General features: G+C 44.1%; 5 protein-coding genes and 2 long non-coding RNA genes across 12 annotated transcripts; 4 read left to right on the forward strand and 3 right to left on the reverse strand.

Moving 5' to 3' along the window:
• Positions 1 to 7,313: 7,313 nt before the first annotated feature.
• LOC116725788 (interferon-induced protein with tetratricopeptide repeats 1-like) lies at positions 7,314 to 17,569 on the reverse strand. The gene is made up of 2 exons (XM_032572161.1): positions 17,066 to 17,569; positions 7,314 to 8,961 (listed from the first exon to the last, which is right to left on the reverse strand). The coding sequence occupies exons 1-2, from the start codon at positions 17,068 to 17,070 to the stop codon at positions 7,668 to 7,670; spliced, it is 1,299 nt and encodes a 432-aa protein (XP_032428052.1). The 5' UTR covers positions 17,071 to 17,569; the 3' UTR covers positions 7,314 to 7,667.
• LOC116725817 (uncharacterized) lies at positions 9,462 to 16,766 on the forward strand. 3 transcript variants are annotated; one of them, XR_004340479.1, is made up of 4 exons: positions 9,462 to 9,503; positions 9,573 to 10,218; positions 10,573 to 10,726; positions 16,056 to 16,766. It is a non-coding gene; the product is annotated as an uncharacterized LOC116725817 (long non-coding RNA). The 3 variants fall into 3 exon arrangements; XR_004340480.1 differs by having other exon boundaries at positions 9,476 to 9,503; positions 9,573 to 9,634; positions 9,697 to 10,726; XR_004340478.1 differs by having other exon boundaries at positions 9,573 to 10,726.
• Positions 17,570 to 18,333: 764 nt separating the features above from the next.
• On the forward strand, positions 18,334 to 30,914 carry trmt1l (tRNA methyltransferase 1-like). 3 transcript variants are annotated; one of them, XM_032572102.1, is made up of 17 exons: positions 18,334 to 18,471; positions 19,306 to 19,410; positions 19,503 to 19,565; positions 22,765 to 22,878; positions 22,950 to 23,014; positions 23,546 to 23,702; positions 23,774 to 23,894; positions 23,970 to 24,049; positions 25,426 to 25,678; positions 25,752 to 25,964; positions 26,750 to 26,940; positions 27,848 to 27,914; positions 27,991 to 28,154; positions 28,228 to 28,284; positions 30,197 to 30,323; positions 30,405 to 30,625; positions 30,747 to 30,914. In XM_032572102.1, the coding sequence occupies exons 1-16, from the start codon at positions 18,411 to 18,413 to the stop codon at positions 30,595 to 30,597; spliced, it is 2,031 nt and encodes a 676-aa protein (XP_032427993.1). In that variant the 5' UTR covers positions 18,334 to 18,410; the 3' UTR covers positions 30,598 to 30,625; positions 30,747 to 30,914. The 3 variants fall into 3 exon arrangements, with proteins under 3 accessions (XP_032427993.1, XP_032427992.1, XP_032427994.1); XM_032572101.1 differs by having other exon boundaries at positions 30,405 to 30,914; XM_032572103.1 differs by having other exon boundaries at positions 22,768 to 22,878; positions 30,405 to 30,914.
• A 1,132-nt stretch (positions 30,915 to 32,046) lies between these two features.
• Positions 32,047 to 57,207, forward strand: niban1a (niban apoptosis regulator 1a). Its single transcript, XM_032572087.1, has 15 exons — positions 32,047 to 32,190; positions 43,254 to 43,384; positions 44,133 to 44,261; positions 44,341 to 44,455; positions 47,092 to 47,139; positions 49,038 to 49,202; positions 49,486 to 49,601; positions 51,935 to 52,039; positions 52,129 to 52,285; positions 52,360 to 52,547; positions 53,937 to 54,083; positions 54,152 to 54,262; positions 55,161 to 55,268; positions 55,377 to 55,488; positions 55,579 to 57,207. The coding sequence occupies exons 1-15, from the start codon at positions 32,136 to 32,138 to the stop codon at positions 56,865 to 56,867; spliced, it is 2,976 nt and encodes a 991-aa protein (XP_032427978.1). The 5' UTR covers positions 32,047 to 32,135; the 3' UTR covers positions 56,868 to 57,207.
• LOC116725826 (uncharacterized) lies at positions 42,275 to 42,723 on the reverse strand. Its single transcript, XR_004340492.1, has 2 exons — positions 42,613 to 42,723; positions 42,275 to 42,511 (listed from the first exon to the last, which is right to left on the reverse strand). It is a non-coding gene; the product is annotated as an uncharacterized LOC116725826 (long non-coding RNA).
• A 685-nt stretch (positions 57,208 to 57,892) lies between the features above and the next one.
• LOC116725746 (kinesin-associated protein 3-like) lies at positions 57,893 to 83,345 on the reverse strand. Of its 2 annotated transcripts, none has more exons than XM_032572089.1 (20): positions 82,382 to 82,982; positions 81,463 to 81,594; positions 80,810 to 80,955; positions 80,680 to 80,738; positions 80,449 to 80,590; positions 80,264 to 80,363; positions 79,944 to 80,068; positions 79,767 to 79,865; positions 79,510 to 79,688; positions 77,510 to 77,672; positions 74,004 to 74,104; positions 69,809 to 69,914; positions 69,505 to 69,617; positions 69,261 to 69,426; positions 68,437 to 68,562; positions 66,113 to 66,211; positions 65,914 to 65,999; positions 63,021 to 63,201; positions 62,853 to 62,943; positions 57,893 to 59,442 (listed from the first exon to the last, which is right to left on the reverse strand). In XM_032572089.1, exons 1-20 carry the CDS (start codon positions 82,429 to 82,431, stop codon positions 59,328 to 59,330), a joined length of 2,379 nt encoding a protein of 792 aa, XP_032427980.1. In that variant the 5' UTR covers positions 82,432 to 82,982; the 3' UTR covers positions 57,893 to 59,327. The 2 variants fall into 2 exon arrangements, with proteins under 2 accessions (XP_032427980.1, XP_032427981.1); XM_032572090.1 differs by lacking the exon at positions 57,893 to 59,442 and adding an exon at positions 59,703 to 62,329 and having other exon boundaries at positions 82,382 to 83,345.
• A 2,545-nt stretch (positions 83,346 to 85,890) lies between these two features.
• On the forward strand, positions 85,891 to 98,809 carry ntmt2 (N-terminal Xaa-Pro-Lys N-methyltransferase). The gene is made up of 4 exons (XM_032572194.1): positions 85,891 to 86,270; positions 91,431 to 91,603; positions 96,963 to 97,215; positions 98,124 to 98,809. Exons 1-4 carry the CDS (start codon positions 86,072 to 86,074, stop codon positions 98,378 to 98,380), a joined length of 882 nt encoding a protein of 293 aa, XP_032428085.1. The 5' UTR covers positions 85,891 to 86,071; the 3' UTR covers positions 98,381 to 98,809.
• Positions 98,810 to 109,761: the final 10,952 nt, after the last annotated feature.

The raw sequence follows: 109,761 nt of genomic DNA on the forward strand, positions 1-109,761 counted from the left end.
AGGTTTTTGTTAAGGTTGAGGTTTTTGTTAAGGTTGAGGTTTTTGTTAAGGTTGAGGTTTTTGTTAAGGTTGAGGTTTTTGCTAAGGTTGAGGTTTTTGCTAAGGTTGAGGGTTTTTGTTAAGGTTGAGGTTTTTTGTTAAGGTTGAGGTTTTTGCTAAGGTTGAGGTTTTTGTTAAGGTTGAGGTTTTTTGTTAAGGTTGAGGTTTTTGTTAAGGTTGAGGTTTTTTGTTAAGGTTGAGGTTTTTTGTTAAGGTTGAGGTTTTTGTTAAGGTTGAGGTTTTTGTTAAGGTTGAGGTTTTTTGTTAAGGTTGAGGTTTTTGCTAAGGTTGAGGTTTTTTGTTAAGGTTGAGGTTTTTGTTAAGGTTGAGGTTTTTTGTTAAGGTTGAGGTTTTTGCTAAGGTTGAGGTTTTTGTTAAGGTTGAGGTTTTTGTTAAGGTTGAGGTTTTTGCTAAGGTTGAGGTTTTTTGTTAAGGTTGAGGTTTTTGTTAAGGTTGAGGTTTTTGCTAAGGTTGAGGTTTTTTGTTAAGGTTGAGGTTTTTGCTAAGGTTGAGGGTTTTTGTTAAGGTTGAGGTTTTTGTTAAGGTTGAGGTTTTTGTTAAGGTTGAGGTTTTTGTTAAGGTTGAGGTTTTTTGTTAAGGTTGAGGTTTTTGTTAAGGTTGAGGTTTTTGTTAAGGTTGAGGTTTTTGCTAAGGTTGAGGTTTTTGTTAAGGTTGAGGTTTTTGTTAAGGTTGAGGTTTTTGTTAAGGTTGAGGTTTTTGTTAAGGTTGAGGTTTTTGCTAAGGTTGAGGTTTTTGTTAAGGTTGAGGTTTTTGTTAAGGTTGAGGTTTTTTGTTAAGATTGAGGTTTTTGTTAAGGTTGAGGTTTTTGTTAAGGTTGAGGTTTTTGCTAAGGTTGAGGTTTTTTGTTAAGGTTGAGGTTTTTGCTAAGGTTGAGGTTTTTGTTAAGGTTGAGGTTTTTGCTAAGGTTGAGGTTTTTGTTAAGGTTGAGGTTTTTTGTTAAGGTTGAGGTTTTTGCTAAGGTTGAGGTTTTTGTTAAGGTTGAGGTTTTTGTTAAGGTTGAGGTTTTTTGCTAAGGTTGAGGTTTTTGTTAAGGTTGGAGCAGCTCCAAAGAGGCTCTGCCTCGGTGCAGCTGTATCTTTGGGAATCCTGAATGTTTGACTTTTGGCTGAACTCATCGCCCTCAGTGAACACAGTGAGTCTTATTCTAGTCATCTTAAACATGTAAAAAGAATCAATTTCAACTGTTATAAAAAAAATGTCATCGTTCCCCTTCTGAAATCAAACTGATCAAATAGCGAGGGTTTAAAAAGAATAAAACTTGGTGACTCAAAGTGTTGCAGAGGTGAAACTTACACTAAGTTACATGAGTTTGATTCATTTTCAGCAATAGTTGCATTATCAGCCGTTTAGGTTAGCGTGTCTTTAATATCTTCTCTTTTTCAAACTATTTACCCAACGATTCACTGTTCAGTGTTACCTCAGTTTAAATTCTACAGGAATAACCAAAATCATGAAACTATTTCCTAAGTCTTAAGTGAAAATACGATGCAACTTCTTTTTGCAAACATTGTTTGTTGATTTTTCTCCAGCTAACTCCTCCTTTCTAACATCCGCAAACCAAAGTAAACTACCGGCTCGCTGCCGTTCTGATACTCTTCCATCCCGGCGAGCTGTCTCCGCTTCAAGCCGCCTTTCGACTCCGTTAACTGGAAGAAAACTGGGAGACGAACCGGTTTACTGGGAGAAACAGCCGAGTCTGGTCCAGACTTCCGGACAGCTGAGAGGAGGCGCTGCTGCCACCTGCTGGTGACTCCGAGGAACAGCTTCATATCAAAACCTCTTACTGTCAATAAAACATCTAATATAGAAAAATAGACGTTTTTCAAAAGAGTGAGCTGACTGATGATGTCATCAGCCTCTGTGACATCATCAGTCACAGAGGCTGATGACATCATCAGTCACAGAGGCTCTATATGACTGGCAGGCAGAACTTCTCCTTCACTCTGCATCTCAAATCGGTTGGATCAGGTCGGCATTGTGACGAATCGCTTCGTACGATTAGGACAACTTTGAAAGAGAAACAAATTCTCAGGAATTTCTAGTATTTCTAAGGATCAGTTCAGAAATACTACATCATGTTCTTCCACATTGATTTTGGACTTGGATATATAATTACTACTGCAGTGAAGAAGTTCAGCAGCCGGTACGCAGCTGATGCTGATTTGGAGCAGAACAGCAGTGAAACGGCCGTCGAAACGAAAGAAGACTGCTTGGCTTTCACTGTTCCTGCTGACTCTTCTGTTGAAGAGCATAATATGAGTAAGAGCAGCGAACCGATCCCTTCCACCTTTGGGAACAGAAACGGATGTTCTGGATTTGAAGAACATCCTGAAGATGAAGTTTGTGCTAAAGAAATGAACACAATGAAGAACGAACATGGCACTGCGGACAGCAGCTGCAACGTGGGAACGACGGGAGATTTAATGGAAACCAGTAACTGTGAAGCAGCGAGTGTTTTGGTCAGCTCAGATCTGGCTGAGGAAGATTTGGCAGATCGTTGCTACCAAGACGACAGTCAAACAATTCCTTCTTCAGTCAACATTTGCAAGTTTTCCAACAACAGCTGGATGAATGCCGCCATGCGCAGCATCCTGAACCTCAGGAAAGCCAGAAAGTTTGTGGATGAGTATCCTGAGAAGATCTCTGGAGCTTTTTCAGCAACTCCATCACGCGCCAGTTTTCTCCATACAGACATGGAAAATCTAGGGAAACTTTTTACCCCAGAGGAAATCAAAGCAGTTCTGACAGAGATTAGTGAGAATGAACCAAATATGGGCTCAGGAAACAGGAACAAGTTAAAAGACTTTCTGAGGATTATGTTAGACCGGTTGAACCAGAGAGGGATTGAAACCGCGTGCATCTTATACAGTAATAACAGCTGTGAAGAAAGTGCTGAAATGCCAGCCATCTTGAATTTTGGTCCCATCATCACCCTGCCGGTCACAAATCCTGTGGACACCACCGCTTCTCTCCTGAACAACTGGATTTATTTGGCTTCCGGAAAGGATTGTTCTCTGTCCTCATCCAGCTCAGCGACAAACGTCTTCCTCCATGACACTGACGTGATAACCTTGCATCTGCCATGGTTCGGCGGTTGGGCGGACTCACCACACACCGTGATTCCTAGTACAACCATTAGCATCCCCATAAAAACTGGAACTCAGTTGTACCGTCTATCGTCAGTCATTTGTCTGGACAAGCTGAGTTCTCAGGCTGACGGCTTTTACACCTATCTGGTGTATGAAGACCTGCTGCTTAAGGCTGAAAATGACAAGGTCACAACCCCAGAAGCAAACAGTGTGTTCGACATTTGGCAGAACGGGTTCATGTACATCTATGAGAAGTTTTCAGAAGGTCAGGACGGACTCAGAGATGAGCTCACAGGTAGCTCTCAGGAGAGGAGCTGTGGCCCTGAAAACGCAGCTGATATGTGGACGATGAATAGATATTGTGGCGGGTCGACACCTTCGAGTCAACCAGACAATCTGTTGGAAAAAAACTCCACAGCGAGCAGTGAGAGCACCGGCGCTGAGGCTGAAGACACAGTCAGGGAAAGCACAGCCAGTACGCCGAGTCCCCATGCACTGAACCAGGAACATCCAACAAACGGTGATCTTGATCCAGTCATTTACGTTTGCCAGTATTTCAACCACAGATGGGCAAATGTCACGATGCACAGCATTATGAACCTGAAAGTTATCAAGAAGTACATGGCTCAGTATCTGGCTCAGCAGGCCTATGAAGCATCATCAAGATATCCATCTGGTGCCTCCAGGTACGACCCAGAGCAAGAAGATTTCCCAAGGACCCGAAAGTCATGCAGTGTTCAGCAGTTTGACATCACAAAGTGCATGAAGTTTGTGAACAAAAAGACTGAATTTGCAGCATTAAATACCTTTATGCCAGGTCAGAAGGTTGAGATCTCTTTTTTATTGGATGCTGTTTTGGTCTGGTTAAAACTGAATGCTGTCAAAGTAACCTGCAAAATGCAGCAGTTTATGACATGTGCAGCCTGTGAGATAGATGAACTGGTCTCTACAAAGATAGGTGTCCTGATTAATTTGAAAAACACAAGACCAAATGACACCACAGCATCTCTCTTTGAACGCCATCTTCAGCAAGCGAGTTCTCTGGAGAAATGCTGCAGCTCTTGTAGAATAGAGAACATCTGCATCCTCGACACAACAGATGTGATCTGCATGTACCTGCATCGACAGCTCAGTGATGAAGACGGCGGACTGCTTCTGACTCCCAGTGCAACCATTGAAGCTCCGTTAGAAATGGGAACCCAATTGTTCTGTCTATCCTCGGTCATCTGCTGTGAAATCCAAAATTCCCAGATGTACAAGTTTTATACATACGTGATATGTGGACAAGCGGTATATAAAATTGAAGATGAAATGGTAACTGATGCAGATGAGGGCTGTGTAGAAGACATGAAGAGAAGAGGATTCATCTACTTCTACGATAAGTACGCAGAAGGAGAGGAGAGATTTAGCTTTCAGGAAAACAATTTCAAGTCTGGAACTGAACAAACTGTGCCAACGGTGGTGAACTATAGATACAAAACTGTGGATGAAAGAGAAATTTACCGCCAAAATAAAAACAGGTTAGTCAACCTTTGTGCAAATCTGTGCATAATTTATTTCTTATTTCGGATGTTTTGTTATTTTTTGTTGCCTTTATTTACTTCTACTACATACTTTGACTTTTCGTTTAGTTTTTCTGATTGGATGGCCTTTGGTTTAGCCACCGTTCGCATTATTACGCTGGTCATACCAGGTTCACCAAAAAAAAAAAAAAGGTGAAAAGGTGAGCCCAAATGAAATCGCACAAGGTCTCGGGAGGAACGCAGAGGGTCGGGGTCTCGGCAGGGGCGCCGGCTGGAACGCTGGCTGAAACGGCCTTGGGGGCGCTGGCTGGAACGCTGGCTGAAACGGCCTCGGGTGCGCCGGCTGGAACGCCGGCTGAAACGGCCTGGGTGCGCCGGCTGGAACGCCGGCTGATTCGGCCTCGGGTGCGCCGGATGGAACGCCGGCTGGTTCGGCCTCGGGGGCGCCAGCTGGAACGCCGGCTGGTTCGGCCTCGGGTGTGCCAGCTGGAACGCCGGCTGAAACGGCCTCGAGTGCGCCAGATGGAACGCCGGCTGGAGTTGCTGGTCCCGGAGATGCTGGAGCTGGGCTGGTGGAGCGGAAGGATGGAATGTCCGGCTTTGGAGGCAGAGGGTCACGATTCATGACAGCCAGAGCTGTCAAGCGTTCCCACTCCGCCTCCTGCCATAACTCCACCAACCCCAGGTGCGGAAGGCGCGGAATCCAGTCTTCCAATACCAGAACCATGCGCGTGGCAAAACCCAGTCGTCGGCAGGCGGAGTAGGGTTTCGCCATCGCCTCCACATAATCCTCGATCGTTGAGGTAAGATCGTTTAAACCCTCTGGGTCCATGATGTGAAATAGCATGCCTCACCGTATTTCCTTTGGTCGGGTCCTTCTGTCATGAGTTGGTGTGGTGGATGTGGTGAGGCAGACGCTGTAGACCCAGGTAAGATTAATAGTAGATTTTAATAATGCAACACACAGTCCAAAACAGTCCCAAAGCCGGGCAGCACGGCCGAGCTAAAGCCAGGGCTCGACGCCGGTAGCAACCGGTAAACGAGGGACGAAAAATAGACTGGGCACACAGGAACGGAACGACAAACGCCAAGGGCGGCAAGTAACGACAAGGACCCGACAAAGACGCAGACACACTGGTGGCATTAAATACACTGGGGGTAATCATGGAATAAGAAACACCTGGGAACAATCAAGGGGAAGACAGGACAACACAAAGACTCGGGGACACAGAAAACTCTAATTAAATACACAGACAACACAGAACATGACAGCAGGAGACTTAAAGTGGGTCTCCTGCCCCTTTAAGTGGGCCCCTGTAAGTGGGTCTCCTGCCCCTTGTGGTGTGAACAACTTCTGTCATGAGTTGTTGACGCCACAATTCGTGACAGAAGGACCCAGCCAAGAGTGATTACGATGAGAAAGGCAATAACAACAACATGGACCCTACATGCTGAAGGGAATTAACAGAAACAATCAAGGACTATGTAGCGACTGTAGCGAAACCATGTTTCACGTACAGACGCCTTGGGGTCGCCATCAGGTTACTCCTGGTGCTGGAGGACTGGTCCGCCCAACTTCCGTCCCTGGGGTTGGGGAGCTGCAGCGAGAGGCAGAGTGGGAACGCCAGAGAGCCTTTGCCGTAATGGCTGGTGACCCTCTGCCTCCTAAGCAGCACTTCCGCTCCACCACATTAGCTCCATCATCTTTGGGACCAGCACCACCTCCAGCCCCAGCTCCTGTGTCTCCGGGGCTGGCCCCCTCCTGCTCCAGCTCCTGCACCCGCCACACCTCCAGTCAATGCCGCAGCATTGACTGGAGGTTACAGCCTCTCCGCCTCCAGCCTCTTCGCCTCCAGCTGCCGCTGTCTCCGCATCTCCTGCCCCTGTAAGTTGGCCCCCGTAAGTGGGTCTCCTGCCCCTGTAAGTGGGTCTCCTGCCCTTGTAAGTGGGTTTCCTGCCCCCGTAAGTGGGTCTCCTGCCCCTGTAAGTGGGTTTCCTGCTCAAGTAAGTGGGTTTCCTGCCCCTGTAAGTGGGCCCCTTTAAGTGGACAGGAGACCCCCTTTAAGTCTCCTGTCCAGGAGTAGCTTTTGCCTCACTGCTGTGAGCACAGATGCTCAGTGGTGAGGCAGACACTGAGGACCCAGGTTGGTGTGCGAAAATGATGATTTTAATGAAAATTCCAGGTATACAAAGTCCAAAACCCAGGCAGCACAGCTGAGCGGAAGGCTAAGGGTTCAACACTGGTAGCACTGGTACATGAATGGACAGCAAAACCCAAAACACACAGACTGGAAGTCTGTGTGGTTTTTTTTATAGTTGTAGAAAAATGTAGTTATGTACATGTATTTCGATTATGCAACTTTGACTAAAAATATTACTTTAGATTACAAGAACAAATATTTCTATAGAGATTAATAATTATTTTCATAAGTACATACTAACATGGGTTTTTTTACTGTAAAATTGGATAAAAGCGTCTAAGACAGTACTGTAAAGGGTTATTTAATTTTTTTTAAAATTTGGCTCTATTGGAAACCTTGCAGGATGATTGTTCAAAAATATATGCTGAAATTCAATTTGTGACGCAAAGTTCATGTAGGAGCTCATGGTGCTGAACAGGAACAGAACTGGAGAATTTAGCTGTATTTGAAATAGTTTATTGATGAAAAAGCAACAGTTGTTCAGAAACATATTTTGATTTTTCAAAATCTTGATTGTTCAGTTTTCCTGTGATCTTATTGAATCTGTTAATGTTCAATCTGTTTCATTCCTTAAGTTCCTCATAGATCTAATTAGCATCGTACCTAAATTTACTCTCATAGGTGCAAAGTTAAAATTTGTTATCTAAGTAATTTCACATCCATCTGACAGCAAAAACACCAGTAATTAAATTTATGCACAATTAGATATAAATTCAGGGATTAAGGGGTTAGAACTAGAATATTATTCCGACGGTCAGAAGGATCATTGGATCTGATCTTTGAAAGTCTGGCTTTCACACAGTCTGGACACCTTCCAGGTTTTCCAGAAACTCTTGGATCTCTGGGCACATTCTGGACCGTCCGCGGTCTCGGATCTTTTCCAGTGCCTGAATGCTGTTCATCCGGGAGAAAGACTCGTGGTTAATGGCTGCAGCCTTCATGTGATACTCAATCGACCTGTTCCTTTCCTGCCGGTCAAAGTGGAGGTACTTGGCGTAGTAGTTGTAAACACACTGTTGGTCTGCAGGATCCAAAGATTTCTGCAGCAACTCCTTGTAGATCTGATCTGGTTTCATCAGCCCACGACCGGACTTGGCCCACACACTTGCAAAGTCCAACTTCTTTGGTAAACAAGAAGGGTAGCAAGAGATGACATCCTCCAACAAGCCGATTGCTCGGTCAAAGGTTCTTTGGCTTGGGCGACCATCTCTGGAAAAAACGATCTTCCATTTGTAGACAAGAGCGGCACATCTCTTCAGATACCGGGAATCTGGATCCTTCGTCAGGGCCCTTTCTGCCACGTCGATCGCATCGTCGTAGGATTCAATTTGTCTGTAGATCCTCAGGAGCGGTTTGATGCCACTGTGGCTGCTGACAGGGTTCAGTAAAATCTTCTCGGACAACTCCTGTGCTTCCTCTTTAACTCGCTCGCCTCTCTTGGCTCGTTGTTTCAGGTCCACAGCAGCAAGGTACAAGTTTTCTGGATCTTCTTCTCTGGCTACCCTTAGGTCCTCCCAGATGTCAGGCTCTGGTTCCACCCAGCTGTGCTTGAAGGTGCTCAGCAGCCCGATCATACGGCTGCTCCGCCACTCCACGGTGTCCGGCTGCATCCGGATGGCTCTCTGGAAGAGCTCTAAAGCCTGCTGCTCCTTCTCTTTATCAAACTTCATCAGGGTCCAGGCCTTTTCAGCTATAACCTCTGGGTAGAGATCTCCCTTCTTCTTCTTCATCAGACCGTCGACCTTTGACAGGTAGTCTTCACTCTTCTCATCTTCTCCCAGGTGATGGTGCAGCCAGGCCAGATTCCCAAAGTTCACCATCAACCAGGGACCTTCATCAGCGTTTTTCTGCCTCTGGAAGGTCTCAGCGGCCCGGTTGAAGAGGTTCAGGGCGTCTTCAGAGGAGCCCAGCTGGTACTGGATGAAGCCCAGCAGGTTGTAGGCGTGACCCAGCCAGAAGTTCCCCTCCTCAGTGCCGATGTCCTCCAGCTTATCCCTGATACGGGACAGTTTGTCCCTGCTGGGGGTCAGATCCCAGGTGAAGTGGCTCTCCAAGGCCTTCAGTCTGGACTGCAAACTCTGAGGAGAACTGATAAAAGTCATAAAAACAAATATTAATGAAGTTAAAGACAGCCCTACACAGTGTGAATTAAAAATTAAACAAGTATTGTTCGTGCTTTCCGCTAATTTTTTAAAATATTATTATTTTACACAATAACTAAACTACAAATAAATGACTACATCTAAAAGTTTCCTGCAGTAGGCATCTCTGCTGTTCTGTGAAGATATATTAACTATTTTCCAACATAAGGAGGTTTATGTGTAAACAGAGTAAAGAAACCCCCTGATAAAACCTCTGGCCTCGCACTGTTTAGTTACGCCCCTGGCATCACATGGTTTTGGTTATAATCTTCTAAGACAATGTATTTCTAAATGTGGCAGTATGCCCTGTGGGCCCTGAACGCACCACACAAGTGCCTGACTTTAATTGGTTGTAGCGCTGCCTGCATATAAAGGGCCCTCCCTCACCTGGTAGACAACACGTTCTCCTTCCGGTTCAGACTTCACTGTTCACTGGCGCTATACGACTGACGCGCTTAAGTCATTAATTGCTGTTCAAGCCTTCTTCTGGTAAGAAGCTTCTCACACCTTTAATATCTGTAAGTTTAGCTTTAGCTCAGCTTTACTTGTAATATCTAGGTGACTTGTACCAGCTGACTGCTTCTTCTCCCTGCCAGAGGCATAACGCATCAAGCTCAGTGGTAAGCGAAAGCTCATTTTACGTATGCTTCCAGATTCTATTTTTGACATGTATGTTTGATAGACGCTGCTGTTTGTCCTTGGCCGGCTGCTTGCCCGTACTCTGTTGTCCCTGGTTGACGGTCCGTCCGCCTGTGACCTGGTTATTCGTCGTCGGCTGACGGCGGCCTGCCCGTCGCCCTGGTTGTCGGCTTCATACCCGCTGTCCTGGTCGGCGTAAGCTGGCTTTTGACTCTCGTCCAGTGTGGCTGATTCAGGCTGGTTTATGACCAGCTCGTTCTGATCCCTCTGGTGCCGCTCTGGCTGGCGTTTGCTGTGGCGCGGCGGTTCGTCTCAGGACGGACTCCTAACTTGGACTGCTATTGCTTGATTTGTGAGGACTGAACTGTATAACCAAGAAATGTATGTAATTTGAATGTCTTTTCTTTTGTTGACAGGAACGGCCAGCTCGTGGTGTCGGTGGTGGACTTTCCGGGTGGTGGTATTTTCTTTGGTTTGGTGCACGATTTTCTTTTATTTGGTTTGCTGTGTTTCCTTTGTAGGTCCCTGCCAGCTTCGAGTTGAGCCGTAAATGTCATTTTAATGTGTGAGTGATTTTAAACTAATATATTTCTGACTAGAAAATTGAAATAATAAACTGATTGGACTGAGTGGAATTGTCTCGTGCCTCATATGTAGCGGGCCTGTGCGCCTTAAAGGTAACTTTATAGTATTATTAAATTAGTTATCTTAAAATTCAAGTTGCCAATCGGGATAGCATAGGTACCGTCACATTTGGCGCTGGGAGCAGGATCTTTTTTTTACAATCTTGAGGCTGAGACTTTTCCATTACTTCATTGTATTTGCTATTTAATGGTCAAGCAGTAGTTTTTATTTATTTTTTTGGTTCTAAGGACAAACAGCAGCGGTTAATTTATTTTCTTGAGCTGGTTATTTGTAGTAATGGAGGAAGAACTACTGGAATTGAAGACCCTGATTGCTCAATTAAAGGCTGACAATGAGAAGCTGCGTGCAGAGCGTTCGCCTTCCACATCTAGCTCCAGTGCTGGGCCATCTTCAGCTTCTGCACTCCCTGCTGCCCAAGTAACAGACAGGTTAGTGTTTGTCCCACGTGATCGTAAGTGTCCTATGTTTAGGGGACGGATGGGGATTAGTGCGAGCGAGTGGGTTGAGGAAGCACAGGCGTGTATGCGGGCACGAAATTTGTCAGCAGCAGATCAGGCCTTCTTTTTGTACGACCATTTAGAGGGAGAGGCTAGGGATGAAATCAAATATCGCTCTAGTCAGGAACGAGGGGATCCAGCTAAAATTATTTCTATCCTTGAGGAACTCTATGGATGTAATGAGTCACATGTTGCATTACAGGAGGCCTTTTTCTCCAGAAAGCAATTAGAAGGGGAAACATTGCAAGAGTTCTCCCTTGCTTTGAGCCTCATGGAGAAAGTAAAAGCACAGGCTCCTAGGGATATGCCTAATACTGAAGTTCTCCTGCGTGACCAGTTCATAGAATATGTCCTTGATGGTGCGCTCAGTCGTGCGCTAAAACAGTATGTTCGTCTGAAACCGGCAGCAACACTGCTTGATGTCAGAGGTGAGGCAATGAGGTGGGAATTAGAGGGGTTGCCAGCTAGTATGCGAGGCAGGAGTAATTCTCTGCCTTTAGCGTCCAGTTTTCAGTTTGCTGTGCGTGGTGGGGCACCATCTATTGTTGGCCCCACTCAGAGAGAGGTTAATGAGTTAAAAGAGCTTTTAAAACAGCAACAGGAGCAACTTAATCAGCTTACTCAAAGCATTTCCCTCCTTCAAACTGCACAAGGGCATAGCCGCTCTCCACGTCGCGGTCCTATTATATGTCGACGGTGCCAACAGCCCGGACATATTGCTAGGGAGTGTGGGGGGCCCCGCGTTGCCTTCCGTCAGCAATCTCTCTCAGGGTCACGTCAGGGAAGCCAGCTTCCGGAAAACTAGCGCCCACCGCGTTGCAGAGCCACAGCTCGGGTGGGGCATTCATAGGCTCAACTAATGGTTTGTATTCAGCAGATGCGCCTAAATTAATTGCTTCTTGCCCACACATTGAAGTGGACATGGCTGGGGTAAAGGTACCGTGCCTGGTTGACACTGGTTCAATGGTGTCCACTATTACAGAGAGCTTTTTTATTGAATTCTTTGAGCCCTGGGGCGAAGAGCGTTTGAGAGCTTGCCACTGGCTACAGCTAAAAGCAGCCAATGGTCTCCCTATTCCTTACATCGGCTATTTGGAAGTATCTATTGAACTGTGTGGCAAGTTGGTGCCCCACTGTGGGGTGTTGGTGGTGAGAAACCCTCCAGATAGTGGTTCAGCTTCTGTTCCTGGTGTGTTGGGGATGAACGTCATAAATAAGTGTTACCAAGAGCTATTTGGACAGCATGGTCATGCTTTGTTTAATACGACTCCGGTTGTGGCATCTCCCAAACCCTTGGTTAATGCTTTACAGAAATGTCATGCAGCTGAAATGCAGCAGACTCCTAAGCAGCTTAGTAAGGTTAGGGTGCGTGGTGGGAGGGCCTGCCGCATTCCAGGAGGTGTAATGAAGATTGTGCCTACCACCTGCTGTGAGAAATACGCAGGCACTACTGTCTTGTTTGAACCATCGGAATCTGGCTTACCAGCTGGTTTGTTAGCATCCCCTGCGCTAGTTCAGGTTGTCCGGGGCACTGCTTATGTTCCAGTGGTAAATGTGGGCCACACTGATGTGTTGCTTTACCCTCGTACCACTGTGGGAACTTTAAATAGTGTTAGTGTGGTGAGTCTTCCAGCGGGCGTAACTGAAGTCCCATTATTTGTAAATGTGTCTTCCCAAACAGCTGCTGCTCCTGCCGCAGATGGGATCGAGGCAATTGATTTATCATCTTTGCCTGCGGAGGATCAGGGTCGGGTGAGAGCACTTTTGGGTAAATACACTTCCGTGTTTGCCACTAATGATCAGGACTTGGGTTGCACTAACCTGATCAGTCATGACATTCCCCTTCTTGATGACGCTCCCGTTCGGCAGCGTTACCGTCGAATTCCTCCATCAGAGTATGAACTTGTGAAGGACCACATAAATCAGCTTTTGGCAGCAAATGTCATTAGGGAAAGCTCCAGCCCCTATGCATCACCAATTGTGCTTGTGCGCAAAAAGGATGGCAGCATCAGGCTTTGTGTTGATTATCGTCAACTTAACATCAAGACACGGAAGGATGCTTTTCCACTCCCTCGCATTGAGGAGTCCCTTGATGCTTTGACAGGGGCCCAGTGGTTTTCCACTATGGACTTGGCTAGTGGTTATAATCAGGTTCCTGTCACAGCAAGTGATCGCCATAAAACCGCTTTTTGTACACCTTTCGGGCTTTTTGAGTGGAATCGCATGCCTTTCGGCCTATGCAATGCCCCGAGCACGTTCCAACGCTTAATGCAGCGCATTTTTGGTGACCAGCAATGCCAATCCCTTTTACTGTATTTAGATGACATTGTTGTGTTTTCATCCTCTATACAGCAACATCTTGAGAGGCTGGATGTGGTGTTGGGACGGCTGCAGAAGGAGGGCCTTAAAGCCAAACTGAGCAAATGCCACTTTTTCCAGAAGGAGGTGCACTACCTGGGTCATGTAATTTCTGACCAGGGAGTGGCCACTGACCCTGCTAAAATCGAGGTGGTAGCAAATTGGCCTGTGCCCACCACAGCCACTGAGTTGCGTTCCTTTTTGGGATTCGCTAGCTACTACCGTAGGTTTGTAGAAGGTTTTGCTAAGATGGCTGCCCCCTTGCATCGTAGAGCAGCAGAGCTAACTAGTAAAAGGCCTAAAAGGAAGGCTACTCAGAGTATTGTTGGAGCCTGGACGGAGGAGTGTCAGCAGAGTTTTGAGGCTCTTAAAGCCAAGCTCACTTCTACTCCAGTCCTTGCTTATGCAGATTTTTCCCTCCCTTTCATTTTAGAGGTGGACGCAAGTCACAGTGGGTTGGGAGCAGTTTTGTCACAAGAGCAAGATGGTAAGATAAGACCCATTGCTTTTGCTAGCCGTGGGTTAAGACCTAGCGAGCGAAATATGTCAAATTACAGCTCAATGAAATTGGAGCTGTTGGGCCTGAAATGGGCAATGACAGAAAAATTTAGAGATTACCTTTTGGGCCACAGGTGTATTGTCTATACAGACAACAATCCTCTGAGCCATTTGGACTCGGCCAAGCTTGGAGCAGTAGAGCAGCGCTGGGCAGCCCAGCTTGCTTCCTTTAACTTTGAGTTAAAATACAGGCCTGCTAAGTCCAATCAAAATGCTGATGCTTTGTCTCGCCGGCCTTGGCCGGCTCCCCCGGAAGTGACTTCTTTGGGTGCAGGTACTCTTGTGCCTCAGCCACTACAGCAAGCTGTGAAAAGTGAGCAAATACAGATCTTCCAGTCTTCTGTGACTGTCTTTCCCTCTTTTGACCCTGGTGATCTCCGTGTTCTCCAGCAGGCTGATCCAGCTCTTCAAGAGGTTCTTTCCTTCTGGCAGAGAAAAGAGCGGCCAAACCGTACTGAGCGGCAAGGGCTTTCACAATCTGCTCTTGCATTGCTCAGCCAGTGGGATCGCCTGACTGAGTTGGATGGCCTAATATATCGGCAGGTGTTTCGTTCCGATGGTGGTGGGGCAGTGTACCAACTTCTCCTGCCAAAGGCCCTGATAAAGGACGTACTGACTCAGGTCCATCAGGAACATGGACACCAGGGAGTGGATCGGACTTTAGCGTTGCTACGGTCTCGCTGTTATTGGCCCGGTATGTCACAAGAGGTAGCAGACTGGTGTAAAATCTGCGAGCGGTGCCAGGTTGCCAAAGATAGCCAGCCACCTGCTCGTGGTTTCTTGGGCCATTTGCTTGCATCGAAACCAAATGAAATTCTGGCAATGGATTTTACTTTGTTAGAGCCAACTCCATCTGGGCTAGAGAATGTACTGGTAATGACCGATGTTTTTTCCAAGTATACCTTGGCTGTCCCAACCAGGGATCAGCGCGCTTCCACTGTAGCGCAGGTCCTGGTCACGGAATGGTTTGCAAAATTTGGAGTACCAGCACGCATCCATTCAGACCAGGGCCGCAGCTTTGAAAGCAATTTGATCCAACAGCTTTGCAGTCTATACGGTATCATTAAATCTCGTACCACGCCTTACCATCCAGCTGGTAACGGTCAATGTGAACGTTTTAACAGGACGCTTCACAACCTGTTGAGAACTTTGCCCACGTCCCGGAAACGAAACTGGACTGTTTGTTTGCCCCAGTTGCTTTATGCATATAACACCACTCCTCATCAATCAACTGGTGAGTCACCATTTTTCCTGATATTTGGTCAAGAACCACGTCTTCCAGTTGATTTCTTGTTGGGAAGAGTTCAAAATCCAGTTGCTGGAACTGTTCATGAGTGGGTCAAAGAACATCAGACCCGCCTGCAAATAGCATTTGAGGGTGCTAGAGAAAAACTGAGGACTTCTGCAGGACGCAGAAAAGCTAATCATGATAAAAACATCAGAGAAGCTCCTCTTAAGGAGGGCCAGCTTGTGTTGATCCGAAATCTGGGGAGTAAAGGTCGTCAGAAAACTCAGGATTTGTGGAGTTCAGTGAAACACATAGTTGTTCAAGTCCCAAGAGAGGGTGGGGTAGTGTATTCAGTGGCACCAGTTCATGACCAGACCAGGGTAAGAAGGGTACATCGCTCTTTGCTGAAGGTTTTAATTGGTGCTGATGCACCTATTCCAGTTTCTGTTGAAGTTGCATCTCCTGAACATTATTCCATTTCAGATGGTGAGCTGTCATTTGAGGGTGATTTGTTCTTGAGGCCATGGCCTGAGGAGCAAGTAACATCTGCACCACCTGCTGCTGTGGTTTCTGATGCGGTTCCTAGGGCTTCAGGATCTGCTGTGGCTCCTAGCGTGGCCACAAATCAACCTACCTCATTACCAGTTGTACCAGCTGCAGAGTCTGGTCCCAGCGGGGTGTCGGTGCGTAAATCTGTACGATCAACTGCTGGCCAGCATCATAATCTCCATCATCTTCCAAGGCCAGCAGTAAGAGAAACGCCTTCATCCAGTACCATGTCTGCGGTATTTCGACCTTGGTGTTAAGTTGGATCATCGTCGGGACGTCGATGCAGTTTGGGGGGGTGGAATGTGGCAGTATGCCCTGTGGGCCCTGAACGCACCACACAAGTGCCTGACTTTAATTGGTTGTAGCGCTGCCTGCATATAAAGGGCCCTCCCTCACCTGGTAGACAACACGTTCTCCTTCCGGTTCAGACTTCACTGTTCACTGGCGCTATACGACTGACGCGCTTAAGTCATTAATTGCTGTTCAAGCCTTCTTCTGGTAAGAAGCTTCTCACACCTTTAATATCTGTAAGTTTAGCTTTAGCTCAGCTTTACTTGTAATATCTAGGTGACTTGTACCAGCTGACTGCTTCTTCTCCCTGCCAGAGGCATAACGCATCAAGCTCAGTGGTAAGCGAAAGCTCATTTTACGTATGCTTCCAGATTCTATTTTTGACATGTATGTTTGATAGACGCTGCTGTTTGTCCTTGGCCGGCTGCTTGCCCGTACTCTGTTGTCCCTGGTTGACGGTCCGTCCGCCTGTGACCTGGTTATTCGTCGTCGGCTGACGGCGGCCTGCCCGTCGCCCTGGTTGTCGGCTTCATACCCGCTGTCCTGGTCGGCGTAAGCTGGCTTTTGACTCTCGTCCAGTGTGGCTGATTCAGGCTGGTTTATGACCAGCTCGTTCTGATCCCTCTGGTGCCGCTCTGGCTGGCGTTTGCTGTGGCGCGGCGGTTCGTCTCAGGACGGACTCCTAACTTGGACTGCTATTGCTTGATTTGTGAGGACTGAACTGTATAACCAAGAAATGTATGTAATTTGAATGTCTTTTCTTTTGTTGACAGGAACGGCCAGCTCGTGGTGTCGGTGGTGGACTTTCTGGGTGGTGGTATTTTCTTTGGTTTGGTGCACGATTTTCTTTTATTTGGTTTGCTGTGTTTCCTTTGTAGGTCCCTGCCAGCTTCGAGTTGAGCCGTAAATGTCATTTTAATGTGTGAGTGATTTTAAACTAATATATTTCTGACTAGAAAATTGAAATAATAAACTGATTGGACTGAGTGGAATTGTCTCGTGCCTCATATGTAGCGGGCCTGTGCGCCTTAAAGGTAACTTTATAGTATTATTAAATTAGTTATCTTAAAATTCAAGTTGCCAATCGGGATAGCATAGGTACCGTCACATTTATTTAGCTTTGGTAAAAAATAACAATAATAAATTAAAGTAATTAAAATGAATGTTTCCTTATCGTTTCTCCATCTGAAACGATAAGGAATTTATATATCTCGGAGTAATATAAACACAAAAATAGGAATTATTGGTGAAAATGTGAGGTTATGGTCATTAACTTCATCACTCACCTCATCTTCCAGCTGTTTTCTCTGTAGATCTGGAGGTTTTTGTCTCTTCTGGAGGTTTTTGTCTCTTCTGGAGGTTTTTGTCTCTTCTGGAGGTTTTTGTCTCTTCTGGAGGTTTTTCTCCGGCGGTCTGTAAGAGGCGCAGCTGCAGAATGATCGCACGGAGGTTTATTGTAGGGATGACGTCACGCGATGACGAGCGAAGGTTATAGAGCAAGTTTATAGAGAAGAGCGACGTCGCTTCAGTCAGGCGAACCTTAAGTTTCATTTTCCCGGGATTGAAACTTCAGCGCTGAAACGAAACTTTGGGCCAGCAGGTTTTCTGGCTTCCTGTTCTGGTCGGATTGTTTCCAGAGCTCCAACATGGCGGCTGGTCCGTGGATGTTTTGACTATTACAGTTTATGAAACAAAGATGGAAAAACAAAACAAACTAATCCAAGAGTTTAGTCCTTGTATTTTATTGTCGTAATCGCCACAGCAGTGTTGAGCTCCAGCCCAAATAAAAAAGGAGAACTAAAAGAAAGTGCTGTGACGGTCAAAAGTCAAAAGGCTATTTTTAGAAAATAAATACATCTATAACTTAAAAAATGCTACACTTTTTATGGACTTTACCACATCTGGCTCACATTGCAAAAATGTACATTTTATGAATACATACACACATACACATTTATGAGTATGTATTTTATAAAACAACAAATTTTATAAGTTGTCAGAATTTAACTGTTTCGATATTCAACTGTTATACAAAACTTGTTTTTATCACGTTTTATTTTATGATATTAATTTATTTATGAGAGTAAAGTAAGACAACTGACATGAGCAGTAAATCCTGTTTGTTTTGCTGGGGATGTGCGTCTTACGTCATCACGTCGAGTGTAAACGTAGCTTTCTGCCGGGTCTTTGTACTTGCTTGTCCTTCTCCTTTCTTATTTGTGCTGACATTTAATGTAATGAAGCCGAATTTTCCACAGAGCTGTTCTCATGTCTGTATTCTCAGATCTTAGTTTTAAGTCTCATAAATTTTCTGGAATTTTGAATTGAATTTGGCGCCTTAACATTTCGCGTTAACTAACGGTCACTTTAAAAGCCCGCGCTGTTGATGCTCCGCTTGAATAATGAAACGCCTCTTTTTTAAAATAAAGCCTTACCTGATAAAGTTAATTTCAAGATAATATCTCTACTGTAATTTCGGCTTTCATCACATTTACTTTACTGATTTAGGAAGTAAGTTTGAGGCAGAAAGTCTTTATTTACGTTCTGCAGCGGACTCCGCTTCGGAGTTACGCAGTTTACGTACGTAACTCCGTACGTCAGAGCACTTCCTGGTTGCTGCTGCAGCTGGAAATGGCGGAGCTGAAAGAGGCGGACGCTTCTCAGCAGCACCAGGAGGACGGAGGCATCAAACGTGAGTAAAACCGCGCCATTTTATCGTTTGTGCGCTCATTTTGCGGAGAAAAGCGCGCTTTAAATGAATGCGTTAGACGCTGTTTTTGCTGCGTGGTGAATTTGGAAGGAATCTGAGTTTTTAAGTGCGGAGCGGGACGAGGGCCTCAGCGCGGAGCTCCGCCACTGGGCCTAAACAGTCAACAACAACAGGAGGCTGGAGGCGCAGAGCCGGACGGCCAGCAGCGGATCTGCAGCTGCAGGCGTCAGTGAAGCGGTTTCCCAGGATCAAATCAAATAGTATTATCATTATTATTGTCATCATTATTATTATTATGAATATTTAATGCGAGGCAGCCTCACCACGGAGCTGCGCTGCAGGACCGCAGAGCCGCTGCGCAGAAAAGTGCGCACCTTTTCCAGTTTACGCACAAAAACTTGACATAAACAGAACTGGAGGGACTGATGCTAGAAAAATAAATCTGTGTTTTCCTAGTTTAATCCAGATCGCTGGTTGGCATGAAATTCTGATATTAAAACACAAAAAAACAAAGTTGTACATTAATTATTACAATTCTAAAATATAAACAACCGTTTTTATTGTATTTACTAACTTTATTTAGCTGCAACAGGTGTGGGAGGGGGGTTGTTCATCTCTGCTTTCCTCTTATTGTTCAGTTTCAAACCATAAACCGTTAGATGTCATCGTTCCAGATCATGATAAAATTCTCAACATTTAACATTTAACAGGTCCAATCAGCTGAGAGTCTCTCATTCAGGTTTTATTTTTAAAATATGATGACCTGGTATTTCTATTTTTATTTTTTATTTTAATTTCTCCCATCTGGGAGTGAAGGTGATGAAGACACCGGAGAGGAAGACTCTGCCGGCGCGGCCCCCGCTGCAGAGCGGAGCGACGCTGCTGCTGACAGCGACTCCAAACCTTCAACCACGACCTCCGGTAAGTCAGCCAACCGTCTGGTTTCACCAACCGGCTGGGAACGCTGCAGACGCAGGACATAACGGAGTGTTGGGGTTTCCTCCTGCCTGCAGACAGACACATCTCCATCCAGACCAAACTGGAAGGACTGGAGACGCTGGTGGACCTTAATGGTGGTGAGTTCAGGTCCTCAGGAATTTCTCTGCCTTTCTTCTTTTTATTCTCTATGGAGGAAAAAAACATTTGGATGTGGATAAAATATTAGAAGTTGATTAAAGTTACATAAGAATCATAAAAGGGGTTTAATAGAGAAAATGATGCTAAAATAATCATGTTCAGGCTTTAACTCAAGAATTAAAGGGGCAGCGTTATGTGTTTTCCAGGCACTTGGCAAATCAAGTCACTATGTTACCTTCAGTTTTTATGAAAATGCTATATGTATCAAATATGACTTAAAAGAAATGTTATTTCCTGATTTAACGCCTTGAAATTGGCCTCTGTCTCTTATAATGAGCTCAGCAGTTCCATCAGCTGTTTGCTATTTGCTGCTAGCTAGTCTGAAGGTCTGAGTGGGGGAGGAGCTTTGCCTCGAAGGCGGGGCTACGTCCACCCTGGCCTTTAGCACAGCTGAATGGTTGCCATGGAGATCAAAGGATTTCTGAAACATGCATAAAAGAATAAGAAATAAAGAATGTCTCCTGCCACACCAGAGGAGACAAGACCCTGGACCATGTCTACTCCAATCTGGCTGGAGCCTAAAATGTGACACCCCTCCCCAACATCGGACAATCAGACCATCTCTCCCTGTTCCTCACACCTCGGTACTTACCACTCATCCAACGTGTGAAACCTACCGTGAGGACAGTAAAGGTGTGGCCAGAGGGCTCAGACGCTGTGCTCCAGGACCGGTTCAGGAATACAGATTGGACTATTTTCCACCATACAGACTTGGATCAGTACGCCTCATCTGTACTGAACCATATTTCCACCACCATAGAACGTGTCACCACCTGCAAACGCATTACCATGTACCCCAACCAGAAACCCTGGATGAACGGAGACGTTCGTCTCCTGCTGAAGGCCCGCAACATCGCCTTCAGGTCAGGGGATGCACAGACTTACAGTGCAGCCAGGGCTGAGCTGAAGAAGGGAATCAAGAAGGCCAAACACCACTACAAAAGGAAGGTGGAGGATCATTTTTCTAACGCCAACCCCCGACGTATGTGGCAAGGCCTTCAGATTCTCACAGACTACAAGAACCCCAATACCACCCCGCTTCTACTGATGTCTCCTTCCTCAACGAACTTAACAACTTCTATGCTCGTTTTGAGAGAGGGAATACCACAACTGCAACCAAAGCAGCTACCACCCCAGGCCAACAGCCACTGACTTTCCTCCCCACTGACGTAGGAGCGGCTCTGAGCAGGATTAAATCCCATAAGGCTGCGGGTCCTGATGGCATACCTGGACGTGTCCTCAGAACGTGCTCTGGGGAGCTGGCAGGAGTGCTGACGGACATCTTCAACCTGTCCCTGGCCCGCGCTGTGGTACCGACCTGCTTCAAGTCTACCTCCATCGTCCCAATCCCCAAGAATCCCAACCCAACCAGACTCAATGACTACCGCCCGGTAGCCCTTACCCCCATCATTACCAAGTGCTTGGAGCGGCTGGTCCTAGCACCCCTCAGATCCTGTCTCCCCCCCACACTAGACCCCTACCAATTTGCATACAGGCAGAACAGGAGCACAGAGGATGCAGTCTCTATAGCGCTGCACTCTGTCCTTTCTCACCTGGACAGTAAGAACACTTACGCCAGACTGCTGTTCTTAGATTTTAGTTCAGCATTCAACACTGTCATCCCATCACAACTCATTACCAAACTCACAGACCTCGGCATCAGTTCACTCATGTGTAACTGGTTGCTCGACTTCCTGACCAGTCGACCTCAACATGTCCGGCTGGACAACCACTTCTCATCCACCATCATCATAAACACCGGAGTGCCACAAGGCTGTGTGATGAGTCCCTTCCTCTACTCCCTCTTCACCTACGACTGCAGACCTGTCCATGGCTCTAACGCCATCATCAAGTTCGCAGACGACACCACGGTGATCGGCCTCATCAGAGATAATGACGAGGCCGCTTACAGGGAGGAGGTAGACCGTCTGGCTGAGTGGTGCGACAAAAACAACCTGCAGCTGAACACCGAGAAGACCAAGGAGCTTATCGTGGACTTCAGGAGGAACGCTGACCCACATCCACCCATCCACATTAAGGGGACAGTGGTGGAGCGTGTGGACACCTTTAAGTTCCTGGGAGTCCACATCTCCGAGGACCTGACTTGGACGACCAGCTGCTCCAAACTCATTAAGAAGGCGCATCAGCGCCTCTTCTTCATGAGGACCCTGAGGAAGAACCACCTGTCCTCAGAGATCCTCACGAACTTCTACCGCTGCACCATTGAGAGCATCCTCACCAACTATATTACAGCTTGGTACGGGAACTGCTCTGTCTCCGACCGGCAGGCGCTGCAGAGGGTGGTGAAAACTGCCCAGTATATCGCCGGGGCACCGCTCCCTGCCATCAAGGACATCTACAGGAAACGTTGTTTGAAAAGGGCCGGGAAAATCACAAAGGACTCCACTCACCCAGCACACACACTCTTTTCCCTCCTGCCCTCTGGGAGGCGTTACAGAAGCCTACGGACCAGAACCACCAGGCACCGGAACAGCTTCTTTCCCACAGCTGTCACGCTTTTGAACGCCTCCTGACATAAAACATAAACTATAAGGACTGTACTCCCCTATCCTCTCATACAACAATAACACATGGACTATCCTCACACACACACACACACATCACGGACTGTTTTCTTCACACACACATACAACCTGTAAATTTTATCTGCCATTATTTATCTATAATCCATTCCCTAACATTCTTGTATATTCTGTATATTCTGTATAATCTGTGCATATAGCTCCCATATTTATATTTATACACAATATCTATATCTCTTGCTATAACCCCTTATAGTCCATACATACATAGTCTTGTACATCTGTAAATAAATATTTATATCTCGTAGAGCACTTCTGGATAGATGCAAACTACATCTCGTTGCTTGTACTTGTGACAGTGCAATGACAATAAAGTTGAATTCTATTCTATTCTATTCTAAAATAAAACTCCAGGTTTGTTTCTGCTGAGGGAAAAACTTTCTGACATGATGGAAACCTGAAAAAACTCAATTTTACATGACACTGCCCCTTTAATGATGCTAATTTCTTCAAATCTAAACATATTTTATAAAATGCGGATGAAGAATAACTTTCTCAGCTGAATCCGGATGGTTTGTCCATTTCTGTCCTCCAGCAGGGCGGAAGTCCTGCCCTCTGTGTCCTGAGGAGAAGTTTAAAGCCTGCTACAGCCACAAGCTGCGCCGGCACCTGCAGAACCTCCACTGGAAGGTCTATGTGGAGTTTAAAGGTAGGACAGCAGAGAGACGCAGCCCGGCGGCTTCAGCCTGATGCTGACCTTTGACCTCCGTCTCCCTGCAGGAAGCAGGATGTGCATCTGCCACCTGGCCTGCAGGAACCCCAAACCCAGCCTGAGCGGAGATCAGGTGAGGCGTTTCCCTCCACTCATCATCAGCAATAGAATCATTTAAACTGGCGCTGGGACGCCGTTTTCATTTTTAATCATATTAATTGCAGGGTGTGTATTAATCAATTGGAATTAATTTAATTTTAATAATCAAAATAAGCAACATTTTCCATTCAAAAAACATTTTGCTGCTAAATTATTGGATAAACATCCAATTAAACAAGATATTTCCAGTTCAGCTCTTCAGGTTCTTCGGCCTTCAGATTGGAGCAAAGGGTTTCAGGAAGTTCTGATCCAGTTTGGTTAGGAACATCTGACCTAAACAAACTGGACCAGGCAGAGAATGAAAACTGTCAGCAGATTGAAGGTTAAATAAAACCTGCCCAGTAAACAGGAGCATGTTTTTTATCTGTGTCATGACAAACTTTAAGAGAAAAGTGATTCTGTACGCTGATGACACAGCGATCTATGTGTCTGCTGCAGAGAAACACAACTTAAATTAAAACTTTGAGAAGTTCCTGAAGCGGACTCGGTTCTGTCCGTCCTCCAGGTGTCGGGTCGACACATGGCCCACTTCCACTGCGTGGTGTGTTCGGTCACCATCGCCCGCAAGACGGACATGGTCAGCCACCTGAAGCGCCACTTCAACAAGGGAGAGACGGAGGCCAGCTACCCCGGCGGCTCCGACGCTCAGACGGAAGAGCCCAGTGAGCGCCGCCGTCACAGCGAGGCTAACGGAGGCTGACGCTCTGCTCACCATCCCGTTTCTCATCCACAGCGCCTTCGGGTCAGGCCTACGAGATCCTGAAGGAACTGGGGACCAACGTCCAGCTGCTGCCGAACCACAGCACCCCGCTGAAGAGCGACACGTACTTCAACCGGAAGATGAAGCCCAACAGGTGGAGACGAGGCGTCCCGTCTGTTTCTGAGTGAAAACCGTCGACGGAAGCTGACGCTGCGTGTTTGTGTCGCAGGCAGCTGGTGTTCTGTTCGCTCGCGGTTCTGGCCGAGGAGAGGAACCCGCTGGAGTGTCTGGATGCTTTTGGAGCCACAGGTGAGACGAGATGAAACTGAACTGAGAATAGAAGACTCTGATGGATTAACACATTTAACAAACACTCACACACCACCGAACGTACAAATGCCCCACAATAGCAAAATCTTTACAACCTGAACTGAAACTGTTGTTTACTTAACGCCTTATTGAAGGAATGACTTCATGGTGAGGATAGACCTGCTGTCGTAATGGAACCAAAACTTCTGCGATTCATTCTGAGAAACTGAAGATTATTCCTGCAGCCATGAATCCTCTGTTCATCTAATTATTTCTGGTGTTTTTCTTCCCACTGATATCTTCAGCTTTTCCTTTGAGTGAGCCGGTCTTAAACCACTTAAGCTTAACCACTTAACCATCAGGAAGGGGCGGCATGTTTTATTACTTTTAAACACAACAAATACATGCAGTACCTAGCGGACCAATAGGGGGCGCCTGCAGACCGCAGCTTGATAAAGAGGATTCAGTTTAATGTCCAGCAAACTGTCTGCATGTGAAGAATTAATCATTAATCAATCTTTGAGATCTGTGAGAAAGATTTCCTGTTTTTGGTTTGATAATCAGAGTAAATCAAAAACTGTTTTCAAATGATTATTTTATTTATTAAAGGAAAATTTATCATCCAAACCAAACTGAGCTTAGCTGGAAAAAGTACCTGAAAACTGGCAGCATCAGCTGTTTGTGATAACTGGGAATAAGTCTTTTACTTTGGAGGAACGGCGACTCTTTCTGTTTTCCAGAACTTATTTAATTCAGCCACTTTAGAGAGTTTAAGTCAGACTGTTCAGCTCAATTTCATTTATTTCTATAAGCGCCGTTTCACAACAAATGTCTGGAGGCACTTTATAAAAAACCTCATTTCAATCCATTCACACACCAGTGCATTAATGTCGGTTTATTATTCAAATTAGTTTAAAACGTTTCCAGGGAAACCCGGCAGAGCATCGAGTCGTTAACTAGCAGCATTCACTCCTCCTGGACCAGCAGGGGGCGCCAGACAATCAGCAGCTGTGAGTCCTTGACTTTAACAATCCGTCTTCCAGAGCATGCATGCAGCGACAGTGGAGAGGAAAACTATATGATGACTTTCTGAAGGCAGAGTTTCAGAAAGAACAGGAGCTTCTTAAAGAGACAGAGGCCCAATTTCAAGACATTAAATCAGGAAGTCAAAATTATTTTAAGTCAAATAGCATTTTTATAAAAAACTAAAGCAACATTGTTGCTAAAGGGCCTGAAAAACAAAAGCTACTGCCCCTTTAATACACTGGACTGTAAAACAGTGAACTGCTCAGTGGAACGAGGCGTAAGGTTCTGGAGTAAATGAACTTTGGGTCGGAGTACGGAGGAGTAACTGAGTGGGTTCTGCTGCTCCTCAGGCATCATGGGCCTCCAGTGGGCCAAACACCTCCGCAGCACCGTCAGAGTGACGATTACAGACATCAGCGACACCTGCGTCAAAATGATCAGAGAGAACTGCGAGCTGAACAACATCCGGGCCGATGGCGGCTCTCGAGGGCCGCGGGGCCCCGACAGGGCCGGCTGCGAGCCGGAGACGGCCCCCGTCGCCACGGTGGAGGTCGCCAAGATGGACGCTAATGTCATGATGCATCTGCGGCCGTTTGACTACATGTAGGTTGACCTTTAAACCCATCCTGAAGCGTCTGATGTCAGTCGTAAAATGCTTTGACCTTTAACCTTCCAGCCACCTGGATCCTTTCGGCACGGCCGTGAACTACCTGGATGCTGCCTTCAGAAACGTCCGGAACCTCGGCATCATCTCAGTGACGTCCACGGACACGGGCTCGCTCTACGCCAAGTCGCCCAACGTCACGCTGCGCCACTACGGCTGCCACATCGTACGCACCGAGTACTACAAAGAGCTGGCAGCCCGCATGGTGGTAGCCACGGTAGCCAGGTAGGCTGTCAACGCTAACGCAGATTAACCTGAGCGTTTCAGCGCATAACTCAGATTAAGCCTCTCAGTTGGCTACCAAGTTCACAGCAGCCGTTATGGATCGACGAACAGCGAAAGATCAGGTTTCCGTGGCAGCAGACAGCAACAAAAGTTTAACATTTTTAATCTTCCTGGTGTTGTGTTGCTTTTCTAGCCCACATGTTCATGTTAATGTTCTAGCTCACAATTTCACATGCACAAATTTGGCCAGTCGCTCGTCTGGATGAGGACAAGCGACTTTCGCCTCATCGCTCAAGTTCCGCAGGAAATAAATGGAGAGTTTCTAATTTAACGTTTAAAACAAAATGGCTGCCTTTAAACCTTCCTGAATATGAAAACCTGGAAAACCAAGAATCTTTAGATGTGTTTAAGTCAATAAAACATTTTGGCGGTTTTTGATATGGGCTGTATGGGCAGTGTCCCAGGGCGGCATCAGGAAGGGGCGGCAGAATGACGTCTCTTCTCTGAGTGGCTACTGCTTGCTTGAGTCGTGGAATAAGTTTCCCTTCGCTGCTGTTCTGGGAGACTTTACCTGTTTTCTGCTGTAAAATCAGATAATTGAATTTTGATTGGTCGGAGTGCGACAGGAAGGTCTTGCTCCGCTGCGTGCATATTTATATTTCCAGCTTACCAAATTAGGCATAGTGATTAGTGACAGCGCTGCAGTGTGATTAATCTGAGTCATTTTTTTAATTGACTGTTTTTAATGAAGCCGTTTAGTGAGATGTTCCTGTGACGTCCTGCAGGGCGGCGGCGCGCTGCAACAAAGGCATCGAGGTTCTGCTGGCCGTGGCTTTGGAGCACTTTGTGCTGGTGGTGGTGAGGGTCCTCAGGGGCCCGACTCAAGCAGACGAGTCGGCCAAGAAACTCCGCAAACTGGTCCACTGCCAGTGGTGTGAGGAGAGAGTGTTCCTGAAACTGGGCAACATGGTGGACGGTGAGCTGCGTTCAAACTGGGAACGATTCGCTACTTCACACCATAAATCAGAAAAATGAAACCATGCAGCTTCGTCTGTTGCTCTAAGTAGAAAATTATTGTTTTATCTCATTTCACTCAAAAAGGAGTTGGATATAATTGTGCAGAAAACGAGAAGTAGCTGCTGTTGGAAAAATGTTGTTGATGTTAAATTAATATTTATATGTATAAAATACATTTTTCCTCCTAATCTGCTGTTAGTGAAATATATTTAGTTTGCTTAGTATAAGTTAGCTTGACTTATTCAGTTCAGCTAAATTTACTCTGATTAGTTTAGATTATGTTAGCCTGTTATAATCTATCTTATTTTAGAATCTAAGCTTACAGATCTATGCTAATGGAGAAATGACATCAGTCACACTGTATGCAAAATACATAATTTCTCATTTATTTAGTGGCACAAACATTTGTCCCTCCTTTTCTCTAACGGGGGTCAGCTAACAACCAAAGCACAAGCTGTGCCTGCTAGCTTGTTTTAACTTGCTCCATTTTAGGGAAACTTATTTTAATTAATCTCAACTTATATTATTATTATGTTGACTTGATTTGTTTGATTTTTGTGTTGTTTAGTTTCTTTTATTAGCATCTAGAGTATCATAGCTTAGCTCAGTGATTAGCATTACCATAGCAGAGTTTAAGTTAGCTTCACTTTAACTTCACTTAGCTTTGTGTAGCTTAGCTTTTTTTAAGCTCAGTTTTTTGTTTCTAATTTTGCTTCATCTTAACCTAACTTCTTGGAATACTTTAGTTTAGTGAAACTTTATTAGCACATTGTCATGTGGCGCCTAATTTATTTTACTTTAACACAGTTTTTGCTGCATTAGGAGGAAACTACTTTTTACCTACAGGCTAAATTCTTGTCTTGTAGACACTGTTCCCTGCCACTGTCATGGAAGTCTGCCTGGGAAGACAGCGGTGCAGCTGGGACCTCTGTGGTAAAAATCAGGGACCATAAATTAAAACTGAAAGCTTATGTCTAAGTATAACCCGGGTTAGCGGCTGTGTTTGCAGGGCCGGCCCTCTGTTCAACACCGGCTTCCTGAGGAGGATGCTGTCTGCCGCCGTGCAGCACAGCATGGACGACGTCCAGCCGCTCGTCAAAACGCTCATCTGCGAGTCCGAGTGCACCACGCTCAAGTCTCTGGTGCACGGGTCATCAGCGCTCAGTAACCAGGGTAACCGCCTCCGCTCTAATGCCGCCTGCTGCACCTGCAGCATAAAACGCTAAATGTTGTGTTTGTGCTGCAGTGGAGTGTGGAGTCGTCATCAAGACGCTGCAGAGCGGAGAGGATGGAGATCAGGCTGGTCAGTTTCTCTGCTTTTAGCTCCGTCTGCACAGAAAACAGCAGCTGTGACCTAAACGTCATGCTTCTGTTTGTCCTGTAGAGGGCAGTGTGAGAGAATTTACAGCAAAATGTTTTCCTGCAAACTAAAAGTTTTTACCAAAACACTTTATTGATCCTGTTACTTAGTGAAAACTTCTACAATCATAACTCAGACTGTTGGACATTAATTGTTCAGTTTTAATTGTTTTAGTTTGGACAACCAAACTAAATGATTATTATCATTCAGTGAATGATAATAATAATCATGTAAATAATGTTTCTAACACATAACTGTGAATAAGTCACAACATCCTCCTGCCTGATGAATATCTGTACAGGATTGACCTTCTATTTAAAATACCTCTACAGTCTGGATGGTTTTATTGTCCAAAATATCATATTTAAAAAAATTTTTCTAACAAAATGACAGATGATTTTCCACATTTTCTGCTTTTTATTTTTTTATTTGGCCAAATTAATGTGTTTCTTTCCTTTATAAACAGTCACCAGAATACAAAATATTTATATATAAACAAAATCCCAAACTATATTTTGTGCAACAAATAAAAATATAAAATAATGAAATAAATATAAATGTAAAGTAATTTGGTCTGAAATCAGCTACCAAGTGGAGACAAAAATGAAAAACTGCAGCGGTTCAACACAAGTTTATAAGATGTTAAAAAGTTTTTCCTTTATGTTTTATAAGAACTCAAACATCTTTATATTTAAATGCTCAATCATAAAAAACTGGCTCAAGTAAAAGCTTGTGCTCACTTTGCTCATTGTTTCCGTCTGTCTGTCTCCACTGAAGTGAAAACCAGCTCCAGTGTTTTTGTCTTTCGCTTCATGTTCCCTCAGCTTGAACAGAAAAGTTCAGCAAAATCTGCAGCAGCAACTTCAAACGAGGCGATTCTGTTTCTGTGAATCTGCTGAGCTGAACTTTGGTTTTCTGCAAACGAAACAACTTGAAACAATCTGACTCCTTCTCACAATCCAGCATTGTCCTCTGACTCGAGTCAATGTGTCTCTTACTGCAGAATGCATCAACTTTTCATGACTCGACTGAACTGATGGCTCAGATTTACTCTGAAGATCTGCAGTCCTCCAACACGTAGAGCTCTTTCATCTAGAAAAGTTTCAAATCTTTTCATTTAGAATCTATTTTTACATTCTGCTTTGATCTTAGTTGAGATATCCAGTTCTTTCCAGTTGCACATTTCTTTATTTAACTCTAGTTAACTCTAGTTAACTCTAGTTAACCTTAGTTAAGTAACAAGCCGTTTCATCGATGCTGTGATTCTTAAGCCTGTTTAAGTTGAACAGGTTCAGTCGTACAACAGTTTAATACTTAGATTACTTTACCAATTTGTAATCATGTACAGTCATGTTAAATTCCTGTAAATTATACTTAACATATTTCATTTTATTTATTTGAAGCAGGTTTTTTAAAACAAGTAATGAGTGGGACAGGAGGAACCAGAACCAGAACAAATAATGAGCGTCGCATTTCTCTTCTGAACACTGATTTAATCCGAGGCCTTTCCTCAGTTTAATGAAATATATTACTTACAATAATTATCAGAAATTTGTAATAAAACCATGTTAAGATATTCATATGCCTGTTCAATATACTGTTAAAGAACCATACTACCTAAATAAAATTATTACAAACTATAATAAAAAGACAAGAAACTCTACAGACACAAAATAAGAAAAAAACTATTTATAATGACAGTTGTAAAAAAATACAGCATCAAAATAATTATCAAGTCTTTGCCAATGTGCATCTATAAATTCCTCATAATCTGAGTTATGTAAGATAATAATAATCTACTAGTAATAATGTAGATGTAAATGAGCCGCAGCAACAGGTTTGTGTTTTCCTGCAGGGAAAAGGAAAAGCGTGGAGGATTGTGGGAACGTTGTGAAGAAGCTGAAGCCTGATGCGTCTCTGGATCATCCGCCGTTCTACTACAGCATCCACCGGCACAGCATCCGCAGCATGAACATGCCCAAGTGAGTCCCGGGCCGGCGGATCGCACCAGAACCCGACCCGGTCCGGCCCGTCTCAACGGTTCTGCTGCTCTGCCTTCGCAGGTTGAACAAGTTCCTGCAGTACCTGACGGAGGCCGGCTTCAGGGTGAGCCGGACCCATTTCGACCCGACCGGGGTCCGGACCGACGCCACGCTGCAGCAGTTCAAGTCCGTCCTCACCAAGTACAGCGTGCCAACCGGTACCAACGCCGCCGGCGCCGGCCAGAGCGCCACAAGCAACGAGAAGGCGGTCTGAGCCGGGGAACGCCCCTCCGCTGGCTGACCCGGTTCTAACCCAGTTCTGACACGGTTCTGACACGTTTCTGACCCGGTTCTGACCCAGTTCTGACACGGTTCTGACACGGTTCTGACCCGGTTCTGACCCAGTTCTGACACGGTTCTGACCCGGTTCTGACCCAGTTCTGACACGGTTCTGACGGCGCTGATGGACCTTTATTAGAGCACAAACTGATGAGAATCTATTTAATTGACCTAAAACCTGATTTTAAGCGTTTCTCCTTTTTACCTTCATTTGTCTCTTTAGAACCAAAATAAAAATCTTTCTGAAAATAATTTTTTTTTGCAACTGTTTTATATTTCAGTCAAGAACCAAAAATAATTAAATTCTGAGCAAACAGATTTCTTCTCCAGCATTAAAATTAAAAATGGCTTCAAACAAATGAACTGAGCCTGTTGAGCGATTTTTAATGTGCAGATATGAAATATTTTGATATGCAGGTAAATGTTAGGAGTTTCCTCACATTAACAATAATAACTGGAAAAAATGTTTGGATGCAGAATTTTCATCGTTTGAAAATAAGATCAGAGGAAATGGTTAAAAGCTGAAGAGACCTGAGCTCCTACATTTCCCACAATGCAACCTGCCGAACCTGCTTTATGTTTTTCTGCAGGGTTTTTATTTATGTATCTGCGGACAGATTCAGTTTATGATCTTCTGTAGTTTTAAGTTATCAGGTTTAATTTGAGTAAAGTAATTAGAAACATTTAAACCTGCAGCTCTGACGTCACAAAAACAAACTTTACATTTCCAACTACAAACATGTTTACATTTATTTTTTAAAAGTGGAGAGAATCAGTTCAAACATCATAATCCATTTTATTTCTGGTTTCTGTTGTGTTTAGTTTTTATTTATAGCTTTTAGTTGTTTATTTTGTATATTTAAAATATTTTCCAATTGAGTGTTTTAATCAATCAATCGATCAATTTCATAATTAAAGTTAAAGTCTCTTAGAGGAATAACTTAAATCACTGTGATGTTATCAGATTAATATGATCAATATTAATATAACAATATTATCATTTATCACAACAATTATTGGGACAATTTATGGTCCATTAAATGATCGATTCAGTAGAAACAGGTGAGAGTTTCAGGTGTTCCTCCATTTAACTCACATAGTAAACTAACCAATCACAAGCTTTCAAACCCATGACGTCATCAGCTGGGAATTCCCAAACGGTTCAAAGCCTCCAGGTTTTAGTGTATGTAAACTTCTGGACTTAAGGAGGATGATGAAGGCTGATTTTATGTAGATTAATAATTTAGATGATAAACCTGCGGTGACCATCAGGAACCTGCAGGGATTGAAAAGGAAAACTGGTTTTCCGCGTCCTTGAAAGAAGAGGAGGAGGAGGAGGAGGAGGAAGACCAGGAGGAGGAGGAGGAGAAAGAGGAGGAGCCGCCCTCCTCTTCCTCTCCGCAGAGCCGCTGATCCAGTTCGCACCTGCGGCCTGAGTCTACCTGTGGATCCGGCAGCAGCGGCAGCGGCAGCATGGGGGTCTCCGCGTCCAGCCTGCTGGATGAAGCCAAGTCCGACTACATCAGAGGTAAGACCCGGGGGCCGCGGACTCTCACCGGGCGCAGGGGAACCTGGACCGGCCTGCACTAAGAACAAAGTTCTGGTCTGCGCGGATCGGTGTAATCAGAGTACTGGATCAGTTCTGGTTCTGCTTTGTGTTTTTCCACGGAGGAACTTCCCGAACCGCGCGGGTCTGCTGCGGTGAAGCAACGGGTCAGTCCGGGTTCCTGCGGGGATGTGCGTGGCTCTTTGCGTGACGGCTGGCTTTATGTGCGGATTACCTGAGCCGCAGGTGGAGGAACAGCAGGTGTTCCGGTTCGGATCAGACTGGGTTCACTGGGAGAATCTCTGCAGGAGTTCGGAGGTTCCGCGGTCCATTCTGGCGGTTCTGCTGCAGAGAAATAATTTGACCCAATTCAGTCTTCTCACGGTTCTGAGACTTTTTCTAACTTATTCAGTGAAAACGGAACATTTCTGTGGAGAAGATGTTCAGGAGAGAAACAGACTTCTTTTCGGGAGGGAGTTCTGGTTCTGGTTCTGGTCTGGTTCTGGTTCTGGTTCCAGTGGCTCATGCCTGGAATAGCTCCAAAGGGAGGCGGCCGTCAGACTGCAGGTCAGAGGAGAAACCCAGATGGAGAGGATCCGGACCGGAAGGGTCAGCTGGGTCAGCAGATGAAAATTGCAACTTGAAACCTTGAAAAAATAAATTTGTTTAATAAAAAGCCAATTTCAAAAGAAAAAGTCCAGTTTTCCTAGAAAATGTTTTGCGCTATGATTTGATGTTTTTTTCGGCAGCATTAAAATAATTTAATTTACAAAACTACAGCTTGGAATCAAATGAGTCACATGATCAACAACCGGATGTTACTACTGACAAAAACCACAAATAAGACACAGGAAGTGGCAGCACGATGATTCTTTCTCTTTTTTCCGGGGTCTATAATTCCACCATGTTGAATCCATCGCTCTGTAAAAGCCTATAGCCGCTCCCAAGTAGGCGGAGCTTGTCTCTCTGTCTCTTCTGATTGGCTGATAGATGATGAGGCTGAATTATGAATGCACCTCATGTTTACATCGTTGCTGCCAGTTTTAGTGACTTATTGCGTGAACCGCGGTATTCACTCCTGATTTTAGTTTCATTTCTTGTTTAATAGAAACACCAGACTTGTGAAGTTGTGATTTTTGACATGAACAGATTTTGGACAAAGATTTGAAGCCATTTGTAATGAAAACTCAGCCAATGTGATTCTGCTGCTGGAAGTCTGAGCTTCTCGATTCCATTAAATGTATTTTTAAGTGAAACTTCAGACAAAGCCACCTGAGGCTGGATAAACCAGCTATGACATAGAAATAGTGTTGTAGATCTATGGTTCCAGACTCAGACCGGGTTCTTCACGAATCCGCTGAACTTCTGGACACCAAACCGAACGGCTCTGAGGAAACGAAGCGTTGAGGTTTCATCGTCATGCAGGCGGCAGATTCATCTCTCATAAAGCCTCATAACATGGATGGCTGTGAATTTTCTGAGGTTTTAATGGAAACAGAAGATTTCATCACCCCTCCTCCACACTTTGGAGATCTGGAGCCTCATGTTGACAAACAGGTTCCAGGTGTAATCACATGTTCTGGTTTCAGGTTGCTTCGCTAAACGGTCAAGTCAAAACATGACCTTGATACAAAACAACCAGGTTTTATCTCAGCTCTGCTGGATTGTTTCTCACTTCCTGCTGGGATCAGCCAGACTTCCTGCTGCCTGCAAACCGGCTGTCAAACAGGAATTAGATCTGGGTTTGGTCATTTCTCTGCTGCTATTTTTGGATTATTACTATTGTTGTTATTGTTGTTATTGTTGTTATTGTTATTGTTGTTATTGTTGTTATTGTTATTGTTGTTATTGTTGTTATTGTTATTGTTGTTATTGTTGCTGTCAGGAAATGAAAGGCGATAAACAAACCAGATCTCATCAGAAGCTGTAAATGTTTGGATCATGACTCTAGTAGTTTCACTACTTCGGGTTCTGGTTCTGGTTCTGGTTGCAAGCCTTTCAGTCTCTGTTTTGCACCGTGGTGTGTGACCCCAGGGGTCAAAGGTCGGCTAGCCACTCCAAGTTGGTGTTTAAAAAACAAAGAAAAAGTTCAAACTGACGTCAGTCTTTAGGGACTCTGCGCCGACACAAACCTCACCGCCGCTGCTGTTGCCATGGTTACGGTGCGAGATTGGGGGAACATGAAGCGATTGATCCGGCGCTGCGGCCCGTCGACCCTGAAGAGCTTCAGAACGTCGGTCCGCCGACTGTTTGGGCCAAAATGGTTCCGACAGGGTGGGACAGGGTGGTTTCCAGGCTGGGTGGGGATGCATGAGGCAGTTCTTTCAGATTAATGGGCTGGATCGACCCAGATCGATTCGGATCAACCCGGATCAACCCGGATCGACCCAGATCGACCCGGTTTTTGCAGAAGTGACTGAAACAGTTTGACTTTTGGTATATAATCCAGAAAATCTTTTCACAGATTCCGGCGGTTCTGCTGACATGTTTGGGCTTTAGGTTGAGAGTTTAATATATACATGATGAAACTGGATCTGGATCAGGGTTCTGTAGAACCTGGAGTTCAATTTATTTCTATAAAACATTTCAGACACTCAACAAATATTTTGATCAATACTCCAGTTATTATTAATCAGCTCTAATCAGCTGCGTTTTAGTCTAGATTTAAAGGAACTCGGTGTTTTGACTGTTTTTCAGTTTTCTGGAAGTTTGTTCCAGATTTGTGTCACATAGAAGCTGAAAGCTGCTTCTCCGTGAAGGTTCCAGACGTTTCCAGAATCTCTGAGGTCTGAAGGTTCTGGTCCAGCTGCAGATCTTTAATACATACATTTAAAAATATGTAAAAGCTCTGATAACTAGGAAACACAATCAACGCATATAAGAAACAAAAATTACTTCATTAAAGCTAATGAAGTAATTTTTCACATATTTTGGGTTTTTGCTCGTTTGATTTTTTTTTTTTTATCCTCAATTCCCAAATATTCAAATGAGTCAAATTTTCCCAGAAAAATGTTTTTACAGTGTAGTTGCCCTCCTCCTCTTTCAGGTTTTCTGTTCTCACTTAAAACAATAATAACGCGAAGGCGTTGATTCAGTTCATACAGGAGATTCATCAGGAAGTTCAGCTTTCTGCTCAGTGATGAAATCACAAACTGATCGTCTGATAACTAATCACAAACTGATCGTCTGATAACTAATCACAAACTGATCGTCTGATAACTAATCACAAACTGATCGTCTGATAACTAATCACAAACTGATCGTCTAATAACTAATCACAAACTGATCGTTGTTTTTCTGATAATCATTTGATGTTTAAGTGGTTTGGTGGCAGATAATTCAGGTTAATTTAGACTTTGCGCTGGTGTTTTTGGTGCTGAGCTGTTCAGTGATTTATAAATCTATTTATATTTTTATACATTTATTCTCATCATGTATGCAGAAACTCTGTCAGCGCCACATGTGATGGTTCTGTTCTGGACTGAGACTTCAGAATCCCTGATTGTCTTTTTTTATTGTTCTAGGTGGAAAAGTTTCCATTTTACTGGATTTATCTGTTTTTTAGGATTCATGTAAATCCAGATATTTGTTCTAAAAGCTTCTTTGTGAAGCGAGGAGCTGCAGTCAGGAGTTTGGTGTAAAATCTGAACTCCAGCAGATTAAAGCGAGCGGAGCCCGGGAGGTCCAGAAACCGTTGGACCCGGCTGCAGCAGCTGGCTCCATCCTGGCGTTCCCGCTCTGCGTTTCCTCCCGTTCCCCCGCCGAGCCGCTCTGCCTCCAGCTGCCATTACGCCACCGCTCAGACATGCAGACGGAGAGGAAACCCAACGCTCCAGGCTCGGCCCCGACTCGAGCGTTCACCTCAGAGTGTGAGCGAAGCGCCGCGGCATCGTAACCTTCCTCTGTCAGCTGCAGGAATGTTTGCAGAAATGCTGACAGGATTTTAAAACTCCACGTCGGACCGGTTCTGCTGCTCCCAGCGACACCTTGCTGGACCGGCGCCAGACCTTTAAACTCCAGAAAAATGTTTTAAAATGCCTCAGAGCTGCTGAATCTGAGAGTTCATGTTTCAAATGTTCTGGTCCAAACAGAAAAATGATCAGTGCTGAACTCCAGCATCCATGTCTGGAGCTGGAACAATCCGGATCCTGATTTTGCTCATTTTTAAACATAAATATAAAAGTTATTGAAGAATTTACAGCTGAAATGGACTGGGAGACAAATGGGGCCTTTTAGTTGATGGGAGAAAGAAAAAAAGGGTTGAAATTATGATTTTTTAAAATTAGTTTTTCCTCTTGTCAGGTTTTCAGTAACTGGATAAATAAACTTTTTCCCTGTTCAGTTTGTTTTCCACCACATTTATTGCATCTCTGACAGAAAACAAACTTTTCTGGATGTTTGCAGCTGTTTCACAGCTTCCTGTTAGCTAACTGCTAACTGCGTTTCCAAAAGCAAATTTATTTTCAAAATGTGAAACGGTGATCATGCGGCCGAAACGCAGCTTTTGGACGGAAAGCCGTGAAATCTGCTTCATCTGCAGAGGAATTACAGGAATGCGTCACACTTCCAGCTTTCAGGAGAAACTTTTGTCTCAGTTTTACAGGAAATCTTTCTTTAATGCGAGGATTCAGAACTGATGAGGAGAGTTTCTCCTGAAACTCAAACACTTGTCCTCTCTCCTGGGTTTCTGGTCTCAGGTTTTTCCGGACCCAGAAACTCTGGACCTGAGTCCAGTGTAATTCCACTGAGATCCAAGCCACGTGAATCCGTGATTTTCCTGCCATTTTGTCTGTTTGGGAAGTTTTTCCTGTGGACCGACGCCGTGGACAAACCAGTTCCCACTGTGGAAACTTTCCCACTTCCCCTCTGTTTACATGTTGGTGTGTGTGGAAACGTGTGACATGCGGCGGCATGTTGGCGCTCCCCTCGGACTACGCCTGCAGCTTAAAATCATTCATTCGGGTTCAGACTTTGTGACAAACGTTGAGTCATAAGAAGGTAAAAAGTTCCATCTGTTCATAGATCAGTTTTAGACGGGCAGAAAAGCAGCGGCTCAGATTTACTGGACCCGGACCGGCTGTGGCTCTGCAGATGTTTCTGGGCCGGAGCCTCTAATGCTGCAGATTCACCCTCCTTTCGCTGCCGTTGAGAGTCTCTGAGTCATCATTATCTTACCTACAGCAGGAAAAACTCTCAGCATCTTCATTTGGAACTGAGACGAGAACCAGAACCAGTCAGACCCTGGTGGATCAGAACATGGCTGTTATGTTGCACCTTAAAGTTGCAGTAACTTTTATAAAGAAAATTATTTTTCCATATTTGTTCAAACTGTCACCATTTTGAGACAGTTTATTATGAGACAGATAGTCTGTGAACAGATGGATCATCTCTGAGCTGCTGCTGTCTGAAGAAATGCACCAAAACAACCAATCAGAGCCAGGAGGAGGGGCTTAGCTTTCAATCATGCTCATGTAGGCGCTGCTGAATGCTAATGGCAGAGAAATAACTCACAGTTTATCTGCCAACACAGGTGGATATGCTAGCTAGCTTTAGCATTACTTACAGGCTATGCTAGCTGTCGCATAGCAGAGAGTGGGGGAGTGAGCAGCACCACATGAGATTGTGATTGACAGCACTTAGACCCGCCTCCTGGCTCTGATTGGTTGTTTCTAGTTACCACTGGGAGAAATCAGAGGAGTTTTTTGTCTCATAAAGTTCTGGTGAGATTCTGAACAAATATGTAAAAATAAATATGTTTTCTAAAGTTAGTGCAGCTTTAAAGGTTCTGGAGAGTTCTGCTCATTCATGAAGCTTCTGCTCTGATTTTAGGAGGAAATGCGGTGATGTCATTTTAAACAGAGAGGAAAAAAAGCTTCATAAATATAGAAACTGGAGATAATTGGTGCCAGAACTGAATAAAGTTGCTGTATTTTCATCCATGTCTGAATGTTGTGCCTTTATTTTGGTAGCAGGATGTGAGGTCAGCAGAGTGCTGCTATGGAAACAGTTTCACATGCAGGTCTCATGTGAAACCGACAGACCTGCTTTCCGACATGCCTCTGGTTTGGGCCGGGCCCGGTCCGACTGGCAGAGCAGCTCCCAGCTTTACATGATGATTCACATCCAGACTGAAACACCACCAGAACCAGAGACATGAGCTGGCCCAGAACCGGGCCAACTGGTTCCACACACCAGGGGGCGTATGTAAATATCTGACCCCTTTGGATCAGAGGAAAATCAAAGTCATTGATCCAAATCCTGCAGATTCAAACCTGTTTCCCCAGGAAAATAAAACGGTTTAAATAAGAAGTGAAGAGGCTGGTCTTTGTATCGCCTGGAGGAAACAATCCTGAGTTACTCTGGGGTCAAAGGTCACATAAAACCTGTCTGGGCACAGCAGCAGAGAATCAGCTCTGCAGTTTTTAGTTTTTAGCTAACTGAGTCAGACTCTGATTGGACACAAGTTTATGCTGGATGAGAATTTTATAGGAAAATTAAGACAATCTGTTGTTTTTATAAACATTTAATTCATTTTTAAAAATTATTCCTGTTAAACTTTCAAGGATTTCATAAGAAACGAGCTGAAGTTTCTAAGGCTGGATTCACACCAGCCCTCTTTTATCAGCCGTAATCCAACTCCAGCCCGTTTGTCCAGAACGTCCAGTTTGGTTAGTGAGGTGTGACCTCTGACCTCTGGTCCTCTAAAACTCAGTCTGGGTTCAGTTGAAGTGGTTCAGTTTGAATGTGAACGCCAAGTGGACCAGAGACCGCTCCAAAAACAGGAAGTGGACTACAGCGCAGGGCATTCTGGGTAAATACAACCAAAGCTAACATGCTAGCCTAGCGCTAGCAGCAGAAATGGTTCCTGGTCTTCAGCCAAAGACTAAACAGAAATCCTCCAACACTAAAATCTGACGCCTCCATCTTGTTTCCATCTGGTGAAACAGGAAGTTGCTCTCAGTGTCTTCAGAGGTTTTTGTGTGGTTTCCTTCAGTGGTTCTTGGTGCAGCGCCCCCACAGGCCAGGAGGGGAACAGGTTGGTTTGACTCAGAACCACAGCAGCTGGAGGTGGAGCAGATGATGGAGTTCTGGTTCCAGTAGAACCGGGTCGACTGGACCATCAGGAGGAAAACATCCTGAAAAGCTTTAAAGACTCTGGATGGAAACTCAGCCTGTTAGTTGATGCTTTATTCACAGCTCTGTCAGCTGCTTCGGTAACTGCCTCTAATTCGGTTCATTCCTGGTTCTCATCTGGACCCAGCTCCGATCATTTCTGACCGGTTTTTTCCAGCTCTAGAGACTAAAACAAGTTTTTATTTTTGTATCTGGACCAAACTGATGTTTTTCCTCCTTCAGTGATTTTGTTTTTCCAGGCGATGGTCGTCTCTGTGGTTCCTTCCTCCATAAAACAGCTCTGATGCTTTGTTTTCTCCACTTTATTTGATTTCTGCTCCGTCTGCAGCTCATTTGGATCTGATTAGTGTGTTACTCAGCAGGCGGAGCAGACCGGCTGGTCATCGCTGATGAATGTGAACAACAGAAAATCAGCCGATTGTTTTCAGTCTTTTTATTTTTCTCTTGTTAGACTAAAACTCTGATCTGCAGAAGTTTCTCAATGTTTGAGTAGAAACCGTCTGAAAAAGCTTCAGACTTTCTCTCAAAGTTCATCTCCAGGTTCTTTTCTCCGTTTTGGTTTAATGATCGAACCTGAAACAGAGAAGAAGAAGAAACAAATTAGAGCTGCAGATGTTTTGCATGAACTACGTCGTCTCTATTCAAATCTCCTGTGAGTGCATGAACAGAGTTCAACTCGACCAGCCTTAAACAGATGAGATCATCACAGCAGAGTGTGTGTGTGTGTGTGTGAGAGAGAGAGAGCCAGCTGACAGATAAAATATGTTTTTCTTCAACAGCAGCTGCAGAACTCATCAGGTCTGAAACCTGCTGCACATTTTCTGTTTGCATGTTGAGCAGAAGTAGGTCAGCAGGCAGCGTCCACCGTCCGACGGTCGCTAACGTCCGACGGTCGCTAACGTCCGACGGTCGCTAACGTCCGACGGTCGCTAACGTCCGACGGTCGCTAACGTCCGACGGTCGCTAACGTCTTTGTATTTTCTACTTTTTATATTATTATTATTATTATTCAAATGAGAGATCCTGAAGTAAATATCAGTTTTTGTTAAAAGCTTGAGTTCGCCCTGTCCGTCCTGCTGCTGCTGTTTGGGGTCAGAGGTCGTTTTCCAGCTGAGCCTCCAGGTGGAGGAGGAAGCAGGATTTCCACGCCGTTCAGGGATTCATCAGGAACTTTTATGATCCGTATTGTTCAGAACCAAAGGAAGAAAACAAGGAGATTCAAAATGCAGCTGCTGCTTGAGGAAAAAGCAGACTGGCCCTTTAAATATCTAATGTTTTATACAGATGATATTAAACAGATTCTTCTGATCGATTATTGCTATTAGACAATAATTGATTATTGCTATTAAACAGTCGATATTTGCATCATTTCAAACCAGCAGGTCTGGATTCATGATGAGGTTTTATTTTCCTGATAAATGATTCATCATCATATTAGTTTCACATTTTGCTGCTTCCTGATTGGCTCTCTGGTTCTCCTCCGATGTGACGCCGGCATCCATTTTAACTGGGACCGGCTGTTTCCCACTGGGAGGCGGGATGACGCCATCAGAAACCCGACATCAGCTCTGGCTCTGCACCAGATGACGACGACGATGAAGTGAAACATCTGCATGTTCATCCATGAAGACGAGGCTTAAAATGCCAGTTTCCTCCAACTGGAGCAGATGATTCCCAGTGTAACCAGTTAGAGCCTCCAGCAGAGCCAAACCGGAGGAAACAGCTTCACTGGTTTAGTTTCAGCAGAATAAAATCTGAGGATTTTCTCTGAAATCTGCTGGCAGCAGATCCAGGCTGACGGACTGGAAAAATAATAACAGTAAAATCAATAATCATAATAGTAATTTATTAGAAAAGGAAAAAATTATTAGTGTGTCACATTTCAGTATGAAGGCAGTTCAAAAACAAGCATTTCATTTTGATGATCACAATGATCAATACATGATCGAATATATTGGTTAATGTTCCAGTTATTGTGGTTCAACAGCAACTCAACTGATGGATTTTTAGCCTTGATTTAAAGGAATAATAATAATAAATCGCTATAATCAATACCTACTGCTGATGATTATTACTGTTTAATGTTGATAAAATTGCTTGTTTTATTATCAATAATAAAAAATGTAGGAGCTATTTCTCCATTTTCAGTTAAATCTTAAAATTTAGATTATTTAGTTTATTTTTATTTTTTGCTTATTTTCTAGTTGATTTATAATTAGAATTTTTTGTTTCATTTGTTATTTAAAATATGTTCTTTGGTTAGTAATAAATAGGTTGGTTTTAGGCAGATCATTATGGACGGGGTGGTCAGATGGGTTTTTACCAGCCATCAGTCACCAGTCAGTCACCAGTCTACCAGTCAGTCTAACAGTCAGTCACCAGTCAGTCACCAGTCTACCAGTCAGTCACAAGTCAGTCACCAGTCAGTCACCAGTCAGTCACCAGTCAGTCTACCAGTCAGTCTACCAGTCAGTCACCAGTCAGTCACCAGTCAGTCTACCAGTCAGTCTACCAGTCAGTCACAAGTCAGTCACCAGTCAGTCTACCAGTCAGTCTACCAGTCAGTCACAAGTCAGTCACCAGTCAGTCTACCAGTCAGTCTACCAGTCAGTCTACCAGTCAGTCACCAGTCAGTCTACCAGTCAGTCTACCAGTCAGTCACCAGTCAGTCACCAGTCAGTCTACCAGTCAGTCTACCAGTCAGTCTACCAGTCAGTCACCAGTCAGTCACCAGGTGCAGGAATCAGAGCAGGACAACCAGCAGAATCCTGTAACTTGTTTTGCCTGAATATAATAAAACAAACAAACAAAGAACTGAATTTTGACTTTTTGATCTTTTTGGACTGTTTAAGCCAGTAAATATAAAAATTAAATTTAAATATAAATGTCTTTTTCAGTCATAATTTGGAAAGACTAGAATATATTTTTAAACAACATTTCCAGAATCGTTAGCCTGCAGGTTTAATGAAACTTCAAATCCAAAATGGCTGCCATCAAAACATCTGTCAGAACCGCGGCGGCTGGTACCAGTGAAGCAGGTTGGAGGAAAGTCTTTGTTCTGGAATGACCCGGTTTGACGTTAACCTCAGGTAGTGATGTTAAAACCCGGTTTGGTTTCTTTGTTCCTCTGTTTCTGCAGACGGCTGATAAAATCTCCGGCTGCTGGAAACTTACAGAGAAACACAGATATTTAACGTCTTCCTGCAGCCATCGGGTCAGAACATGTTTGCTGTAAAAACAAAACCAGGAGGCGGCGCAGCACCTGCTCACCGTTAACGAGTATAAACCAGGAAACCGGGCTTTGACTGGGACGTTCTCTGGTCTTCAGTGTCCGGCGCGGTGGTGGAGGGATGATGCTGTGGGCTGAACCCGTCTGGAAACAGGAAACCATCCGTCCAGCGGCTGGAACTATGACCCAGACTAACGCTGTAATAGAAAAGAGTCAGGGTGTTGCAATGGTCTAGTCAAAGTCCAGACCCTGCTCTGATGATGAAAGGTCCGAAATTGGCAAGAAAAGAAAATCTGTTTCGCAATTAAAGGCATAAAAATACAATATTAAGTATGATATTTTTTGACAGACATTTAGCATCTGGATATTTTCCACAGTTTTCCGGGATCAGAACATTTCCTCCCTCTGATTAATCTATAAATTATATTTATTTATAGATATTTTATATGTTAGCAGATTTTTCATCTTCACTCTGGATTTTCTTGCAACAAAGTTTGCATCTGATAGCCGTTTAATTGTTTCTGTGAATGAATCTGATTGGTCTGGACTCGGTTTGAGTCGGATCTCGGCTCAGAGCGTTTTTGGGTTTTCGTCTTCCTGACTCTTCGTCATCCGTCCATCGGCTCTCTGGAGGCTGACCGCCATGTTTGTTTCTTCTTCTTGTGTTTGTTTTGTGGTTCAGGCCAGGCGCAGGCCGAGCTGAACGACTTCGGTCCGTACTACAGGAAGCAGTTCTCGGTGGCCCGGTTCGCCCAGGTGGAGGACGAACTGGAACAGAACCAACAGCAGATCACTCAGCTGCTCAAGCAGAAGGTAACGATGCCTCGCCCGGCGTCGCCATGGAGACCGTCGGCACTCAGATGGACGCTAATGGATGTTAATGTTCCTCTGAGAAGCAGGTCGATGAATAAATGATGACCTGAGGGTTGGCATCAGCCAGGATAAGGGCTGGCCTTTGACTAGACCACTCTAACATATTGATTCCAGATTGATTGGGTGATTGAAGACGGGCAGATTCACTATTAAAGCAAAACAAGCCCAGACCATCACACCACATGACCTTATGACCTTTCCTAGATTCATATAAAACCTGATTTTAATATCTACATGAAAAAAAAAAAAAAAAAATGAAATCATGAAATCTAGTTTAAATGCTGACATTTAAATTTAGCATAATAATTTACATATTCTATATTGTCCTTAGATATTATAATTATGTTTATGTCCTACTCTTTAATGTACATGTTTTATTTTGTTACTATGTTTCCTGTTTGAAAAAAAAGAGAACATGAGGACAGGAAACAGAATTGCTAAATAAACAGTCTCCCTTCAAAATAAGAGCATGAATATAAATATCTAACTACTTGAATTCTTAACAGTTGAGAACAAAGAGCCTCAGTTTATTCAACTGGATGTTTACAAAACAGCCAACAAAATTATCGCTTATGAATTTATACACAAATATTAACTTAGGAGAAGCTAAGTGCGCTAAGCGTTTTCAGAGTTAGCATCTTCGCCTCTTCATGGCTTCATTCTCCTTTATAACTGTTTCTACCATCAGGAGGCGCCAGAGGAAGCCATCGTCCTCTACGAAGACGCCGTGTGGTACTTTGATGAAAACAGGAAGTGGAGGGAGCGGTACGTTGTGGTGAGAGCGAACTACTGCCTGGAGTGTCATGAAAGCCTGCAGGTGGGTGAAAAACTGCTCTGGTACCAACCTGCTGCGCCGGAAGGTTCTGCTCATAACCCGGTTCTGGTTCTGCTGTCAGTCTTATGTTAAAGGAGTCAACGCATTTTACAAGCTGCTGCCTACAGGGGGCACTGTTCTGACCACAGAGGAGACGTACATGGAGATGGTGGACAAATGCTACCCTGATGACAGCAGTGAGTAGAAAAACTCATCAGATGCTGCTGTTTGTTCAGGTTGCTCTGTTCCCCCATATGGGTCCCATATTTGTGCTATTCCTTTAGCTTGGTGGCAATTAGCCATTAGCTTGGAGTTTTACAGAAAACTGTTTGGTGGAGAAACTTTTCTTCAGACCAGACTCTAAACTGACCAAGCGCAAGGAGAATTACAAGATATGAAATCCTGCTCTTAAAATAAAAATGTAAGCAAAAGTATTTTGAGAACCAAACATATGAAGTCCTGCTTTCAGACTGAACATGTGTGCTCTTGGGTTATGGCAGGAAAATTCCTCCATATAGGTTCAGCTGAAGCGAACTCTGGTTCAGTTTGAATGTGAACGCCAAGCTCACTTACGCCAGCTTCAAAAGCAGGAAGTGGACTACACCACAGGGCATTCTGGGTAAATACAACCAAAGCTAACGTGTTAGCCTAGCGCTAGCAGCAGAAATGGCTCCTGGTCTTCAGCCAAAGACTAAAGAGAAAAATCCTCCAACACTAAAATCTGACGCCTCCATCTTGTTTCCATCTGGTGAAGAAGGAAGTTGTTCTCAGTGTCTTCAGAGGTTTTTGTGTCGTTTCCTTCAGTGGTTCTTGGTGCAGCGCCCCCACAGGCCAGGAGGGGAACAGGTTGGTTTGACTCAGAACCACAGCAGCTGGAGGTGGAGCAGATGGTGGAGTTCTGGTTCCAGTAGAACCGGATCTACTTGGTCTTTACAATAAAAAACTCGTTTTGAGATCAACAGAAACCTCCAGACATGTTTTGATTGTGAAGGTCTGAGAACCTCAGCTGAACTGTTTTGTGCCTCAGGGATGTTTTCTGGGCCTCTCTTCCTTTATGTCCATGATTCCTTTAGGCCAGCTCATCCCCCATCAGGATGATGAGGATTATTTCTACGACACTCGGATCTCAGACAGCCTTGGTTATTATTCCATTTTGAAACAATCTTCTATGATTTGTTGGTAAATTATGAACCTTTTGACCCTTTAATCCTCAAAACGATCAAATATTGAAGCTTTTTGGATTTTGTTCTCGTCTCCATACCTTCGTCTCAGTGAGATCAGCGCTGCTTTGTTATCAGGATCAGGTGAGCTCCAGTTTTCTGCTCCATCATTAGTCAGTTTTACTGGAAGCTGAAACAGTTTAATGTGTTATAACCTGCCTGGTTGACCTTTGACCCCCTGCTGCTTGCCTGATCCAGTCTCTGCGTTAAAGCTGACTCAGTGGCAGTTCGTCTCACTCAGCAGGAATCGATGATGCAACAATCTCTGCTCTGAAAACAAACCGGCTGCTGGATTCCTCCAGGTTTTCTTTTGACTTCACTCAGGTTTTGCAGCTGAGTTTGGATTGAACCTTTAATCAGTCAGATCCTGTTGCTGGTATCTGGAGGTCAACCTGCAGCATCACACCGAACAGAAAAGAAACTTAGTTCTGTGGAAAAACAGAACTTAGTTTTCATTGTTTGCATATTTAACGTAAACATTGGTTATAAATGGATGATGCAGGATGAACTATGAGAAATGGATTTGATGTTTGTGTTCAGCTCATCCTCTGCAGATCATGATTATTACTATTATTATTATTATTACTAATATTATTATTACTAATATTATTATTACTAATATTATTATTATTGCTATTAGTATTACAACTATTATTGTTATTATTATTGCTATTATTATTACAACTATTATTATTACTATTATTTTGTCTTCCACTATTTTTCTGGCTACTTCTACTAGCATTCCCATTTTTCTGTTTTCTACTGCTGATTCTTCTCCTATTACTGTTTTTTGTACTAAACTATTTATTTTTTATTTATTTCTTTACTTCCTCCCCTCCAACTCATTTTTAGCAGCAGTATTTCTTCTTCTACTACCATTTTTTCACTGCTGCTACTTAAAGATCAAATAGTTTTTATTTTCCTGAGATCGACTCGACTATAAACATCAAACACCTGATGGAGGAAAAACTTCCAACAACAAATATGATTCTGAAAGGATTATTAATCATCCTCTGAGTTAGAAACATTAAATAATCTGCTGCTGTTGTTTAACCGATGGTAAATATTATTGTAATCCCAAGAAAAGATATATCATAGACATATCGACCAATCAGCCTGCATGAAGATTTTATCCAAGATTTTGGCCACTAGATTGGAAAATGTAGTCTCTAACATAGTCAATATAGACCAACCCAGCTTTATAAAGGAGCGCCTGTCATCAAATAATACTAGACGACTTATCAATATTATTCAACACCTTAACCAGACACAAATACCAGGCATCATTGCCTCAATGGATGCTGAAAAGGCCTTCGACCGTGTCGAACTGGAGTTTATGTTTAAAGTGCTTAGAAGATTTGGACTTGGAGAAAATGTAATAAATTGGGTAAAACTTCTTTATAAAAAGTCCACAGCATCCGTCTTGACAAGTGGCCTCCTATCTGCTCCCTTTGGACTCGGTAGGGGGACGGCGCAGGGACGCCCTCTTTCTCCTTTTCTATTTGGCTATTGAGCCGCAATTAGACAAAGCAGTTATATTAAAGGTATGTTAATAGAAAAAAAAGTGTATAAAATATTATTATACGCTGATGATATACTTTTAACTTTGACAGACCCTGTGAAATCTATCCCGGCTCTAATTGACTGTGTCAACAAATTTGGTAAGATATCTGGGTTTAAGGTAAATTACGGAAAATCAGAAATAATGTCTTTAAATGCCTCTGACCAGGGAGAACCAGCTTTCATCAAGCCATTTCGATGGGTTACTACAGGATTAAAATATCTAGGAATACACATCACACCTAGTACTAGCCAGCTGTACTCTGAAAACATCAATCCTATGATTATTCATATTAAGGAGAAGTTGCTGAGATGGAAGAAGCTCCCATATCCTTTCTGGGGAGAGTTAACCTCATTAAGATGATAATTCTCCCTAAGTTCATTTATCAGGTGTCTATGCTGTTTTTGTTTATTGACTCTAAAGATTTAGCTGGAATCAATAAAGCAATATCAGAATTTATTTGGGCAGACAGGAAACCTAAAATTAAAATTGAGGTTTTACAACTTCCCAGAACTTTGGGTGGATGGTTGAGGTTGAGAACTATGTACTGTCTTTACATGCAAGGATTATTTCACTGTGGGCCCAAAAACACGCTGATCCCTGGCTTGAGATCGAGGAAAGTGTTTGTAAACCTTGTCGCTCTATAAATATGTTAAATAAAACCGAGAACTCCCACTCATTGTCAAAGATAACTTTCCAATTACTAATACTATTAAGGTGTGGGGCATTCTGAGGAAAATGTTTGGTCAGAATAAAAATTTTCATCTCTGACAACATTGGTAAACAACCCAGATCTGACAGTAGAGGGCGCTGGACCTGATCTCAGGTCTTGGCAAGATGCTGGTATTACCAGGATACATGATCTATGGAATAATGGAAAATTCAAGACATTTGAGGATTTAAGAACACAATATGACATCATCTCCAGGGACTTTTATAAATATCTTCAGCTAAGGCATTACGTTAAGGCAAAAACATAATGTTCCCAGGGGATTATTATTTACTTGAAAAAACGATTCTTGATTGTCATAAACACGGGAGATTTGTGTCAAGATTCTATGCTAAATTACAAGCCCTAAGGAAACATAATATGGAGAATTTGAGATCAACCTGGAACATAACTCTGAAAAGTCCAATTGATCCAGAAGCATGGGAAGACATTTTGACTCTGCCTTCCAGAATCTCAGTATGTAACCAACATAAAGAAATGCAATATAATATTTTACATAATGTATATATATCTCCATATATATATAGCAAGTACACACCATGAAGTTATCCTAATTGTCCCAAATGTAAAGTAACCACAGGGACCAGAATTCACTGTTTCTGGGAGTCTAAAACTGGAGTCATTCTGGTGAGCAGCATGCTGAGAAACCAGCTCCGCTATAGGAAACAAACATTCTCCCCAGTCCGGTCCTGTGTCTCCTTGGGTTCATTCCCAGTCATCTGGATTCTCACAAACAGGCTGTGCAGTTCCTGTTGATGTTGGCCAGAAAATCGATAACGTTTAAATGGGTTGGTTGTGATGCCCCTTCGATCCAGCCATGGAAAAACTTACTTTCTGAAGTTATTGTATTAGAAAGATTGAGATACTGTCTGAATGGGAAATTCTCTGCTTTTAAAAAAGATGGGAATGTATTCTTGAATACTTCAAAATTAAAAAACCAGTAATGTGAATCCGAATGATGTTTAAGTTTAAGAATAAATTGTATTTTTTGCCTCCGGTTTTGTTTTCTGTATCAGTGCTGTTTAAGTTTTGTCCTGTTATTGTTCTTTCCTTTTCTCTTTTTGTATAAATGTTCAAAAATACCTAATAAACATAATATATATATATATATATATATATATATATATATATATATATAAAACATTAAATAATCCGCTGCTGTTGTTTAACCGGCAGAAACAGGAAGTGATTAATCAGTTCTGGTTGAAGCTGGACCAATCAGAAGAGTCTCTGCTCGGTCCAACCTGGAGTTTTTCCTTCTGTTTCAGACGTGAAGGAGGAATTCGCTCCTCCTCTGTCGGGGATGCCGGGGCAGTTCCCGGTCTACCTGCGCCTGCCCTACAGGAGGGATTCCTACTTCTGCTTCAAGCAGGAGGCCAAGCAGGCCGCCTTCATCTCCTTCCTGTCGGACTGCATCAAGCACCAGAACCAAGGTGGGAAACGGCGCTTCGGTCCCGCTGCTCCTCCCTGAGGAGGAAGAGTTTAAACTTCCTGATGATCAGATGAGAATCAGACGTTTAGCTGCTGCAGAAAAACGAGAGGAGTTTTATCTCCCTGTTTGCTGCGCAGCATCACAGCTGAAGGTTGACTAGCTTCCTTCGGTTGCCATGGTGACAGGCTCGCCCGAGCACCTCGGGAACCTGCAGATGATGCAGATCGCGGAGGCCGATGAATGAGCCGACAGACCGATCCTGAACTCTGCTGCGTTTCCGCCAGACTTCCAGAAGAAGAAGACGTGTGAAGTCCAGGCGTTCCTGAAGGCCATCCAGCTGCTCCGCCAGGACCGGGGCCAGTACGAGGCCTGGGGCATGCTGATCGGCAGCGACGTGCGGGTAGGTCTGCTGCGTCACGGCGCTCTGCTGCGTCACGGCGGCGAGGCGCTCAGATCTCCTTCGTCTGGGTTTAGAAGAAAAATGCTCTGTACTGAGATCATCTTGATGGCGGCTCTGAACTTCTTAGTGTCGCTTTTTAAATTATAATTCTGAGCAAACAAAAAGTTCCTCAAGATTTTGTTCTTGAGATGCTTTCATTCAACATCTATAAGCTTCCACTGACTGCACTGCAAAAACAATAAATCTTACCAAGTAGTTCTGGTCCAGTTCCAGTTCCACTGACAGATAAAGGAAGAATTTCATATTATAAGTGAAATAATCTGCCAATTGAAATGGAACCTTTTCATCAATATTAAGGAATTATTGACTTAAAACAAGCCTCTAATTCTTGCTAAAAAGTCACTTTAATAAGTTAGTTTAGTCTTATTTTCAGTGTATTAAGATATTTGCTCTAGAATTGAGACCAGACAGTTTATGAAGATGAACTTTGTTCACACTAATGATTCACCACTTCAGCTCCAGATGATCCATCAGTGGGTCGGACTTCCTGCAGCTTTTCACAATAAAACACAGGTCTTTGTTTTTGGTCCCAAAATGGAAACGATGGAGGTCAGGACTAAATGAGGAGTGAAACCCGGATCAGGGAGGTTGAATCTGCTGACTCCCACCGTAAAAATCTGTTAAAATGTTTCACGTCTCAACAGGAAACAGAAAAACTGCTGCGTCTTTCCATTTTCAGCAGAAAGTGTCACATTCCTGCCAAAAACCCCGAGGAGCTCAGGAAGCAACCAGAGCAGCAGAGTTAAGAATCCAGAGAGAAATGCCTCTGACCACAGGCGATTCCAGTTATTCTCTGGTCCTTGAACGCAGCACGATGCGTCTGACTGCATCGTTCTTCTGAGTTAAAGTTGAATTTCATGAGATGAATTTGGCCTTGAACGCTGCAGACGGTGTGTGTGTGTGTGTGTGTGTGTGGGATTTACGGCTCAGCGTGCTGCGTTCAGGGACAGAGTTAAACGTTTTCTGCCTTAATAAACAGCTGCTTTTCCTGATGTTCATCTTCACCCAGCAGATGTTTCGTAAAGTCATCAAATTGGTTTCATTTTCCAGATCGCCTGTTTTTCAGGACCGGTTCTGGTCCTGTTCTGCATCTGCAGGAAGTTTTCAGGTTTGCGTTTGAATCCCGGAGCAGAGCGGTTCTGTTCCAGCTGCGTTTTCCTCTGGATCCGGCAGGAACCGCCCAGCCGCCGCTCCATTGTGCTGCTGTTGTTTCAGGAAGCTGAGCTCACCGCAGCTTCAGCGTTAACGCACGCTTCCTGTTGCTAATGAACCCAGCAGCTCAGCGTTCCTGCATCAGGCTCTGCTTTACTCAGAGCTGAGTAATGACTGGGATGACTGGGATGACTGGGAGTCACTCCACACCTGCAGAGTCATGCATCACATCTGAACACTGAACCATTGTTAAGAAAGTACGTTACATTTTTCGCTGCGTGCTCCACTTATTTTTCCAGAATGAAACAAACTGCTTCACACAGTCGCAGCTTTTAAAAGGCAACAATCAGCTGACCGTCATCCGGCTTCGGGTCGTCAGGGTCAGCCGTGTCTCTGCTTCATCATGGCGGACCGGAGCCTCAGAACCCTTTACCTTCATCAGAACGTCTCACACACTTTTGCGTCTGAGTACATTCTATCTCTGCAGCTCTATAATCTGATAATACTGGAATACTGTTACAGTTATTATCAAAAATGACCAGCAATAATTTATTTGTTCAGCCCGTCATAAAATGCTTTGTTTTCAAAGACATATTTTAAATGTCACAAACAGAATATTTAGTTAGTTTGCTAACTAAATATTTAGTTGGCTCGTTAAATATTTAACTTCCCAGCTACATATTTAAGTAGCTAACTAAATATTTAGTTGCATCAAAATTAGTGTGACTAGTTAGTTGAACTAAACTAATATTTAGCTTTCTGTGTTATCAAGCTGAACATTTAGTTTGGAGTTAAATATTTAGCGAGAAATGGACATTTACAAAGGAAAGAGTAATACGGTGAGATTATGACCCAGTTTTTCTCTAAACTATTGCCTTTAATTTTTGAGAAACCTTATAAACGGTTCCAAAGGACGTTAGCTACTAGTGTAGCTCTGCCACTCTCCCTCTCAGCCTTTAGAAGAGAAGCTTCCAGCTGCTGTCGGTCAGTAGAAGGACCTGATTGCTTCAGCTTCATCTTAAAATCGTCTAAGATGGATGAAAAGTTCTGACTCGACCCGGATGGAATCGTTTGGGTTTGATGCTCCAGATGTTGACAGCTGGACTGCGTTCTGCTTTCAGGTGATGGCCAACCTGGTGATGGAGAAGCTGCTGCCGTCGCTGGGGAAGGACCTGCTGCCTCGCCTCAAAGCCAGGAAGACTGACAGGAAGAAGGCTTGGTTCATCGTGAGTCCGATCAGAACCTTTTAGAATTTCCTTCTAAAACTTGTAATCTGGGCCTGCGGTTGAAACGCTCCGACTCCTCCGCCTCCCAGACGATGGAGGCGGCCTACATCCTGGTCCAGGAGCATCTGCTGGAGGGCCTGACGGCTCTGAAGGAGGAGTGCAAGGTGTCCGTCCGGCAGCAGGAGGTTCTGATGGACATGGACCAGATCCTCAACGCCAGGCGGCAGCTGGAGGAGAAGATCCGAGGTAACCGAGCCGCCTGCAGCACCAGGCTCAGAGCTTCTGCCGGTTCTGTTCTGATGCCCGACTCTTTTCTCCAGCCAAGGTCTCTGCGCCGGCGGAGCAGCTGTGCTCCGAGTCCGTCCAGCCCTACCTGGGCTCGGTTCTGGAGGAGCTGATGGAGCCGATCAGCTCCGGCTTCATGGACGGCCGGCAGCTGATGGAGACCAAGATGGACGAGGTGTGCCAGGCCGTCCTGCAGGGAGCAGACAACGACAACCTGAAACAGGTCGGTTCCTCCTGCAGGTCTGGAACTACCGGACCCCATCCGGTACCTTCACACTGTAGAACTTCACCTGTACAAGACTTGGATCTTCCAGGTTTTCTCTCCAGAGAGCTGAGCCCTGATGGGCCCAGGGTGGAGGGTCCCAAGTCCAAACCTGGTTTCAGGACGTTCATTTTCACTCAGACCCTTCATGGTCCATGAGACACGCCGAGCCGATCTCCTGCTGCCGCTGAACCTTCAGAAAACGGCCCACTGAGCCTTAAACTTCAAAATAATGCGCTCCTCTGAAGCTTTCCAAAAAACAGACAGTTGGTAGCCTAATATCGCTTTTATTTAGTCGTAAGGTCCGCGTCGTTTCATCGTAAATCTTTTGATGAGGGAGGAAGACGGCAGAGGACAGCAGCCGTCAATCATAAGGACTGGCAGCTCTCTGTGTTCAAGTTAACTTCATTAAATCCATAAGCACGACTAGTAAGATGTGATTATGGAGAAGGTATAATCATTAGTAACCATGGAGACAATGCTCCACCATCATGTAGCCTACCATGTATGAAAAACACTGGTTAGCATCGAGACATTTAAGTCTGCTTCAGTGTAAGTGGAAACGCCGTTTATGACAGAAACGACCTGATGGTGATTAACCGATGAATCAACAAACGCATCAGCAGAGAGGCGGTTCTGAGCTAGCTACAACCGCTGTCTCTGGGCTAGCTACAGACATATTAGCTCAACTTGAACAAGTAGCAGCTAAACCGGCAAAAACAACTTGGGAAAACAATGGAAGTCGCTCCATTCAACATTCCTGTTCCTCACTGCTGTCCGTCCTCATGACTGAGGAACGTCGGTGCAAAGGGCCGATGCATCACGGTATTTCTGATCTAGAGAGGAACGACCAATACGACTTTGGAGGTCGAGGAAATGATTGACGAGCTACAATGTCTAGTTTTACCGAGATATTATCAAAGAAATAAAGACGGGAAGGTGTTGGAAACGTTTGCCTGCTGCATCGGAGCAGAACCGAGTCGGAGGATCAATATTTACTGACGTACTTCCTTAAGGCCTTGAACAACTGTTCCTCAGAACTATCCATGCTGCACCCTGGCTGAATAACTTCTTGCTACAGGACGATCTGATCGACCAGAACTCTGAAGTCGAGTATCGCTGTTTCTGCTTAAACACCCTGAAAATTCAGACCAATCACACGACAGCTTAACTTTCAGAGGGGGCCAAACTTTCCCCAGGCGGTTGGACTAGAAGAGACAGACGACGTGAGGCTGAGAACAAAACGTCCCAATCGTCGTCACACAACAATGAGAATCGATTTCAGCACATCGGCTGAACCATGCAGAGACCTCCGGTCTAAATCCGTTCTTCTGTTGTTCCGCCTCCCAGGCTTTGGGTGAGATGGCGAGACCGAACCTGCTGGACTGCTGCCTGAAGATCAGCTCCCTGCAGGACAAACTGAAGCACCTGCAGGAGCGCTTTGGGTTCAGCACCATGACGGCGGTGACCCACGGCGCTCAGATCGACCTGCAGCAGGTGCGAGGCTGAGCTGCCGTGTTTTAAGGTGAGTTCTGCTGGAGGTCTGATCGTCTCGCTGCTTCCAGCTGATGGAGAACGCGGCGTACACCCTGGAGCTGATGCTGCAGAAAGCCATGGAGGACAACCCGGAGACGGCCGGCGCCGTCATGGACAAGGCCAAGCACAGGATCCTGAAGGTCAGTTCAGGACACCGTCACATGTTTTCAGGCAGGATCTGGTCTGGGCTTTGACTAGATCACTGCGACACATTTATTCATTTTCTGTTGATGACCCAGTTGGGTCAGAACTTCAGCTGTTGGACAGATGGACTCACATTTAACTCTAGAAGACATCGGCCCACTCAGTGTCTTCAGGGTCCCAAAGGAGCCCACATCATCCACCCTCCACCACCGTGCTTTAAGGCTGACCTGCTGGGTCTGGTTCTGACCTGGTGGGTCTGGTTCTGTCCATCATGGTCCAACATCTCTTCCTTGTCTCGTCTGTCCAGAGGACATTGTCCCAGAGGTCTTGTCCTTTTTGTCCTTCATCCAGATTCAGCTTTTCTAACCTCAGTGCAGCTGCCATCTTGTTTCCAGAGAGAAGAGGTTTTCTCCCTAAACTCTTCCAAGCAGCCATACTGGTTCAGCGTCACAACCTTTAACCTTTAACCTTCTACCTGAGGCCTGTAGAGTTTTGTCAAGTTTTTAGTCTTGGGTTTCTGATCGTTTCTCTGAATCTGCCAGGATGCAGATCGGCGGCTGCCTGGGATGTTCTTCTCTTGGGGATCAGTTTGATGGACTTTAGATGGTTTGAAGATGACCTTTGAACTTTTCCCAGGTTGCTGGGCAGCAACAGTACTTCTCTGAACTCATTGCTGCCATCTTTTCCACCCTGGCATTGTGTTAACAGAGCTGTGTGGCCTGATGATGATTTTGTTAAATTTGCGACTTTTCCTTTAACATTCATTGGAAGCAGCGATGATGTGCTGTTGTTAGCTTTGGTTTGGCTAATATGCCCAGACTGTTCACCCACGACTTGCACTCTTACACATCTAAAGTTAACACTCCTTTGACCTCTGACCTCTTCTTCCTGAAGCAATTCGACTACGACAGCAGCACAGTGAGGAAGAGGATCTTCCAGGAAGCCCTGGTCTCCATCATGCTGCCCTTCATCAAGAAGAACCTGGTCGACTCCTGCAAACCTGTAAGTCTCCTCCAGACGCACCTGCAGCTCTGAGCCGCAGATGTCCGGTTCTGTCCTCATGCCGGTCCGGTTCTGTCCTCATGCCGGTCCGGTTCTGTCTGCCCACAGGAGCTCCAGGGTCTGGAACAGACCATCTACACTGACTACGCCAACTTCATCCACGTGGAGAACGTCTATGAGAACATCCTCCTGCAAATCCTGGACAAGGAGGTCTCTAAGGGTAGGAAGCAGCACCGCACCCTTCCTTCTCTTCCTCCTCCCTCCTCCTCTTCCTCCTGCTAACCTCTCCTGTTCTCTGCCGGTCCTGCAGTGGTGAAGGAAGCCGCCAGCCTGCATAAACACAACCTGTTCCAAGAGAGCAGCCGCGCCAGCCTGTCCTCCGTCTCCACGCCCAGCAGCCCTGCCCCGGCTTTGGCCTCCTCCGTCAGATTCCCGTCCCAGACTCCTCCGTCTCCCCTGGCCACCAACGGGCTGCCCCCCAGTCCCACAAAGGGGGCGGAGCCAAAGAGGGAGAAAGTAGGAGAAGAAGTCCTGCAGGCAGCAGATTGGCCGGACGCAAAGCTGCCAGCAGGCGAAGGAACCCAAAACAACCGAACGTTGAAGATAGAAGGGATCAGCTCAGCAGACCCAAAACCTCCGTCAGCCGAGACTCTGGACCCATCAGAACCACAGATCCAGGAAAATCTCTCCGTCCAAGCAGAAGAACCCAGAACCCAGAGAACAGACCAACAAGAGGCAGAAACCACTTCATCAGAACCTCCAGCTGTTTCTCCAGAACCTCCTGCTGACCCTCCAGAAGTTCCAACTGCTGCAGAACCTCCAGCTCCAGAACCTTCTTCTCCAGAACCTCTGGCAACTGTAGAGCCTCCAGCTCCAGAACCTTCTTCTCCAGAACCTCTGGCAACTGTAGAGCCTCCAGCTCCAGAACCTTCTTCTCCAGAACCTCTGGCAACTGTAGAGCCTCCAGCTCCAGAACCTTCTTCTCCAGAACCTCTGGCAACTGTAGAGCCTCCAGCTCCAGAACCTTCCGTTGTTTCAGAAGCTCCAACTCTGGACCAAACCGATGAACCCGTGAATCTTCCAGCAGAAGAACCCGGATCCCAGGCTGCAGCCGCCAGCCAGCAGCCATCAGCCATGCTAGCGGCTCCCCCTGGTGGTGAAGAAGCAGAAGACGTCGGCCTGAAGCTGCAGCTGAAGACGGAGGACGCAGAAGGAGGAACCGCCTCGGATCCCAACTCCCTGGCTGTCTCAGTGGGAAGTGACTCTCCACGGTCCGACCCGGAGTCCACAGGAGGAATCTCAGGAACCTCGGAGCTCCTGGAGGTCCAGTCAGCGCTGAGCCCAGAGGAGACATCCGAGGACCAAACCTCAGCGGGAGAACCGTCCATCGAGGCTCAGACCGGAGAAGTGGAGGCCGGAGCCGGAGCCACGGCGGAGAGTCCAGCAGAACCGGACGGTGCTGCGTTCTCCCCGCCGGCCGGGAACGGTCCCGGCGAGCCCGACGTCCAGCCGCCGGACTGCGTGAAGGAGATCCGCAACCTGGTGGTGGAGGTGATCGAGGTGGAGGAGCCGATGGATCGCTTTCCCAAAGAGGACTGAACTGATGGTGGGGGGATCCAGAACCAGAACCAGAACCGTCTTAAACTCCTGCATGAAGATATAATAACTTATTTGAACAAATCATTTATCAGGTTTTAGCTGGAAGCTACTTTAGGAACTTTTGGATTTTTTATGCTGGAAGCTTTTCCAAACTGTTTGGCTTCATCAAACAGAATTCTGCAGAACTTCACCGGGTTCCTGCCGGTGAAGTTCTGCAGGAACCCGGTGATTCTTTTCTATCCGACCGGGTCCGGAACTCCAGGATACGACGGCATTGATAGAAAAAAAGAAGAAGGGAAAAAAAGCTAATTTCCATGAAAAAAATCTCAGAAACGTTCAAGAAAAAAAAGAAAAGATTTCTGATTCAAAAATCTAAAATTTCAGAGTTCTGAAACTCAGTTTTTTCTCTCAAAAATTGCTGATTTTTTTTCCATCAAATTTTGACTTTTCAAACCCAGAAAAAACAAGAATATTTCTGCTGGAAATTTAGAGATTTTTCTCGTATTTGTGAGATTAATTTTAAAATTCCTTTTTCTTTGTAGCAAATTTTCAAATTCAATAATTTTTTCTGGAAAATTAATCTCCAAATATGAGTTTTGTCAGGAATGTACTCCTTTACTGCCGTCGGACCAGCAGCTGACCGGAGCCAAGAAATGTTCATCACTCACCTGCTTCCCGACGTTCCAGGACCAGATTCCTGCTGTTCCCACTGAATCCTCCAGATCTGGATAAAGTTGATCAGATTTGCTGGTTTCATTGGATCCGACATGAGGAATCCCAGCAGGAACTGAATTCATGTTTTACCAGAACTGTCTGGTTCAGGTGCAGCATTCTGGGACCAGCTGGTTCTGCTCCGTGGATAAACTGGATTTAGTGGGAATTTAAAACACGTGGTGCCTTCGCTGCCCCTCCTGTGGCCTTAGAGGGAGGCTGTTGCCATGGAGACGGGTATGGGCAGCTTCCTCACAAAAGTGCCTGCATCGGACCGGTTCTGTTCTCCCAGTAAAGCAAACGCAGCAGGACGATGACGATGTCTGAGTTTTTATTTCTGGAATCATGAAGTCATTTTCTAGATGAATCAGATTTTACATTCAGATGAACTGAAGCTCTGCAGGCAAAACGGTGCAGTTTAGACCAATCAGCAGGATTCTGTTGGGTTGGGTCAGAACCAGAACATGTCCTCCTGGTTCCTGAACCAACAGACATCTGTATTAAAGTTTAACAATAAAAGCATGAAGGTTTCAGTCTGACTCGTTTTTATTTAAGTCTCAGTGGTTTTCAGTGTTTTCCTGCCAAAGTGCATTTAGCTGCTTCACATTAAACAGAAACCGTTTTAATATCGTCGGCCAAACTCAAAATAAAAACTCTTCACTTGCATCAAGAGCCTGTGTGACGAATCTGTCAACCAACTGCAACCTGTCCACAAAACGGCCCCCGCGCCACACTTTGGACACCCATAAAACATCAGAACCAATGAGGCTGAAAGGTAAGAGTTACAAACATCAGCCAGACATTATTAAAGTTCTAAACCGGGTCAGTCCAGACGGGATCAGGCCGGGTCAGGTCAGTCCAGACCGGATCGGATTCCTGTGGCGCTGCCCGGACAGGACGGTGGACCGGATCGTCCTCACAATTGGGACATTTTGGACAAAATATTAACAAGTCAAAAAAATTGAAGCCATAAAAACAAAGAAAAAAACTAAAATAGTTTTTATTTTCACTGCTGGAGTTTTTTCCTCTTTAATTCAAAATGTAATTTATAATTTAAATAATCCAGAATAATAACATTAAATACATGTAATAAATATATTTATGTCTGACACATCAGCTGCTGTTTATTCCTTAAATCATTTTATTTTCAATTTGTCTAAATCAAAATCTACTTTTTTATGATCTCCTGTGGAAACTTAAAGGTTCTCTTTTGGCCCGGTTCTGGTTCTGCCGAACATTCAGAACGTTGATCTTTGCTTCTACTTGTTTTGATCAGGAGCATTTTAGTTGCCTGTCTGCAGTTGCCATGGTAACGGATCAGGTAAACCCGGGATACCGACCGCTAGATCCTTCAGACTCAGCTAAAAGGAGAATCAGGATTAGAAAGTTTTCATTTTGTCTAAACTGATCAGTTTGGATTAAATCGTTTTAATCGATTTCATTAAAATCGATTAAAATGATTTAATCGTTTTAATCGGTGGTGCTGTGGGCTTTGAGATTTTTGGGATTAGAGAATCAGATTAGATGATTCTGATCACAGCGCCTCTTAGAGGCCAACCGGGGGAATGAGACCCAAACACTTAGAAACCCTTAACATGAATGACCTTTGACCCCGGACCCACCGCAGTCCCTCTGATGCAGGAGGTTTAAAACGGAACCAGAACCATCCAGGTTCTGGTTTGTTACAGAGACACAAAGTAAAACCAGAAGGCCTAGTCCAAGTCCCAGACCACGAGGAAGGATCCGGGTTTACCGGGAAGCGTTGGCAGTGTAGCTGTAGAAGAACCGCTCATCGGGTCGGAAACTCCGGTCGCTGACGGGTCGGTCCGCAGGAACCGGAATCGATGGGACAAACTGGTCCAAACTGTTGAAGGACAAAGAGAGAACCAGAACCAGAGTAAGAACCAGAACCAGAACCGTTCGTCCATCCAATAATATAAACTAAGTGCTGTTAGTTACACACGGAAAAATATTTTCTCTATTATTTTTACAGCCACATTAAAAATGTTTCATCTCTTCCTTCTGTCTCTGTTCAAATGGACGATATCAAACTTTATATTGTTTAGAGATGATGTTACTTTCCAAAAGTTATAATAATATAGCAAACATAAATACCACTCTGCGTTTCAGAATTTATATATTTTATTTCAGTTTGTTATTCCTGTAAAAGTTAAAATCAGTCACCATCATTACACTGGGATGATGTAAGCTAGGTAACAAATGATGCTAATGCTAGCAGCTTGTAGCTCAGCAATGATGAAGCTTATGGTTGGTTGGGGGCCCCAAATGAAAATATGCTCAGGGCCCCAGAGGGCTGGCCCCGGCCCTGCTGCGCAGCGATCACTCTGACTACTGATGAACATGGATCAGTTTCTCTGGATCTTCTGGAACACGAGTCCTCTGACCCGGGACGTTCTTCAGCTGACAGAAGGCCGACCTTGGAGCCGTCTTCATGACCCTGAAGGTTAAACCTCCACCATCCATCCATTTTCTATCACCCTGGTCCCTAGTGGGGTGAGGAGGTGCTGGTGCCTCTCCAGCCTGGACAGGTCGCCAGTCTGTCGCAGGTTAAACCTCCACAGTTCAGAATAACTGAAGCTGCAGAGACAGGACTCCCCACTAGGTGGCGCTCTCACTCCACTTCCAACCCGTCCTCCAGCCATGAACCGGACCAGCAGAGGCCCGGAACGTTCCAGCCCGTCCACAGTGGGAGTGGGAACCAGGAGTTCATAGCTGGAGGGGATCGCCGTGGAAACGGAGGACGATTGGGGGGGGGGGTGTTTGTGGCTCCACATGACCTCACATCGTCGTGACCTCACACCCAGAACTTTTGGGATTTCTCCAGAAGGTGGGAGCGTTTCTCTTCCTGTCCGGCTAAAATACGAGCTGCTTGCTTTTCCCCGCCGCGCTGCAGTCATGACCAGTTTTTATCTAAATCACTTCCAGCGCCTCTTCTCCTCCTCCGCCATGTTTCCACCCCTCCCCCGTCCCGGGGCAGAAATATGTCCCTTCCCTCTCCACACGCTACGGCTGTCAGACAGGATTTGGGATTTGGGCTAAAGGAGGAACAGTGAAGCTCTGATCCGGACCGGACCGGACCAGGAGGAGAATCTGAGACAGTTCCCCTTAAGAAGCCGCATTAGAGGGAATTTATCGCCTCAGTTTTACCTTCATCTGTCAGAAAATCTGAGAAAGGAAATAAATTTTCCATCATTTTGCCTGCAGTTCCTGCGGATGGAGTCAAAACGTCCCAGTGGTGGATATGATAAATGTCGTTCATGGTCTTCCAAACATTTTACCAGGATATTAAAATCTGAGAAACCACAAAAACTACTATTGTTAATCAGAATTCAATATAAATTTCTTGTCGTTTTAATTTCTATCCACCCAGTTATAAACTGAACATGCAGGATTTTATAGAAATGAAAGCAGTCTGAATTTTTCAGAAAAGTGAAACGTGTTTCCCGGTTTAAATCTGCGGCTGACTCAGATTCTATTTACAGTGAAAAACTGGTTAAGAAATGAACCACATTGATTAGTTACATGCATTTTAACGCATTAAAGCGTTGAAGAGACGAAGCGTTGAAGAGACGAAGCGTCTTCTCTCGGGCCTTTGGTATTAATTTCTGCTTCTAAACAATCTGATTGGATGCTGGAAAAAACCGTTGTGTTGAACATAGTTTATCAGGTGTTTGAATAAGCTAAATAAAAGATTAAAAACAATAAATATTGTTGCTCAGTTTATAAGTCTATGCAGTAATTTAGCAGCATATTTTTTTATTAAAAATGTTAATTTATTTATTGAAATGATTGAATGACAGACCCTGGTGAAACGCTTCAACAGCCAGCCTGATCAGCTCCTCCCTCCTTTAATGATGAACATAGTTTCATTTTTTCATTTTAAACAGTTTTTGTTTCAATACTTGAACTGAAACTTCAGGAAACTGGAAATCGGCCTATTTAAAGCAGGAAGAACCTTAAAATCATTTTATCGTTTCTATCAGGAGATGCTCAGTGTTCCTGTGGACCAAGATTCAGACACGTTCCTGATGTTCCGGCCCGGCTCTCTGAGGTCCGATTCACACCATGTTTCACGCGGTTCAGAACCGGCGGCCGAGCTGGCTCCGATTATTCTACTGAGTCCAAATGAAAAGCGCGCGGCTCCCCCGCCGCTCCGGGCTGTCAGAGACGGGCTGACGGACGGGAAAACGGGAAAACACAAACATCACAGAGGTGAAGCGTCTGTCGTCTGCTCAGATCGGGTTCTGGACCCGGCCGCGGCCAAGGAAAACATTCCTGCTGAACAGTCCGCCGACAGGAGCTTCATCTCACGCGAGCAGCGCTCCGATAATGGGACAAATTTCTCTGAATCAACTCTGGATTTCCCAAACGATCCATCAACTCAGCCGTGGATCCCATCAGCTGCCGCCTGGTTCTGGGGACTCGCAGGAAACCCGAGGTCGGTTCTGGTGATAACAGCAATGAGTTTTTAATTCCCAGCCATCGGCTTTAAGTTTCAGGCCGGAATGTCGGAATGGGATTGGGAATGGAGTGGGTAGATCCACTGGAGCCGCGGAGGCGGCCGGAGAGTGTTTGTTCTCAAAGCTTCTCAGAGGGTGGAGCGATGCCTTCAGGGACCGGTCCGATAACCCGGATCAGCCGGCAGGGGAACCGGCGCCGGTCAGAGGACGGGATGAAGGGAAACAGGCGGAGTTTAGTGCTTCCTGACGAACACGCCCGGAGTTTCAGGCCTGGACACACGATACATCGGCATTAACATCGGAACCGGTCCGATAAGTAAAACTGGGCCGATATTAACAACTGGATCTGGCTTTTTCAAGTTATCTTGAAAAAGTAACTTTTGATTACTGATTACTCCTTGCTGATCATTTTGAAAGTAACTAATTTAGATTACAAGTTACTTTATTAGTTACATTCTGGCCCCGCCCCCTCGGTGAGCCTGAAGCGTTTTAATGCAGCATTTCCTCGACCACATCCTGCCTGACCCACTTCTTCTACTCTCCTCCACTTCCTGGTTCTGTACTTTGACTAGGCCATGCTGTGACTCCAAGGTTTGTTCAAACTCGATTTTTGAAGCTCTGTAGTTTGATAGACATTATTATAATCCCTGCAGTGCAGAACTGAAGCTCTACAGTTCATTGTTTCTAAACGGTAGAGAAATATCTATAATATCGGTAATATCGATTAGTGATATAAATATCGGATATAGGTATTGGTATTGGTCCTGGACCGTCAGCTCGGCGTGTTGAATACCTGCTCAGGTTTCCAGCCTCTCCCGGCTCGCTGCTCTGGATGTCTGCGTAGAAACTGGGGCTGATGGATCCGTCTCCGGAGAGAATCCCGTCTGAAAGACACGACACACTCAGACCCGAACCGAACATCGGGTTCGGTCCCACACGGGGCTCTGAAGGCTCCGGGTACCTGCGGCGTAGAACAGGTCCGGCCGCTCCAGCAGGTCCCGGTTCCCGCTGAAGGACTCCCCGTCGTCTCCGTACAGGAAGGGCTCGTCCAGCAGGCGGTTCTCCACCATCTCCAGCCACTGGCTGTTGTAGTAGCAGAACTTCGCCGTCTGGATCTTCTTCGCCCACTCCTCGTCGTATTCCTGAGGCGAGACGAAGCAGGACAGACGGCTACAGATGAACTCAGAGGAATTATGGGAAGGACAACGGCTTTACGGAAGCTCAACTATCAGGATCCGTTTTAACACTTCGGTCAGATGAAGTCTGGTTTGGTTCCTCTGCTGCCTGGACACATAAAGATAAACTCAGTATCCTGAAGCTTAGCCAGCAAGCTAAATATTTAGCTTGGAAGATATGCATCATCATATTTTTCTGATATTTCCCATTAGCCACTTGAATTTAAAGATGGTGGCCATTTTTCAAGATGGCCACCATCTTTGAGCCTTTTAAACCAATTATTGCCATAAAATGTTACCCAGTTATCAGAGGAATAATCTGCCAATGGAACTAGAACTTTTTCATCAAAATTAAGGAATTATTTGCTTAAATTAAGATCCTATATTTTCCTGAAAATGTACCTGTAAGTTGGTTTTATCTTATTTCAAGTGCTCTAAGGTATTTATAGATATTTGCACGAAAAGCCAAAGATTCTTGGTAAGACTTTGTTTTTGCAGTGTTGGATGAACTTTGTGTGACATTATATGTTTTTGACTTTTGGTCGTCTAATTCTTACAATGTTAATAATAATAATTTGAAAATCACAGGTCAAAACTGAAACTGAGTGACAGTCGGTTAGTGGTTAGCGGTTAGCTTCTGCTCAGTTTTTAAATGTGCTTAGAGGTTTAGCAGTAGCTACTGCTAATTTTTATATGTTTAATGGGTTAGCATGAGCATAGCTAAGGCTCTTGCTTAGCATGTTAGCAGTTAGTGATGCTAACTGTTTGGTTAGCTTTGCCCACCACTGGGAATAATTTCTGCCGATTTTAGCGTAAACATATATTCTCCGTTATCACTGTGGCAGCCATTTTGAAAAATGTCCACCAGAAAAATGAAGCACAAGACCAAGAAAATCTACATGATTGCTATAGTTCAAAATGTTTGGACTCTGATGAGACTCCAAACACTTTCATCTAATTGGTGATTTTAGTGTGAAAATTCATTGTCCACGACAATCATGTCAGCCATCTTGAAAAATCCCTAAATTATTTGTGAGGATGATTTCTATGGGTTCTATTACGTGTGATTTGACACTCAAAGTATTCATCTGTGATAAACATTGTCAGCCATGGTGGCCATCTTTAAAAGCCTCCGGTTCTCAGTTCGGTTTTTGTTTCTACAGATGAAGGATTTTTGCTGAAATATTTTGTTTCCCTGCAGCTTCAATACGCCGAGCCTCAGTCTTCATCACGCAGAGTTCATCATCAGGAGCTGAGCCAGCGGCGGCGGCGATGGTTAGTGACACTAATCGGTTATTGATCAGCAGTGTAAGCTCGTCTACTTCCTGTTTGGTGCTTCTAGAAATTTCTCCACAAATCTGCGTTTGTCCTCAGCTGCTCTGATCAAAGGTGAGTCTTTCAGGACTCCTGGACCCGGTGTGTGTTCGCTGTCTGTGTGTGTGTGTGTGTGTTTTCCCCCCTGACGGCGCCGTCGGTCCCCTGACACACTCCAGATGCCCCTGCCTGCCTCTCATGTGGCGCGCAGCGTAAATCGCCTCCCTGATAATTTAAATGAAACACTTCCTTCGGTCCGATTGGCCGCCTGGTTTTAATCTGCAGATAATTACGCTGATCTGAGGTCTGGCAGCGCTCACGCTGCGGCTGGCAGCGAACCGCAGCCGTCAATCACCAGCTGGTCTGCGATCTGATGGACGGATGGTCAAACATCAGGAGAATACAATAAAATATTAAAAATATCTAACATTTATGAATTTATTAAGAAAACAAAATGAAATCAGGTTTCAAGACGTTTCTGACGAGAAAATTTGATTTCCTGTTTCTCTCTCGAAAAAACCTGGACGACTGAGAATCATCAGTCCTCAGTTTATATTTATATTTTTATAGTTTATATAAATATAAACTATAAAAATAGTTTATATTTACCACTAATTATCTAAATAATAGCCTAAATCGAATGGTCAAATAATCAATAACAGATTATAAAGAATAAATATCTCTGTAGTTCAGGTAATATGTCTATTTATTTCATACATTGTCTGAATTAAAATGTTGCTTATTTTGTCAATATATTGTTTTTGATTAAAATAAAGTTAATTAATTACAGATCCTGCGATTAACACAATAAAAAACTGTAATGAATTAGCTTACAGCATTTATAACAGGAGGAGCAGTTACTAACCGAGCAAAATAAAACGATCTCTTTCTACTGCAGCTTCATTATTCCTAGATGAAAAAATTGATTAAGATATAACGGTTAAATGAAGTTACAGTTATGCAGCCTGCAAGTCGACTAGAAGGATAAAAATGTTTAAGTCTTCAGAAACTTGATTTGGACTTGTGGAAAATTACTTTAGTCTCTGTTCATCATGCTTTTATTTTGGTGGGGACTCGTTGATGACATCCTGGTTCTGCTTGCAGCAGAAAAATAAAGATTATGAAATGTTTTCTGTTCTGTTCAGAGCCTTCAGAGGGTTAGGAAGGCTCGAAGAGTCGAAGGAAAGAAGGATTTTAGTGACCACAGATAAAAATGAGCTCCTAATAGAAACCAGTCGCTGATATAACCCAACCGAACCTTTAAAACTATCAGTAGCTCATACAGTAACTACGATTAAATGATCATCATTTACAGACTACCGCCCTCCTCCAGCAGGGGGAGCCGTCCCTGCAGGCGCCACTCACCGCTATGATGTCCAGGGTGTTGTCACACACTCTGCGGATGGCCGCGTTGCCGTCATGCATCAGGTCGACGAAGTACGCCGGAGCCTCTGGTGTCGGGAGTAAAGGAGAAGATTTCCTGGAACGCCATCAGGATGAATGAGGATGAATGAGGATGGATTATCCGTCAGGATGAATTACTCCAGCGGAGCGGGAAGGATACGCGTGTCTTTGATGATGACGTCTCTGGTCGCCTGGTGGAACGCCATCTGGTAGAAGACGTAGAGGATCTGGCAGACAAACTCGTCGTCCTCCTGTTGGGCTGAAACAAAAACAGGAAAAACTCTCAGCTCTCCAGGGAAACTTTCTCTAGACCAGCCAAAAAACTAGAAAAACGATCACATCACCTCTACAAAGAAGCAAAACCACGATGGACAGAAAAAAAGCAAATTTCTGCCAAAAGATCTCAGACACTTTCTAGAAAAACTTGGACATTTCAGAGTTTGAAAACACAAATTATCTAGAAAACATTTACAAATGGAAAAATTTGGACTTTTCAAAGTTTTTTTCTCAAATATTTCTGAAATTAATCTAAATTAATCCACCATCCGGCGTCTCAGGGGGGGGAAGCGGTGCAGCACCAACACTGTTTATAGTGGGGATGGTGTGCTGCTGACCTCTACTCGGGACGTTGTGGGCCGGTGGGCAGAGTACTTCGAAGACCTCCTCAATCCCACCAACATGCCTCCCATTGAGGAAGCTGAGCCTGGGGACTCTGGGTTGGGCTCTCCAATCTCTGGGGACGAGGTTGCCGAGGTGGTTAAAAAGCTCCTCGGTGGCAAGGCTCCGGAGGTGGATGAGATCCGCCCGGAGTTCCTTAAGGCTCTGGATGTTGTAGGGTTGTGTTGGCTGACGCGACTCTGCAACATTTGCATGGACATCGGGGGCAGTTCCCCTGGATTGGCAGACTGGGGTGGTGGTCCCCCTGTTCAAAAAGGTGTGCTCTAATTATAGAAGGGTCACACTCTTAAGCCTCCCTGGCAAGGTCTATTCAGGGGTCCTGGAGAGGAGGGTCCGTCGGATAGTCGAACCTCGGATTCAGGAAGAGCAGTGTGGTTCTGGTTCTGGTCGTGGAACACTGGACCAGCTCTACACCCTAAGCAGGGTCCTGGAGGGTTCTGGGAGTTCACCCAACCAGTCTACATGTGTTTTGTGGACTTGGAGAAGGCGTTCGACCGTGTCCCTCGGGGAGCCCTGTGGGGGGTTCTCCGGGAGTATGGGGTACCGGGCCCTTTGATACGGGCTGTCAGGTCCCTGTATGACCGGTGTCAGAGTCTGGTCCGCATTGCCGGCAGTAAGTCAGGCTCGTTTCCGGTGAGAGTTGGACTCCGCCAGGGCTGCCCTTTGTCACCGATTCTGTTCATCACTTTCATGGACAGAATTTCTAGGCACAGCCAAGGTGTTGAGGGGATCTGATTTGGTGGCCTTAGGATCTCATCTCTGCTTTTTGTAGATGATTTGGTCCTTTTGGCTTCATCAGGCCGTGATCTGCAGCTCTCGCTGGAGCGGTTCGCAGCCGAGTGTGAAGCGGCCGGGATGAGGATCAGTGCCTCCAAATACGAGGCCATGGTCTTGAGCCGGAAAAGGGCAGAGTGCCTTCTTCAGGTCAGGGGGGGTGTCCTGCCCCAAGTGGAGGAGTTCAAGTATCTCGGGAGGTCGACAGGCGGATTGGCGCAGCGTCTGCCGTGAAGCGGGCGCTGTACCGGTCATCGTGGTGAAGAGAGAGCTGAGCCAAAAAGCGAAGATCTCGATTTACCGGTCGATCTACGTTCCCACTCTCATCTATGGTCATGAGCTTTGGGTCATGACCGAAAGAACGAGATCGCGGATACAAGCGGCCGAAATGAGTTTTCTCCGTAGGGTGGCTGGGCTCTCCCTTAGAGATAGGGTGAGAAGCTCAGTCATCCGGGAGGGACTCAGAGTAGAGCCGCTGCTCCTTCACATCGAGAGGAGCCAGTTGAGGAGCATCTGGTCAGGATGCCTCCTGGACGCCTCCCTGGTGAGGAGTTCCGGGCACGTCCCACCGGGAGGAGGCCCCGGGGAAGACCCAGGACACGCTGGAGGGACTATGTCTCTCGGCTGGACTGGGAACGCCTCGGGATTCCCCTGGAAGAGCTAGAAGAAGTGGCCGGGGAGAGGGAAGTCTGGGCCTCCCTTCTGAAGCTGCTACCCCCGCGACCCGACCCCGGATAAGCGGAAGAAGATGGATGGATGGATGGATTAATCTAAAAATTTCTGAGATTTTTCTAGCAAATTTTTGACTTTTCAAACTCTGGATTTTTCTTTTTCTGGGAGAAATTTACTGCCAAAGAACTGCTTCCTTTTCTTTCTACATTGGCTCTAATACATCTTTGTAAGAACCTGAGTGGAAACTGTAATTTCTGAAAAGACGTCATGAGTTTAAACTCTTCCTGCCAGTAAACATGGCGCCAACACGCAGCTGAAACCTGACAGGAAGAAGAAGAAGAAGAAGAGTCAGCGACTCACCGTTGAGGAGATCGATGAGAGCAGGAATGATGCCGGATTTGGCCAACATGGCAGCACAGGAGTCGTCCACAGAGACGGTGCCGATCAGGATGACGACCTCCAGGATCAGGTCGTCCTCAGCAGAACCTGTTGGGAAACGCAGCGTCAGCAGGAACCTGTGGATTTTTAAGTATCAGATGCTGAACGCCTGCAGTCTGATTCTTCCTGCTGCGGCTCCATTTTCTGGTAAACGAGACCAAAATCTAAATCATTTCTATTTACTGAACTCCAGGTTTGCTTTTAGTGTTTTGAAACCTCCAGCTTTTATTTTGGAGGAATGGAGGAAGAAGAGAAGAATGAAGGAAGAGATGCAGCAAACGGTCCGGGAATCGAACCGGCAGCCGCCGGGTTGAGGCCTGCAGCCTCTGCTCCACTGCGTTCCTCCACATTTCTTTCTAGATAAGATGCTTTGGGTTTAGCAGAACCACATCTCCTGACCTCTGACCTTTCACCTAAAACTGTTTCCCTCCAGTGTGGAAAATTTCCAGCTTTGTAAATCCAGAAGGTTGTTCAGTTTTTTAATATTCTGGTTAAAGTAAAATAGAGAAACGTTTGTTATCCTCTGGTCCGTCGGGACAGCGAACGCAGCGCGACCTTCAGACCTTCCCTCTGGTCGCCATCAGGCGCTCAGATGAACCCAGGACAGATGAAGGCGGGGTCAGAGGTCAGCGACCATCAAAGCTCCAGATAAGGAGGGAAGTCGTGCCTCTTCTCAGTCGACTCCTGGCTGATAACCGGGCCTTAGCGATGGCAGCCGGAGGTCACGGCGGTCTGGAGACACTCACCTGGCTTCAGGCGCCGCTTCAGGTACGGAACCAGGCCGTACTCCCTCAGAACCAGCTCCCAGTCCAGGTCCAGGATGGTCAGGTTGGCCAGGGTTCCCAGGCATTCGATCACAAACTCTTCGGCCTCGTCTTCGCCGATCTGGGCCGCCAGATCGCCAACGTGGTCCTGCAGAGACCAGACGAGGACAAAATGTCTAACCGGGACTCAGGCGCAGCAGCACCGCCGACGGACACGGAAACGGACCAGGAACAGGTTCTTGGTGGCTCCGCCATGTTGAGACAGGTTCCTGATCATCTTCATCACCAGAACGTCCTTCAGCTTCAGAGCCCGCTTCATCAGCAGCTTCAGGCTGTTCCCTGGGCAGGAGGAGACGCTGGGACCGGTTCTGATGGGTCGGTTCTGGTCAGTTGGTTCTGGTTAGTCAGTTCTGATGGGTCGGTTCTGGTCATTTGGTTCTGGTTGGTCGGTTCTGATGGGTCGGTTCTGGTCAGTTGGTTCTGGTTGGTTGGTTCTGGTTAGTCGGTTCTGATGGTCGTGCAGCTCAAACCTTCACAGAACACCTGAGCGTTGCTCCGGTTGGCGGCCAGGTTGATGCAGAGCGAGACGAGCTCCACGTCCAGCTGCTCCTCACCGCCCAGCATCATCTTCATCAGCTGCCAGACAACAACCACCACCATCATCATCATCAGGTCAGGTAGATGCTTCATCCAACCCGATCTGATCTGCTTTAATGCTAAATGTATCCGACGTCCTCGTTTCAACCCGGCTCTGTTCGTTTTTATCATCATGAACAAACCCAACAGGTCTGAGTCTGACGGATGAATCCAGGCTGAGGGCAGCTGAAGCTAGCGGCGCTAATCCAGCAGGAATCAGCGTTCAGGCTTCCTTCACGACTCATCAGTAATCTGATCCAAACGATAAAAAAACGATGGAGATACCAGAGATTTATAATAACTGATCATAACCTCCACAGTTTAATAAATCACCGGTTAATGAATCATTAGGCTGCAGCTCTAAAGGAACCAGTCAGACTGAATCAGTTCCTGGTTCTAGTTCAGTAGAAACGTGATAATTAAAGCCGGACGTGTTGGAGATCTGCAGCTGAGACGGCCAGTTCATGCTAGCACCTTATGCTAGTTCATGCTAGCGCCTTGTGCTAGTTTATTATGCTAGTGCCTTATGCTAGTTCATTATGCTAGTGCCTTATGCTATTTCCTTATGCTAGTTCAATATGCTAGTGCCTTATGCTAGTGCCTTATGCTAGTTCATTATGCTAGTGCCTTATGCTAGTTCAATATGCTAGTGCCTTATGCTATTTCCTTATGCTAGTTCATTATGCTAGTGCCTTATGCTAGTTCAATATGCTATTTCCTTATGTTAGTTTATTATGCTAGTGCCTTATGCTAGTTCATTATGCTAGTGCCTTATGCTAGTTCAATATGCTATTTCCTTATGCTAGTTCATTATGCTAGTGCCTTATGCTAGTTCAATTTGCTATTTCCTTATGTTAGTTCAATTTGCTAGTTCATGCTAATCCTCCCATCTGTCCACCCATCTCCTCTGTCTGATTTAACATTAAACAGGAAAGGCTTTGAGCTGAGAGGTGGAGGAGGAGGTTTGGAGGAGGTGCAGCTCTTCCCTGTGAGGAGCTGAGCATCAGGAGCGTCGGCGGGGCCGGGGTTAGGTATCACATACCGGGGGCCCCGGATCCCAAATCAGCCTCGTCTAGACTCTCTGGCACCTGCGTCTGCTCATTTACCGCAGGCGGCCGCCGGGGGCCGCAGCCTGCTCCGCCTCCGCTGCTGCTCCTGGACGGTGACCCCATTGAAGGGGTCGGGGGTCAGATCAGTGAGAAGTGACGGAGCCTCGGTGGAGGAAAGGTGGGAACAGAAAAGTTTATTACTGATGTTTTCACACCCGGACGGACCTGCTGAGTCAGCAGAGACTTTCTGGGACTAAAGTCAACAATCAGGCAGAAAACATGTTTACAGTGCTTTGAAAAGTATTTATGACCCTTGAACCTCAATGTTTGTTTCACATTACAAACACAAACAGAAGGCAAAGGGTGTCCTTCCTCCTTTCTCTCCTTCCAGCAAGACATCCAGTCAAAGACATTATGGACTGGATTAGAATGGCCTAGTCAAAGTCCAGACCTTAATTAGGGGAGGTATGGACTCAGAAGTTTTATCACAATATTTTGTGGCACTGTTGTTACAATAAAAGTTTAGGTAACTGTAGGACTGTGTGTCACAGTGATTATAGTCCCACAAACACAAACATCGCGCTTGAAAAACGTTCCCATCCATAACGAGTTTCTTTAGGACACCAGTCAGGTTTATATCAGTAAACTGAACAACATGACTGCATTTCCAGTTGGTATTACATTCATTGGTATTGTATTGATGCTTTTACTAAACAAACACTGAAGAAAAAGAAGGAAACTATGAATCCCGACAGTAAGGCCAGTTAAAGGGTGTTTTAAATATCATTAATTGAAAATTATCAAAAAAAACATAAATCAAAATACTTAGAAAAAATTTAAATGATACGATAAATGTCCACTTTTCACCTGAATCCCACTGAGAATCAGTAGAAATGGTTGAAACAGATGTTTTCAGATGGACGTACGCTGGAGCAGAACCTTCAGCAGACGACAGAGCCGATGCAGGAAGCCGAACGCACATCCGAGCTTTACTTCCCACGTTAATAAAAACTGGTTCTTCACATTAAACCTGTCATATTATCATCACTACCAGATAGAAGTTCCTCCATTTTTCCTTTATGTCATATTTCTCACAGCTCAGATTCTGAAGGCATGAAAAAAAAATCACGTAAAATTCAATAATTCAGGTCATAAAACTTAATGAATCTAAAACTTACAGTTAACTTATTAACCCATAACGTCTGTAAATGAGCCTCAATCAGCTGCTAACGTCCTGCGATCTGATCTGGTCACGTTTCCTTTTCCGTTGGGCTGCAAACAACCCACAGAAATACAATAATCACAAATTCATGTTCTATCCTCTCTTCAGGATAATGTGTTCATCTTCATTTATGCTGTTTCCCCAAAGAAGAGAACTAAATAATAAAAAAAACTAATTATGAAGGAGGTTTATTTTATTATAACAGTTCAATAATTTCTAAATGAATATTTGTATCTGTCTGATTTTACTCTCCGTGTTTCCGCTTCAGACTAAAACTAAAAGTCTGAGGATCTCTGCTGTGGATGTGAGAAAAAACATTCATCTCTTTCATTTAGTCCAAGTCTCTCAGCAGGATCAGTGAGAGCGAGGGAGGCGGGGCCGAGGTCAGAGGTCACATCCTGGTCACGCTGCCGAGGTTCTGATCTGCTGCCAACTCGGCCTTCTGAACAAACAGCAGAGCCTCACATCCACATCTGGACAGCATTTACACCCAATCCCAGCAAGCTAACGCCGCGCGGCGCCGGCCAATCGACTGACAGGAGAGGAGCCGGCGACCGGGTCGGATGGCGACCGGGTCGGCTGGGTCAGGAGGGAGCGCCCGCAACGCAGCGCCCGCAACGCAGCGCCCGCAACGCAGCGCCCGCAACGCAGCGCCCGCAACGCAGCGGTTAACACTCCAAACGCTGCGAGCAAATCAGCCTGAGGGGGAAACTTTGTTTTCCCACAGAGGGAATCTGATTCTGGGCTGATCTGGATCAGAACCGCAGACAGAACCTGGAGAAATGTCGGGTTGGGTTCCTTCTCTCTGAGTGGGGGGGTTTGTAAATAATTTAGGTTATAAGAGGAAAAAAGGGATTGATTTTTAAAAGTCTAACTTTTGCCATGTTATTAATACATTTGTAAATGTCATAGATTTAAAAAACTTAATTAGAAACATAGTTAATTTTACAAATTAAAATTAATTTTATTTAGCAAGGTAAATATTTAGAATGACTTTAAATATCCAACTTGAAACTAAATATTTAGCTTCCTACCTAAATATATAATCAGCTAAATCAATATTTAGCTTCATACCAAATAAAATCAGCTTGTTAAATATTTACTTTGCTAACTAAACATGTAATTTGTAAAATAAATAACTATGTTGCTAATTTAGTATTTAGTTTTAAACTGACATTTGAAGCTAATTATCTAACTAGTTAAATAAATATTTATTTAGCTTCAAACTAACTACTAACTACAGACCTCACGTAATTAGAATGCTAACTAATTAGTTAACTATTTAGTTAACTAATTAGCATGCTAACTAATTAGTTAACTATTTAGTTAACTAATTAGCAAACTATCTAATTAGTTAGTAAGCTAGATATTTAGCTTGCTAACTAAATATTTGGTGTGCTTCAATTTAAACTGAGCTAAATATTTAGTTTGAAGCTAGCTAAATCTTTGGCCAAACTAAATATTTAATTAGTAAGCTACATCGTAAGCTAAATATTTAGCTGTAAATATTAGGTCAGAGCTAAATATTAATGCTAATTTGTCAATTTGTTTTTGGAAGTGGACTATCAAAATAAAAGCTGGGTTTTATAAGCTGCTATACAAACTGCTGTTGTTGAACTGGTGCATCACTGAGTCTGTAGATTCATTGGAAATCATTTATATCCCCCTTAAAACGTCTAATCCTAAGTTTAAACCTGATATGTCAAACATGTCAAGAGGAAAACGGGCCCAGAACCCGGTCGGAACCTGAACCGAAGTCAGGCTCAGTTCCCTCCCATCGTCTCTAACTGCGGGCGCCTCGACGTTGGCCAGTCTTACCTGCGGTATGCAGTCGGTGTGAGCAAACATGGGCTTGAATGTGTCGTCCATGCTGATGTGGTACAGGACGCACATGGCCAGCTGCCTCTGCGCCTCGTCAGCTGCAACACAAACACAGGCAGGAGGCGGGTCAGCCATGAATGACCGCTTGTCCCGCAACGCGCCGCAGGACGCCGCCGACCACATCCAGCAGGGGCCCACTGTTCCTGGACAAATATTACCGGCCTGAATGGACTGTTTAACAGCCGGGGGTCGGAGGTCAACCGCAGGCGGCTGCAGCTTCTCAGGCTCTGCAGCCGCCTGTGAAAAACAGAAAACTAGAGTTGACTCAAAACAAACAGGTTTTTACACTTTGGACTTCTGTCATTTTTACATTAGTCCTAAAGGTCTGATGTTTGTTGCTGTTTTCTTCATGAATTATCAAAGATAAATTAGATTCATTGATGCAGATTGCTCCAAGTATCTGACAGATGCAGGTAAATAATAAAATTAACATCAATTTAACAATTAAATATAGGAGAATAGAAGCAGCCTTTATTGTCCTGCAAACGGAAAATTCAGGTGCAACAGCAGCGTCTTTTTTAACTAAAAGTTAAAAACAGAATATAAAAAACAAGTCTAACAATGATAACAATAATAATAATATACAATACTAGACTGAAACGTAAAAATACTATGAATTTATTAAAAAACAATGGGACTCGCGATGCCAGATCACTTTTCCAAAATGAACTCTGTGTGTATTGAACATTTTTACATAACAGGCAGAGAATTAAACCTCAGGGTCTAAAACATCGTTTTTCTTATTTTACAGCTTTGATCATAAACTGTGATTTTATTTAACGTTTTAAAACCTTTCAGGATTTTCCTGGGATTGTCAAACAGATTATAAATTCCTGCTGAATGTTTTTCTGACAATGTTTTATCCAGTTTGTGCCTGATTATTGATCATTAGATTTGCAGAATCTTTAATGCTTAAAGCTCAGCTGCAGGGAGGCAGACAGAGACCGGCCCGGACCGGACCGGCAGAGAACCCGGCAGCTTTATGGGTTTGACCCGGAGAATTAACGGGTCTCAGAGTGCAGTCTGATGTGTTAAGAGCGGTTCATCACCGAAACAGAACCAGCGCCCCACCATGCCCCGCCCACCGGCCTGGCCCGGTTTAAACCGGTCCCTGTCCGTACGGCGGGTCAGAATCAGAACCAGATGGAGCCCAGGGAGGGAAGGTGAGTTCTGCTGTCATTTTAATTGGGAAACCAGGAGGAAGCATCAATTTTACTGCCTTTAATAAGTTTCAGTCTCAGTTTTCAGAACATCTGCTTCTCATTAGCCAGAACCAGAACACACATTAAGGTGATTTCCCCCTGATGGTCCGGTTGACCCGGTTCTACTGGACCAGAACTCCATCATCTGCTCCACCTCTAGCTGCTGTGGTTCTGAGTCAAACCAACCTGTTCCCCTCCTGGCCTGTGGGGGCGCTGCACCAAGAACCACTGAAGGAAATGACACAAAAACCTCTGAAGACACTGAGAGCAACTTCCTTCTTCACCAGATGGAAACAAGATGGAGGCGTCAGATTTTAGTGTTGGAGGATTTCTCTTTAGTCTTTGGCTGAAGACCAGGAGCCATTTCTGCTGCTAACGCTAGGCTAACACGTTAGCTTTGGTTGCATTTACCCAGAATGCCCTGCACTGTAATCCACTTCCTGCTTTTGGAGCGGTCTCCGGTCCGCTTGGCGTTCACATTCAAACCGAACCAGAGTTCACTTCAACCGAACCCAGACTGAGGTCTGGAGGACCAGAGGTCAGAGGTCAATTAGCGTTCACACCTCACCAACAAAACCGGTTTATAGACAAACAGACTGGAGTCGGGTTAAAGTGGACTGAACTGGGAGCCTAAACTGACGGACGGTTTACTGGGAGAGCACCAGTTCCACCAGTGATTTAAAGCAGCGTCTGGTTGGAGAAAAGGTCAGTCTCACTGTTTCCCAGTTAGCAGATGGAATGGTTTACAGGAGGTTCCCACAGTCACACCAGTCCACTAACTGGTTTTAAACCAGTCAGAGACTCGCACCATGCTGCTTCATCATCATAATCGCTAATGGATGATGTAATTTAGGGGAATTAAAATCACATTGATGAGATTAAACCCAGACTACTGTTAGCCTTAATCCCATTAATCCCATTAAAGTTATTCCCAGGAAGAAGACAAACCAGCAGCTGCCAGTCTTCCCAGAACAAACAGGTTCCACTTTTACAAATGAAGATTATTTTATTGGACTGAGACCGATTAAAGATCAAGTTTTATTGCAGTTTAGTCCAAATTTATATTGATTATGTAGAATTAATAAATAACTACAAATTCTATTATTTATTGTTGTAATAGTAAGTTTTAACTATCAGCATTTCAGAATCTATGCCATCTATATCTATGTCTGCCTGCAGGGTTCTGCTGTCTGCAGATCTTTGGACCTTCCACAGAATCTTTTAAAACCATAAGGAACCAACAGATGTTTTAAAATATAGATATAATAATAAATGCAGTTTTAGCAGGTTTTATTTCCAGTAATATTTTGTTTCATCCAGTCGGGAAAGTTTCTTCTGAATAATTTTATATCAGCATCCTGTAGAGAAAAACGTGATTCTATGGCATTGGCAAAAATGTTCATATTTCTCTTGATTATAAAACCTAAAAGCATTATGATTCTCTGAAACATGATAGATGATATTTTTATAAAAAATGATCTGTTTTCTTTTTTAAAGAGTCACATCGACATTCCTTCACATCTCCTCTCTGATTGTCTCATTTTATCATCGTTATCGTTTCACTCCCTGCTGTTTGACTTGATGTAAGCCAGTTTTACTGCTGTTCTTGTGAATGAAGCGTGTCTGTGGATGAAGGAGAGAAGCTGCCACCGGTGCAGAGCTTGCTCAGCCGCGGCAGCAGACGGCTCGGGCATCGGTCCGGTGTCATACAGGGCGGGAAAAATCCAGCAGGAGGAACCAGGACTGGAGCTCAGGTCTTCCTTCAGGTCGGCAGCGGTTTGGACCAGACGGGAGGGGATCTGATCTCCAGGGGTCATGACCTCTCGTCAGGCCTGGACACAAAGGCTCTCCTCTCCGTTCAGGAGCAGCGGGGCCTTCACGCCGCGCGGCGGATGAAAGGCGGAAAGCCGGCGGATGATTGATGGCGCCGACGTCGGCGTGCGGAGCCCAGCGGACTCTCGCTGATTCAGGCCGACCCAACAGTGTCACAACTATGAGGCGGCGCGATATTTCAGGGAACTTCCTGCAGGAGCCCCCCCTCTACCCCCCAGCCCCCCGAACCTCTGAAGACTCCTTTGCTTCTCCGACTCGCTGCTACAAAAACAAGCTGAGCGCCGAGGTTCTGCCGTGTTATTCTAACAAATATATTCCCTTAATTATGTTCTGCTATCGGATCCGCCCCCGGAGACGCTTCAGAGCCTCCGCCCAGACATGATGCCCGTAACCACGGAAACCGCTTACCCAGCAGAGAGGAGAGCCTGGGAACGAGGCCGGCCCGGACCATCTGGCCGCGCAGCGCCGTGTCGAAGGACAGGTTGAGCAGCAGCCGACAGGTGGCGCTCTGGAGCTCCTGGTGGTCGCAGGGAAGCAGGCGGGTCAGCTTCTCCACGGCGGCCGCCTCCGCCTGGGGGGGACAGGGAGCGACGGTCAGAACACGGCAGGGGCCGGTCCAAACACCAAAAATATTAGAAAAAAATATAGAGCTGGGAGGAGCTCAGTTCTGCAGCACCAGGAGGCCAACCGAACGGCTCCACAGAACCGAGGAGGAGGAGGACGAAGGTCAGGGCAACGGGCCTAAAGTTTAAATACCTGCAGGGCGAGAGTCCGACAGACTGGAAACATAAAGATTTAAAACCCGGTGGACAGAACAACCGAAGAACCGCAGAGACCCGGCTGCTTCCTGGTTCTGGATTCAGTTCTGCAAACATCTAGATTTGTCGCTAGTTGCATCTTTTCCTTTCAACCAGTTAACCCAGAACCGGAACAAGAACCGGGACCGGAACCAGAACCAAAACCGGAACCAGAACAAGAACCGGGACTGGAACCAGAATCGAAACCAGAACCAGAACAAGAACCGGGACTAGAACCTGAACCGGAACCGGTCCCTGAGGTAGCTACCCGCGTTAGAACCTGGGCTGTTCCTCCTGTCCTGCAGGTGGAGACGTTGAGCTGATGAACGTCTCGGCTCAGAATTGGACCCGGGTTCTGAACGGATCAGAGCGGAGCCACCAGTTCAGATGTCACTCTGACCCGACCTGCTCCCAGTTAAACCAGTTGCTGCTACTGTGTGGGAAACCAGCAGAGCTGCTTAATCAGCTGCAGCCTGGATCAATTACAGCCGGAGTTCTGCTTCCATCAGCAGCGACCCGGGTCCAACCGCTGAGCAGAACCACCCGGTCAGACACCCGACCCGTTAACCCACCAGAACCTTCCTGCTGGACATTTACTCTGAATCAAAGATGCAGATTAAATCGGGTCCTAACCGGGTCTGGTTCTGATAAAAACCCGCCAGCTGATCAGAACCAGGTGGATTCTGGGAGCGATCCACATTCACTGCAGAAGGCGACAGAACAAATAAATACAGAAATTACTTCAACAGCCAATCAGGTGAAGCTTTCTCAGCAGATCTGTGTTCTGATTGGCCGGTTCACGAGTGAAACCAGGAAGAATCGAACGAACAACCTGCCGGGCATCAGCAGCAGCTGGAAACCAGGGAAATAAATCCGACTGCAGATTTAACCCTGAGAAAGGATGAGGGAGCCTGACCCTGATGACCTGCTGAAGACCTGGACCCGTCTGACTGCATGAAGTAGGCCTCAGAAAGCAACGTGTCTGATCCAAACAGCACAGAGAGAGAAATGCAGAAAGAGAAAGAAATAGAGAAAAGAAGCAAAGAACAGAAGACAAGAAGCACAAAACAAAAAAGAAAGAAATAAAGACAGACCAAAAGAAAGGGACAGAAAATGAAAGGAAGAAAACACAGACAGACACAAAAATGAAGAAAAAAGACAGTTATGGAGTGACCTAGTCAAAGTCTGAGATTCTGTAGTTTGACTCTAAACAGTCGTTCCTGCATTGAAACCTTTGATTGTGACTGAATTAAACCAATTCTGTGAATCAGAGCGGATCAAAGTTCCTCCATAATTAATCTGAACTTAATGAGGTCGTTTTTTAATTTGGTGTAATAAACATAAAAATATTACAAACTTTAACCAACAGGCTGTAAACTTTCACTCACTTTTACAACGTTGTTTAATGTTCAATACAGAAATACTTTCAGGTCAAATATTTCGGTTTTAATCTGAGTCTGGATTACAGATGTTTTCTAGAGACTACATCTGAAAATAAACACAAGAAAAACAGTAGAAGAAGAGAAATCCTCCGTCTCACCATGTGGTTGTTTTTCCTTCTGTTTTTGTTACCATGTCGTTGTGTTTTGTTGTTTTTTAGGTTTTTGTTACCATGTCGTTCTTGTTCTCCAGGAAGATGGAGAGCTTCTTGAGGAAGGACACGGTCACCAGCAGCAGCTCCTGGTCGTCGCGCTCCAGCAGCTTCACCAGCATCTGGACGATGTTTTTGTTCCTCATCTTCAGCTCCGTCCGCGTGTCCTCAGCCAGATTCAGCAGCAGATACAGAGACACTGCAGAGACCAGGAGCAGACAGAGGTTCACCTGGCTGGGCGGGGTCACAGCTGGAGGTCACAGCTGGAGGTTTGGACCTTTGAGGAGCTGCTCCTGCTTGGCCAGGAGACTCTGGTACTTCCTCAGCGACTTGTCGTGATCCTTCCTCAGACTCTGGTTGCCGGGGAACTCGTCAGGTGAATCTCGTTAAGGAGCTCAGACCTGCGGCGGAACGTTAATCAGCTGCGCGGCTGCAGGGCGGGACTAAAGGATATCGGCCTTCTTCTTCTTCTGCAGCTCGTCCTGCCACAACTCGAAGCGCTTCAGCTCGTGCTCCACGATGTTCATGCAGAGGGCGCCGATCTTGAAGTGGGTCACCAGGCTGTGAAACTGGGAGAAGCTGGGAAGACAGGAGAAGCATCCAGGAATCTAAACCTGGAAGCTGCAGTAAAACCACAAGTTTACATACACTAGATAAAGAGACGCATTCTTATCTCAAAAAGTGAAATCAGACCAAACTTCTCCTGTTCCAGGTCGGTCAGAATTACTAAAATTATTCATATCTGACAGCAGCGCCATGTTTTCCTGCGTTTACCTGGAGAAACAGAAGAAGACGGAAACGATGGTGGTTGCCAGGTCAACGCTCTGCTTCCAGTCCTCTCTCAGCACTCTGGCCAGCGCTCCCAGTACCACCTCTGAAACACAAACAGCAGACAGCGACTGCGTCACCGCTACCGTGCCGCGTTACCGTGCCGCGTTACCGTGCCGCGTCACCGTTACCGTGCTGCATCAGCTCCTCCAAATTGTCCGGGTTTCGGGCCAGCTGGAAGATGAGTGCGGCGCCACGGATCTTCTCCTGGATGTCTTCGTACAGCAGCTCCACGTACTCGTCGATGCTGCCGATGCTTGCCTCCTCGTCCAGCTGCAGCAGAGGGGAACAGGTTGACCCAGCTGACCCGGTTGACCCTGACGCTGCAGAGGAACGGCGGCGGTCAGACGGGCGGCTCCTACCTCCACTCCGGCGTACAGTGTGAAGTCCCGAGGCGAGATGTTCTTCTTCTCCTGGTTGTCTGTGGAAAAGATGGATCAGCTGAGAGCGGGATCCAGACACAGGGAGCAGGAAGTGAGGCGGGTTTGGTACCGCTGCTCTGTTTCCGGTTCTGCAGGTAGAAGAGCAGCTGCTCCACCTCGGCCAGCTTGGACGGATGGATGAGTTGACATTCCTCCACCACCTTCTGGGCCAGAGAAGCCGTGTCCGTGTTGCCGTTCAGGCTCTTCAGACGGATCCTGGAACAAACACTCGACTTATTAAAGCTATTAAATCTAGAGATGAGATATTAATATCTGTATCGTCCTGATATTATCGGTAATATGCCAATCTATTCAGTCTCATTCTATACTTTTAGCGATGTCATTCTTTATTATTTATTCTACATTATATTCAGATTTTTGAATCATTACAAAGAAAGATTGTTACTGTTTATTTTTACATGTCTGCTGTTTCTGTCAGTTTCAGTTTCTTTTTTATTTCTTTTACTTTGGCTGCTCTGCTCCTAATTTCACTGACTGAACAAATTAAAGTTGTGTAAAGTTGGTGTGTTTCAGTGAGCCGTACTGGTGCAGAGTTATCAGATTAATTTGTAATTCAGTATATTTAAGTTTCAGTTAGAAAAAATAAATGTTTTAAGTAAATTCATCTTAAAACATTTTAGATCAGCCGATACTAAACCTCAGATATCAGTATCAGAAGTGAAATACGTGGATCGTTTGAGTTCAGCACTTTAATTTTCTCACATCTTCTGACAGTGTTTTCGCTCTTCAACCATCGGTTCTCCCAGTTCTCCCAGTATGGTCGCCTCCACCTCATACTGGACCACCAGAGCCTTCTCAGTGGGGTGGACGTCCAGAGAGCATCCCTTCACCCTCCTGCAGGCCCGGAAACACAGAAAATGGAGAAAATAAAATCCAATAGGTCTCAGATTTTAACTGCCAGTTAAAATATTAAACGAAACCCCAAAAGTATTTATTATTTTACTGTCATAGAAATATTATGCACCAACATATGTTCAATTAAACGAATGCTAATATTCAGTACTCATGGGTTTTATTAAATGTTTCATCCATATTTCATTGATTCTATCAATACATTTTTGCAAAATTTTTTTTAAATTTAATCCAAGTGTTAAAAAAATTGGCAGCAACATTAATTTCAATTACTTTCTATTGTATTTAAACAAATTAAATGTATATAAAACAAGATACAGATATGATAAAAAATATATACTATATATAAAGTATGGAAATTTGTAGATTTACAATAAATGACAAAACAAAAAAGTAACATTTTAAAGAGGTTTAGTTTGAGATGATCATAAAAGACTTAAAGAAAAGTTATTTGCAAATTAAATTAGTAAATTATTATTATTCTCAGATGCAGCAACACAGCAAAAAGAACCAATTAAATATCAGAAAGGCAGGAAGAACCACAGCCACTGATTACACCTGCTGTTGCCATGGCAACATGTTTCAGACAATTTCTCGCTTGTCACGGACCAAAACAAACTTTTACACGTAAAAAAATTCATCATATTTATTTAAAGAGACCTGTAACCGTGAAGCTTGAGATATAATCACATCTTATTTAACTGCTGTGAGGCGGTACCCGAGCCGAACCGAACCGAGCCGAGCAGTAACGTCATGTTTCCGGTCTCACCTCTTCACAAAGCGCGGCTCTCCGGTCGGCGGGTTCTCCATGTCAGACATCAAGCTGCGGAGGAGAAAATCCTCTCACTAGTTTCACCTGGATGTGATGAGGAGCCGCAGGAGGACGCAGCCCGGGCGGATGTTGTTTGTCAGCTCAGCCTGTTGCCAGGACGGTTACCAACGGAAACAGAGCGAGTGGCCGCTGCTGCCCCCTGCTGGTGTGGCTGTTATAAACACCTCTTTACCTCAGCGGTCAGAAACCTAAAGACAGAATAAAAACATGGCTCAGCGTCATAAAAACGAGAAAAACTACAAAGTAGGGAAAATAACTTGATTAATTATAGTTTTTCACAGTTTCCTGTAAGTTTTAGGGAAACTTTTATTTAGTGAGAGCAAAGGTAAACATTTCTGCTTGGCTTGAAAATGTTCTTCAGGACATTCAGCAGTAATTTCACATCAGCCATTTTTTATTCCTATGTAGCACAGCGAGATATACTGAATTTGGCTGTTGGATCCCACATCACCATGTTCAAAAAAAAGTACACCCTCTTTTAAGAATACTTAAGAGACATCATGAAAATGATCTTGTCTCTACCAGGATCAAAAATTATTTCAATTTAATCTTGATAATATAAAAACACTCAACAGATCTCACCCTCCAGATGAATCTTGGCCTCTTCTTGTCTCTAAAGGTCAGGCTGAGGTTTAGACTTTAACTAGGCCGTTGCTCCAGTTTGAGTCTTTTCTGTTTCAGGTATTGTTGTGAAGCTTGGTCTCATATTTGACTCTAGAAAGCTTTGCTACAGAGAGGAGCTCAACAAGCCCGCATCATCAGCCCTACACCACCGTGCTTTACAGTCTGATGGTGAGCAATCTGTTTAGTGTTTCTGTAAACTGGAAGCTGAGATTAAATAATTTCAGTTCCTGGTAAAGATCTGATTATTATTAGATTATAAAATTTTAGGTTTGACAGGGCGAACCAAAACTAAACCAAACATTTATTTTCAATTAAATTTGATGTTTCGAGGGCAGTGTGTCCATATTTCTGTCTAGGTCAAAAAGAAAATATTAAAAAAGGTATCTGCTCTACATACTGCGTCTCTGTGGATGGATGGACTGTTTAAGGAGCTGTGGGAAGGATTAATGAGCGACAGGACAGTGGCAGGATGTCAGAGTAAAGCAGAAACTGGCCCTGGATGTTATTCTGTAAAACTGTTCCTCTTTTAGACTGAAATGCGTCTGCAGAGATGGTGGATGCTGCAGACCGAGGTCAGGAGGTCAACACCAGAGCCAACACAGTGGCTGACCTGAGGAAAGGTCAAATCGGATCGCTGCTCATGGCTGGAGTTTCTGCTGCCCAACTTCTATTTTATGGATTCAGTAAACCAGTCACTGCTGACAATATCTGAGAAAACAAACTGACTGAAAGCGTCCTCCTCAGACCGGAGTTCTTTAAAATCCTGAAACGGAAACCAGCCTCACATCAGCATGAACTGAAAGTCTGAAAACTAAAAAACAAAGACCATAAAAATTTCTTTTTTAGACAAAGATTGATCTATTGGTTCAGAGACAAGTTGAGACTGAAATAATCAAACCGTCCAGCATGGTGGTGGCAGAATCATGCTGTGGGATGTTTCTCTGCCACTTGTACTCGATTGTTTCCAGTGTGCAGGATGGGTCGTATGTCGTTGGCTCTTGTTGCTAGGCAAAATCGTCAAGGTGATTTCTCAGAGTGGCGTCTGTGACCTTAAAACATAAAACATCTCCTATCAAACAAAAACAAACATCAGAAATTAAAAGCCAACCAAGCAAAATAAAACTAAATTTAGTTTGAATCATTGACATGTTTTGTTGAAACAGACGGTCACCAGGTGGAACCGGTCCGGCCTCACGGCGGATCGGCTCTCCTGAAAACATTTGCTTGTCTCAGCAGCTGCTGATGTCACCGCTCTAATTTTATCCTCTGGCTGTCAGGATCGAGGCAGAGACGTCTGTGTGAAGGGTCAGAAACACAGCAGAACGTTTCTCAGGCAGATCTACTCATATTTTGGCTCCAGCCTGTTGCTGCAGCAGCAGCAGATAAACTGCAAAGAGAAAAACTCATTAATTACTTCAGTTTGTAATTAATGAGTTATTTTGTTAGAGAATTCACATCGATGCTTCGCTGATCTACTAAACCCAAACTGGGAAGACGAGCTTTCTAATGAAGCTGCAAAATCAGAGTGAAATTTAAATCTCTCAAGTTTAGTTTTGGTATTTCTTCACCAAAATAATTCATTTATAATTTTTAAACAATGATTTACAACAGATTTATTCCCACTGCAGTATCTCTAGATTTAATTTTTATAGCTTCAAATTTGTTTTGAGATTCAAAGTGCAAAAGAATAAAAGTCTCTAGTTTTCTTATTGTGAGCACACTGCATAATGGTAAAAACCTCAACACTAAATGTCAATACAACTATTTATGCACTGTGAATACTTATTTAATTTATTTATCTAGAGATGTGAGAATAAAAGGCCGGGCCGAGAACACCGCCCTGAGGCGCTCCTGTGTTCAACAGACAACTTTAAACTTCCTCAGACTGAAGTTTCCCCGAGTCGCAATAAAAATATATGAATGTGTTGGGATGGTTGGGCTGGACTGAGCTAACAGATCTTCAGAGGAAACAAATTGATCCAGAAGACAAAATATTTGTTAGAAATGTTAAAGACAAATAAACAGCTTATTTTACTGACCTACTGAGAAAGTTTATGCTAATATTCACTCTTGTGTGTAATAGATTTCCTCAGGAGAAGAGCTTTATTTGGCTTTTAGTGCTTTCATTTATTGGTGACTTTTTACCAATCGGGAGAACTGGGACGTTTCCCGGTGGGCCGGTCAGACGTTTGGGCCACAGGGGCCGGTTTCCTCTTTCTTTTTTTGTTTTCATTTCTGTCCTGTGAGCAGCCATGATGACGGTGGATTGATCACATAAACACATAAATATGTCAGAAAAAGACCTTATCTAGCAGTGCACTGTTATAGACATGTAAGATTATCATTACATGATTAACAGTAATAGGCGGTGGGCAGATCTGAGGCATGAAACTCCAGAGCTGAAATGAGCCCCACTGCGGCGCTGGTCCAGTTCTGTTAGTGAAACCAGTCAGAGCTCAGCATGGTGGGCAGGTTGGATCAGAGAGGTAAACGATTTTCACACATTTGGGACTTACTGTAAGTGTTCTGGCATAATATAAACAGTGTATCATGTATTGTGATCTTTGTGCAGTTTGCAGAGTGAAGATGATGCATTTAAATCTGGAACATCTCCTTCCGTACCGTTTAATGACTGGAGAGACGTGATAGCTGCTGGTTAGAGCAGCGTGTGAAAGTTTAAGTCCAGATTAAAGTTATGACTCTCAGGTCAAACTGTCGGATTCTCATGTTCTGGACGGGAATTTCAAACCTTTAAGCTCTGAAGTGACGTCTTCCTGCTTGCCTGTTGGCCAGGAGAGGTTTCAGCTCCGGGCTTTAAGCCTCCCTCCCTCCCAGCAGGTGATGTGTAAATCTGGAAGGACGTCCAGAGTGAAAAAGATCTCTGCTGATCACTGAACACCACCACAGGCGTGTTGATCACTCAGCCGGACAGATATAGCAGCGTCCCAGACAGGAGCTGCAGAGTCCGAAGCGTTTCTGGAGACCAGCGCTGGTGGAAGAAACATGGAGATTACGGTTGAAAATGAAAACAACAACTCTTCAGGAAACTTTGAGTTCAAGGCGGCTCATCAGGCGTTCAGGGACCGCTGGAAGGCGACGGACGACACCATGTGTCGCCACAGCATGTCCTTCCACCTGCACCACAAACTCCAGAGCGACTTCTTCGCCAGCTACCTGTACCTGCTGGAGAAGATTCCTCTGGGTAAGAGGCAACGCTCGCAGGTTGGGTTATTCGCTCCCTTTGAAGCTTTAAGATCTACACAAGGTCTAAGGAAACCCATTTATTTAGACGGTGTAATCGCTCCTTCACATCTATTAGAAAGATTTAAATGAAACACCTGAATCTTTGCGACTCGCTCAGAGAAGGTTGACTGTACATTTTACTTAAATGTGTTACTTAAATTCAAACTCTGAGTTTGAGATTTTTGTAGAACGCCAGAATTAATCCACCTTCAAAAAGCAAATATAAATTTACACAAATTAAAAAGCTTCTGACAAAGTAGAACTGAAAATTTGATTCTAAAATCTCCAAAAATTAGCAAAAGCTAAATTGCATCTGAAGTCCCTTGACAAATTACAAAAATGGATATTATTCCATTTTATATCCATTTTTCCAGATGCTAATTACCTTTTGCTATAACAATAATCTAGTAAAGTGCATCAAATGGTGACATTTATGTTGCATTGCACATTGTTTTTTTTAAATGGATAATTTATAATCACCATCATATCATTAAAACAATTTTCAGAACATTAAGAGATTCTCTAAAACCAAAAGAAATGGTTTCTCTGACTGAATTAGACGTCATAAAATGAATCTCAGTTAAGATGCTACACAAGACATTAGATCTTTAGTCATAGCACCAGCAATTATGGCTTTGATAGGACGATATTTTTGATATTTTTGAACTGATCCTAAGGCTGAACCTCATCAACGGGCTGCAGACGAGCAGCGGCTCTACTCTCAGCTCCTCCCAGATGAAGGAGAGCCTCACTTTATCCTCTCCGGTTTTTGGAAGCGCCTTACGGACGGTACAAGCCACAGAATTGTGCACAGGCGATTTGATTGGCAGCAGACGGCATTCGTTGACTGGTCCATGGATTTACGTCTCTGGATGAGCAAACGCAGAACTTTAAAACTCCTTGAATATTGCCACAACCGCCGTTTTCAATCCCAGACTGCAGTAGCTAGTCTTGAGGTTTAAATATTTTTATCTACTACAGCAGAGGAGTGATTTCAGAGAAACTGACCCTGAAAGCTACACATGGAAGACCGCAGCTCCCACGTTCCTGTCAATATTCACCCCCACACAGTGAGCCACACACTGCCAATGAAGACACACCCAGCTTGGCTAGACATGAACCGCCTAGAGTCAGACGTGACTTTGGCTTCAGGCGCCTTGAAGAGGCGGCTCATCTCAGCTGCTTGTGCGCAGGAATCGGTTTTCTTGGTCATAATTCATACTTGATCAGATGAGAAGACGGACCTGGTCATGAAGAACGTTTGCAGCTGAGACTCATCCCGCTGAATCTCATTTCAACCGTTTCAGATTGTGAGCCACTAGTTCACAGACTTTATAGGCTGAAGATGCCGACAGAACCACGTCATCTGAAAAGAGCACCAGGCAACCTCTACAGGCAACGTCCTGTGCTGCTGAAGGACAAACAGGATGAGAGACACTGAGCGTCCCGGTCCAGTCCAACCTGAGCTGGAAATGAACACAGCTGCTGAGTAATGACAGAAATTCCTGTAGCAATCCCCTGGAAATGCCTTTGGGGCGAGGTGAGAAAGAGAAGCGGACTGGACAGCCTTCCCCCTTCAGCAGGTCCACCAGGTGAAGCCACTTCTCAAATTGGAGAATCGGCCGTCCTGACATCCCAGAGTGAACGGGCTGAGCGATCGGACCTCCTGATGGTTGAAATACGCTTTCTGTGGTTGCTCTAAAGCACTAAATCTCTAATCAATCATCAGCGCTGCAGTGAACTGTCAACTACAAGTAAATTAAGGAGAGTCAGCACAGAACCCTGAGGAACTTCAGCCACAAAAACAAAGCAACACACCTTAAATGTGACACCCTAAGCGAAGTTCTTCTCTCTTTAAAGCTCGTCAGTCATCAGAAGCTGCAGAAACAGGAGATGATCCGCGCCTCGGCCGCTAACCGCTGTGAAGCCCTTTAATGGCCTGGCATGGCAGGCATGAAAGCAATAACTCATGTCAGTTGGTGCTAAACATGACCGTAACGGGGCCCTGCTTATTATTTACAACTTAACGAAACATTTCTACCTTCAACCAAATATCCCTGATTAAACTCCCTGAACCGAAGCTCAAACTGGAAACATCACATTTATATTTTCCTTCATTGATGAACAGCTTCTTTCTGAGAAGCTGAAAGGTCAGCACCTAATGAGCCGGGCTCTGAACGCGGGAGGAAGATGAAGACGGCGGCTCTGAGGTGACACTTCCTTGGCAGACGGGTGTCGTCATGCTGTCGTCTCCTCGTTTCTGTCCTGCTCGAACTTTCTATACTTACCCTCCCTCTGAGGTATCACATGACGAGTGATTATCGAGTTACAGGAGGTCCAAACAAACACGTGCTTCCTGAGCTGGAGGACGTTCAGATCCAAGTCGGACATCTTTTCACTGGGATGTTAGTTATTTAGAACTGAAACAAGTCCTGAGAGGGAAACACACGGACATCAGAAGTAAAGCAGGTGTCTCGCTTTCTTCTTGCCTGTGGCTTTTCAGTTAGCGGTTTTGCTAACTTTGAAAACACCTAGCACACTTGGCTTTCCCTTAATTATTTTTTCTAGAAAAATTCTAAAGTGCTAATTTACTTTGAGGTTTTGTTCAGTGGAATAAAGTTCAATGTCTGCGTTATCAGCTGTTTAGTCTTCATGTAGTGAGGCGCTTAAAGGACATTTAACAGGGTTGGATTTAGCGCATTAGCTTCCGCTAAATGTCTTGTTGGTGTAGTGCTTTAGCGCTAGCACGGCTAATGTTTATGATTAGGGTCAGTCATGTGGTGTCTGTTTGGTCATGTGACATTGACTGTAGTGTTTAACTGAACCAGAGAACCAATGTATGCAATACCGGTAAATATCCATAAAAACAATATTTATATTGGTCCAGGTTTTCACAATAATCTGTCCAACCTTTGCTAAATCCAGCGGTAAACGCCACTAGCTAAGAAGCTAGCTGCGCTAACCCACAAGCCCTAATCATAAACATTATTTCTGCTAAGGTGTTAAACAAACATGGTATTTAGCATGAGCTAATGTTAAAGCACTAAGTGGAACCATATCACTACCCATCGTGTGTTGACACAACGTGTTATATCGCCCTCAACAGGATCACAGTTGCTACTACAGATCTGTTTTAACGGCTGCACTTCAGGAAGTCAGTCTTCAGAACAGAACTTTCCCTGAGTTTCAGTTTTATAGTTGAATATTAATAACTCTGTTACTGGTTTTGTTTTATTAGCCACGATTAGAAAGCATGCAGGAGATCAGGAGCAATGCATTCTGGGTACAGATTGAGCAATTGATTGTTGAATGTCCAAAAATCAACAGATCTTTTCTGTTTTTAAACTTTTAAACTTAATTCATTTATCACTTTAAAAGCATTTTTTTAGATAAAATGTTTCAGCCAATAAAACATGGACAAAAGTTTTTATTGCACTTTAAAAACGAACAAAATCATGAAGGATTTCCTCTGGAGAGCAGCTGGCATCAAGTGATTAGTGTAAGAAGCTACAAAGTATGAGAGTATGCTGTTTGGATGCTGCAGCTGAGGAGGAGACATTCACTACATGACAGCCGGCTGCTCTGAACCACTGATCTCCACCTCAAAGGAAATGTTGGATGGTAATTAGATTAGCAGAGCGCTATATTTAGCTTGGCGCGGAGCGACTCCTCCTGGCTCTCCTCAACTGTTAAATGACATAACAGAAGTCCTTAGAACCAGTGATGAGCATTTATAGATGGTTTTATGAGAAAACGTATTCGAAGCAGGAAGCCATCCAAAGCAAACATCTGAAATTAAGCAACTCAACAACTGACCTCCCAAACTGTCTCGGCCTGCTGCTGCGTCTGATCTGCTGAGCGAAGAAAAACCCTGGAGAAGGACGGCAACAATACGAGGGCTAACGGGTTCACGCTGCTGTTGGTGCCTCCAGGGCCAGAAATACTGACATACAGTCAAGGAGGAGGATTTACTTCCTGCTTCAAAGAACGAGAGAACAGCCGGGAATTTGAAAATTCATCCATCATAAATTCACATCGGGCTTTTTAAATCCAATTCCAGTCTGTTTTAATCCAACTCCAGTCCTCTTGTCTAGAAAGTCCGGTTCGTTTGGGACGGTATGAATGTGTAATGGAACTCTGGTCCGCTTCCAAACCCCGGTTTCAGTTCGGTTGAAGTGAACTCTGGTGCAGGGTTGCCAGATCTGACTGAACGTCTCCAGCCAAAAACATAAAACCCGTCTAACTCCCACAAAAAACAAAAACCAGCCCAAATTTCAACCAAAAATAAAACTCTTGTTGATAGTCCCATATGTAATTCACTGTGATTCACGTACATTTTGCTTGCTCTGTATTCTGACCAGAACCGTTTCCCATTGGGACTGCAAAGACCTTAAATCTCTGAACAAAATGAGACTTGAGTTTTTGTTCTCTTAAATTAAGATGTTACCCTGAGATTTCCATAGATAAATTAGCTAATAAAATAAATGTAGTAGCACTGCATTTTTTAGAAGTTTTGTGCTTTTGCGCAAACTATTTAGAAAAAATTTTTATTTAAAAAAAATTATGTGAAAAGCAGCCCAAATTTTAACAACAAGCCAAATGTGTTCAAAAGTTCAGCAGAAAGCTGCCAACCTGGCAACACAACTCTGATGCTGCCCACATGCATATGTGAACGCCAAGCGGCCCGGAGACCGCTCCAAAAGCAGGAAGTGGACTACAGCGCAGGGCATTCTGGGTAAATACAACCAAAACAAACGTGTTAGCCTAGCGCTATCAGGAGAAATGGCTGGTGGTTGTTAGCTAAAGACAAAAGAGAAATTCTCCAATCACTAAAATCTGATGCCTTCATTTTGTTTCTGTTTGGTGAAGAAGGACGTTGTGCTTAGTGTCTTCCTCAGTGGTTCTTGGTGCAGCGCCCCCACAGGTGAGGAGGGGAATGGTACAGGTTGGACTGGTCAGCAGCACGGACCGGGTTGCATTCTGAGGTTCTGGTGGTCCCCTCGTCCCTTCAGGGGCGCTGAACTCTCCCTTCATGATATTCCTCTAATCTGGCAAGACAAAGTGTTTAAAGCTGACAGTGACTCGCTGCTCAGCCTGGGTGTCTCTCCGGTCTCCGCAGTGAAGCTGTTTCCAGTCACCTGTGAGTTCATCAAGGGAGAGAAGCAGTTCTACTACCGAGCGCAGAAGTTCTACGAAGACGTTCCGGCCTCCGAGGAGGGCATGATGGGAGACTTCGTTGAGATTTCCAACGTTGATCTGGAAAGCTCCCGTCAGTTTCTGAAGAGGTTTGTGGTGAGTTGCTCAACGGCACTACAGCACTCTGTTCATGCACCTTAGTTAGCCCCGAGTCAGGATGAAAGACAGCTGCGAGGAGCTAAAACTGGTTTTCACTCCGTAAATTAAAAAATGAATGAAAATAATTTGCCTAATAAATTCAATAAAGATGACTGTTTTATTTTGAGTTTTTCTACAGATATATCTGAAATTCCACAATATGTTTTATAAAACCAAACAGGAAAGATTCTGCCGTTTGATTTTGATGTTTTATTTAAAACAAAGTGAAAGTAAAATAAGCTTCACTTCTACAGTTTGTGTTGTTTCCATTTGTTATGCCCCCAAGGTCTAATCAGGGGCAGCAACATAAAATTGTGTCCAGAGAAAAAGTGGAATGTAAAATGATTTATTACAAAAAATATGGATTCACAAAACACAATACAACTTAACCCAATTAAAACAAAAGAAAAGGGCTAGCAAATTCAAAATAGGTTAAGTGCAAATTAAATTACAAAAATGTTCAAACAAGTCAGTCTAAAGTAAACTCAAAAAAACAACCCATAAGGAAGGACAAAAGGGAGCACCAAACCTCCAGAACCCGAGCTTCTGGCTTGTACAAAGTTTATCTAAAGCAGATTCAAACTCCTTAGCAGAATAAGCAAGAACAAAATAGTTCAAACTGGTCAAACAGCAACGATGGGGGTCAGCTTCACAAAACCTCTTCCTGCTAGCTGCCCCACTGGAGGAATGATTTCAGGTGCCTTTTATAGGGTGCAGGTGAGGCTCGTCAACATCTGATTGGCTTGCAAATCTCTGCTGGGCCAATGGGGTGGCTGTTCTCCTCCAGGCAGCCAATCAGGAGCCTGCACAGCCTCAAGGGGCAGGAGCCGTAACACATTGGCAGGAATTTAAATATTGTTTACCTTGTGGTTTTAAAACAATGTGGGTTTTTTTTCTTTTTTGGAAAAGTTAAAAAATGACAGAAAATAAATAAAATGTAAAAATTAAAATTAGTTTAATTCACTTTATCGCTGTTTTTAACATATTTCTGGATGGATCTGATATTTTTTTATTGCTCCTTTGTGGGTTTTTATCTGAATGAAGAGGTGACAGCCTGAAATATATAACTACTGAAATAACTCAGCCACCAGTGAACGTCTGCATTGTGAGACATCATCGGTTTCTACCGGCTGGTTTCAGAGTAAACCTGATAATTCTGCTGCTTCTCCGTCAGCTTTGCACTTTGCTGCAGCTTCTGGTTTCTCCCCACTGCTGGATCAGTTTCTTTGCTGCTGGCTGCTGAATACCAGAGTCTATTTTGGGAGAGAAATTCATCATCCCATCTCTGCAGAAATAATTTCACCTAGATTCATGCGCCGTTCCTAAAAGCAGATAAAATTTGCTAAACATCCCGTCACGATGTTTAAGTTTGATGCAAAACCAAAATGCAGACCAGAACTCGTGATGAAAAACGTAGAAAACCTTTAGCTGAAACGGATTATTGCGTGAATTAACTTATTTACGTCAGATTTTAATTGCGTTTCTTATTTAATGAAAAACACCGCAATTGCGAAATTGTGTTTTTTCGACATTAGCGGAATATCAACAAAGGTTTACGCACATCTGTAATGGAAACACAGCTAGTGACAAAGAAACCAGTGCAGCTAATCAGAGGTGAGTGGAAACAGCTGCGGCAGAGCGCAGGCAGCGGGAAATCAGCAGATGAAAAACAGCTGAGGAGGGAAACAGACTGAGCGAAAGGTGAGCGATAAACGCAACGGAGCGAACCTGAAGGTAACGTAATAAACTGAAAGAACACTAATCTGAAGAAAAGTCCAAATGCAGATAGGAATACGCATAAAGGAGCTAGCACAACGGAATAAACTGAAACAGCAAAAAGTGGTAATAAAACAACAAAGATCCAAACCAAAGCCACATATTATGACACATCTAGAAATAAAGTAAAATGGCAAGATCTGGTAATAAAAGAACAAAGAAAAGATCCAAACCAAAGCCACATATCATGACACATCCAGACCGATCGAGCTGCCAGCTCCATGACTGTTCTAACAAGTTCTTCTTTCTCCCATTTGGACTTTAGAGTCGGGTTTTATTTTACTGGTTAAGGGTTTGAAACCAACTGAAGCTGATCCATCATTAAGTCTACATCTATTGTTTGAACTAGACGGAAACAAGTCAGCAATTTAAAATAAATACCAAAATGCCCTGAACAAAGCTGTACCAAGGACAAAACTTTTTCTGTTTACTAAACATATTTGCTAAATGGGCCTCATCAGAATCCGGGTCAGTTGGGCCAAACTTGGTTCTGATCAGTATTTATTTTATGGTAGAGTTTTGATGTCCAGAACAATGGGAACGACGAGAAATGAATCATCGATGTCCGATCCTTGTTTCCTTTTCTCCTGGTTGTGTTTCACATATAAATTCCACCTTTTTTGAGTCGGAGAACAGGCACAAGGGGAAGGCACTGCAGAGGACGCAGTGCTGCTTCGGCTATCTTATAAAATCATCCATATTGACTTCATAAGTCAGTAAGCAGTGCTGGACATGTTTCCTTTAAAGTGACACGCAGCTTTTCAAAAAGACAACATGGTGAGCCGGAGACAATCAAACCTAACTTTTCAAAAACAATCATTTTTCTTATCAAAGTCAGGTTTGATTGGTCGGGTTCGATTGGTCGGGTTTGATTGGTCAGGTTCGGAGGACTGTCGGTTCTTCTACAGGAAGACTTATTGATTTGATTTTTTATTAAAAACTAAAGATTTGAATGTTTATCTGGATGACGTAAATGTTACAGCTGAGATGAATTTCAACCTGTCAGTGGAAGATTTGAGTCAATTTTCTGAGTAAATCTATTTTAAATAAGATCATAAAACTGCATGCTTTTATTTGGATTTTGGTAGATAATTAATAATTAATATGATGACGTGTGTCTAGTGTTTGTTTTACCACCAGAACGTTAAAGCTTCTTAAAGCAACAATAAATGGTGATTATTTCTGGCATCAGTCCTCTGGCTTTATGCACATTATGTCTCAGATTTTAAGGCGGTATTTTTAAAGGCTCTGCACCTTTTCTAGAAAATCAAAGATTTTACAGAATCTAAAAGCTAAAGATTTGAATGCTTTTAGATTCTGCATATTATATTTATGACTAATGTACTAAAAGCTGCTGTTGGTAATAAATTAGATTCATAAGAACTAATAAAGCTGATAAAACGTCCTTTGTTTTGTCTTTGATAGAGGCAAATGTGTCTAGATGAATATAAATAATAATCATGCGGCGGGGAGCAGGCATGCGGCACATGACGGGTCTGAGGAGGTTAGTTTTAGCTGCTGGGGGTGATGCTGTTGCTAATTCTGGGGACATGTTTGGCCCAGAGACCTGCTTATATCCAGGATCTGTTAAACAGCTGCTCTAATTATAAACTGGCAACACTTTGTGCTTTAAAGAGCTTTTAATATAAACAGAGCAGCACCGCTACTGTCTGACACTGCAGTACAGAACATAAACACAAACTGATGGGTTTTATTCCAAGAACTAATTCTACTGGCTGTCAACATGGTTGAATTTAACGCTTTACTGTTAGCTCCTGCTAATCATGACTTGCTGTAGCATCCTAATTAATGAAACCATAAACTTGACTCTCCCCATATTTCCCTTTCAGTCCACTTCATGACAAAAACCCAGAGTGGATCCTCTTCATACGTTTCAACTGTTTACTTCAAAAGTAAAAATGTTACAGATGTAATTTACCCACAAAAACCATAAAGAGTAAAAGAATAATGAGGTCAGAAACTGTCTCCATTCCAACTGACTCCTGCGTAGCTACACACAAACACTGCTTAATAATTAATCAGTACATATGTACATTCACAAGAGAGCCTTAGTGACTAAAGTAATACATTCTTACATGAGAGTTTTAACTGGTAAATAGTCATTTTTATCCTAATAAACCTGAATTATCATAAGGAATATAAACTTAATTTATCCCCAAATTGAATAAACTAAAACTGAATTGAGGCTCCTACAGTTGATGCAGTGCTTTAGCGTCAGCTACGGCTAAATGCCATGTTAATGCATCGCTTCAGTGCTAGAGCAACAAACATTTGCGATCAGCGCTTTAGGTTTAGCACAGCTAGCCTGTTAGCCTCCACTGCTAATTGGATTAAATTGACTTGTTTTGTAAAGTTCCTGGAGATGAGATGTTCTAATGTGGCTTCATAAGCACTTTGGACTGCCTTGTTGCTCAAAATGTGCTGTATAAATAAAATTACCTTAGCATATAAATAAAAATGAACTAAATTAATAAAAATGTTGCATGTATTTTATTAGGATTTGATAAATAACAGAGAACAATAATCCTAGCTGTCTCTGCTAACATGTCGGATCATTTTATTCTGTTCTAAACCAGGAAAAGGATTTCTTCCCAAAGAGGCCATGATTTATAATGTTTGCTTTTTAATTTAAAACACCATAAAACCTCTAAATGTTCTTGTATTCCCTGGATGTTCATTTCCAGTTAAAAAGGAAGCTACTTGTTTACTTTGACCATTTTCTATTTAAATTATGACCACATGGTTGAGAATGTGAAAACCAGCCAGTATTTTCCACTTTTTAAACTTTAAGTCTGTGGTTGCAGAAATTTCCCTTTCGCAGTTGAGAAGCCACTTTAACACAGAAAGTACAGCTAATTGCTAATTGTTCACTTTAATACAATTAACTTGTTAGTGAAAAAAAACATCATTTTTATATTTAGACAGGATTTAGAAATAGGAACGCCTTCATGAGCATGAAAATTGGCAGAAAAATCCGTCCGTGTTAAGCAGATGTATAAATACAAGCAGAGAAATGTGGCAGTAATTCACTGAAACCAGGGGCTCCTCAGGGGCCCCTTCCTCCATCAGATCACACCCGGGGGCCCCCCGACGCAGAAGGGTTGGGCTGAGGTCAGAACAGCAAACCAAAGGGAAGAAAAGCCGCCGTGATTCAAGTCGAGCTGACTTTTAGTTGCTGACTGGTGGTAAAGTTCACTGCTTTGAAGCCCTGAGGAGTCGAACTGTTGGCTCTTCTGAACCCAAACGCCTCGGCAACCAAGCACAGAGCTTTTTGGAGATTTTAAATATGGAAAATAACTTTACACACCCATCCTGATGTCAGATTCAAGCACGTTTCAAGAGAATTTTACAACAGATGATTGGTTTTTAACTATTCGAGTTCCTAAATCTCAAACATTTTGTGAGACGAAGATCAAAAACAGGAGATAAAACGATCAGAAATATCAAAACCTCTAGGAAACAAAGTTTGAAGTTGTATTTTGACGCATCGTTGAGGTAAGGTCTCCAACTTTCCCAACAGGGGCCGGGTAAAGCCGGGACACACCGCGCTCTGGACTGTGGCTCCGGGATCGGACGCGTCTCCAAGGGCGTCCTTCTTCCCGTGTTTGAGAAAGTAGAGATGGCTGACATGATGGAGCACTTCCTCCTCCACGCGCACGAGGAGTATCTGGGCGACGCCGCCGACCGCATCGAGACCTACTACTGCTTCAACCTGCAGGAGTTCACGCCTCCCAGAAACAAGTACGATGTCATCTGGATGCAGTGGGTGGCGTGTAAGTCCTTCCTGGTTTTCACTAAGATTACCCTGATTCCAACTTAGAACTGATCCACAGAGAAATCTGAAAGAGCAGTTCACACCAACACAACTCCGGTCCGCTTTGACCCGACTCCGGTCCGCTTTGACCCGACTCCGGTCCGCTGTGACCAGACTCCGGTCCGCTTTGACCCGACTCCGGTCCGCTTTGACCCGAGTCCGGTCCGCTGTGACCCGACTCCGGTCCGCTTTGACCCGACTCCGGTCCGCTGTGACCCGACTCCGGTCCGCTGTGACCAGACTCCGGTCCGCTTTGACCCGACTCCGGTCCGCTTTGACCCGACTCCGGCCCACTGTGACCAGACTCCGGTCCGCTGTGACCCGACTCCGGTCCGCTTTGACCCGACTCCGGCCCGCTGTGACCAGACTCCGGTCCGCTGTGACCAGACTCCGGTCCGCTTTGACCCGACTCCGGTCCAGTGTTATTATGGCAACTGATTTTAGCCTTATAGAAGAAACAAACTATAAAAAATATTTGGATTTTGAAAGGTAGAGTGGTATTTAAGTGTGCTATATTATTTTAACTATTTGAAAGTAACATCAGCTGATAAACATTATATTTACAGTAAGTAGTATAACAAGTCTGATATCTTATAGTTTCCTAAAAGTGGCAGAAGCTATTAGTTTGTGAAACAATAACAATGGGAATCGTTTTTCCATGTGCGACAGCATTTAGTGGATATTATGAAATGTTATTTAAAGTGCATATATACATTTTTATAATGTTCTTGGGGGGCCCCTGGTGGTGTTGGGGGCCCTAAGCAGTTGCTTAGCTTGCATGTGCCTTGGGCCGGCTCTGATCAAGACCACTTCAGAGATTTTGGGTCAGAAATAACCCGGCTAACAGCTCGGCCTCTCTTCCTCCAGGCCACCTGACAGACAAAGACCTGCTGAACTTCCTGATTCGCTGCAAGAAGAGCCTCCGCCCCAACGGCGTCCTCATCATCAAGGACAACATGGCGCGGCAGGGCTGCAAGCTGGACCCCATCGACAGCAGCATCAGCCGCCACCTGGACATCATGAAGATCATCGTGTCCAAGGCCGGCCTGGAGATCCTGGCGGTGGAGCGGCAGGAAGGATTCCCAGAGGTCATCATGCCCGTCTGGATGATGGCCATGAAGTGAACAGCCTCCTCTCAGAAACGTTTCATTCGACACCAGATGGGTTTTAAGGTGCTGGGAAGAACACGGATCGTGGTTCTGGTTCTGTGTCCATGCTGGTCCGGTTTGTCTGAGAGGTGAAGGTGAATGTGGACCGTTCATGTTATCGTCAGGGCCGCCTGTAGCTGCAGTGAAGAGCTGCATCAGATGTAAATATTCTGTTTGAATGGAAGAACTTGTTTTATATTTTTATGGATAATGTTGCTCATTAAAGACATTTAAAGTTCTGTTGAAAATTAAACTTTATTCTCATCCTCCATCCTGTAACTGAGAAAATTATAATAATTTATTAGATACTGTCAAATAAAGGGATTTTAATTTTGCTTCAATCAGCTAGCTTCTTAACACTGAGCAAATAAAATTATGAATAAACTGTATTTATTAAAAAATGAACAATTTCAACTCTTTATTGCATTTATTTGGTGAGTATCTATCTGTTAGTCTTTCAGTTTTTGCATTTCTTATGAATAAAACATTTGCTTTAGCTTAATCACATTAAACTATAGAAACTGAAATATTTTATTGTTGCGGTTTAAACTCAGAAACATGACAGTCTTAAATTATTTTGATAATTAAAATGTTGGCCATAATTTTCTGTTTGGATCACCCAACACTGACAGTTGACAAAATCATTTTTAACCAAATGCAGATCACAGGAGCATCAGCTTCATCATATTTAGTATGCAAAATAAACAATTAGTTGTTAAACTAATTTAGCTTGCTAAGTATTTAGTTTGGAGCTAAATATTTAGCTTACTACCAAATAGTTAGTATGAAATATTTAGTTTGGAGCTACTTAGCAAGCTAGATTAATATAGCAAATGTTTAGCTTCAAAATAAATATTTATCTTGCTAATTAAGCAATATTTAATTAACTATAAATGAAAGACTAACAATAAGGTGAATGTATGACTGAAAATTGAATCTCCATTGTTTTCCTCTGATAAAAAGCTAAAAAAAATAAAAAAATTATTGCTGTTAAGTTTTGACTGTGTAGCTTTACAAACGGCGCCCGCAGCATGGAATAGAGAAAATCCATAATAAATTCAGAACTGTGTTTAAACCTATAACCTTTCCACTCTGGAAGAAGAGCCGTTTAAATAAATCTAAAAGCAACAAATTATTTACAGTTAAGCATAAAACCCCCGGTGGGAGAGCTGCGGGGTGAGGAAGATCTTGTCCCCTCCTGGGACTAATTCTCCTCAGGATTATTATGTTTGTATAAACAGCAGAGGCAGCAGATTGTTTTTGGTTTAATGGTTTTCAGCTGGAGCCTGAGGTGGATCAGATACCGGCCCGGTTTGAACAAACAGAGCCTGTTTTCATATATCAGCGCTGGCTTGTCTTCAGGTTCTGTCAGGTTCTGTCTGGATGAAACCCGTCCAGCGGACATCCATCCCGCTCCTGTGAGGCCCGGGCTGCCTGGCGTGAGATGACCCTCCCTGCGTTTCCACATCCAGCATGAATTAAAGATCAAAATGGCCCAAAGTTAAACTTGTAGCTGCGGCGGCTAATGGCAGCCAAATGTGCCGTCACCTTTTCAGGAGCGGTTAGCGTCGCTGACAGTCAGAGCTATCGTTTCTAATAGAGCTCAGCGCGGCCTGCAGCCACTTGAATACATTAGCTGCAGTAACACTAATTTGTCCCGTCACGCCAGCGGCGCGCAGCCTTTCAAACCCACACCGAGCGTATCAAATGCAGAGTTCGTGTCTGGGAACGCTTCGGCTCGCACATGAAACGCTGACTGTCCCAATGAAAATATAATAAAACATAATATCCAAATGCAGCAAATTACAAATGATTGCTTTCCTTCAATGACACTGTTCAGGAAAACTGTTGGGCTTCATCCGCTTTGCTTGGAATCCCAGGAACTGTCAGCAGATCCTGGTGCTTTGATTCTAACAGGATGACTTTTCTTTACTGTGTTTGGATATTTTGTTGTCACGGGACAGAATAAAAAGGTTCTGCTATCAGTTTCTAATCTCACATGAAGTCTACAACAACAGAGGAGAAGCCGGAATCGAACCCACAACCTTTGCATTTTAAGACGACTGCTCTACTGACCAGAGTTGGTGTGTTTTAACACACTGCCAGGATTATTTAAACATTTAGCTTTATTACTTAGGGTCGGGACTTTAATTTTGATCAAATAATTACATCCATTTTAATTTTAAGGCAATTAGTCGCATTTTCCTTTTCTACATTCAAAGGTTCCGGCTGGAACGTTTGTATTTGCGCGTTTCAAGTACGTCAGTAAATCTGACGCATAAATTACGTCGGCTAACAGCAGCGATGAAGCTGCTCCTCTCGGCCCACTGGGTTTTAATTCTTGCTTCTAAATGATCTGATTGGACAAGACTACACAATTTGCTGCTAGCTTGGGAATAAATTTGTTTTAAAAGAACAAAATTAAATATTAATAAGTTTTACCAGTTTAAGTCATCAGTGGATTATTTCCATTTGCATCTTTTCTTTCGTTATGTTCTAGAATTTTTGTGCTTCTTACGTTCTATTTGATATTATGAAAAGTATGTTATTTTAAGATACAGGCATCATCTGCATATTCTAAATAATTTTAAAAAATATTAACATACATTTTATTGAAGTCTTTTGTTTAAAATCTTTTAAATTCATTGTATTATTATGTAAATATAATATTTGGTATTTTATTATAAATTTATTCAGCATTTGTATTATAATTTGCCATGTCTATGGCGCTATTTATTTTATTACACACACATATAGATGTATATAAATAAACACATATTTTATATAATATTTAAATATATATATAAGAATTATATTGCCATATTATTAATATTGCCATCTTAATATCGAATTATATTTTATAGAAATGTATTATTTCATGGTGTATTTGTAAATTATTTGTCTTTATTTTAATTTTTTTGAGGTCTTTCCTTAAAGCTCTGATGTTGCAGTGAGCTCTCGGGTTGTAATGCCCCACTCGGCCTCCAGAGGCCGCTAGCAGCCCTGCAGGCCGACGGCCTGCCTCCGTGTTGCGGCTCGCTGCGTCCCGTGGGGACAGTAAACACCTCCGGGAGAAAGCAGCGGGGGATCAGCTGGATCCTCTCTGGGATCCGGAGTGAGGAGGAACTCGGTCGGTCCGACTCCGGAGCCGGGAAGCTTCCAGCGAGGCGAGCAGCGGCGTTTCCAAGGAGGTTCCGCTGGAGGAATGCGCTTTCTCCTCAGTTCTCACAGTAAATCATGTCAATGCAGAGAAGTAGATCAAATGATGATGAACTGGCTGCCTCTTCATTCTCCCAGCATGTTGTCAAGCCTCTCAAAGTGCTTTTCTGCGCCGTTTCTTCTCAGCTCCGCTCAGGCCTCCAGGCACGGATTCGACTTTCTTTCCCCTGACCCGGTTCGGTTCTGAACATGTAATATTTCATCCAGTGAGCACAGCTTTGAGCCGGGATCAGGTGCTGCTGACTGCGGAGGTTTTAATCTGCGAGCTGAATAAAAACCATGACGTACGGCGATACAGCTCACAAACCAACGTTCAAGCAGAACCCGCATGAAAAATGAAAACCGAAGAAAAGAAAAACTTGGGCTTCAAACTCCAGCCTTCCCGCTGAGCAGCGGCTGACGGATAATCCGCTCACCACAACACAAGACGGAGGAAATCCTTCCCATCTGGAGGCCCTGAGGCCCGGTGGACAGGCTGGATGGATGGGCCAGATGAGACCAATGTGGAGATGTTTGACCCAAACGAACAGAAGCAGAACTGTGTTTGGAGACAAATAAAGATCAGCATTCTGACTGTGAGGCACGGTGGTGGAGGGATGATGATGCGGGATTGATTTGCAGCTGCATGAGCTCCTTCTCCAGAGAACCTTAAGTTAAAGTATGAACATCTGCCCAGCAGATAAAGCTTTAATCCGTAACCAAGCTGTTACAGTGGCCCAGTCAAAGTCAGACCTTTAGGCTGTTCTGCTGCACTTCTTGAGGAAAACGTGAACATTTTTAAATCCTGACTGTCCCTGTGATCTCCTCTCTGTCTCGTTCTGAGTCTGTTTATTCCCACTGTGTCCTTCAGCTTTCCAAGAATCCAACGATTCCCAGCAGCGTCTTAATGATGAAAGCTGTTGATCTTCATCGCTGCTCCTTTTTCATTCAGCATCTGATTTACTTGCCTCCATGTGAATATAAATCATGGTATCAGAGGAGATCTCCACACAGACACAGAGCGAGTTCATAAATTTATGTTTTCACCTCAGATGAGTTTGATCAGAGCTGCTGCACATTTGGATCCCAATAAATATCCAAAAACAAACGGTCCTGAGATGTGAGTTCTCATCACAGGACTGGTTCTGCTCATGTTTAGACAAGATCACCTCGGGTTGTTTTCTCCACGGGAAGCAAAAAGATGGAGAAAATGTTCCTTTAGGTTGTTGCAAAAAATAGAATAAAACCAGTTTTCAAAAGTAAAGTATTGAAATTATTTTTGTTTCACTGAACATGTATGATTACATTGAATTTTCTGTATTCAACAGGTTATAACAAAACACACTTGAACAGCTAAATATCTCCAGCGATGGTGTAGGAAAGCAAAAATACCCTTAGTGTGCATTTAAAATAGTTTTTGTTGTAGTTGTACTTTGTTAGTAGCACAAATACCTAAACAGTGACTAGTCCCGCCATTTTGGTGTCTAAGTTACAACACATCGGCGCACTGTCCCGATTCTCACATATTTCCCGTTTATAACCTGCGCACTTGAACCCTTCAGTGACTTAATCCACACTTCATAGAGGGCCGTGGGCTGGGCACTGAGCTTTCGGACCGGGCCAAAAATGGAGCCATTTCTTCTGCTAGCGCCAGACTAGCATGTTTGTTTTGGTTGAATTTACCCAGAATGCCCCGCGCCGTAGTCCACTTCCAGCTTTTGGAGCGGTCATGATGCCATGGAGAACAAGAGTGTTGAATTCAAAAATGGGTTTACCCCAAAAGTATGGTAAGTAGTTAACAAAACCAACACTTAAACAGAAATACCAAGGCGTTGCTTCTAACGCCGCCACTGGTAGCCAATCAGAAAGCGAGGTGACGGAAGCACGAAGGAAAATGTAAAATACACAAAAGACAGAAAACCGTCATGGCCTACCAGAAAGGAGACGTCTCTGTGTCGTTTTTGTCTCAGTCGCCATCGCTTCTTCTTCGCACTCTGAACTCGCGGTTGATCTCGAGAGGCTTTGCGAGATTTGCCGTCTGACGTCTGGATGTTGGTGAGTGAAACCTGTTCGTGTGTTAGCTTTGCCGTGTGGCTCCACATCACACACTGTACAACCAGACATGTTGTATAGGATTTTTAAAACATAACTTTACATGGGAAAATTACTTCTTATAAGTGGAAGTAGTACTTGTTTAAATCAATATGTATGAATTACTTACTCATAGTGCTTTGCCAAAAAGCTAACGACTAGCATTTTTTGAACATTACTTGTTTTCAGCATATTTTGCCATGTCCACACAATGTAGGCACATAACTTTACATAGGAAAAATGTCACACTATAAGTGGAACTTGTACTTTTTAAAATCATTATTTAAATATTATTTACTTAAAATAAGCTCCTATGTTTCTATCAACCAGTATTATATGGACAATGTTTGTTGTGCGGACATTTTGCCATGTCCACACAAAGTAAAAACAACTTTTGTGGTAGGGTTAGGTATATACATGAGGTGGCTATAGGTTTAGGGAAAAAGTCAGGGTTTTGTTACAGAAATTAATGAAAGTCAATGCAAGTCCATTCAAGGATAGTGAGGCAGGAATGTGTGTGTGTGTGTGTGTGTGTCTGGGCCCTCTGTGAGTGACATGTGATGCATTCATGAGGAGGAGGCCAGGGGAAAGGGCCCCGCTCGGAGCCATTAGCCTCTGCAGTAAATCTGCAGGGACCGGAGCGCCTCGGCCTTTCGGCTGCAGGTATTTCCTGCCTCTTGATCTCGGGAGGCAGAGCTCGTTTCTTGCCGGCGGGGGTTCGGCCGGCATAATAAGTAGAGGTTTGATGCCAGCAGTTTATTATTCGGCTACATTTTGTGGATCCCAGTGAAGTGTTGTGGTGTTTGGGGGGGAAGTGTGTGCAGCCAGCTCCTGTAACTGGGTTAGTTTATTAAACGACACATGAGAAAAACTGCAAAATGCTTCTTAATTTACAACCGGTTCTGAAAAATGAATGTTCCAACAAAACAACCACAGCATAATTTGGTAATTGTCAATAAAAAGCTGCTCTAACTGGCTTTTAATCCAAAAAATAAATGTTTCACATTAAATCCGAGAGTTTAGTTTTCCATACCCGGATTTGTTTCTTCTTTGTTTTTTGTTTTGTTTTGTTTTCATTTGATCAAATTGTTTCTAGTTCTGGTTCAATTCTAGTTCAGGGCTGGCTCAGGTCTAGTTTTAGACAGCTATGTATGTCATGTAAAACATCTGTTTCTGAATCCCTGGAGGTGTGTTCGGTGAAGCAGGGATAACCAATAACTTCTGCTGCCAGATTTGCTTTTAGCAGCACAGGAAAGCTGCAGAGTCCTGCTGATCTACTTGCAACAAGACGGTTTACAGCAACAAGATTTGCTGGATCAGATCTAGCATGGTTCTGTCTGCAGCTATGCACCAGAACTGTTTCAATTTGTAGAAATATTTACTTTTTTAAATTAAATCAACATGGAGACACCACATCTTACATCAAACATTGGATAGAAACTGGAGTAAAAGTTTAAAAAATGTCACAAACTGCAGCAGCAATGCAGACTCCAAAAGCTAGGGGGCAGTAAAGAGTTTAGTGTGACAGAGGGTGGTAACTTCAGTTGGGAGAAAATGAAGTGTTGCTTAACTGATGTTTTCATCCAACCTCCTGAGTTTTTTCAGTCTGATTCAGAGCTACAGATGAATTTAGTCATTGAAAATCTAATTATTTTCAAATTAAAGCTTCTTAAATATTAGCAATAAAAACATTTGGTGTCAGGAAATAAAACGTATTTTGTGAATCCTGAAATTCCTTAATATCTTTGAAACACAATTCATGTATGGATGTAGGAAGAAAATCATGTATTTTTATTGTGGCATCTTCTTCTCCTCCTTCTTCTTCTCCTCCTTCTTCTAATGATCAGCTGATGTTGTGGCAAATAAAGTTCAATGCTCCATCAGTGCCTCCTAGTGGTCAGATAATTATCAGCCGACCTAATCTGTTAGTCAGCTCAGAATGTGTAAGTGATTCTTCAGCAGCGCTGACTGAGCACCAGCATAGTGTTGTAATATGGAGTCAATGCTGCATCATTTGGGTCAGTGTATCAGTTTAATATTTAGATTTTTGCAACTTTTCCTCATAAATCTGTGCCAAGGTATCTGGAGATGAACTTGTGCTCACAGCAGTGTTAAAACCACAGAAACGTTCAGATGGAGTGTTATTTTTATAAAGCTGGGTATCATTTTACGCACGGCTGAGACTTGGCAGTATTTCTTTCTTCATGCATGTTGGAGAGTTCAGCTTGTTACAATGAGAATATAACTGAGTTACTGAGCCTGGACAGAAGTACAGACAGCAAAGTGTCAACAAATACATATTATATTACCAATATCCTACCATATTTTTCTTCTGTTCATGTGAAATAATGTCTGAATATACAGAGTATACATCTATAGTTGTCCTGTTTTTTAATTTTACCATCTCAAGAAAAATACAGCTAATTCATTTGATGTGTTTATCATTTTCTTCAGTTGATTTTTATATTGTATTTGATACAGATGTGCTGAAGAGTTAATCATTGTTGCTGTTAACTAGCAGATGAGGACAGAGTTTTAAATGAGGGACAGGAGGAGGAAGAGGAGTGAGAGGAGGAAGAGGAGAAGCAGGAACCATTAAGAAAAGTGCCAGGTTCAGGTGCAGAGTGCAGGATTGGGTTTCATTTCATTCCATTAACCTGTTAAAATTAAAATATTATTTTCCAAACTTTTGCTGTAAACATCTGAATCAGTCTGAAAAATGATCAATTTATATTCATGATTTAAAGGGGCAGTATCATGTGTTTTCCAGGCATATTGTTCAATTTTATAGCACAAGAAACTGCTGCCTTCAGTTTTAGAAAAAACAAACAAACAAACAAAAAATATATATATATATATATATATATATATATATATATATATATATATATATACTGTATATATATGAACATCATCAGGGAGTTCTAAGGCCTCCACTGCTCATCATAATTAATGTGAAGCAGTTTTAATTTAACCTTAAGTCCACCAACGTTGCAGCAGCGTCTCTATCCAGAGTCAAGGTGGAGTCAACAGGGAACAGAAACTGAGTAAATTTGAATATGAAATGATGAAAATCTGCTTTTCTTCATCCCAACACTGCAGGATTCTCTTCTGTGTTTCATAACTTTTCTCTGGTTGTGACAGTCTAGAGTCGCTGATGGCTGTGGGCGATCATTAGCTGTCACATCTCACGTTTCCCTCTGTTTCTTCTTGTTTCTTTCATTTTGAAGTCTTGATTCACCAAACCACAAGATGTCGCTTTTTGGAAAAGCATGAACAGGTTTTGGAGCTTTGAACAATCAGTTCAGTGTTTTTGGAGAGACGGTAATCGCTTCTCTTAACCCAAATCACTGCAGCCACTCCAAATGTTTTCTCTTCCCTCCTCGAACCCGACCGGTTTGCATTCTGAGGAAAACAGGATGTAAACTTTAAAGAGCGCACTGAGGAGGTTTATGATGCAGGGACACATTGTTCAGCCGTGTTGCTGGCCTTGTATACAAGGGAAACATTGAAACACCCGGGCGGTTAGGATCTGAGGGCGAGCTTTATTGGATTCACATGGGCGGCATTTTTAGTCAAACCTAATAGTAATTTGCTCCTCATGTGGCGTTCAGGGGCAGGAGGAGATTTGGAGGTAATTTGAGTGCAGCTAAAATAATACCTGGCGCTAATTGTGAATTTAACGATCAGGTTTAAATTAGTTCTAACACTTTACAGTCGACTTTGATTGATGAGGTTTCTTTATTATTTTCTCTGTTTACACCTCCAGTCAGATTTGTTCAAGACCCTTTTCACATAAAAACGCCTGACTTTTCCTACTGGGCGGGTTGGACTGACTGATCATCTGATGGAAACATGGAACCACATGCTAACCCTGACATCTGGGACGGCCCATCACACCGACCCACAGAACCAATTCCAGATCTTTGGCTGTTTGCTAAATTACCATAAAAAGAGAAAATCCCTCAGGAAACCAGGTGAGTTTAAAAGCGAAGGAGTTGGATGGATGGATGGATGGATGGATGGATGGATGGATGGATGGATGGATGGATGGATGGATGGATGGATGGATGGATGGATCGATGGATCGATGGATGGATCGATCAGGATTTCATTTGCAGGATCAGGACTTTTCCAGACATTCTTCACAGGAAGAAGATCAAAAAGTTTCTGAGAGGAAAGCAGTTTCTGTCTGGTCCAAAATACGTCAGAAAATTCCAGATAATCAGAAGACAGAAGTAAATGACAGAATATTTAATGCTGCAGCAACGATCTTAATAACATTAATTACTCTCATGTCGTGCTATGCAGACACTCTGTCTGCACAGATTAAGTTTCACCTCAGCAAAGCAGATGCCTGAAGCAGCTCCAACAGCAGGGCAGCACTACCTATATTCTGATAACTATCAGATTCAGAGCTTCAGACTAGCTAGCAGCTAACAGCATTAGAGGAGCATTGACTGCAGCTTCTGAGCCGGCTCTGACCCAGTTCTGTTTGGACATGGAGTCGGACCAGTAGTGGTGGGGTTGCATCGTGATGCGTTCACTGACTCGGGCTGCTTTCATCTCATTATTGTTTACATCCAGATTTACCGTCTGGCTTTATGAATTATGACGCTTGTCTCACATCAACGATGTAAAACTCTGATAAAATGAGACACAATTCTTTGAAAACTATTGGATACGATTTACTTCCACATCTGGAATAGGATCAAATCAGATTTTTTTTTAAATTTTGTGAGGAGTCCGATTTGGGCCAAGAGAATCAGTTTTGTCGTCTATTTGTGCTTTTTGCAGATCAGCTTGTGCATCAGATTTAGGGCCGTACCAGAAACGTGTGAATAAATAAGTTCCAGAAATTTGTTTGTTTAAAAAACTGATTGAAAATTTTTAACGCATTCAAATCAATGTCATAATTAATTGATTATGACATTGATTATGTCATAATTGACATAACTGTCAATTATGACAATTGACATAATTTTTCGAAGTTAACTATCGAGTTAACATGCCGGCTCTAAAATTGATGCCTTAAATGGCAACACAGAGCTCCTGTCTGCGTTTCTGTCCAGCATTACATGACTCAACCACACACACACACACACCCACACACACACACACACCCACGCACACACACACACACACACACACACACACACACTCTCATACCTACAAACTTAGAGAGGCTAATTACCGTAACAGTCATGTTTTTTATGGTGAGAGGAGCCTGGAGAGAATCCATGAATCCACAAGAAAAACATGCAAACTGCATGCAGAAGAACGTCAGCCTGGGATTCAAACCCACAACCGTTTCCCTGGAAGACAACAGCGCTACTAACTAGAGGGAAAACTAAAATACTAAGAAGTCTGATTTATTTGAATGAATTTCAACCTCTGACTAAAGACAAGTGTTGCGTTAAAGCTGCTTTCTGTTGGTTCGTTTCTTAAAGTAGAGACAGTTGGATCTATTAAAACTGTAGCTTCGAACTTTTCCTGACGAACTTCAGCTTCTTGCAGCGAGCTGAAGAAGCACCTCGCTCACACCTTCAGCCTCCATCAGCTCTGTATTTACGGCATAAGGAAATCTGCCGCCATGTGAACGGAAGCCAAGTCCCAGAGCGCGGTCTGAACCCGCTCACTCCAAGCTAACCCGCTAAACTGAAGCCGTTTTATGAACCAGGCTGTGAAATATGACTTTAATAATGGCTGCAAATGGCCACGTCTGGGAGCAGGCAAGGGTGAGGCCTGAGGGTGTGGAAAATAAGAGCCGGATCGGCAGCGACTGCCTGGCCTGGCAGCGCCGCAGCCTCATGAAATGTGAAAAGAGTTGCGGGCGCGGCCGGGCGAGGACTGCAGTCCTCCATAAACTCCTGATTAAACCGATGTCGCTGTAATGAACTCTAATTCTCCGCCTGCAGAAGACAAGCAGACGGAGACGGTCGCCGTGCGTCCGACAGTCGGAGGTTTGATGGAGACCGAGGCGCACCGCCCTGGATTTGCTCCTGATCTGTGGTCGCAGCGCCGAACCACAATGTTGATGTTTCGACTGGCTTTTACAGGCGTTGGGC

This window comes from Xiphophorus hellerii, chromosome 9 (assembly GCF_003331165.1).
Source record: "Xiphophorus hellerii strain 12219 chromosome 9, Xiphophorus_hellerii-4.1, whole genome shotgun sequence".
Classification (NCBI taxonomy): domain Eukaryota; kingdom Metazoa; phylum Chordata; class Actinopteri; order Cyprinodontiformes; family Poeciliidae; genus Xiphophorus; species Xiphophorus hellerii.

Bases quoted from the DNA above. Each gene is read 5' to 3' on its own strand.
- trmt1l (XM_032572101.1), top strand. From the start codon at position 18,411: ATGGCGGAGCTGAAAGAGGCGGACGCTTCTCAGCAGCACCAGGAGGAC. The intron at 23,895-23,969 runs GTGGAGACGAGG...TTTGTGTCGCAG, and splicing joins CGGAAGATGAAGCCCAACAG to GCAGCTGGTGTTCTGTTCGC. The intron at 24,050-25,425 runs GTGAGACGAGAT...GCTGCTCCTCAG, and splicing joins GGATGCTTTTGGAGCCACAG to GCATCATGGGCCTCCAGTGG.
- niban1a (XM_032572087.1), top strand. From the start codon at position 32,136: ATGGGGGTCTCCGCGTCCAGCCTGCTGGATGAAGCCAAGTCCGACTAC. The intron at 55,269-55,376 runs GTAAGTCTCCTC...GTCTGCCCACAG, and splicing joins TGGTCGACTCCTGCAAACCT to GAGCTCCAGGGTCTGGAACA. The intron at 55,489-55,578 runs GTAGGAAGCAGC...CCGGTCCTGCAG, and splicing joins GGACAAGGAGGTCTCTAAGG to TGGTGAAGGAAGCCGCCAGC.
- LOC116725746 (XM_032572089.1), bottom strand. From the start codon at position 82,431: ATGTCTGACATGGAGAACCCGCCGACCGGAGAGCCGCGCTTTGTGAAG. The intron at 80,591-80,679 runs GTAGGAGCCGCC...CCTCTGCTGCAG, and splicing joins CACTGTACGCCGGAGTGGAG to CTGGACGAGGAGGCAAGCAT. The intron at 79,866-79,943 runs ATATCCTTTAGT...AACGAGATTCAC, and splicing joins GCAGAAGAAGAAGAAGGCCG to CTGACGAGTTCCCCGGCAAC.
- ntmt2 (XM_032572194.1), top strand. From the start codon at position 86,072: ATGGAGATTACGGTTGAAAATGAAAACAACAACTCTTCAGGAAACTTT. The intron at 91,604-96,962 runs GTGAGTTGCTCA...CTTTCCCAACAG, and splicing joins AGTTTCTGAAGAGGTTTGTG to GGGCCGGGTAAAGCCGGGAC. The intron at 97,216-98,123 runs GTAAGTCCTTCC...CTCTTCCTCCAG, and splicing joins CTGGATGCAGTGGGTGGCGT to GCCACCTGACAGACAAAGAC.